At 38.8% G+C, this 133,906-nt stretch overlaps 7 protein-coding genes across 7 annotated transcripts; 6 read left to right on the top strand and 1 right to left on the bottom strand.

Annotated features, from left to right (window-relative positions):
• Nucleotides 1-31,379: 31,379 nt before the first annotated feature.
• LOC137725463 (putative indole-3-acetic acid-amido synthetase GH3.1) lies at nucleotides 31,380-33,973 on the top strand. The gene is made up of 3 exons (XM_068464153.2): nucleotides 31,380-31,939; nucleotides 32,060-32,161; nucleotides 32,273-33,973. Exons 1-3 carry the CDS (start codon nucleotides 31,623-31,625, stop codon nucleotides 33,657-33,659), a joined length of 1,806 nt encoding a protein of 601 aa, XP_068320254.2. The 5' UTR covers nucleotides 31,380-31,622; the 3' UTR covers nucleotides 33,660-33,973.
• Nucleotides 33,974-65,592: 31,619 nt separating this feature from the next.
• Nucleotides 65,593-66,977, bottom strand: LOC137734213 (uncharacterized). The gene is made up of 2 exons (XM_088694700.1): nucleotides 65,924-66,977; nucleotides 65,593-65,636 (listed from the first exon to the last, which is right to left on the bottom strand). The coding sequence occupies exons 1-2, from the start codon at nucleotides 66,975-66,977 to the stop codon at nucleotides 65,593-65,595; spliced, it is 1,098 nt and encodes a 365-aa protein (XP_088550826.1).
• Nucleotides 66,978-76,983: 10,006 nt separating this feature from the next.
• On the top strand, nucleotides 76,984-79,421 carry LOC137725833 (putative indole-3-acetic acid-amido synthetase GH3.1). Its single transcript, XM_068464636.2, has 3 exons — nucleotides 76,984-77,439; nucleotides 77,564-77,665; nucleotides 77,775-79,421. Exons 1-3 carry the CDS (start codon nucleotides 77,123-77,125, stop codon nucleotides 79,159-79,161), a joined length of 1,806 nt encoding a protein of 601 aa, XP_068320737.2. The 5' UTR covers nucleotides 76,984-77,122; the 3' UTR covers nucleotides 79,162-79,421.
• Nucleotides 79,422-89,681: 10,260 nt separating this feature from the next.
• Nucleotides 89,682-94,482, top strand: LOC137726049 (MAR-binding filament-like protein). Its single transcript, XM_068464909.2, has 6 exons — nucleotides 89,682-90,003; nucleotides 90,722-90,927; nucleotides 91,313-91,604; nucleotides 92,403-92,510; nucleotides 93,510-93,754; nucleotides 94,130-94,482. The coding sequence occupies exons 1-6, from the start codon at nucleotides 89,812-89,814 to the stop codon at nucleotides 94,245-94,247; spliced, it is 1,161 nt and encodes a 386-aa protein (XP_068321010.2). The 5' UTR covers nucleotides 89,682-89,811; the 3' UTR covers nucleotides 94,248-94,482.
• Nucleotides 94,483-98,942: 4,460 nt separating this feature from the next.
• LOC137725570 (uncharacterized) lies at nucleotides 98,943-102,718 on the top strand. Its single transcript, XM_068464299.2, has 5 exons — nucleotides 98,943-99,878; nucleotides 100,228-100,695; nucleotides 101,016-101,393; nucleotides 101,477-101,544; nucleotides 102,281-102,718. Exons 1-5 carry the CDS (start codon nucleotides 99,240-99,242, stop codon nucleotides 102,489-102,491), a joined length of 1,764 nt encoding a protein of 587 aa, XP_068320400.2. The 5' UTR covers nucleotides 98,943-99,239; the 3' UTR covers nucleotides 102,492-102,718.
• A 361-nt stretch (nucleotides 102,719-103,079) lies between these two features.
• LOC137726829 (pentatricopeptide repeat-containing protein At2g29760, chloroplastic) lies at nucleotides 103,080-105,819 on the top strand. Its single transcript, XM_068465784.2, has one exon. It carries the CDS (start codon nucleotides 103,471-103,473, stop codon nucleotides 105,373-105,375), a length of 1,905 nt encoding a protein of 634 aa, XP_068321885.2. The 5' UTR covers nucleotides 103,080-103,470; the 3' UTR covers nucleotides 105,376-105,819.
• A 21,335-nt stretch (nucleotides 105,820-127,154) lies between these two features.
• On the top strand, nucleotides 127,155-132,498 carry LOC137724927 (pumilio homolog 11-like). The gene is made up of 5 exons (XM_068463566.2): nucleotides 127,155-128,407; nucleotides 128,586-128,748; nucleotides 130,135-130,298; nucleotides 131,416-131,674; nucleotides 132,382-132,498. Exons 1-5 carry the CDS (start codon nucleotides 127,155-127,157, stop codon nucleotides 132,496-132,498), a joined length of 1,956 nt encoding a protein of 651 aa, XP_068319667.2.
• The last annotated feature ends 1,408 nt before the right edge of the window (nucleotides 132,499-133,906 follow it).

The raw sequence follows: 133,906 nt of genomic DNA, 5'->3' as shown, positions 1-133,906 counted from the left end.
AGTGAGTTTTGAAAATGGAACCCTAGAATTTAATTTTGTTATTTCTGTTAAGTAGTATAAATTAAGTTAGGTGTAAGGTTAACTATGCATGTTCGTTGATGTAATTAGCTGGAATTTGTGGATATATGTGAAATTTTTTAGAAATTTGGGTGGGTTGTGAAGTTATGAAGCTATGTTGACCAGTTGTGTAGAGGCTGAGTCGTTATCTGTTGTTTTGGTAAAGTTGTAGTTTTGAGTAGAGATTGATTTTTGTATCTGAATTATTGTTAATTTCATGGTGGTAGAGATTGATTTTTGTATCTAAATTATTGTTAATTTTATGACAGGACTTGAAATTGCTTAAGTAATTATGCTCTGTTTACAGTAAATGTTGTAGCTATGAAGCTTTGGTGACAGGTTGTTGTTAGGTTATGTGTTGTTTATTGTTGATGTGTGCGTATTGTTATGTGTACAAGATATGGCAACCTAGGGTGTTAAACTAGCAACCAGAGAAAAAGAAGCATATAGGGGAAGGGTTAACAACCTATCTCAAGCCCCTTATGTGTCAGGATTGATTAGGGATAAGTCTTGGTGCCATTAGGGCATTCTATTTGGCCACCGTTAGGGTGAGGATGAATTGGTCCATGAGTTGTCACTTCGTAGAGTGGCAAATCAAGGGGTTAAAGACCTAGAGAGGCTGATGTATTTAATAGGCTGTGAATTGAGCTGGTTCCCCAAAAATTAGGGTTGGTAGGTGAAAGTAGGAAGGGGAGGAAATAAAAAGGGAAAAGTAAAGCCAAGGCTGTCCCTAAGAAAGTCACCAAAAAAATATCCGTGACTTGTGGGAAGCTTGAAAAGGCGTTTAAAGAGTGTAAAAACATGGACACTGCCTTCAAGCTAGGTTTAGTATACTTTGCCGAGGCTAGGTTAATAGTTGCAAAGAACAATGTTGTTGTGAATCTATACTACCTCGACCTCATGGAAGATATGGCTAGGTTCAATAGCTTTGCATGGGGTTCCATCTCCTCAGAACAACTTCATGATAGCTTCTCGTTTGTTGCCTCAAGGAGAGATAGAGGTGGAGTTAAGGGGGATGGTAAGGGAAATGAAGAGGAAGAAGAAGAAAAAGTTAAGGGAACAACGAGTGCGCAACTGTCTGGATGGGGTTGCAAAGGATGTTCGCAATCTTTTTAGGTAATATGTGTTGATTTTATTGGTAATATTGTCTTTATTAATGTGATTGAGTATTCATTTATTGAGGAATGCGTGCAGGTGTGGACATGCGAAATAATTTCCTAACTTGAGAAGCCCCTACATTACTGTAAGATGGTAGATCCGGTAGCTACACCGAGAATTTTGTGGTGGAAGACAACGAAGAAGTAGCCAATCCACGAGCAACTACAATTGTATATAACTTAAGAGCTGACAGGTATAACTGTATTGCAAAACTTTTGAAGTTTATGAATGAAAGTGAATGTATATGAATATTGTATGTATGAGGAATGTATTTATTATATGTGGCTTTAAATGGCATGATGTGGGGATTAGAGAAATTGTTTTGACTAAAGCAGAGAGGAACAAAGAATATTATATGTGGGGGGATGATGCGAATGTTGTGATTCTTGAGAACCTGACTCTGGACAAAAAAAATGTTGTTAGTGAGTTAAAAATATAGTTGAAGGAGTTGAAGGTGTCATTTGCGTGGTTGACCCATAAGAAGGAGATATCAAACATAATTTGTTGAAGCACAGTGGAAAAGTTGTTGAAGGTGGTGAAGGAAGTAAGGAGGGTAGTGAAGGAAAAACATATGGAGGAGAATACCGAGGAAGAAGAAGAAGGAAAAAAAGATGTGGGAGAACAAGTTGAAGAGGAAGAAGAAGATGAAGAAGAGGGAGAATAAGAAGATAAAGAGGGAAAAGAAAAGGAATGAGATAAAAAGGAGGAAGAAGAAGATGAGGGCAGTCAAATTCGTGGTAATGTACAAACTATTGTGGAAGAAGAAGAAGAAGAAGATAAAGATGAAAAAAATGGTTTGGCATGAGAGGAAGAAAAACTAGTGGGTGAAGAGGGGAATCATGAGGAGCAATTAAGGGATGAAGGCAAAAGAAGGAAGGGGAAGGTGAAGGATCAAAAAGGAACAGGGTAATATGAGCTATAAAGGAAGAAGGTAATGAGTTTGTCTGGACTGTTGATTAGGCCAATTCCTTAAATGTATGCACGAAGATGGTTTGGTTGGAGAACAGGCACCATAGGAGTATAAAGATGTCAATAGTTCAGATGATGACAATGAGGTGGTGATATACATACATAAGGGCCAACATGTGGGAACCAAGAGGAAGGTCTTGTGCACAAGGGCAACATCAAAGTCTGTGTGAACCAAAATGGGGCAGAAAAAGAAGATGAAAGTGGTTCGCCATACCATTTGATCTTTTGAAGTCACAAAGTGCCAAAAAATTCATGTCGGTCAGCCCAAGAAAGATGTTGCGTAGAGAAGTGTTAAATAATTTGTCGAAGCACAATGGAAGAGTTGTCGAAGGTGGTGGAGGAAGTAAGGAGGGTAGTGAAGGAAAAACATGTGGAGGAGAATATCGAGGAAGAAGAAGGAAAAAAAGATGTGGGAGAACAAGTTGAAGAGTAAGGAGAAGAAGAAGAGGGAGGAGAAGAAGAAGATAAAGAGAAAAAAAAGAAGATTAGGGTAGTCAAATTCGTGGTAATGTACAAACTATTGTGGAAGAAGAAGAAGATAAAGATGAAAAAAATGGTTTGGCATGAGAGGAAGAAAAACTAGTGGGTTAAAAGGGGAATCATGAGGAGGAATTAAGGGATGAAGGCAAAAGAAGGAAGGGGAAGGTGAGGGATCAAGAAGGAACAAGGTAATATGAGCTATAAAGGAAGAAGGTAATGAGTTTGTATGGACTGTTGATTAAGCCAGTTCTTTAAATGTATGCACGAAGATGGTTTGGTTGGAGAACAAGCACCATAGGAGTATAAAGATGTCAAGAGTTTAGATGATGACAATGAGGTGGTGATATACATACTTGAGGGCCAGCATGTGGGAACCAAGAGGAAGGTCTTGTGCATAGGGGCAACGTCAAAGTCTGTGTGAACCAAAATGGGGCAGAAAAAGAAGATGAAAGTGGTTCACCATACCATTTGATCTTTTGAAGTCACAAAGTGCCAAAAAATTCATGTCGGTCAGCCCAAGAAAGATGTTATGCAGAGAAGTGTTAAATAATTTGTTGAAGCACAATGGAAGAGTTGTCGAAGGTGGTGGAGGAAGTAAGGAGGGTAGTGAAGGAAAAACATGTGGAGGAGAATACCGAGGAAGAAGAAGAAGGAAAAAAAGATGTGGGAGAAAAAGAAGATGAAGAGGGAAAAGATAAAGACGCAAAAGAAAAGGAATGAGATAAAGAGGAGGAAAAAGAAGAAGATGAGGGTAGTCAAATTCATGGTAATGTACAAACTATTGTGGAAGAAGAAGAAGATAAAGATGAAAAAAAATGGTTTGGCATGAGAGGAAGAAAAACCAGTGGATGAAGAGAGGAATCATGAGGAGGAATTAAGGGATAAAGGCAAAAGAAAGAAGAGGAAGGTGAGGGATCAAGAGGGAATGAGGTAATATAAGCTATAGAGGAAGAAGGTAATGAGTTTGTATGGACGGTTGATTAGGCCAGTTCTTTAAATGTATGCATGAAGATGGTTTGGTTAGAGAACAGACACCATAGGAGTATGAAGATGTCAAGAGGTCAAATGATGACAATGAGATGGTGATATACATACCCGAGGGCTAACATGTGGGAACCAAGATGAAGGTCCTGTGCACAAGGGCAACGTCAAAGTCTGTGAGAACCAAAATAGGGCAGAATTAGAAGATGAAAGTGGTTCGCCATACCATTTGATCTTTGAAGTCATAAGGAGCCAAAAAATTCATGTCGGTCAGCCCAAGAAAAATGTTGTGTAGAGAAGTGTTAATTAAATCCATGGATGCAAAATGTGTGGTTGAGGTGATGCAATATTTCCATCACTTGAATAAGTTGAAGGAGAAAGACAAGAAGGTTGGACAGTGATGGGGATAATTTTTTGTTTACATTGTTAGTCCGATTGCCCAGTTGGAATTCATGAAGGTTAGACACATTGATTTTTGAAGTTGACTTCTAAACCAGTAAGATTGGTTACCAAACGTAGGTGACTAAACCCTATGTGTTACGTAGTGATATAAATGTGTTGTGATTGTGTTGGTGTGATAGGTGTATTAAATTTTGTATATTGCAACACATTCACTTGCAGTCTTATCTCCTGCGAAAGCATGAGCATGAGGCTCAAAGGATTCAGAAATGGTGACCACCAACATAACGGATTGGTTAAGTGTGTTTTTGGTTTGAAAAGTTTGGCAATTGTGATGTTAAGTGTGTTTTCGGTTTGATGAAGTGTTGTACATGTTTTTTTTTTTTTTTTTTATATTTATTTTACACTTTGTGGATAGTTCTTCTAACAATGAAGCTACGATGAAAGGAATGCTGAATTGAGAGGAAAGGGGTTATGTCCAAATAGTTTGAGCCGGTTCTGTACAAAACAGTGAAAGGGAAGGGGGTGAAGTTAGGTGCATCATAGGTGGAGGATGTGGATAAAGTGTACATGTCTCTCAACCTTGATCATCATTGGGTGGCAATAGAGTTGAATCTTAAAGATGGAAGAATATCTGTGTATGACTCAATGAAGACGACCATCCACACGCGGCAAACGACTACAAAATTGGCTCCCATCACTCACGTCTTGCCAAATGTCCTTCTTAGCCTATCAAGAAAGGTGAAGAAGGGACCTTGGCCGATCAATGTAAGTCCAAGGTCCCCATAACAAGAGAAATGGGTCAGTTAAAATTTCATTGATTTGTTATTGAGTTAAATTATTTAATTGTTTCTAAAACTTGTTGAATTGTTGTATTGCATAGGAGGACTGTAGTATTTTCACCTTCAAAGTGATTGAGTTGTTGTCCGCCAGCCTTCCTTTGGATGTAATTACACCATCCAAAATCCCTGCATTCTGACTCACGATAGCACTTGACATGTTGAACAGGGTTTACAATGTGTAGAGTGAGTTAAAATTAAGAATTTTATTCTAGTGTTAGTGTAGGGAGATAACATGATGAACAATGTTAGTCTAGAAATAAAATTTTTGATTGTTGATATGTTGTGATGGAGATCTTTTCCATTAGTTCACGAGTTTGTAATTTTATGGGATGAATTTAATGTATTGGACAATTGCGTGATGACTTGTTATTGCTTTTGGATGACTTAAGTGGCATTCCTCGCAATTTTATATGTTGAATGAATATTTGTGAGAATTTATGAAACCAACTATTATACTAAATAAATGTTTGTGATAGTTTATCCAACCAACCCTTATTTCTTAATATTCTTCTAGATTGGTACTTGTATAATGAATGTATGTGGCAAGTTATGAAACAAACCATATTGTTGATTGGTCGTTTATGAAACATACCCTAATGTTTATGATATTACATTTTTAGTTATCTCTATGATTAATGTGTAAATGACATTTATTTCTCTAATAACCCAACCAATGAGGATTATGATAGTCTCCTTCAAAGATACTTCCTGTGACCAAATAAAGGCATATAGTAGTGAAAGAAGCAAATATATTAATTAAGGCTAATGAGTTCGAGCATCAATTGTTAAATTCCAAGCATTGAAACAAAATTTTACAAATGATGAATGAAGATTAAAGAACCTATGAATTGCAAATTATAGCTACTAGTTAAAACATGAAACATAAATTAAAATGTGTTAAACATGAAATTAAACCATAAAGTACGATAACATACTTTAAACATGAAATTAAACCATAGAGACGCTTGGGATCACTTTCTCTACGTCATGATCATGGTCATATGGCAATGTGGATTTTTAGAATGATCGAAACGGTTGTGAATATTGTTTTCTCTAAATTGGCTATAAATTTGTGAAAAAAATGAAATAATTTGTTCATAAATAGGAAGAATGTGAAAAAAATAATAGAAACCCTTGTATGGAGATAGAAGTCCAAACATTGTAGCAGAATATGTAACGGCCAATACTAACCATTAGATTGTTGTTTACGTTTATGACTTGATTGGTCATCGTCGTTACGGTTTTGTAGGTAATTATTTTCCCAAAGTTTCATCTTTTGGTTGAATGCAAGAGATGAATGGTTTAGATCGTTGACATCTTGTTCGAAATTTTAGGGGTTAGCCAAATATTGGTTGATGTTTTATACATTTTAGAAATTTAGTGAACATCAAGCAATATTTTAGCAAACTACAACTTTCCTAATGAGATGTCAATGATCTAAACTGTTCATCTTTTTTTATTCCAGTAAAAGATGATACTTTAAAAATAACCCAAAAAATCTTTGCGGCGATGCCCTATCAAAGTCTATGCGTAAACAACAATCCAACAGTTAGCATTGGCCGTTACAGATTCTACATTATGGGTATAGAGTTTGGACTTCCGTCCATCATGAAAGTTGTAGGATGCGTTTCTATTATTTTATTTCACATTTTCCCCATTTATGAAAAAAATTATTTCATTTTTTTACAAATTTATGGCCAATCTAGTGAAAACACTATTCACGACCATTTTGATTGTTCCAAAATTCACATCGCCATATGACCATTACCATGACGTAGAGAGTGTGAGCCCAAGTGTCTCCATAATATTTTTAAATTTTTAGCATTTTCATTTTATTATTATTATTATTTATTCATTAAAATTCAATATTCCTAACATATTTCCACGTGGCATAATTTGAGCACGCCACGTGGATAATTGAGGCGGCAGTTGCGGGGAATGAAAATTTTGAGGAACCTTTTCCCTACAAATCTTTTGGTCTTCACAGAAGGTAGCAAAAAGAAGATTTTAGTCCCAAGTTTTCACCTAAATCCCCTCTAATTGGTGTTAACATAGTTCATTAACTCATATCTCTCTTTACTTGCTAGCTCTCCTTACATCTTTAGTTCCCTCTCTTTAATTCCCAACTTTCCTTACATCTGTGATGAATCAGTAACTCCATTCAATCATGGCAACATCACCCAAATCACCTCCTCCAACCCTATTAAGTATACCAACACCAAAAACTCCTTGCGGAATCTTCTTTGATACACCGACAACCATAACTCATCATCTGATCATTGTTAATAACTCACCTCCCAAAACCAGTCTAGTCCTATTTAATACTCCCACTCCCTCATATGTTTGTCCTACATCCTATTCCAAATCTCAAAAGCCAATCACCGTGAATAAACCCCCTGGCATAGAACCAAAGTGTGGCAACAAGCGGCCACACTCAGGCCGCAGTGGTGGTAGGCGTCATCATAACCGTTGAAAAGACGTTCAGTTGGTTGGGGAAATCGAACATATTTGTCGTGAGTTGAAAACTGTTGAAAAGGCAAACCAAAAAGTATAAAAACATAGGCAAGGGGGATTCTTGCCTCCCTTCACCACATGAAATACTTGAACAAGAATAAAGAAATCCAAGAGCCGTACCTACCTAAGGAGGAAGTGGAATTGAGAAAGAAAGTTTATGTGCACGAAGAGGTTAATTCTTTTTAAGTTTTATGCCTAACTTGTTTTGCCTAATGATTAACCCATTCATGATGTAAATGTACACGAGGTTTTTGTATTTTGTAATGATTCACCGAATTAAGTTTTTGCATGTGGGATTTGTACATGTTTTTTGGTTCTGAACTATTTCTACAATGTTTGTAAGAGTGGATGTGGTAGTGGGACAAGTACATGATTTTTGGACCACAAATGTTTGTACAATGTCTTTAACATTGGGTGCAGGGGGATGGCAACATGTTTTCTTGTTCTCAAATGTTCAAACTATGTGTTTAACATTGCTTGTAGGAGTGGTGATATGTTTCCGTCTACTTGTCAGATTTTCTATCAATGGTTACTAGGAAAATTTATTTTGTGCTTCTGAAAGGACCTAACTCACAAGACTGCAGCAGAGCAAAAACAAATATTCATAATTGTTGATAAGCCTGCACAAAATCAAAACTAAATGTCACCCCATTAAATATGACTACACGTATGGACGGAGGGAGGTAAGGCCCAATAGGGGCACATGCCCCCTTTCATCCCATTCTTTTTGCATTACAAATTATTCAATTAATCATTCCTATATATATATATATATATATATATATATATATTTTTTTTTTTTTTTTTTTTGCTTTGCAGATTATTCAATTAATCATCTTAAAATAGTGAAAGTCTTCCTTTAGTTTTTAAATGCCCCTCATTCCTGTATATTTTTCTCACGCACTAATGTCTAAAGTTTGTTGAGTTGCATGCATTTGGTTAATTAGTACAAATGAGCATTAAATTGTCAATACAACAATTAAAGACAACATTAGACAGTAAAGTAATAAAATTAGGCATTTTGTAATTAATTTTTTCAGCATTTGTAAAAGAACTAGCTTTATTTGTCCAAAAAAAGAGCTTAAATTTTTTAAGGTGCCCCCTCTTAGCTAAATTTTTGGCTTCATCCCTAACTACATGAACAAAATAATTCTTAGCAACAACAGCACATCTTTAATGTAGTTATAGAAAAAGGTTAAGGATTCTAACAGAATTTGGACTCAACTAGTTGTAAGTTGTATACGAATTGAATATACCTATAATAGACCGTTATATATCAATCCTGTCCATCCAGATTTTTATTGGTGTAGATAATTTAATGACATCTAAATCCTACAAATACAAGCCAAGGAAAATAAAGGTCCTAAGACTTACTTCGCCCACAATCATGGCAACCACATATGTCATGTATGATTCAGGGAGTGATACTAATTTCAATGATCTGACCGATCAAATTGCACAAGTGAAAGTCAAATTCAGAAATTACTCATGGTTAGTTACTGTGTGGCATCAAAAGTGTGATGAACGTGAGTCTACCTTGGTTGTGTTACAAAAAAAGCTGTATGAGGCATTGCACAAATCAGCCAATTACAAATGCCAAATACATAGCCTAAAATGTAAGTTTGATGAACTAGTTCTAAAGGAGGAGGAAGATGTACGTCATATGTCAATCACTTTATGGGCGACAAAGCTGCTCTGAAAGAAGTGTGACTTTGCTTTCTTTGATGGGTTTGAGAAATTTCATTCGTATCTCCATCGTAATTGCAAAGGGATACATATGATTGAGACTGCATTTTCCCTCACACTTGGAGGACATCGTAGGAGATGGTGGTGATCATAAGGAGCACGAGTACGTAAAAGCATCTCACAAGCCACCCAAGGATCCTTGAGGTCAAATATGTCTTCTTATATATTCATGACTTGTTGTTATGTACATTTTGCGCACTTTTTTAAGTATATCGTAATGTCAAGCTTTTGTAAGTAACTCAAGTGTTTTTGTCATAAATGTTCATAAGCTGTCACAAGTATTCTATACATTCATCATATGTCACAGTTTGTGTAGCACATTTTCCAACACTGGTGTGACACTGAAACTTTCTAAAACAACCATGCCCACAAAAAAATATTAGTTCATCCCCCATCCAATTACACTGCAACGTCTACTTGCTACAAAACTTCACAACTACAACACAATGTATCACAACCCAACACAAGTTTTATACCTATATATCTAAATTTCAAATTCACGATTTCAACCAAGTCTAGTCCAAACCACCCGCCATTACGGATTAAAATCCCTAATTTATAAAAACCCATTGGAATTGAGCCATTCACCAACTCATAAGCTCCCTCTCTACCTCTCTATCGCCCTGACTACAACTCTCACTATCCTTCTCTCCGACAAAAACACATATAGCGAACCAAAAAAAAAAAAAAAAAGGTATAAGATTTACTGGTCTTAATCAATCGACCTGAAATTGAACCTTCCTAACTTCACCAGCTCTTTCTTTCTACCTTTCTTTCTCGCCAAAGATAACCCTAATCTCCCCCTTTCTCGCTGACAAAAGCATCCTCACTGAACGAAAAAAATTTAAGGTGTAAGATTATCTCCCCAATTGGAATCAATTGTAGTCGCAACGCAGCCTTAGCCCAACTAGAATTCGCTCCTCACCCCAGCTTCATGTCTCTGCCTCTCTTTCTTTCCCTCTTCAACAGGCGAGCATATCCCTCAGCTCCAGCCTTCAACTTTCTCTTCGACAAGTACATACCTACCAAATAAAAAAAATTAAACTTTTAATTACACTGGGTCACAACAACCTGGTTCTACCGTGAGCTCAACAAATCACCATCATCTGATTGCAGTCCCCATGCAAAGTGTGTTTTTAACGTCTACACCTTAGAAACGCTCGAGTTCGATTCTTGCCAAAGACGAATTTGAACCACATTATTGATAGCCCATTGTAACATCCCACATTGCCCAGGAGAGTGGATCCTCTAAGCCTTATATGTATATTCCCATTTTTACCTAGCACAAGGCCTTTTGGAAGCTCACTGGCTTCGAATTCCATCGGAACTTCGAAGTTAAACAAGTTCGCCTGAGAGCAATCCCAGGATGGGTGACCCATTGGGAAGTTCTCATGTGAGTTCCCATAAACAAAGCCGTGAGGCCATGGTCGGGGCCTAAAACGGACAATATCGTGCTACGGTGAAGTCGAGCCCGGGATATGGTGGGGGCCTGGGTTGGAATGTGACAATTTGGTATCAGAGCCAATCCCTGGCTAGAAGTGTGTTAACGAGGACGTCGGGCCCCTAAGGGGGGGGGTGGATTATAACATCCCACATCGCCCAGGGGAGTGGATCCTATAAGCCTTATATGTATATTCTCATCTCTAAGCTTTATGGGTGACCCACTGGGAAGTTCTCGTGTGAGTTCCCATAAACAAAACCATGAGGGCATCGTTGGGACCCAAAGCGGACAATATTGTGCTACGGTGAAGTCGAGCCTGGGATGTGGTGGGGGCCCGGGCCGGAATGTGACAATTTGGTATCAAAGCCAATCCCTGGCCGGAAGTGTGTCGACGAGGACATCGGGCCCCTAAGAGGGGTGGATTGTAACATCCCACATCGCCCAAGGGAGTGGATCCTCTAAGCCTTATATGTATATTCCCATCTCTACCTAGAACGAGATCTTTTGGGAGCTCACTGGCTTCGGGTTCCATTGGAACTCTGAAGTTAAGTGAGTTTCCGTGAGAGCAATCCCAGGATGGGTGACCCACTGGGAAGTTCTCGTGTGAGTTTCCAGAAACAAAACCGTGAGGACGTGGTCGAGGCCCAAAGTAGACAATATTGTGCTATTGTGGAGTCGAGCTCAGGATGTGGTGGGGGCTTAGGCTGGAATGTGACACCATTGTGAGGCTAAATCCACCACCTCCCCTTAATGTAGATAATATTGTTTGTTCAAAAAAAAGAAGAAAAAAAAAATCAAGTCGATCTCAAATGTCTGTCGAGCTATCTCTTTTGTCTTTATTGTTTTATTTGCATATATATTACTTGGAAGGTGTCGAGATGAGCCCCGGTTTCGTCTCGAGAGGGTCTTAATCAATGGCACTTAGCCAAACAAATGGTTTGAATTTAATTAAATTGTCGAGTCAGTGAAGCCGTTCCACTCATAAGAAATGTCCATATTTTGAGAATTTTGAAAATAAGAGTAAAAATCTTTTTGAGCCTAAAAAAATGTGACTTGTTTCAAACTTCCTGACCTCTCTCAAAGCCACTCATAAATCCTACCATAAATTTAATTGCCTAATTTTTATCATAATTACAAATATTTCATTAGAAAAACTTTAAATGTACATCAAGATGTTTATAGACATCAAATATACTAAGTAATAAATTCAACTGGAATAACTGCGTACCCACATCACAACATTTAAGCAAGACTCAAAGTCAAGCCCGTATAGTCCACAATAACCAAAATTCTAATGCAGCGCATAACCATAAACCTTGATTGGCATCGCACATCAAAGCGCTGACATAGAACTCATCGCATGTCTCCGTAAAAGAACATGTGGAACAATAGACGAACTCGGATTTGATCTCAACGATCCAACTACGAATAAAAGTGAACCTAAGTTTTACTTGCCTATTTTTACTTGTAATCAGAACTTGTATTCTATCTTCTTTTCTACTTTTGAGTTTGATCTTGTGCAATCGTATTCATGTCCATCCTTTTGTTTATTTAGTATAATATTTAGGATTCAACCAACCAAAATGACATATATGTTTTGATTAACTAAAAGAAACACATATATATAGAAAAAAAAAGAATATTGAGTAAACAAATTTGATGCCAATGGATGAGGAATATATAGTATATAATTCTAATAAAAAAAATCCTAGGAAGATCGCATTGTACTTCTCTTGTATTGATGGACCATACCAGTATTAGAGAGGTAATACAATTTTAATATACAGATATGTAACTTCCTAACACTCTTCCACTTATGACATATGCATGATGAACTTCATTACGACATGTTGTAAAACTTCGGAACAACGATAAATTGTTCGATCATACAAAGGGTACTGCTATTTACCACCAATTTTTATGTTTCATATGCTTATCTCAATTTTTTATCGTCGGATCAAATGAATTGAAGAAGATCAATGAAAAAATTAACAAGGATGTGTAAGAGGTAAAAATGAGTGTGAATATCACTATCCTTGTATAAATCATGTAAAAGTAATTTTTTATTTTTGTTTTTAATTTTGAAAGAGAGAGAAGACACGAGCGGTCTAACAACGTATATGCTACGGGTGCGTTTGTTTGCCATCATTAACTTTCACTTAACTACTTATAAGTGTAGTCCCGTGTTGGTTTCACGCATGACTAAATTTAATGAAATTAAACAGGACTCCCTCGACTAAAACCCTCGCTAGAAGGTCTTAGTGGGATTTCTGAAAAGCACCAGATTGCTAAGACAGTCTGCTTCGCTTCGCCTCGTGCAAGTTCTCGGCTCTGCGCTTCTTCGATTCCATAAAGGACGAGAGCGACGGTGGGAGACGCATGGCCGAGCTTTGGTTCAACTGCGCTCTCGCCTATGCTCCTTCACGTGCGTCTTATTTCCTAATTCTTCTTTCTTTCTTGCTTTTCTCTGCTCCTTTATATCTGACATTTCTTCAATTCTAGTTGTGCTTTTATAGTTTTAAACTTGTATGTTTATTGCGTCTTCTTTGTCAGGGTTTCTCTCTGATCCGTTTTTCTTGAATTAGAATTGATTGGGATATTGGGGCTTTATTCTTTTGTTCTCTGAATGGGTAGATTTCTGTAAAGTGAGTGGATTTTAAGAGTTAAATATATATATATATATATATATATATATATATTTTTTTTTTTTTTTTTTGTGGCCAATTTTGACACAATTCCAAATGTTTCTTGAAATTGAAATCGATTATGAAATCTAAATGGTTGCACTGTTTTGTCAACTTTGATCATCGGAAATTTTGCTAGGTTGTGTTTGCTTCCCAAAAGATTAAGGAATATGAATAACAATTAGTTATGTTATTATTATCATGCTTCCTAGTCCAACACTACATTAAACACCACTCAGTCCAGCTTAGTTCCTGAAGCTAGTTTAGTTCAAGATAGTAGCACACCTACAACTAAAAATCTCATGATTACAAGATTATTATAATCAAGATGTTTCTACAAGTGTTCTATGTTGTTAAGTATTGTCATTATTACTACCTAGTACTATGGTCTAGTGGTCCCGTCATTATTTTTTAATTGCTAAAAGTTTTCGTAAATATTTGGTTGCATGTCATACGCTCTTATCTTTGGACAATGTATACTGGACAGGACGAGGAATTTAGAGGGTTTGACTGGAGAGAGTCAGAAACACGAGAAACTACTTGGAAAGTGGTTGGAAACCAGAACCGTGTCCGCGCATGTTAGATCGCCACCGCAGTTTGCCACGTGAATCGGCAACCAGGAAACATCCTTGACGCCGAGGATGCGTACTCCTCTACCCTAGCTTAAAAACTTTCACGTGCAGAGTTTTTTATTTTTTATTTTTTTATAATTTTATTTGCCACGGACGGCTTTTGAGTTTGGAGTCAAAACCTGTGGCAAACCAGCAAAACACAAATTTGCTGCTGCTGGCTTTCTCCTTCCACCACACCTTCCTTAATATCTCCACATTTCCTCCACTTTTGCGAATAATAAAAAATCAACTCTCTCAAAGTCCTACAACTTTCTCCATCCAAAATTCCAGAAGTGTTTAATTGTTATTCCCTTTGGGGGTCCATCCCTTCCCATACTTTTATGACTAAAAAATGACAACTTTTTTTTTTTTTTTTTTTTTTTTTTTTTTTTTTTTTTTTGTGTTGAATGTTGATCATATTTTGATCACAATTATGTGTGGTCTGAGATGAGGGTTCAGCCAACGCCCATGAAGAGAAAGTCTCGTATGTAATCTTACCCCAAGACTTTTATTGGGGAAAGTGATTGTTATGTTAACATAGTGCTATATCATCTAGCTAGGTAGGTAGGTGCGGAATATGCACGTTGGTCGTAAGCTGGTTTTGTAAGGGCAAGTTGTTAAACCTAGCATGTTCGTGCGAGTAGAAACACCATGAGAAACTAACCTTGCGAAGTCATTGTATTTAGCACAGCAGTTCACGAATTGCAGCAAGCACACAAGCAACGCCAAGACCTCAAGCAAGGCCTTTTGCACACTCACCACCACTGTATAACTTGAACTTGTGGAGAATTCTTCTGAGTTTTGTTTCCGTGGTATGTGCGGGGAGCTGTGCTTAGTATTTATACTAATTTAACCCTAATGAATCCTCCCATAATGATGTCCTTAGGATTCCTTGTTGTACAAGGATTAACCTACCAAACTCAATCCAAATAGGATAGAATCAAGAGCCCTTATTCTCCAAGATTAACCGGAATTCTTTCTTTACTTGGAGTCCAAGCTACAACATATTAACTAAACCCTAATCCTACTTACATTCCATAACATTCCTTATTAACTGTAATAACCTATTAGCCGTTGGATTAGGGTCTAATATCCAACATTCTCCCACTAGGTCAAACAGTTAATTCAGGAAAGGACTTCAATGAATTTGTAAGCAAGACCACTTTATTTGCCAATGGATTCGGTTAAGCTAATAGGTTACCTGCATGCATTTGTCAAAAAACAGAAAAAAAAAAAAAAAGTTTACTTACTCAGAACTATCGGAGGCAATGAACAAAGTAATTATTCATAAGCTCCTATAATCACTGAATGAGCTCTTTATTCACGTGAAACAATTGATCACAGACTTGGTACATAAGTGAGAAACAAAACCACAAGCCAAGAGCATTGACTCTATCACTTCCAGGTCAACTTTATCAGCCTCACACCAGACTGCTCTTGAACCATAAGAACAGCTTAAGCAACCTTATATAAAAATCTCAGTTTTCATGTCAAATAACCTGATGACATAAACCATTTCCAGCTATAAGCCTTAGTTGCTGCAATGTTGTACACACCAATTGTTTATAACATTTCAGCAATTTTTACAACATACAGGGAACATAACCACATTAAAACAATGTAATTGAAGACTGAATAGCATCCCTTTGTTAAAACCTTCAATTCAAACAAAAGCAAGTAACTAACAAACTTAAAAACAAACTTTGGCAACAACTAACATTCAAAATTAAAAGTACTTAACATCACTCCCTCTAATTCAACATATCTAGGGTTGCAATCACTACCATATTGGTTGCATGCTTGTGAAAAACTGCATTACGCAACACCTTAGTGAGTGAATCAGCAAACATTGAGTGTGTATCAATATAATCCAACCTTGATCTCAGTGGACTTCACCTTCTTTTTGGTCAGCATGTACTTGGCAAGTGTCTGGTTCCATGAGACTTTTAGAGCTTGTTTGGTATCTTACCATAACACTTTGATTGTTCCTAAAAATAATTTTCAAATAACATCACTTAAACACAATTTTCTTTTAAATCTCAAAATTTCAAAAATCTGTTTGATAGAATTTTTAAAAATAATTTTTTTAGTTTGAATTCAAACTACCTTGAGCATAAATTGGAGGAGAAATAGAATTGGGAAAGAGAAAAGAGAGAGGAAACAATTGGTGAGGAGAGAGAAAGACATGAAGAGGGTGAGGAGGTGAGGGAGAGAGCAGAAAATTAGGGTGAGAAGGTGATGTGTCACATCCCGGCTCAGACCCCACAAAATCCCAGGCTTGACTCCACTGTAGCACGATATTTTCCACTTTGGGTCCTAACCACGCCCTCACGGTTTTGTTTCTGGGAACTCAGATGAGAACTTCCCAGTGGGTCACCCATCATGGGATTACTCTCGCACACTACTCGTTTAACTTCAAAGTTCCGATCGAATCCAAAGCTAATGAGCTCCCAAAAGGCCTCGTGCTAGGTAGAGATGAGAATATACATATAAGGCTTACAAGATCCTCACCCCTGGGCGATGTGGGATTTTACATGAGGAGTGAGAGGAAAGAGAGGGTGATGAGAGAGAGAGAGAGAGAGAGAGAGAGAGAGAGAGAGAGAGAGACAAGATAAAGGCTGTGGAGAGAGAAAAGACAGGGTATGACGAAGGGAGAGAAGAAAGAGAGGGTTGGGAGAGATAAAAGAGAGGGTTAGGAGAGAGCAAAAAAAAATTGTTGGAAGAGAGCAGAAAAACTCTAAAAACTCACCTTTAGCGGTTTTAAGAAATAACCTATGTTTTTAAGTTAGTTTTGAATCCAATTTTTAAAAAGAATCCTACCAAACAAAGAATTCAAAGACTAAAACTCAAAAAAGTGTTTTTGAGTAAAAAAAGTTGAAATCAAGTAGGATACCAAACAAGTCCTTATTGTTCTTGGAATAAAAGATAGCAGCCTTATTGTCACACAAAATTTGAACTGATCTTGATATAGAATCCATGATCTCAAGACTGCTTATAAAATTCCTCAGCCACATTGTGAAGTGGCTTCATAACAGTTTACAAATTTAGATTGCATAGTGGAAGTGGCAACAATATCTTGTTTCACACTCTTCCATGACACCGCCCCTTTCAAATTGCTATGGTATTTTTAATGTGCTTTGGTATTTCTAAATTGCTTTGATATTTTTAATGTGCTTTAGAATTTTTTAAATACGATGGCTATTGTAGCAAGTTTTTTGAGTAGCTTAAAATTATCAAACTCACTTTTTTTCTTAACGGGTTGCCCGTGGGTAAACCTGTGTTCTTAATGTTTGACTTGACAACGATTTGATTAGTTAACGTGTTTACCTAAATCCCGTAATCTTCGTGTCGTTTCGGATCAAGTTAATAAGTCGCGTAAGAAATTACTAGGTCTAATATTATTGTAGTCAACAAGTAGTTGTACTACTAAAATTTTGGTGAAACAAGTAGCCAATTTATAATTATAGATGAGACTAATTATGATCAAGTTGAAACCGGCGCAATACTACCATACAGAAACAGATTTATAATGGCCAGCTAATACGGAGGCTGTTCCGTAGTTCAATCAATAACTAGTTTGTACGGTCAAAAGGTCGGTTGGATATAATTTATATTCATTCGGGTTATATGGTTGAAATTTTATCACTCGGGTCTAATCAATTTTTCTTGTCTTGCTCTACTAAACTAATAACCGACCAAAATGATTAATTTGCAAGTATACAAATACAAATTGAATACATGCTTGAAACATTCGTCTGTTTTTTCATTATTAATACAAGAAACACGTTTATTTTTATTTTATTTTTCTAAAATCGATTGAAATTGTGAATTTCAAATTTTGATTAATTGTAGAATGGAACGCATTCCACAAACAACAAATAATAATCAAAATAAATCATATTATCTACATTAAAGGGGTACGTGAGTGGGTTAAGCTCCACACTAGGCTAGCCATAAGAATGTGATTCAAATTCTTCTTTGACGAGAATCGAACCTAAAACATTACTCTTACAAATGAAGGGGAATATTATCATCATTTCAACCTTTTCTATTTCCTTTTGAAGTTCTTCACAAATACTAGTAGTTACTTTGTTCTCGTTAATTTTATACTGTATATTTGTTAATCCTCTTCTTGCCAGCCAGTTTCTATATTTTATCATGCCAAAGTCATTACTTTTCTGTCTGAACATGTTCTTGGTTTTCTATTCTTGGTGCAGGAAAACAGGAATTGATGTCCACTAAATTGGAGTTTGTGACTTTGTCTACAAGATTAATTAGTTGTTAACCAACTAAGGGTTACACGCATATGCAAGCTTCCTAGTCAGAAGCACCTCAAAAGTTTGATTAATCAAGTTAACTGTAATAAATAGTTCTTAAATAATCTTTGTTAGAGCACTTAAATTAGATGCTGTCGTCCAAGCTGTGGTCTAAAAAGAATAATTTTTATGCAGAATGGCACAAACCAAGTATTTTCCTGCAACATTTTTTATTTTTTTTTATCTTCTGCAGTCAACACTACTTCGCTACCTTCATTCATGCAAATACATATTTAATATCCACCCATTCCGCTATTGGTCTCCCAAAGGCAGGAGTTTTGTTGTTGAAAAAATTAACTTGTATTTAAATAAAGGGTAACAATTTCTTATTCTGTAAATAGTCTAAAATGTAATATGTTGTGCGTAGGTTAAACACATGTATACGATCAGGTTCTTTGAGTATCTCCACCTATTAGTGGACGGCAAGGGTAAGTGTTGATCTTAAAAATTATATAGCCTACGTGGCGCGTAGTCCGAATATTTAATAAACTAACTACGTCCTTAGGTTGAATGTGGGACGTGCCAACTCGTCGGCTGAACTTCGGGGAATGAATGAACGTTGTTGTGGTGTTGGGCATGCTGATGACTTCTAAATCTTGCGATTGTGGTCGAGGAAGGACCACATCTCGGCCTTCGGGTTCTAGAGCTTGAAGGTAAGATTGTTAGTTACTATGAAGCTCAATATTAGATTTGGCTTTCAGTGTGCTGAATACTAAGTGATTTGGTAGCACCCTAACTCGCCGAAAGGTTAATGGATGACCTCTTCCAACAAGGACTCAAATAACCCTTGTTGACAGAGACTTGGATAGGTAGTCAACCAAACCAAAAACAATGATGTTTATCCAAATGGAAGGTGCTTCTTGGTCGCCTGACTCTACGGCTCTTGTGTTGTTTGTCCAAATTGAAAATGTCGCCGGTTGCCTTCACAGTGATGTTTATCCAAACTGAAGATGTGTTGGCAGGCAAAACATGTTGCCATGAGGGGTTTCAAAAAGGGCATGTAAATATATTGTAAATTTTAAAATCCTTTATTAGGAAGGGTATGTGTGTGTCCTTTATTGTTTCCTTATAGAACAAGGATTGTATCTTGTATATATTGTTTATTATGCAATACAATGAGAATTAAGCCTTAAATTCAATTTGGCATCAGAGCCAAGCGTAACCCTAAAAATTCCCACTGTGCCGCTACTACAGTAAAAGCAAGAAAACTCCGAGAAAACCCCTCGAACATATGTGATCTTTGCTGCGTTTTTGCAGCAAGTCTAGACTGCCGTGTTGCTGTTGTAAGAGACAAGGACCACATCAGATTTCAGGGTTTGTCGTTGCATCCCTGCAGCAAAACCGTGTGCTTTCTGTTCCGTACCGTGTGTGAGGTGTGTATTGTGATCAACGCCATGCTATTATGATAGGAGGTAATGTCACTGGGAACCAAGGAGGAACCCTTCCCATGGCTATGGTGTCACGGCCTCTTTCTTCTGGCTATTACATCGTCGGTTAGGACATGTTTCTTTTGGTTATTTAAGGCGTATGTTGCCTAGTATGTTTCATGAAATAAAGGAATCAGACTTACATTGTGAAGTATGTATTCTTGCTAAGAGCCATCGTGTTTCGTTTCCTTCTAGTATAAATAAAAGATTGCTTTCGTTTGAGTTTGTGCATTCAGATGTTTGGGGGCCTTCACCCGTTAATACAGTTTCAGGAGTTAAGTGGTTTGTTACGTTTGTTGATGATTGCACTCGTATGACATGGGTGTATTCATTGAAACATAAAAGTGATGTAAGTGCAATTATTCGGTCTTTCTCTCAGATGGTGGTTGTTCAATATTCCTTCGTTATTAAAGTTCTTCGTACTGATAATGGGGGAGAATATATTAACTCTAAGCTTTCCAATTTTTTCCATGATCAAGGAATTTTCCATGAGACAACTTGCTTGTACACCTCACAACAAAACGGGGTTGCTGAGAGGAAAAACCGTCATATTTTGGAAACTGCTCATGCACTGCTTATTGGTGGGTTTGTTCCTAAGAGTTTTTGGCCAGACGCCATCACCTATGCCGTGTACGTTATCAATCGTATGCCATCCCGGGTTATAGAATTTCATACTCCACCCCAAGTGTTGACAGAGTATGTTCCGGTTGTTTCTACCAATACACTCACTCCTCGAGTGTTTGGATGCGTGGCTTATGTTCATATTTAAAAGATTCATTGTCGTAAATTGGATCCTTGTGCTCTTCAGTATGTCTTTGTGGGTTTCGCATCCTACCAGAAAGGTTACAAGTGTTACCACCCTGCCACTCGCCACATGTATATAACCATGGATGTGACCTTTTCTGAGTCTGAATATTTTTATATTCCTATATCACAACCTTTCGATCACAAGAGGGAGAGTTCTAACTGTGATCTTGATGGTGTTCTCGGATGGTTGGATGTACAAGAGGAAACATCTTCAGGGGGAGTGCACGGTGTGCGAAGGGATGCAGGTGATGATGCTCAATCTCCTTCTGCCGAGCCTGCTATTGTGAGGCAAAGTCTCACCGAACTTGCTCCAAGTATCTCACAGTTTCTCACCGAAGAAGAGACAGCTAGTTTGTGTATTGGTGTTGCCGAAGGGAAGTGCACTGATGATCAGCCAACTATTGCCAAAGCTTCCCCCTCTCTCTATCTCAATAGTGTCATCGTCCAATGCATTTTCTCTGGATATCCTTGAGGTAAACACTAGTGATACTCATGTAACTAATGATATTATAAGTACATATAAATTGCCACCAAGGCAAAATCGTGGTGTACCTCCAGATAGGTTCTTTCCAAAAGGAAAAGTGAAGTATCCCATAGCCAATTATGTGTCAAGTAAAAGACTTTCATCCGAATGTCAAGCATGGGTGAATAATGTGGATTCAATTCAACTAACTTGGGTCGAAGACGCTTTGAAAAGTTGAGAATGGGTTGATGCAATGGATAAGAGATAAGGGCATTGCAGAAAAATAATACTTGGGAAGTAGTTGAGCTACCAACGGGAAAGAAACCAGTTGGGTGTCGATGGGTTTTTACTGTGAAATACAAGGCTGACGAATCACTTGATAGGTATAAAGCAAGGTTGGTGGCGAAAGGGTATACTTAAACGTACGGAGTTGATTACTAGGAAACTTTTTCTCCCGTGTCTACGATGAATACAGTACGAGTTCTTATCTCACTAGCTGCAAATTTGAACTGGCCACTGAAACAGTTTTATGTAAAAAATAGCTGCAAATTTGAAGTGGCCACTGAAACAATTTTATGTAAAAAATGCATTTCTTCATGGACATCTGGAGGAAGAAGTGTATATGGATTTCCTTCTAGGGTATAGCAACGGAGGAAAAATTGGAGTGTGCCAATTGCGAAAGTCTATTTATGAGCTTAAGCAGTCACCACTTGCATGGTTTGGGAAGTTCACTCAGGCTATGAGAAAGAATGGGTATTATCAGAGTCATTATGATCATACTTTGTTTATGAAGCGAAGAAATGGTAAAGTAACAGCCTTGATTATTTATGTAGATGATATGATAATAACAGGTGATTATTTAGATGAAATTGTCAAATTGAAGAAGAACCTTTCTATCGAGTTTGAGATGAAGAGTTTAGGTCACTTGAAGTATTTGCTTGGTGTGGAAGTTGCTCGTTCGTCCAGAGGTATTTTTATTGTCTCAACAGAAATATGTTCTGGATTTATTGAAGGAAACAAGGATGCTTGGTGTAAACTTGTGGATACTCCTATTGTGGAGAAACATTACTTGGGAATTTATTCAGATCAAGAACCAGTGGACAAAGGCAGATATCAGAGACTGGTAGGAAGACTAATTTACTTAGCTCATACTCGTCGGGATATAGCCTATGCAGTAAGTGTGGTGAGTCAGTTTATGCACTAGCCAAGTGTGGATCATATGGCAGTTGTTATGTAGATTTTAGCTTATTTGAAGTCGGCTCCAGGAAAAGGAATTTTGTATAAAAATTCCGGTCATCTGAGGATTGAAGGATTTACTAATGCTGATTGGGCAGGTGATGTAACTGATATCGACCTCAGCAATGAAAACTTGGTTATAACCAGCGCGGCTATCCATGAAAGATAACATCTCGTGGTTTGCTGTAGTGTCAATTAACAAGTTTGAAATTGGCATTGTATATTCGTCTTTAGGGGTTGCCAAGTTCAAATTACAAAAACAATGCAAATACGTAGAGTACCATTTTTCTTTAAAGCTAGGACAATATTCGCCAACCATTCAACGTATCAAGCTGTCCGAATAAAACTGGTTTTTAAAAGTTGAATGAGTTTGTCTTTTATGCCGAGATGAACTTCGGTCGAGAATCGTCGGGGGGGGGGGGTTTGGCGGAAAGGTTTACAACCAACCTTGATGCGTAATTCGTGCTCGATGAGTGTTCGATCCAGGCCATGCATGGTAACTCCAAGTGAAACAGTCTTTAAATTCTTTGAGCAATTTACAAAGCTCAGCTTTCATAGGTTGGGGCAACAAAGAACTAATAAATAAAGGCCGAGGGTCATCAGTCATTCCAACGTTTATTTTATCTAATGGATCTTTGACTTAGGGACGACTATCTTCGAGCTCGGCTGGGGCAACTTGGATTTTATCAAGTGATAGGGCTGGATCGTTGTCTCTTTCAACGAGGAACTCTACTAAGTTCACGCCAAAATTTGGTTGCTCGGAAATAGTTTACTAATTTACCAGCAGGCGTTCCATGATAGATGAAATTGCGGCCGGGCGTCTATCCTATTTGGTATCAAGCATTAGGATCGTTAATTAGATTAATCAACTCGAGTCTTGCTGAATCCTGCTGAATAGTCTCGATGCCAACCTCGATGGCTTTCTGAACTAAGATTCGAGTTGGCCATCATTTTTCCTTGAAACCTTGCAGGGTGATGTAACCAACATGATCATCGTAATAGTAAGCTTGAATCATATTAGCTTTGAACGGCTAATTATCGGCCGGATGAACTACATCTGATTTGCAGTCCTAAAAGATGAGGACTTAACATAATGATGAGGAGATACAGACAGTTTAGTGGATCCAATCACGACCAAGCAATGCATTATACTCGATCTTTGAATCGACTATAAAAAAAACGGTCATGTGATTTCAACCTGCGATAGCCACCTTTAAAGGAAATACTCATTTGATCTAAGATTTGTCGCTGACAAAGCTGCTCATGGTTACCCTTGATGGAATAAGTTCATCTTTGGAGTGATGTAATGCTTTCATGATTGAAACGAGCATGATGTTGACTGTTGCTCCACAGTCGACAAAATTTTTAGAAATCGGGTATCTTTTGATATGGGTCGTGACATACAACGGCTTTAAGTGATGAAGGTTAATGGATGAAAAATGGGGAAACAATTTGGTGCGAGCTGCTTTAAGTTTATCCTCTTTGCTCATTTGCTTAATTTCTTCAGCGACCACAAAATCAACTTCATGGCCTCCTCAGCAATCATGTCACTGTCCAGGACATTTGGTTGGGATGTGGTTGGCCAAAATTCTGCAACTAAGACATGGACCATGCTGATTTTTATGTTGTCGAAGACCGAATGGCCTATCAGGTCGTGATCTTCGTCCTTTGGATTTTCAGGCAAGGTGTTTTGCTCCTGGGCATTACTAGCTTGGCCTTCTTCGGTTGCAGTGAAAAGACATTTATGCGGCATGTCTGTTTGAGCTGTTTCGTTTTGAATTTTGACCACTGGCTCGATCGGCGTTGAGACTTGGTCTTGTGCTTATAAAGCCTTATGAGTCTGCTTCTGATATGCAATGCAGGCATCTCTTATGTCCAGGTAAGCATCTAAACATGCCATGAGCTCTTTTTCGTCGGTCGTAAGACCGAAAAGAGAAACAGCTAAGAAAACTTCAAAATGGTAGCGTAGATGTTGGAACCTAGTATATGGTTCTACCTCAAAGCTGAGAACTCGATCCTCATGTATATGTTGGAACCTAGCCTTCATTCCCGGATCTGACCACTTTTGGATAATCTATTCGGCATCGGGACAGGTTAACGCTAGATTAAAAGACTCTTGGCATGCATTTAGTAGGCCATACAAGTCATTAGCCAAATGCTTCTTATGAAACTTCCGCATGTATTCAAAAGCTTTGCCGAGAAATGGCGGGTGGCGATTCCGTCTGACTTTAATTATGGCTCTTATGGAGGTAACATAAAAAGTTTGCTTTTGGCTTTTTTCTGGAAGTGCTCAAGGCGAGGTTTCATCTCTCCAGGCCGAAGAAGGAGTTTGATTCACTTCTCGGACTCTTCAATTGTGGTTTCAAAATCACGATCGATTACCTTATTTCCTTGAAGCAGTTCGGTCATGATTGTTCAAAGTTGTCAGTCATCATTGTTTCCCACTGTTTCTTTCGGTTGCCATTTGGTAGCTAGGGTAGCCTGGGCTGCTTGTTGGCGAGCCATATAGTCAATTTTTTGGCGACGGCGTTTCTGCGATTTGGACAACTACGCAGTATATGCACCAGTAGGGGAGTTGTAGCTATACCAACTCTGGTCACATGACTCAGGTGGTTTGAAGGTTTGCCGATTCGCGGGTGAACTTGAGCTGCCAGAGTTGCACGCATAATAATCTTTATTGTAAAATGATGCATCGAAATTAAGTTGTCGTCTGGCCGAAGACGGCTTGTTATTCTGTGTTTGAGGGCCGAGGCTATCGAAAACTTTCTAACATTGGCCTGCATTGAGCACCTTTTAAGATGTTGTCACAGCTGCAGAGGTTAGTTGCGGTACTTTAGCCCGAAGTGGCTGTACCTTTGGCTCAGTTATAATGACGTTTGATTTGCACCAACTACATAAAACCATTGGCCCGTTAATTTCCTCTGTATTGGAGTCTAACATTGACTCGGCATAAGCTGGGTTTGAAAATTATTTATGTGGCTTGTCCAAGGATATATCAACTTTCAATAGCGGCTGAAAATTCTACTTAGGGACGTATTGCATCGGGATGAATTCGACTTTTCCCTTTCTCTTGTCCTTGGGCAGATGAGCATTTACCATGCTTACCATCATCGAAGGGAAATGATCGGTGTTAACGACCATTGGAGGTTTCTCGGGAAACTTGAGTTTGCCATTCTCAATCCAGCTTTGGGTGGCGTCGCGAAATACGACACAATTATTTGTCGTATTCTTGTTTGAGTTGTGGTATTTGCAATACGTCTTTCCCTTCAAATTTTTGGCCTTGGAAATATTATGCCCTGGCCGAAGCTTGACGATTTTGCAAGTAACAACTAGTAGAAGATGGCATCGGCCTTGGTGATTTTGAAAGTGTGGACCTTTAACGTTTTGACGGCAACTTCTACAGGGCCAATGCCTTGCATACGTACGGTTTGTCAATTACTATCTCGACCGCATCTATACTGGCATATTAGGACTCTTTGTCTTTGACCGATGCATAACTTACTATTGGGTTTTTGTAGATCATCCCTTGGGTTGAAGATTTCGAGATTTTCTCTTCTTTGAGTAAATAATCATATTGCATGACATGTTGAGCCAGTTCATACATATCACGGAAGTTTGCCCCCAAGAATTTCTTTTTGTATTCCATGTCCAGGCCATTCAGGGCAAGCCTAACAAACTTGACTTCAGTGAAGGGTACTCGGCATCAATTTCTGGTCGATTTAAACCTCGTAAGATATTCCATTAGTGACTCATTAGATGATTGAGCCATTCTGGCCAGAGAAGAAACTGACATTTCCATCCTTGGCTAATAGAATTGCTCATGAAATTTCTCGACTAATTCTTTCCAACTTTAGAAGGAGTTAGGTGGGAGGTTGATGTACCATGCGAACGCTGAGTCGATTAACGAGAAATTGAGTAGTTGTAGTTTATGAAAATCACTGTTAACATCTCCACATTGAGCAGTGAACCGAGCCACGTGTTCTAACGAGGACAAGGATAATTCTCCAATGAAAAGGCTAAAGTCTGGAATCTTGAATGCCTTAGGATAGTCGAACCTTTCTACAAAGGCTGGATATGGGTGAATGAATTTTGGAAACTTGGGCCTGTTTTTTAAGGCCGAATCAATCATTCTTTGGACTTCGACCATGTCAACAAGCGCTGTTTCTGCTCTTTAGTCAGTTCTGACTTATCTGCTGCTTGATTCACCATTTTTCTCTAAGTCAATCATTTTGAGCCAAGCAGATCTTGTCTCGGCCTGTATCACTTGCAAGGGATTATTCTTTAGAAGAGGCGGCTACCTGGGTCGATCGGCGAGTCCAATGTCGTGGACTTTATTAACCAAAACTTCGAGCAATTTGTTATTATCACACATCTCTTCAAGTATGCTTTTTACCTCTCAAACGACCAAGATTGTTCTTCAAATCATCGCCGAAGGAAAGATCTAAATGGTGGATCGAAGGCCTCATCACCGTCATCATCACAATCCTCCACTGGTCTTTCAACCAAAACACCTTTTGTCGTTTTGGTAGGGATTTCTAGATCATGAGTCTGACCGCTGAGATTAACTTCATTTTCTCAGCGTGTTGTACTTGTGGCTTCAGGTATTATGGCAACAGGAAGATTTTGTGTCTGTGACAAGCCGTCTTTCTTAGGCTTTGGATTGTAGGTGGAAGATTAGCCATTGACTTACCCATGACTGTTTTCTTTTTTTACTAACCATGTTTCAATGGTCATGAAATTCGTAGCTTTAGCGCTGTGTCCCACTGGGCATGCCAAAATGTTGATCCTAAAAACTACCAAGCCTACGTGGCGCGCAGGCTAAGTAACTAATAAGCTAACTACGTTCTTTGATTGTGTGCTGGGCGTGCCAACTCGTTCGCCGAGTTTGGCCTGACAAGCCATCTTATCTCGGGCGCGTTGCTGACTTCTTGATCTTGCGACTGCGGCCAAGGAAGGAACAAGTCTCGACCATTGGGTTCTAGAGCCTGAATACAAGGCTACTAATCTCTTGGAAGTTCACAAATCATCGGCACCAGGTTCGGTCTTGGTAATTATATTCGTGAGAGTATAAGTACACTGAATTGGCGCTAAACTGTATAGACATAAATACTCGAAAGAGATAAATGTCTTGATTATAAAAGTGGTTCGGCCATCGGAATGCCGAACTCAAAAATGTACTTGCAAATATCCAATCATAAAACAAAACTCGGATTTCAATGTGCCGAGCCTAGTAACCCGGTAATACCTTACTTCACTGAGAAGGTTGATGAGATGACCTCTACCAACAAGGACTCGGAAATCTTTGTTGATCGAGACTTAGATAAATAATCAATTGGTCTCGAAGCAGTGCTGTCTATCCAAACTGAAGATATTCCTCGGTCGGCTGATTCTACGGTTTCAGTGATGTGTATCCAAACTGAAGATATTGCCAGTTACCTTCACAGTGCTGTTTATCCAAACTGAAGATGTGTTGTCAGGAAGAAAGGGGAAGAGCAAAAAATCTCAAGGTTGTTGAGAAGCTTTGCGCGTGGCAATTTGTGTGTTGATTTGGAGAGGCTCTGAATGATGCATTCCCTTCTCTATTTATAGTAGCGAACCCCTTCATGGCTGAACTAGAAATGTACTCGGATTAGAACTCCTCAACCCAATCTGATCAGGTTTTGGCCAATCCTAACCCTATAGGACTTTGAACCAAGCTCCTTAACGTACCAGATTCATCCCCTAATTCTAAGCATTTTCAGCTTTAAGACTCCTTGTTGCACTAGGGTTCGACTACCTCACCCGTATCTAAACCAATCTTCCTAGCAATAGGATTCGGCCGATCTTTACTGGACAACCCATGACAAGATTCTAGATGAATGTTACTGGGCCGAGAACAACTCTAAGCTCAACCCAAAATATTATTTTGGGCCCAAACAGTTACACTCCAAGCTCGTTAGGCAATCATTAGAGGATTTGCTCGACTGTGGAATGATGGAGCACTTCGAAGCATCATGATGACGTGCATCATCCTTCACAATATGAATGTGGAAGATGAGTATGATTACGATGAAGAATATTTGGACGAAGACACAATGAACAATTTAAAAACTAGAATTTATCAAGCCCATGACAACATTGAAGAATTAGCCAAATATGATCCATTAGAACGAGATTGATGTTACCACATCATGGTCATTCATCGTTACCACACTGTACGTTTAACTTATATCCACAAAAAGAGTCACTGTGACTTTTTTTTTTGGTTGGGTTCAACATAAGATTCATTGATGGAAGTAAATGTTACAAGTGAGAAACTTAAATAAAAAAGTTGCTAGTAGGCATAAGAAAAAAAAGTCGTATGCAAAGCACATGATGGCCCAATTACCACCGTGTACCTCACCAATTTGCTGTTCAGGTCAGCTGATACACGATCAGCACTGACAAAACACAAGGGCCAAAATACAAAACCACATATGCAAACAAGTCCCAAATGACTTGATTGAGCACATGTGGGCGATCAAACTTGCTCGAAATGAATGAAGCTCATTCTCATGCTTAAATGTTAAACTTGCAGTATTTTTATTTTATAAATTTTTATGTGTAATTTTAATTTGCAAATTTATTGAGCTTTGTAAGATTTTTTTTTTTAAGTGTGAACTTTATGAATTTTGAAAATTTTAATAATTTTTTTAGAATCTTTTTTGTAATTTTTGTGAGTTTTAATTTTTTAGAGTTAGATTAATAATGACCATTGAATTCTCAATTTTTTTGAAACCAGATACCATTCAAAGCGCCGCGTGGCGCAATAGGGCTCCTACCTTTCACCTAACTGCCCCCTCCTTTTTTCCTCCAATGGATCCATTTTCTTTGGACAACTGGGATTATTGGAGATGCTCAAATAGAAAGGGATATGTGTCACAAACTTCAGTATACGAGTTCACTTTTATCTATTCGAGACATATTAGACGATCATACACAACTATTTCCTTCAAAATCTCTTAATCATAACTAAAATTAATATACACTTTAACCACTCAGTATTACGGTTTGGTGATATTCATTTTCACTTATAAGTGAGAGGTCTTAGATTCGAATCTCGTTGATGGTGAATTTGATACCAAATTAAGCGGGTCATGGTGTGGCTTAATCGAACTGCCCCTCCTCTTAGTGTAAAATATATTGTTGTACTTAAAAAAAAAAAATAATATACACTTTATAGCAGCATTATTAATTAAAAGTAATTAGAATTCATATATTTTGAAAAGATATTGAATTGCTATGTCCAAACCCATGAGATAGGCATGCATTGTGTTTAAAATTTCGCTTTTTATGCCCAAGCATATTTATATTAGGTTAACCCTACCATCTCAATTTTGTGAGACACCGGCCAGTCTAATGTTTAATCAATTCAGATCACACACTAATCAGATGTAGGAATATTATTATAATCAAATAATGATGTAAGCTTAACTTAGCCTAATGGTATACTAATATGTCTTGTGTGGTCCAAATATTTGTCAAATATGACTAAACAAAAGAAGTGAAAAGAAAAGCTCCTTCACATGTCCCTTTCTTTTGCAGCTTTGCCAGGGATAGTTGTTGACAAGTCAAGATCTTCAAAGCTATATTTTTCCATGAAAACCTAATTTTTTTTTCTTATTCCAATTCAAACTCTTGTCCCTCAAAATTTGACTGTTGAAAAAATCATGGGGTCGGTTGGGCATGCCGGCCTCCAAATTTTATTAAACAATTTATATCATATGGATAGAGACGTTGCGTAAAATAAACTGACACATATTGTTATATAAGTAAAACTATATGTTGAAATGATTATATATCTAGATTATGCAAGTCTTTCTCCAAATGCTGCTACTATACAAACAAACTCTTCAAAACCGGCAAGAAATATTGTGGCGTGGCTTTTGGTACACTCCACCAAAATAGAATTTATTATACAATATTGTGTGTTCGATGCAAAGTGATATAAAAGTCCATAAAAATTAGTTATAATTTGGAGTTCTCCCAACAAACTTTGATTAATTTTTTTTATAGCAGTTTCGTGAGCATTCTGCATATGGTGTCTGCTACGATTGGTTATCCCGACTGACCCCAAATTGAAAAATGCATGCATGAATAATGCATTCGATTAATTATTGAGTTTCAAGGGGGAAAAAAAATACTATTTTTCAAAGATAATGCTTTGAAATTGTGGAGGTGACTTGAGAAAGAGGTATAAAATTTCATGTGGAAGACTAAAAGGGATGATGAAATGTCGGTTGAGACGCATTAGAAAATACCAGATGTTCTTGTTCCAATATTTTATGGGAATTGTTATTAGCATTCCAAAAATCTCATTCTACACTCCAAACTTTCTATATTAGAAAAGAAAAATACACTTGGAAGGAGTGTAGAATGAGATTTTTGGAGTGCCAATAACACTTCTCTTATTTTATTTATTATTATTATTGTTAGGGTTCGGATTAGGGTTAGGTTTTTATATGATTGCGACGGTTGCTAGATGCAGTCTTAATTTAGTTTTAGTAGCCCATGTTCCCATTGATCAATTAACAACAAAGTATTAATTTTTTTGTTTCTTCTGTTAATTATATATGATGGTATAAAGTAGTGTTAACTCAAAGAGGCAAACCCCAACCTTTATGCAAGGGAATACAATTAAGAAATCAGGGCCATAAGAAGTGAAACGAAGACGTACAGATGCTCCGGTTAGAAAATGTGAAAACGAGACAGAGACTCAGGGTCAAATGGGTAGAGGAAGACCTAGCAAGACTTAGAAAGAGATTTTAAAAAAGACTTGGACTACTTAGTTCTAACAAAAGATATGGTACAAAACCAAGAATGATGACGTTCTAGGATTCATATAACTGACCCCATTTATGAATTATATTGGGTTATGAATTTAATTGCTTGATGCTCTTGTAACCATTGCTTCTAAATTTCCAATGAATAATTAAGCTTCGTTCTTCTTGAAACAAAATTAACAAGAGCATTCAAAGGGAAAGGACCGTTCCACATCACAATAATATAATACATACTGGAATTTGCATGCATGTGATGTGAATTTAGTGTTGTTACTGCTCTCTGCAGCCTTGAGGAGGAGAGAGGAGGACTACGTGAGTCAGATGCCAGCAGAGTAAGAGAGAGGAGGCACCTAACCCCACATGCCTGCCTCATTTCAGGCCATGTCTACGTTTTGTGGGGCCCCCCTTGTTCCTTTTCTCTTAGACCACCTTTCTTTTTTATTTTCCACGGCTCTCCGTTTTCCTTTCTCAGCTTCCCCATCCCTCCCTCCCAGCACCGCCTCCACCCCCTTTATAAAGCCCTCCAAACCCGGTCCTCAATCCCACTGCACCAAACACAATCCTCCTCGATCTCTCTCTTTCCTCTTCCCCTCACTGCCTTCTCCTCTCTGTTTATAACCAACACGCAACAAAAGACCCTTCATTTCAAATTAACTTACGGCCCTCGCCACTCCAAAATCTTATCTTCAAATGGCTGTCGACTCCTCACTCTCGCCCCTCGGCCCACCGGCCTGCGACAAGGACGCCAAAGCGTTACAGTTCATTGAAGAAACTACCCGGAACGCCGACGCCGTCCAAGAGCGGGTGCTGTCCGAGATACTAGCTCGAAACGCCCAGACCGAGTACCTTAAACGCTTCGAACTCGGCGGCGCCACCGACCGTAAAACCTTCAAGTCCAAACTCCCCGTGATTACCTACGAGGATCTCCAGCCCGAAATCCAACGCATTGCCAATGGTGATCGCTCTCCCATCTTGTCAGCTCATCCCATCTCAGAATTCCTCACCAGGTAATTGATTACTAAATCACAAACTAATTAATCACCCGTATAATTTTATTCACAAAAATATTTGAATTAATTTATTCATTTTGTTGACTTTTTATTTTTTATTTTTATGGAAAATTACAGTTCTGGGACTTCAGCTGGAGAGAGGAAGCTGATGCCAACAATTCAGGAGGAATTGGATCGCCGCCAATTATTATACAGCCTTCTCATGCCCGTCATGAACCTGTAAGTATTTTAAAAATAGTTATTTAATTAAAATAGACGTTTAAATTTGTTTATTTATTATTTAATTAACTTATCATTTTCTAATAAACTCATTTTTTTTAAATGGAACAGTTGTGTGCCCGGGCTGGACAAAGGAAAGGGCCTATACTTTCTGTTCGTGAAGTCCGAAACAAAGACGCCGGGCGGGCTTTTGGCCCGACCCGTTCTTACCAGCTACTACAAAAGCGAGCACTTCAAGACGCGCCCGTACGACCCGTACAACGTGTACACGAGTCCGAATGAGGCAATCCTCTGCCCGGACTCCTTCCAGAGCATGTACGCCCAAATGCTCTGCGGCCTCCTCGAGCGCGAAAAGGTCCTCCGCCTCGGCGCCGTTTTTGCGTCCGGTCTCCTCCGTGCAATACGGTTCCTCCAGCTCAACTGGCAACAACTAGCAGAAGACATCCGGACCGGCACTCTCAGCTCGAAAATAACTGACCCGGATTTGAAATCTTGCATAGGCGGGATCTTAAAACCCGACCCGGAGCTAGCGGATTTCATGTCCAAACAGTGCGGAAAAGAAAATTGGGATGGGATTTTAACTCGGATATGGCCAAACACGAAATATCTGGACGTGATAGTGACTGGCGCGATGGCGCAGTACATTCCGACGTTGGATTACTACAGCGGCGGATTGCCCATGGCATGTACGATGTACGCATCGTCCGAGTGTTATTTCGGACTCAATCTCAACCCGATGTGCAAGCCTTCCGAAGTTTCCTACACGATAATGCCAAACATGGCCTATTTCGAGTTCCTCCCTTACGAGCCAACCTCGGTGAGTGGCGGCGGCGAGTCGGGAACCAGACTCGTTGACCTCGTCGAGGTCGAGGTCGGAAGAGAGTACGAGCTCGTAATCACCACCTACGCCGGGCTTCACCGATACAGAGTCGGGGACATCCTCCGAGTCACCGGATTCCACAACTCGGCCCCGCAGTTCCACTTCGTGAGGAGGAAGAACGTTTTGCTCAGCATCGACTCGGACAAGACCGACGAAGCAGAGTTGCAACTCGCCGTCAACAACGCCTCCAAGCTCCTCAAGAAATTTAGCGCTAGCGTGGTGGAGTACACGAGTTACGCCGACACGACGACAATCCCGGGGCACTACGTGATCTATTGGGAGCTTCTCGTGAAGGACTCGACGAACTCAGAGAGGGAATCGTTCGACTCAGTGATGGACCAGTGCTGCCTAACGATGGAGGAATCGCTTAACTCGGTGTATCGGCAGGGTCGAGTGGCGGACAACTCGATCGGGCCGCTAGAGATACGCGTGGTGAAGAACGGCACGTTCGAGGAGTTGATGGACTACGCGATCTCGAGAGGCGCGTCGATTAATCAGTACAAGGTACCGCGGTGTGTGAATTTTACCCCAATCATGGAGTTACTGGACTCCAGGGTCATTTCCAAGCATATCAGCCCATCTTTGCCGCACTGGACTCCTGAAAGGAAGATGCGGTAAAAATAAAAGTCAACAAGGTGGTGACTGTTATATAAATTTCTTTTTTTTTTTTGGGTTAGTTTTGGGTAATTTATGGTTAGGACTTTATTATTATTATTTTTAAGTTAAATGGAGAAAAAATTGTAAGTTGGGATTAGGACATATGAGGTTTTGTAATGGGGTTCAATTCAGAATTGAGTTGCGGAAACAATGTAACATGTTTTCAAGATGTGCGTTTGTTGACGATGATGAATGGTGGCTTTCATAGTCAGTGGCTTTTTGATCATCGTCCATCCAATGAATGACATGACATAATTCCAAAGCTTAAGACATAATTATCAGAATCATTTAATTACTGTTTCGTTTTCATACCTCTGATTTCGTATTTTGTGTTGTAAATAGAAGAAAGAATGTGGAAGATACGATTATATAAGAAAGAACGAACGAATGACTGTGAAAGGAATATATATTGAATGACACACAACATTAACACATTCTATTTTACCCCATATACAGTGTCAAAAACAATTCAACAATTGAAAGAGTATGTGAGAAGTAAAATTACGCGTGAAAATCATCATCCTTAAATATGACATTTTCTAGTAAGCCAAATATTTGTCATGATGTGACCGTTCGAACTTTGCTTCACTTATAAAGTACAAAAATTGTATATACATATTTTTGCATTTTAATAAAAAGAGTATCAAGAATGATTAAATTTTTCAGAAGCACCAATTCATATCTCAATTTTTTAAATCTTAACCGATGTGATAACATTGTATTAGTTTACATATCGAATTATGAATTATTATTTATATACAAACAATAATCAACTAATATGTAATGTGTCACTAATATTAAACATTTAAGATAACATGTTTTTAAATAATTTGAATGCCTACACCCTAAGACCCTTTTAAATAAGTAAGACCCACAATTGGGGAGACAAGCTTTTGGGAATATACTTGAAGACTTTGGTAAGCACTAGTGATCTCCCATTCCATCAATTTGTATCAAATTCAAATGAAATTATCAACATAATTATACTACTAGTTGACCTGTTTTAATTTGCTACCTAAACCCAAAGAGCTCGCCACAAGAATCTTATCAACACGATCGTATTACACTTGAGATTTGAGATCAAAATCAGAACAATGGAAGCAAAGGAGATAATAAAAAAAGTAATGAAGGATAATTTAGATTAAAGGTATGATATATTGTCAACAACCCCCTTATGTTGTTTGATGGTAAGTGGCAAATTAATCACTAATTTTACCAACGCTTGACAAAGTAGGCCTCCTCAACGGAGTGTAAATCTCAAATCGGAGAGTTAAATCCTAGCATAAGCAATCAGGTTAGATCGATGTTCTAATATAATAGGTTTAAAGCAGACTATCCATGCATTCGATTTTTTTCTTTTCGTTTCGTCGTTCTGTTTAGGATTCACAAGAGTACCGATCATGCAACCAGAGGATGTCGAATGTTGAGAGATCATATCAAAGGACTGCTAGATTAGGGCTGGTAGTTTGTTAGGGACAAAGCAAGAAAAGAAAATTTGGCCGAACCACGGAGATCGATCCGACAAGCACACTAACGATGAGGACCGACGTCCGGCAAAGAAACCAATCTTCAACATAAACTACATCAGTGAAAAAAGTGAGCAGGCAAGGGAGACGGTCGTCAGAACTCGATCCCAATTACCCTAAGGTGGATCCCCTGCCAGCATCGCCAAGTTAAGTAAAGGCAAAGGTAACACGAACTACACATGGTTTGATTTCCTTCTCGAGATATGTAGGCAATCTTCTTCGAACTCAATTGCAACGTCGCCGTTTCCACGAAGACAAGTGGAGAACTCATCTCCTTACGCCCCTCCATAAGGTTGTAGTCAAAAGTGATCCCTGGTGGAATTTTTACATCACATCATCTTTTTATTAGAATTACACCAATGATTTTATTCTCTATCCCAGAGATATGTAGGCAATTACTTTCGGATTCAATCACACCCTCTTGTCAATCAATTATGCTTCAAAATATTAATAAAGAAAATTTATTTGTTTTGAGCATCTGTTTGTTCATTTTTTGTGATGCAGGAAGAACCCTGCTCGCTCAAAATAGGGCCTAAACCTTGAAAACTTCACATATCTACATGTCTAAAAAAGTTCAAAGTTACACTGTTAGAGGAGTCTCCCTTAGCCTAGTCCATCTTGAAAGGTTAGCAGCTTAGGAGACTTGAACCGCAATAAGCGCGGTAACGATTGGTGGAATACGGGCACCGGCACATGACGCCTTGACCTAGAAGTCTAATGCACCATCCGGCCTCCAGAAAGTTTTTGCAACCAGCAAGGTTGTGGGTCATAACATTCAAACCTTGGCTCCATGCCATTAAAAGGAATAGTCAAAAGGGTGATCTGGAAATCATCCGAGGGTGTCTCTAAACTTTGATCCAGAGTACGACTACTTCCATCCCAAACCAGCATATAAGCCAAATATGTTTTCCAGCACCGTGTGTTAATAGGTTTGAATAGGGAATACAGACTAGGTAATCCTCAAGAGGAATTTTATTCCAACGGAGCTCAGATATGCGAAAATGCTTTGGTCAAGCCAATTAAGGTAGTCCGATCGGAAACACTCAAGTCTGATGCATCAAGGGGTTCTCCATGGGTTCAAATACCTTCTATTGGAGTAAAGTGGTACTCTAGATATCGCGATGGGTGTACCCTTATGGACACTAAGTTTGGGAGATGATATTTTTCCAAATCAACATCATCAATGAGGGTTGTTATGCTCTGTCCTGGGCTTACAAAGTTACCTGTGTTTTGCCTTGTCTCCCACTATTCTAAAGTTAGCTTACTTTGGAAATTTGGCTAAATTGGAGACACGTTTAGCGGAGCAAATAGAAACAGCAACAAAGATGCACGCTAACAAGAAAATGACCCTTAGATAAAGTTAAAAAAATTCAAAGCCCGGACCAAGGCAAGATTTTCAAGTTGAATGGGACATGCCCCCATTCTAGCCTAGTAAAACATAAAGGAATAACTACTCTGCACCATCAACATTTACTGCATTCTCAGGATCAGCTGAAGGGGCTACCATGAGGAACGTTATTAATAATAGTGCCTTTCTCCTTCAACGGCCCATCAGACCTGGAAAAAGACACTGATAAATCAAATTCTCATATCTCTTTCAGTAAGCGACCAGTGCCCCATCAGCTTCTCAAATCTCTTTGGTTGTATTCATGTGTGATGTACTCTTGATATTGTCTCCGAAGCTCCACGATGTCTTCCTCATTCTAGTGAGAAGACTCCGCTTAGATTTTCTCGGCTCAACTTATTTCCTCTCAGTTGCATCTAAGTTCGATTAAAGAATAAATCTGTTAGCATCCTACGAACTCTTGAAATTGGCACCAAGTGGAATAACCTACAATTTAAAAACTATATACGTGCTTGTCTGACTAGATAGCAACACTCATCAACTAAGCGTAGATGTTTTAGTTTACTCGCAGCGAAAGAAGTCAAATTGAAGTTCAGTTTACTAAAAGGTTCCTAGTTAACTAAAGTCAAATTGAAGTTCAGTTTACTAAAAGGTTCCTAGTTAACTAAGGTCCAGTTTAGTGTACATTTTAATACTGACAAGCTTAGTTGCAAGGACTTATCTATTTGTGGATAATGAAAAGCATATATCACAACCAAAAGGAAGATAAGTAAACTAATAAAGCAATAAATTGCATGGAATGTTTTTGGTCGAAAAAACCCACATCTGGGTTAAAAAACTAGGGACTCTCCATTGAGTCCAATTCACTAGTGAAATCAAGATTCTTACAAAGTAACCACACAAGCTTAATTCTTAGATCCCTATCTACGGAACAACTTGTACTGTTGGAAGTATGCCCACAAAGCCACTCATTTGATGTAATAGTTTTTGGAATACTTATTGTGTTAAACTATTATATGTTTAATGAAGGGCAAAGCTTATTGTTAATCACTATTTATTGTATTATGTGTTTAAGCAATAAGGGAATCCAAGGGATGTATTTAATCTAAGAGAGAAGTGATCTAAGTAAGTTAGATTAACGATACCTTTCTCTTATGTTCATTCTTAAAACGTTCCTAGCCATAGGATTGCCAATTAGGCATTAACAACCCGCTAAGGTTAGTATGTGTTATGTTAACTTAAGTGTGAGTATGACTAGTCTCAAGTCATTTAGTGATGGACACTGAAACAAACACATAGGCGTTCAAAAGGTAATTGAGTACACTAAACAACGATCAAAAGAGAGTTCGAACATACATGTCATGTAAGAACTCGTAAGTTGCAATATGAAAAGTAGTCCTTTGACCTGAGGCATCATAGATGTCTAATGGTTAGGTCCTTGATCTTTGACCATGGCAAAGGCATTCCATCGAGAGTGTCCATGACATTGTTAGGGTCAAGCTATCCAGTCATGTAGGCATATGAATGCACAACAGGGGATCTCTAACCTTCCATGGTGGAGGGAGAATACTCTGAGATATGATTCGGGAGTCTTTGGCCAAAGCATACGAATATGACTTAGGAAGTTTGTTCCAAATCATATTCAATTGAAACATATAGAGAAATATCACATTGGATAGTATACATGAAACAAACTATCACTTAAAGAATATGCTTAAGAGTATTGTATTAGAGAAGGATCGTATTACATTGTAATTATAACTGGATAGGTTCTCCAACCACTTCTACTTAACTTGGGTAGCCATGGCATACTGCTAGGTGTCACTCATTATTTGTTGAAGCCCTGAAGATTAGAAAACACTAATATTCGTCAAAGGGAGAATTGAAATGTAGTTTCAATTCATAATCGATTGTTAAGAGTAACAATTGCCCACTACCGCGCTAATTGGAACCTAATGAATTGTACATCGAGTAAGGATGAAAGTGAAGAAATATAAATGAGATAGATAAGTAATTAAATGGTTTAATTGAGAATGGTCAAGATTAATTAATCAGTTCATTAATTATACGAAAGGTTCGTATTGGGCTTTCAAGTTAGTTTCGAGTCTCAGGGCCCAAAAGGGTTTTGGTCCACAAGGCTCATTAAGTTTAAGTTGTGTGACAACTAAAACTAAATGAAAATTAACCCAAATACAAAGTCAAAACTGGCCATAGGGTGAGTGGTAACAAACTTGGGTTAATTGCAAGTTTGCCACTCACATGTGAGGTGGTATAAAGGCATCTTTATAACCATTCTCTCACAAGGGTTTTCTTTGAGGCAAAAGAGAAAAACTCTTTCTCTCTTTGTCTTCCAAAAAGGTTAGCCATACTTAGAGGAAAATAGCTAGCAATCTTCCTTCCTCTAAGTCATCCATTTCATCTTCACACTTCATCCTTGATGTGGAGACTTAGAGACCCCAAACCTTTGGTATTCTTGGAGATCCGTTCCTCACATCCTTAAGAAGCAAAGGAGTATCAAAAGGAAGAAAATCACAAGGAAGATCTAAGGAACTAGGAGGTGACTTGAAGGCCCTCCACTTGGGTCAATCCTTTGTGTAAACAAGGATGAGCTTTAAGGGTAATGAATCTTAAAATCATTTATTCTCTTTAATGTTGTTAAAGAGTTTTGTGGTTCACCATTCACTAGGCTTTGAAAGTCATGGGTTTTAAAATTGTTTTTAAATGCATGGCTACTTTAAAGTGTTATTAGTTTGCTTATGTGTTCAAATGTTCTCACATGTTCTTAGTTAGGACAAAATTTTTCCTTCATGTACCTTTGTGCAACCTTGCCTTTAACGAGATAGACTCCTTCGGTCTTCACGAAGTGGTAGCTTCTCTTGAGCTCTTCACCTTGTAACACCGAGAACCAATCCAATTATGGAAATGATATTATGATGAAGTTGATATAAATCAGGATTCGTCGTCTAGTCAGTTTCACCACTCAAACACTTGAAAGATGAAACTAACACGAATCCAAAAAGAGGTTAGCTCAAAGATTTGAAACTTATAAAAACTTGACCTGAAACAAAATCAAAATCACAAAAACAATGCTACCCTAATATGCAGTGATGTGGGTGTTTAGTGCATGGATGTGATTTTGTGGCTAGGGTTTTCAAGTGAGAACCAAAGGGCAGCTTCAAGCTGAAATCAATCTTTTTAAGAAAATTAAACTCTCCTAGCCAAATTGAAATGAAATCCTAGATGAAGCTTATATAGAGGGCTTGATTCAGACAAGAAAGGGGACCAAAAAAAAAAGCCACGTGTCATGTACCAAAGCAATCTGGAAAGATCTAGGGTTAAAAAACCATTTTCAAGAAAAAGCTGTTAGATGTCTCATATGGGTTGTCTTAAAGTGTGTGCCCAGCCCGCATGATAGAAGCGAATAGTTTTGACGAGACAAAACCATTAGATAGAATGAACTGGAAATAATGACATGAAATGCATATGAATGAACAAACCTTTGATGTAAGAAGTTTAGCTCTTGAAGAGATATTTCCATCAGTATGATCCCAAAAGTGGCATTTTAACCTAAATCTAACTAGAGCATGTGTGGTACAATTTACAACTTTTGACAAAGGAAGCCAAACACTAAAAACTAGACTTCACACTCTCCCTCTTTGGATTTCCTTGACAAAATAACCCAAGCGCTTTAACTAAAATCACCCAACCTCACTCAAGAGAAAACAAAAGGACGAATCCTACAATTAAGTACTCCTAACAAAGAACAAGTGAAAAGTTGTCATGGTCAAAGCAATTGCACGGAAGTAAATTATTTAGCATTGTACATGATTGCAACATAATACAAAATTTTCAAATTTTAGTTCTCCCCCATTTTTTCATGGCAAAGACAAAGGATGTAAAATGAATGAGATGCCATTTTCATTAAATAGAAGAAATGGATATGTTAATTAAGCTCATCAAATAAATATCCAACCATAAATGAAGTACATAAGAACCAACAACAAAGACATCAAAGAAGTTTAAGCACAAGGTACAATTCTCGGTACCAAAATATTAAAAACATAGGAGCATGTCAATGAAATCTGTTCAACTCACCCATTTGTTTAGGATAGCCAACAAAAACTAAGCCGAGAGTAGCATAACAAGATACAACACAAAAAGAGATTCAATTACAAAGAAAGTACCACTATTCGAATAACCAACAAAATAAATTTAACTCCCCTAAGATTAGTGCTCTCTTAAGAAACTACACTACAACGACACTTCCCCATAAGTTTACTCCATAATAAGCTAGAACTCCTCGGATTGAGACGATGCATTCAAGTGAAGTGGTGAACCAGTGACCTCGGTTTCTTCAGCAAGGTCTTCTACAGGATCATCTTCAGCTTCATCCTTCTTATCATCCGAGTATGTGAACCTGATATGCTTGGCCATGAAAATAGGGAGAGAAGACAGGTTCGATGTTTCATGAGAAGCAATCCCTTTTGCTTCGGCAACATAGGCTGCACCCATCTTCGCAACAACATCTCGAGAATAGGCAGATGAGATGGTAGTGAAATATGATGGTGACGATGGCACAATTTGAGGCTGAGGAACAACTATGGGAGATGAAGGAATCATTGAGCGATTAGGAGTCAATTTAGGAGGACGTATGGCAGGCTCAGGCACAAAAGAAGATGGATTTTGGGAAGACTGACTCAATGATTGCGCATGAGTGGTGTAACTGACATGAGGTGATGAAGCAGTTTGACTTACAGAAGATTTAAACTCAATAAACTGTTTTTGGAGTGACTTCAGCTCAAATTTTAAGAAGGAAAATTTTCGTTCTTGTAAGATATTTGGTGGTGGAGGAGGACAAGGTTCACCATGACCTACGGCACGCATCACATCACTTAGGTTCATGAGACCTTTGCTTAAGTCTTTGGTACATTGCAAACACACATCACCAGGATGAGTTAAAACATCCACACGCTGACACAAGAGTGTAATAAGCTATGGATGAATAGTGGAACCCTTTTGTTGTTTTCCAGGACTCTTGGTTTTGGAAAGAATTGATTTAAAGATTAGGTAACCAAAGGGTGAAGGGAAATGATGAGATTTATAGTGGGATCTATTGACTAGCATGCATATACAATTCTAAATTTATATACATAAGCAACGGAAGCATATTATCACATATTATCAAAACTATATTCATGAAAATCCCCTTCAAGAAGCATAGGTTCATATATGATGCATCAATCAGAATATGGAAGAACAAAGTGAAGGTTGAGTTTTATACCTCTTGATCTAGACTTTAGACCAAGGATGGACCACCTCCAAGCTCTTTGTTCTTGGAACTCCTTGAGTCTAGCCTCCCTCCTTGTTTCCTCCACCTTGGTAGATTTGGAACTCCTTTGATTCTCCTCTAGTTTCCAAAGTAGAAGACCTCTAAAGATCCACACCTACTAGTGTAGTGAGATAGATGTTGGAATAACCAAAAGGAGAAGAGATGATTAGCTATTTCCCCTCTTGGTGGCCGGCTATGAATGTGTGTAGAGAGAGAGAGACTTGTTTTTCTTTTGTTGAAAAGTTCACACAAAAAGCCCTTATGAAACCTTTCATTCAACTCTCTTTATAAAGGTAAAAGAAGTAAGTCAACTAATTGACTCTTTCTCTCTTTTCTTTCCTCATCTGTGGCCGGCCCTTTAGTGTAGGTGTGGACTTTGGGTTTTTATCATTTCAAGTCATCCTATGCTTGAATAAAAAGCCCAATGGGCCTGAATGAACCCAAACCTTTCTTGAAGCCCGAAACGATCTTTCATCACTTCTATGATTTCTTTAGACTTTCTAATTAATCATAGCACTTAATTAATCCAATTTATTAATTACATCATCCTTTAGTTGTCTCATTACAAAAGTGTATTGGTTTACAATTGTTTTAGGTTCTAATTAGCGAGGCAGTGAGGTGATCAGTACCAATCCAATTGATTAGTATTTATCCAATCACTCAGTGAATTAAACTTACTTTTAATTCTCCTTCTTCTTTGATGACTACTTATTTAATCATCTAGAAGAAACTATCTACTACCAATATCTCATTTATATCTCATTTAATATCTAGAAGAAACTATCTACTACCAATATCTCATTTATATCTCATTTAATATCTCCTTCTTCTTTGATGACTACTTATTTAATCATCTAGAAGAAACTATCTACTTATTTGATGACTACTTATTACTCAAAAATCAAATATGATAGGACAAATTTCTATGCATCAAGGTTTACACGACAAAATTCTTGGTTGCGCAAAGTCCTACCTAATGGAATCTGGTTGTTGCCTACATCAACGTGATGACAAGCTTTCATGGTTTTAAATTTTAAGCGCCAACAGCCGTCACCCCTTAACATTTTTGCGACAAAGTCTTCTTTCGTCACGCGAATGTTCTTGCGCGATGAAATACTTTTTCTTTGTCGAGCAAATACTTTCTTCTCAAACTTTGCACGATGAGTGTAGGGGTGGCAAAGGTTTCGTCATGCCATTTTACATGCGACGAAATTTTGCATTACGCGGCAGACTTATATTCATCGTGAAAGTTGTTTAATGTAGTATTGCAATCTGGTCCATCTGTATCCTTTGATTTTTCTGGCTAATTAATTTCTTAATTTCTTAATTTTATGCCCTAGCATAAATGTTGAGGTTTGCCTCTTTAAATTAACACGATATTATTCCATCTTATATCATTGACATAAGAAACCTGTTTAAACCTCCCTCAGACTTTGTCACATACAAAAGTATTTAAATAAAATTAATACTTTGTTGTTAATTGATCAATGGGCACATGAGCTACTAAAACTAAAGTAAGACTGCATCTAGCAACCGTCACAATCATATAAAAAGCTAACCCTAATCCGAACCCGAACAATGTAATAATAAAAAATAAAAATTAAGAATAATGTAACAAGAATCTCTGATATTTTCTAATGCGTCTAAACCGACATTATTCCATCATCCTTTTCAGTCTTCCGCATGAAATTTTTAGACCTCTTTCCCAAGTCACCTCCACAATCTCAAGCATTATATTTGAAACTCAACAATTAATCGAATACTTTATTCATGCATGCATTTTTCAATTTGGGGTCAGTCGGGATTATCAGTCGTAGCAGACACCATATGCAGAACGCTTACGAAATTTTGCTATAAAGAAAAATTAATCAAAGTTTGTTGGGAAAACTCCAAATCGTAACTAATTTTTATGGACTTTTATATCACTTTGCATGGAACACACAATATTGTCTAATAATAATTTTATTTTGGTGGAGTGTACTAAAAGCCACGCCACAATTTCTTGCCGGTTTTGAATAGCTTGTTTGTATAGTATCAACATTTGGAGAATAACTTACATCCTATGAGTATATAATCATTGCAGCGTATCATGTTAATTATATAATAATATGTTTAAGTTTATATTTATGCGACGTTTGTATTTTTGACACAAACTTCACAATGTTAATGTATCCATACTATATAAACCGCTCTAAAAATTTGGAGACATGCACTATCGACTTCATAGTTTTCTCAACAGTCAAATTTGAGGGGCAAGAGTTTGGATTGGAATAAGAAAAAAAAATTAGGTTTTCATGGAAAAAAGTTGGCTTTGAAGATCTTGACTTGTCAACAACAATCCTTGGCAAGCCTGCAAAAAAAAGGGACATGGAAAATAGGTTTTCTTTTCACTTCTTTTGTTTAGTCATTCTGACAAATATTTGGACCACACTAATATATCATTAGGCTTAGTTAAGCTTGTATTATTATTTGATTATAATAATATTTCCTTATTTTCCTACGTCTGATTAGTGGTGTTTGTTCTGAATTGATTAAACATTAGACTGGGCAGTGTACTCTTACAAAATTGAGATGATAGGGATAACCTAATATAAATATGCTTGGCTATACCAAGCTAAATTTTAAACACCATGCAAGCCTATCTCATGGGTTTGGACATAGCAGTGTTCAATATCGTTTTCAAAAATGTCAATTCCATATTAATTATTTAATTAATAATGCAGCTATAAAGTGTATATTGATTTTATTTTTGAGGTAAATATCCTGCTTTATGGATGAATTATGTAGGTCTTGTTTTCAAATTAAAAGTAAATTATATATGTCATTAAAAATATTTCAAGACATGTATTGAATAGTTTACGACATGCTTTGGGTGTCGTTACTAATATTCAATGACGCTACAAATGGTTTTAGTGCTATAATACATGACACTACAATGGTTAGGTTTAGAATATCATGACACTTAGTCCCTCTATTTATGACATTGTTGACCCTAAAAATTATAAAGCCTATGTGGTGCGCAGGCCGAATAACTAATAAGCTAACTACGTCATTCGGTTGAATGCGAGGCGTGCCAACTCGTCGGTCGAGCTCAGCCGAGGAGTAAAATTTGTTGATGTTGCGTTAAGCGCATTGCTGACTTCTTTATCTTGCGACTACGGCCGAGGAAGGAACAAATCTCGACGTTTGGATTCTCGAGCCTGAAGACAAGGCTGCTAGTTCTGCGAAGTTCACAAATCGTCGGTGCCGGATTCGATCACAGTGATTATATTCGTGAGAGTATAAGAACGTCGAATCGACACCAGATTGTACAGACACAAGTATTCAAAGGTGATGTATGTCTTGATGGTGAATGTGGTTCAGCTGTCAGAATGCTGAACTCTGAAACTCACTTGTGAGTATCCAATCATAAAATCACTCGGCGTTCAATGCGCCAAATGTCGTAACTCGTAACACCCTACTTCGCTGAGAAGGCTAATAAGATGACCTCTGCCAATAAGGATTCAGAAACCCTTCTCAACCGAGACTTGGATAGGTAACCAGTCGGCCTTAACGCTATGCTATTTATCCAAACCGAAGGTGCTCATCGATCAGCTGATTCTACGGCATCAGTGCTGTTTATCCAAACTGAAGGTGTTCGCCGGTTGCCTTCACAGTGTTGTTTATCCAAACTGAAGATGTGTTGGCGAGAAAAAGAAAATAAAAAATCTCAAGATGTTTGAGAGGTTTTGCGCAGAGCAATTGTGTGTTGAATTGGCGGTCCTCCTAATTGTCGCATGATGTCTTGTATTTATAGCACCAAATCCTCCTTGAGATCGAGTCAAAATCATATCTGGATTGGGACTTCTTATTCTGTTCCAACTCTACTCCGACCAATCCTACCCCCATTAGGACTTTGAACTCACCCATTTTTTGAGGCTATATTCATTGTTGGTCGAGAATCCAAATTGCACTAGGACTTCTTCGACCCTTTTGCTCATCCGAACTACTCTTTCTTGTGATAGGACTCGACCATCCCTGCTGAATGGCCCGGGATCACCAGGCAGCCCATAGTATATTTGAAACAGCTTTGGGCCGAACGTAAACCTACACTCAGCCCAATACTATTATTTTGGGCCCAAACATTGCCCCATTGCTTCTGAGGTCGTCGATCACTAATCCTCGATCGAATCTCGACCTTGAAGAAGCGAAAGCGTCTTTTGCCTTTAGACTTATCTGTCTCGATCACCATCACCATGTGCATTTCTGAGATATGATTGCACGATCTCCGTCTCTCCCAATGTCCTGCTACGTGTTGATTCTCTGATAAACCTAACAACTCTTAATCATAGCCCTCGAAAATGTGTGCCCGTCGAAACGTGTTTTCCTTATCAATGCATTTAATTCGCCGCCGCACGTAATCTTGCGTCCTAAAACCCCGAGAACCTCGATCCTATCCTTGGAGATTCCCGAGATATCCAAAATGATTGGCCATTTCCCGGTCGATTTTTCCCTCAAATTTGAAAATCTAGCACTTCTGAATATCAAATGTTTGATCTTCCTTCTGAAATGCCTATAAATACCTGAATTTCCTTCATTTGCATTCTACTTCTTCAGAAAATTTGAAACTTCCTCTCGCCATTCCTGCTTTCTCAAAACCAAAAAAATCTCAAGCTCACCTCTCACAAACCCCTTTCAAACCCGCACGAATCTTTAAATCTTCATCGATGGCTCCTTCATCTCAAAGCTCTTTGACGAGTGCAAAAAATGTAAGGATTTCATTGACCGGAGCGCCATCAAAATACTGCGCTTCGAGAATGACTTAAACACCACTCATCAAATTCTGAGGCCACTTTTCAAAGTCGCAGTGCCATCGTGCATCACCAACCTCCTTAAGGAACAGTGCCTAATACCTTTGCTGCAAGGGTTTGATTAGTCGAAGTGGTGCTTGGCGCGACCCCAAGGAGCTTAGCCCTCAACCACTGCAACCTGGGCAACCTGGGTCGAACGAATGGAAAAATTCTTCAGCAAAGAATGAGAGGCTCTTGGCATTTACGATGCCATAAAGCTCTCGACTATGGAAATTGCTATGGATAAAGAGCTACTTATGGCGGCTCGGAGTTTGTGGTGCTCGCCTACCAACACCATGATTCTTCCATTCCGCCCTCTCAGCCCCACCATTCTTGACATTTCAGCTATCCTTGGGACTTCCCCGTTTGGCCTTCCAATAGATGTTGCCCTTTCTGGGTGCCCGTCGAATCTCGACCTCAAAGCACTATTCAACGACCGGGCCGTCGAGACGCTCAGCCGAGGAGGTCAGGAACCTTCAAAAGAAGAAGTTCAAAAGTTGCACAAGAACTTTTTCAATTACAACACCTTCATCCTCCACTTCGCTGGCCGTGGGGAGGCGAGTTTGCGAAATGACGAACACGAAGCCTTCCTATTCTACTGGTACAACAAGTTTATCTGTTGTACCAAGTCGAATAAATGCTTGGTCGAAAATATGCCAGTGGCTCAAGCCTTAGCTAGTGGTCACTCCTTGGCACTCAGTCCGGCCATCCTCGCCAATCTCCTTCATTGTCTAGCCGAAACAACCATCAACAAAATCGACCCGCACCAGAACAAACCTCTCTGGGTATTCCAAATCTGGCTGCAGGTTTTTTTTTCTACACTTCGGCCAAAAGTTCCCGTCTTGCAATCTACTGCAGCACTCGGCCCCCAATTGGCCTCTTAACCGGCGCCTGTTCACCAGGCCAATGAAGTCTTTAAACACTTCTTCGGCCTAGATGTCCTTTTTGACGACGAATTCTTAATATATCGACGTCAAGAATACCCCGCCTCGATCAGGCTTCTAAAGTCAACATGGGATGAGACTCAAGATACTGATCTTTGCCAACACTGGGGGTCGTTCGGGTTGACACGCGACCTTCCCTTCGGCTGCGACGCTCGTCGAGCCAGTTAGGAGGTCTATCATCCCCACTTTGTTGCCCGGCAGCTCGGCTGTCTCTAAGGTTACCCAGTACCCCTACTTGCTTCTCGCTCTCTCTTAAGTCAATGACGTCTTTCTGGCTCCTCCGAGAGGGAGTGTAAAGATACAAAAAAACAGTTTCAGGAAAAGTGTAAAAAATTTCGACTCCGACCGACTGCTCTTGAATCTCTTGGTACTGACACCTTTGAAGACTGGTGGGAAAAGTACACCTGCAACTTCTTTGGTGTCTCGGCCGAAGACGTGGTCAGTAAAATCTTCGGCAACCGACCCAAAAAAGCTCCTGCTGCCCAATCCAAAGAAACAACCCAAGGTATATTATCATTTCTCCCTTTATATCTCAACTACTTGCTCAATTTTACTAACTTGATTTCACTCTCTTAGGTGGTAAAACGGGTAGACGTGGTCGCTGCAGCTGCGGCCAAGAAGAAATTGGCCTCCTCCTCTAAGAAAATTAAAACCATCGACCAAACGACCCCGTCAAGACGCCGAAACAGGAGATGATGCTCCTTGACCTCCAAAACGCGTCTAGAAATTGGCGAAGAAAGGGGAATAGGAGATTCACGTTATCTCCAACCAGACCACGGGAGCGACCGATCCTAGTGTCTCTCCTCTAGTTTCCGAAAATTAAAACCGCCGACCAAACGACCCCGTCAAGACGCCAAGACGGGAGATGATGTTCCTCGACCTCCAAAACGCGTCAAGAAATTGGTGAAGCAAGGGGAACGGGAGATTCACGTTATCTCCAGCCAAACCACGGGAACGACCGATCCTAGTGTCTCTCTTCCCGTTCCGGTCATTTAGGCCTTGACGGAACAACTGCCAATGTTATCCCATCACCCGGTCGCACCGATCCCTAGGGTTGTGGCTGGACCAGCGGCCGCTCCACCTGCAGCTTCGGAGCTGGCCGTTGCATCTATTTTGGAAAAGACAGCCACACTCGTCGAGGCATCTCCTATCAAACGACCGACGACCATTCTGGGAGGGGTATGATTCTATAGCTAATGATCTTCTTCATTTATCAGAATTTCAAGTCATAACAGTTTTTTATTTCAGGACGATGAAAGAAACGAGGGTGGCGAAATTCCACTGGAGTGTCGCCTTCGACCAGCCAACCTTTCTTCCGTCAATCTTTCCCTTGTGGTTGAGGCAACTTTTCAATAGTGTCATTCTGAGGCCGATCACAGGAAAAAGCCCTTAGTCGAGCCTGAGGCGACGATGGAAACGCCGTTCCATCCACAAGATGAAAACCTTGACATTCCTCCACAAGAAGTTACATCGGCTTTTGTAAGGCTAGCTCCCTTTTTCTTCATTAATTTTATTATGACGTGTCTGAATCCAGGAAAATATTAAATGTCAGGTGCCCGAACGTTCATTTCACCGTCAATTCTATACGCTGAAGGGTGTTATCTATATTTCCTGACCTCCTCAGTGGCCATCGAATGTAGATAACCTTTGTCGGCCGCATGAATTGAGAATCAGTCTTAGACACTAGGCTCGGCCATTAAGTTCTCTAGGTTCAAGCAATGAACCAGAGGACATGGCCGAAGTCTCCTCTCGGCAGGTTTAGAAACAAATTCCCCCCGTTATGCATTCCATATAATTTTCCTTCTGCTTACAAATTTTCTTTTCCTGTGCAGCCTTTGTTGGAGGTCGAGCTCGACACCTTGATTGTGACTATATCGGGAGCGGCTGGCTCTTCAATGACCACAACTAAACCTTCCGTGTCAATGGCCGAACCAGATGCCCTCGTCAAACTGCAGGAACTGCTATCCCTTTCGGCATCACAAATTCTTGAGTGCCAGAGCCTTAACTCTGTAGGGGCATATCTCAACGATTTTGCGGCTGATGGTCAGTTAAGCAACGAAGCTATTACTCGAGCATCTTCTGCTCTGGAACGAACTCAAGAATATTTCGGTATTTTCGAGAGAGCTCTTCAGGCCGAAGATGACTTGAAAGCTACGATGGTCATTCAAGAAGCTTTACGTCCACGGGTCGACATGCTGAAGACGAAAAAAGAAGCGCTAGCCAACCTCGGTTGTCAAATTGCCAAACTTCAAAACCAGAGGTCAGCAGTTGCTTCTGAGCTAGCAAGAGATTTTGAGTCGGGCAGCAAATCCTGCCTGATCGAATATGCAGCTATTGTGCGGCATGTCGAGCAGCTGAAGATGGACAAAGGGAATCAGCAGGCCAAGGTCACGATGGGTGAGGTGAGGTGGTTGGAATTGAAGGTTGTTCTTAAAACTCTCATTCTCTCCTCACCTTAAGGGTATTTAACTATAAACGAATCGACCATCTGTACTTGTATACTCGTTTTTGCGAGCTTATTAATGAAGTAAACTATTCTTGCATCTTCCACGTGATCGGATAATACTTCTTTAAAAATTTCCCATTGATTGGTAATTTATGAGTTAAACCGGTCCGATCTCCAAGATGATATGCCCCCTTGTCAAGAACTTTGTGGATGATGAATGGTCGTTCCTAATTCAGTGACCATTTGCCGAACCTGGGGTCTTTAATCCCTATGGGCAACACAGTTTGCCAAACTAACTCTCGCTCACCGAACGTTTTTTGCCTGACACGTTGATTATAGGATCGCTTGGCAATTTTCTTCTGTGCGACTAATAAATTACACGCGTCGAGCCGAATTTCTTCCAAGTCTTCTAACTCCTGTCTCATGGCTTGACTGTATTGGGCACTGAACAAACTACTTTGCTCGATCACTCGTAATGAGTTTATACTTAGCTCGACCGGTAACATAGCGTCGTGTCCATAAGTTAACGTGTCAGGAGTTGTTCCAGTGACGGATCGGCGTGAAGTTCGGTAAGCCCATAATACTTCATTTAGCTTTAAATGCCACATCCCAGGCCTCTCTTTTACTGTTTTTTCAAGAATGCTGATTAATACCTTATTGCTTGCTTCGACCTGCCTGTTCGCTTGTGGGTAATACAGCGTAGACTGCTCAAGTCAGATATTCAGATTTGCCGTGTATTCCTTAAACCTATTAGCTGTGAAGATTGTGCCATGTTCGGTTATGATCGTTCCTGGCACGCCGAATCTAGTCACAATATTTTCTTCTACAAAATTGCAAACTTCTTTGGTTGTTAATTCGGTGTATGATTTTGCCTCGACCCACTTAGTGAAGTAGTCGGTTGCCACTAATATCCATGCGTGTTTTGTCGCTCCAGAAGATGGTGTGATTTTGCCGATTACGTCCATTGCCCATCCTCTGAACGGCCATGGTTTGGTAACTGAGTGGAGCAATTAGGCCGGGGCTCTCCATACTGGTCCATGAATCTGGCACTGTATGCATCCCCGTGCATATTCAATGCAATCCTTTAATATACTCAGCTAGAAGTAATTGTGTCATCGGAGCAACCAACGCATTTTGCGTCCTGATTGGTGAGCTCTACAAATTCCTTCATGTACTTCGGTCATTGCTTGGACAGCCTCCTATGGGCCGGGGCATAGTAATAATAACCCATCTTCACCCTTTCGATATAATTCATTCTGGTATGACACGTAATTCGTGGTGTGAACCCTCATTCTTCGGTCATGTTTACCGTTGGGGTTATCAAGATATCGTAAAATCACCCTTCTCCAATCGTCTAGAAGTGTCTCGACGGCATATACTTCTATGAGGTCTCCTCACTCTAGTAACGATGGTAAAGACATCACTCTCGTGCGTATTACGTAATTGTGTTGGAGAACTTACTGATTAACCAAGGCTGGGTAAGATCGTAGGACTGTGGGCGTTACCCGGCCTAGCTTGGCCCCCATGAGTTGTGCTCCGGAGGCGATTTGGGCGAGTTCGTCAGCGTTGGTGTTCCGAACACACGAAATGTGCTCAAATGTAATTTGTTCAAATGACTCGACAAAATAGGTGGCGACCATGTGATAGGGCGCCAGAGTATAACTCATGCAACAAAAAACGTCGTTGGGTTGCTCTTAAATCGTGTAGGACGTGAAGGCCGATGACAAGAGCTTCATACTCAGCCTGATTATTCGTACAGCCGAAATCTTACTTGAGAGAGAAATACCAGCGGTAGTGGTCGGGGGATTAAATGGCGATACCAACACCAGCTGAGGTCAAGGTGCTGGAACCATCAAAATGCATCGTTTAGTAGTTGTTGAGTGTTTTGACTAAGCCGATGTCGACATCACTGCTCCCAAAGCCATAAGGAGAAGGGTGTTGGGCCAAAAAATCGGCAAGGGCTTGGCCTTTGACGACCTTTTGGTGTACGTACTACAAACTGAACTCTGATAAAGCCATTGTCCATTTCCTAATTCGGCCTTTAACAATAGGCCGAGTGTGCATGTAACGAATAACATCTGTTTGGGCAATAACCTGCGGAACTGATGGGAGCATGTAGTGCCGAAGTTTTGATGTGGCAAAACACAGAGCTAAGCAAAGTTTCTCGACGGGTGAATAATTGATCTCCGGCGAATTCAGATTGCAGCTGAGATAAAAAATAGCTTATTCACGCCCAACATCGTTATCTTGCGCGATGAGGCAACCAATGGACTCAGTGGCTGCCGAAATGTATAGTTTAAAAGGCTTACCGCGACGAGGTGGAACTAGTACTGGTGGCGTGGTAAGGGAGACCTTGATTTGCATTAAAGCCGTTTGATGTTCTTCGCACCACTCAAACTTATCAGAGTCCTTAAGTTTGAGGAGTGTAGAAAATGCTTTCATTTTGCCTGCCGAATTAGCTATGAAACGACAAAGAAATTTGATCTTCCTGAGTAACAACTGGAGTTGCTTCTTGGTCATCAGGGGTGGAGCACTAATGATTACATGAGCTTTATTTTCGTCAACCTCGATGCCACGATGGTGCACCAGAAAGCCCAAAAAATTATCGGTCGATACACCGAAGGCGCATTTGGCCGGGTTCATTTTAAGATTATGTTGACACATACGAAGGAATGCTTACTGAAGATCATCTAGGTATGTTCGATGGTGTTTCGATTTCATAACCATATCATCGATATAAACTTCTATGACCATATCGATCAAATTATGGAATATCATAATCATAGCTCGCTGGTATGTGGCGCCGGCGTTCTTGAGGACGAATGACATGACGACCCATTCATAGGTACCGAGTGCCCCCGGGCAATGGAAGGCGGTCTTGTAAATGTCAACTTCAACGATAAAGATCTGGTTGTAACCGGCATAGCCATCCATGAAGGACAACATTTCATGATTGGCTACGGCATCAATTAGTAAATTCGAGATTGGCATTATGTATTCATCCTTGGGAGTGGCCAGATTTAAATTACAGAAATCGATGCAGATACAGAGGGCTCCACTTTTCTTTAACACCGGGACGATATTGGCCAACCATTCGACGTACCGAGCGGTCCGAATAAACCCCACTTTCAAAAGCTGAACTAATTCGTCCTTTATGCCGAGCTGTACTTTTGTCAAGAACAGACGTGGCGGTTGTTGGAAAGGCTTACATCCCTCTTTGATGCGTAACTCATGTTCGATGAGGTTTCGGTCAAGGTCTGGCATCTCATGGTAATTCCACGCGAAACAATCTTTAAATTCATGGAGCAATTTACAAAGCTCAACCTTCATGGGGGGTGGTAATAACGCACTGATAAACAACGGTCGAGGCTCATCAGCTGTGCCAACATTTATTTCTTCCAATGGGTCATTGACCTTGGGCCGATTGTCATCGAGTTTGGTCGATGCAGCCTAAACTTTGTCGAACGATAAAACGGGGTCGTTATCCGCTTCGGCCAAAAATTCTATCAAGTTTATACCCGAGTGTGGTTGCTTGGCAATGGCATACCAATGAGCTAGCAAACGTTCCATGATGGATGAAACCGTGGAAATGGAACATCCTTCAATATGATCCGTGACGTATAACGGCTTTAGATGTTGGAGATTAACAGAAGGGGAGCGGGGAAACAATTCGGCCAGGGCTGCCTTAAGGTTGTCGTCTTTACTGATTTCTCTATCTTCTTCAGTAACGATGAAATCCACTTGTGTTGCTTTTTCAGCAACCACGTCCCCATCTAAAAAATTTGACTGATGGGTTCTCGGTTGAAACTCAGCCGGTAGGACATGAACCATATTGATCTCCATATGCTCGAGGACCAAATGACCCATCAGGTCTTGGTCGTCGTCTTCCAGAGTAGTAAACGTAGTATCAGTCGTTGGAGTGTCTTCAATTGGATTGTTTAGCGCTTCGGTATATACCTATTCCTAGGGCACGTGGACTGAATCTATTATATTCTGGTCATCTTCCTCAAGCGTGTTTACTGTCGAAGATTGATTTCATTCTGTAGTGCTTTACGGGCTCGTTCTTCGTAGGCGATTCGGGCGTTCCTTGTGTCCAGGTATGCGTCTAAACACGCCACATGATTTTCCTCATTGGTTGTAAGGTCGAAAAGAGATACGGTCGAGAAAACTTCGAAATGATATCTCAAATGCTGAAGGTCTTCGAGTGAAAAGGGTAACTCAGTGATGTCTATATCTGTGTATGGGTCGACCTCAAGCCGAGGACTTGAGCCTCACGTATATGTTGGAACCTAGCTTTCATTGGCAGATCGGAAGTTTTCTGGATAATTTGCTCAGCATCAGGGCAAGTTAGTGCTAGGTCGAGAGCTTCTTGACATGCCTTGGGTAGTCCGTATAAGTCATTGGCGAAATATTTCTTATGAAATTCCCGCATGTACTACAAGGATTCATCGAGGAATGGAGGGTGCAGATTGCGCCGTACTTTTACTAACGGTTCCTACGATGGTAGCGGGGGAAGTTTACTTTCAACCTCTTATCTAAAATGCTCAAGACGAGCTCTCATCTTTCTGGGCCGAAGAATAAGCTTGATGCATTTCTCAGACTCTTCAACGGTGGTCTCAAAGTCGTGATCAACTGCCTTTTTCTCTTGAAGTAATTCAGCCATAATGGTCGAGGTAGGCCGATCGTCGCTGCTTCCTACTGCCTCTTTTGGCTGCCATCGGGTAGTCGAATTAGCATGTGTTTTTTTGTCGTCGAGCCATGCAATCTATCCGCTGGTGATGACATTTTTGAGACTTAGATAACGCCGTATACAGGCCAGTTGGAAAACTGTAACCGTACCAATGTTGGTCACGTGGCTTTGGTGGCTTGAAGGTTTTTCGACATACTGATGAACTCGGGCTACCTGAGTTGCGCAAGTAATAGTCCTCATTATAGAATGGCGCGTCAAAGTCAAGACGTCGTCTGACTGAGGCTGGGTCTTTTGCTTGTACCTGTGGGCCGAGTCTCTCAAACACTTGCCATCATGGGCCGGCACCGAGTTCCTTCAGCGGTTTTGCTGCGGCTGTGGATGACCGGAGATGCTCTTTTTTTAGGTTCAATTAGTGTTTTACAATGGTTGCACAAAACCATTGATTAATCAGTTCTTCAAAAATAGAACTTGACATGGGTTCAACGATGGCCGGCCCTGAAGACTCCGTGGGTGGTGCATTTGAAAATAAATCAATCTTCAATCTTGGCTAACCATTCTGCTTACGGACATGCTGCACCGGGACAAATTCGACCTTCCATTTTCCTTTGTTTTTAGGGAGATGAGCATCCACCATACCAATTGTCGTCGAGGGGAAGGGATTGACGTCAACTGCCATCTATTTCTCCGGGAATTTTAATTTACCCTTCTCAATCCAACTTTCAATCGCATCACGGAATACAACGCAATTATTGGTAGCATGCTTGTTTGAATTATGGTACTTGCAATATGTTTTGCCCTTCAATTCTTTGGCCTTAGGGATGTTGTGTCCTGGCCGAAGTTTGATGATCTTTCCTACCAACAACTGGTCAAAAATTGCATCGGCTTTGGTAATATCGAAAGTGTAAACTTTTGATGTTTTAATCATCTCCTCGAAGGTCGAGCGAATCTTGGCATCTTTGGGACTGATTTGAGCCAACGCCTTGCAAACGTATGGTTTATCTATCACTATTTCAGCCGCGTCCCCATTGGCGTATTGGGGATCCTCGTTTTCGACCAATGCGTAGCTGACCGTGGGATTCTTGTATATTGCTCCCTGGGATAGGGACTTCGATATTTTTTCCTCTCGGAGCAAATAATCATACTGCTCAACGTGCTAAGCAAGTTCGCACATATCTCGAATATTTGCCCCCAAGAATTTCTTTTTGTATTCCACGTCCAGGCCGTTTAAGGTAATTTTGACGAATTCAACTTCAGGGAGAGGTATTCGGCACCAATTCCTAGCCGACTTGAACCTTGTTAAGTATTCTATTAGCGATTCATCTGAAGCTTGAGCCATCCTAGCCAATAATGAAACAGACATTTCCATCCCTGGTCGATAAAATTGTTCATGGAATTTCTCGATTAATTCCTCCCAACTCTGGACGGAGTTTGTGGGAGATTAATGTACCAAGCAAAAGCTAAGCCTGTCAGTGAAAAGTTGAATAGCCGTAGTTTATGGAAGTTGCTATTGACGTCCCCACATTGCGCCGTGAACCGAGCTACATGTTCTAACGAAGGTAAGGATGATTCTCCGGCGAACAGACTAAAGTCGAAGATCTTGAAGCCTTTAGGGTATTCGATCATTATTTGGACCTCGATCATATTGACGGATGTTACTTCTGCTCTCTGGTCCGGTCCATCAGATCTACTGCTTGGTTTGCCTCTTTTTTCCAAGTCAATTGTTTGTAACCGAGTGGATCCCTTCTCGGCTTGTAATGGAACATTCTTAAAGGAAGGCTGTCGAGGTTGGCTGACGTGGCCATCTTCGAAGGCTTTACTGACCAATAGTTCAAGCATCATGGTCTATGCATTACTATTGCTTCGTATTGTGTCTAGTAAATTATTCATTTTCTGGCCAATCGACTGCCCGACCTACCGAGATTGTTCATTAAGTCATCTTCGAAGAAACGACCTAGTTGGCGGATCAGAACCTTTCCCACCATCTTCGTCGCAATCCTCCACTATTTCTTCGACGAAAATGCCTGCCGTTTGGTTAGGAATTTCTGGGTTGCGAGGCTGTCCGTTGAGACAAATTTCCTTCTCTCGGCATGTCGCACTTATAGCCTCGGGTGGTACAATAATGATGGGATTTTGTGCCTAAGACAAATCTTGTCCAGGGCCTTGCACTGGTAAGTCAGTTGTTGACTTTCCCATGATTGTTTTCTTCTTTATGGACCATGTCTCAATGGTTATGAACTCCGAAAGTCTAGCACAGGGTCCCACTAGGTGTGCCAAAATGTTGACCCTAAAAATTACAAAGCCTACGTGGCGCGTAGGCTAAATAACTAATAAGCTAACTATGTCCTTTGGTTGAATGCAGGGTGTGCCAACTCGTCGGCCGAGTTCGGCCGAGGAGTAAAATTTGTTGATGTTGCGTTGAGCACGTTGCTGACTTCTTTATCTTGCGACTGCGGTCGAGGAAGGAACAAATCTCGACATTTGGATTCTCGAGCCTGAAGATAAGGCTGTTAGTTCTGCGAAGTTCACAAATCGTTGGCGCCGGATTCGGTCACAGTGATTATATTTGTGAGAGTATAAGCACGTCGAATAAACACCAGACTGTACAGACACAACTATTCAAAAGTGATATATGTCTTGATGGTGAATGTGGTTCGGCCGTTAGAATGCCAAACTCTGAAACTCACTTGTGAGTATCCAATCATAAAATCACTCGGCGTTCAATGCACTGAATGTCGTAACTCGTAACACCCTACTTCGCCGAGAAGGCTAATAAGATGACCTCTGCCAATAAGGATTTAGAAACCCTTTCGACCAAGACTTGGATAGGTAACCAGTCGGCCTCGACGCAGTGCTGTTTATCCAAACTGAAGGTGTTCCTCGGTCGGCTGATTCTACGGCAACAGTGCTGTTTATCCAAACTGAAGGTGTTCGCCGGTTGCCTTCACAGTATTGTTTATCCAAACTGAAGATGTGTTGGCGGGAAAAAGAAAACAAAAAATCTCAAGATGTTTGGGAGGTTTTGCACAAAGCAATTATGTGTTGAATTGGCGGTCCTCCTAATTGTCGCATGATGTCTTGTATTTATAGCACCAAATCCTCCTTGAGATCGAGTCAAAATCATATCTAGATTGGGACTTCTTGTTCTATTCCAACTCTACTCCGATTAATCCTACCCCTATTAGGACTTTGAACTCACACCCTTTTTTAGGCTATATTCATTATTGGTTGAGAATCCAAATTGCATTAGGACTTCTTCAACCATTTTGCTCATCCGAACTACTCCTTCTTGCGATAGGACTCGACTATCCCTACTGAATGGCCTGGGATCACCAGGCAGCCCATAGTATATTTGAAACAGCTTTGGGCCGAACGTAAACCTACACTCAGCCCAATACTATTATTTTGGGCCCAAACAGACACGTAACCCGTGTCTCAAATTGAAATAAATGACATGTTTTTTTGATTCAATGACGCTTGTTAGGTATTTGTAGAAGCTATTTATGACACTGTGCGTATGTCATGCTTAGTATATAAACTATGACAATTCCTCTGTTTATGACATTTATCTCGTGCCTTAAATGGTAATAGAGGACACAAGTTCTTAATCCAATGACGCTTGTTAGGCGTCCTTAGAAGTAATACACGACACTCTTTCAACATCATAATAAAATATCTTTAATGACACCCACAAAAATAATGTTAACCCCCTGCGTCATTAAACTTTTAACATAACCCATAAATTGCATTAAAAATTTGTAGAAATATTTTGCGCCTGATAGTCTAATACATCTCGACTAGTTAAAAATGAATTCGTATATTTAAATTTATGACACATATCCCCTCTCTATTCCTATTCCTATGCAATAACCAAGGGGTGAACTCAAAAAAACAAAAAACAAAAAAAAACAAAAAAAAAAAAAAAAAAATCCCTGCCTTTGGAGGACAAATAGCGGATTGTAGAGGTGGACATAAAAGTTGTGGAATGCAAAATTGAATCTGTGGATGGAAATTTCCGCCTTCTTCTTCTTGAACAAAATTACACCTACAAAACAAATCACACTTTTGGTCAAGGCCAAAAAGCCTCACGAGCCCACGATGAATTTGGGGTGGGGGGGAGGGGGGAAAGGCTTTGGCCGAAGAACCTCCGATGCCAAAGTTAGAATTTAGAGAGAAAGTGTTTGAGAATTTTAGGGAATTTTAGCAAGAGACTTGGAAGTCGTTTTTGGAGAGAATGGAGAGCTATTTATAGGGATATGGACGGCTCTATTAGGAGAATAGGGACCGGCCATTTGTGGTATTTTTTTGGTGTAATTTGTAGTTAATTAGCCATTAATAGATTAATTAGGTAATAAATCCATTAATTGACTAATTAACATAACTTAAAAGAAATGTTTTGGGGGTTATGGAATAATTACCTTGTGGAGAATATAGGATGAGGGTGGATGAAATAGTTTTGAATTTGTTACCTATTTTGGGCACTTTTGACTTGGTTGAGGAATGATTGCCCGCTACTCGAGCGTAGGAATCCCGGTATGCCTCAAGGGTATTTTTGTCCTCTTCTATCCAAAAATCCACGTGCCACCTTGTGATTATTTTTAGCTCCACAAATCGAACCACAATAAAATAAAGCGTTAAAAAGCGTGTTGACAAAAAAAAGTCAACGTAGATTCAAGAACTTGACCAAACCGTTCATACAGGTTTTGGTTTTCATGTTGGTGGAACCGCTTAAAATTGAACCGAACCGAACCGTGAATATAAATAATTAACTGAGTTATGAAAATTTTGTGAATTTGAACCGTTTTATCATGTTTCTTAATAAAAGTGCTTAACCTTTTGTTTCTAAATTGTTAAATTAACAACCAGAATGGGTTTGGTAAGCTAACTTCGTTAGTTATGTGAATTGTTGATATGAATTATATTCATTAACTTTGTAAAGTTTTGGTGCCGTTAAATTTTTTAAATCTTCTCCTATTGTAGTTCATCATTCTTATGATTGGTCGTGCATGTTCTTCATTGTGTGATTCAATTATTATCTTTTACTATAAAAATCCTTTGCCTTTTTTATATGCTCTAAATATATGTTTACAAGATTCAAATGATTTATTATTCTGAACCATGAGCCAGCATGAACTGAACCAAAATTGTAGTGAACTAAACTGTATAGTTTTAAAAATAAATACAGGCGGAACAGCAATAAATCAAACCATTGATATTTTCCGATTCTAATTTCGATTTGAGGGTAGAACCAGGACGAACTGAACCATATCCACCCTTAGTGGATTGGGTGGATATTAATATATGTATTTGCATGAATGAAAATAGTGAAGCAGTGTTGATTATAGAAGATAAAAAATGTTGCATATTAAATGCTTGGTTTTTACCATTCTGCATAAAAATTATTTTTTTAGACCACAACTTGGACGACAACACCTAAATTAAGTACTCTAAAAAAAATAGTTAAGAACTATTGTTGAACCTAAAATCTAAGCCTACACGTGGTGCGTAGGCCAAATAATTGATGAGCTAACTAGTCTTTTTGGTGAATGGGGGCGTGCCAACCGGTCAACTGGGCTCAATTAGTGGGCAGTGGTGCAGATGTCGAACGCGCTGCTGACTTCTATTATTTGAGCAATCACGACTGAGAAAGGAACATGATTTGGCCTTTGGGTTCTAGAGCTTGAAGATAAGGCTGCTAATCATTGCAAAGTTCTGAATCATCTGCACCAAGTTCGGCTGCTGCGACTATATTTGTGAAAATATAAGTGCACCGAATTGGTATCAAACTGCATGGACACAAATACTTAAAAGTGATAAGTGTTTTGGTTGTAAATGTTGTTTGGCTTCAGAATGCTGAACTTTGAAATGTACTTGAGAATGTCATATTGTAAGCATGCTCAACTTTCAATGTGCCGAACACTAAGTACCCTGGTAACACCCCACTTCGTCGAGAAGGCTAATGAAATGACATCTTTCAACAAGGACTCAAGGACTCCTTGTTGACAGGGACTTGGATAGATAGTCAGCCGAACTTGAACCAGTGGTCGTATGGATCTACGTCTTCAGTGCTGTTAATCTAAACTGAAAATATCGCCAATTGTCAACACAATGCTGTTAATCCAAACTGAAGATGTAGTGACATAGTTAAGGAGGTTAGTGTTTTCTCAAGGGTTTGAGAGAGTCTCGAGTACAACAAGAATTTGTGCAGGGCAGTTTTGTGTGCTGAGTTGATGGTCCTTTGAATGTTGCAGAAACCCGTCTATTTATAGGGATGATTTCCACGCTGACTATTCGCACCGAAGTAGAGTCCTACATAGAATGTATATCCTCGACATTTCTTGTTCTAACTGCTTATTAGATAACCTCCTAATCCGTGTTTAACCTTCAGTGATGCTAAGACTCTAAACCAAGTCATCTTTCTTTATTCAATTCACTACTCAGCTGATAAGCCACGAGCCTCGATCCTTAGAATATTACAAATCTTATCAAAACTCATCCTAATCTTTTAACAATTTTATTTATACTAGGACTCAGCTGAATCATCTCATCCTGATTCTCTAACAGTCCTTCTTTTAGGGTTCGGCCATCACACATTGAGCAAGGCTCAGTCCAACTTTTGAAGGGTAGGACATATGCTGAAGAACTCCAGTCCGTGTCAAGCCTATAACCTTATCCGGCCCAGTCTCAATATTTTGGGCCTAACACTATAGAAAAATGTTAGTCTTACCATTTAGTTGTACCATCTCTCTAATAGAGATAGAATTCACATACGTTAGTCGATCCCATCTCTATTAAAGAAAGAGTACAAATGATGGTACAACTGGATGGTAAATGTAACATTACTCAACACCATATATTACAGTTAACTTGATTAATCAAACTTTTGAGGTGCTTCTGACCAGGAAGCTTGCACATGCTTGTGACCCTTATGTGATTAACAACTAATTAATCTTGTAGACAAAGTCACAAACTCCAATTTAGTGGACATCAATTCCTGTTTTCTGGACCTAGAATAGAAACCAATAACAATTCATGTTTTCTGGACCAAGAATAGAAACCAAGAACATGTTCAGATAGAAAAATAATAATTTTGCCATGATAAAATATAGAAAGTGGCTAGCAAGAAGAGGATTAACTAGTATACAGTATAAAACTAACGAGATCAAATAACTACTAGTATTTGTGTAGCACTTCAAAAGGACATAGAAAAGGTTGAAATTTAAATCTCGTAATTGCTGAAAATATCACTTTGTACGTAGTATTGATTAATATTGACGGATATATCGTCAATATTTTATTTAGATTTTTTTTTTTATTTATCAAAAGTAATTCATCCGATGATTAATCAAATTTGAAATCCACAAATTCACTCGATTTCAGAAAAATAAAAATAAACATGTTATATTAGTAATGAAAAACTGACAAATGTTTCAAGCATGTATCCAACTTGTATTTATACATACTTGTAAATTAATCATTTTGGTCGGTTATTAGTTTAATTAGTAGAGCAAGACCAGAAAAACTTATTAGACTGAGTGATCAAATTTCAATCATATAATCCTAATCACCACAAATATACCCAACCGACTTTTTTACCGTACAAACTAATTATTGATTGAACTACGGAACTGTAAATTTTGGAAGGTAGTAATTCTCCGATTCTTATTAATTGAAATCATCTTTACAAGACTACTATATGTAGTCATATATCTTCAATCAGTTCCTACAAACTAGATACTAATAGACAGCTCATAATACAAGAAAGGAATATAATTAATTACAATATATGGCAAGTATCTTGATGATGATCCTTGACTTTCTTAACACTCCCCCTCAAGTTGGTGAGTGAATGTTTCGAACTCCCAACTTGCCTAGCAAAGAATGAAATCTTTCCTTCCCAAGAGCTTTAGTGAACAAATCAGCAAGTTGTGATATGGAAGGAACAAATCCCGTCACAATTTGTCCATCCATAATCTTATCTCGAACAAAATGACAATCAATCTCAATGTGCCTTGTTCGCTCATGAAATACCGGATTTGCTGCAATATGAAGGGCGGCTTGATTGTCGCATAACAAGGTAGCCGGCCCTTGGTCTTGAACTTGAAGATCTCGAAAAAGGCTTTGGAGCCACGTAAGCTCACAACATGCTGCTGCCATGGATCTATATTCAGCTTCAGCAGAAGACAAGGATACAGTTTTTTGTCGTTTGCTCTTCCATGAAATAAGGCTATTTCCAAGGAAAACGCAATAACCAGTAGTTGAACGCCGAGTGGTAGGACATCCTGCCCAATCGAAATCACAATATGCCTTTAACTTCAATGAATTTTGAGATGGAAACATCATACCTTGCCCTGGTGTGCCTTTCAAATACTTTAAGATGCGTAAAGCAGCTTCATAATGAGACTTTTGAGGTGATTGCATGAATCTACTCAATAAATGAACTGAATATGTAATATCCGGTCGGGTTATAGTGAGATATATCAACCGACCAATCAATCTTCTGTACTTGACTGGATCATCTAATGCATGCCCATCATCAGGGAGTAATTTGAGATCATCAAGTACAGAAGATTGATTGGCAAATAATTTGCAGGCCGTGATCCTAGAAAACCAACATCATTTAGGATATCCAACAAATACTTTCTTTGTGAAATGAAAATACCTTGTTTCGATCGTGCCACCTCAATTCCCAAAAAATATTTCAAATTACCAAGATCTTTGATACAAAACTTGGTATTCAAAAAAGATTTGAGATCATCAATTGCTTTCAAGTCATTCCCCGTTATCAGTATATCATCCACATAGATGAGAAGCACAGTAAATGACTTCCCTCTTCTCTTAGTGAAAAGTGAGTAGTCTGCTTTAGATTGAACATAACCAACTGATCGAATAGCTTGTGAGAACTTGAAAAACCATTGCCGAGAAGCTTGCTTCAACCCATAAATCGACTTATTAAGGCAACACACCAAATTCTCCCCCTGTCGCCGAAGACCAGGTGGGGGAAGCATATAGATTTCCTCCATGAGATCACCATGAAGGAATGCGTTATGGACATCAAGTTGATGAAGTGACCATGAGTGAGTAGCAGCAAGAGCAAGTAAGCAGCGGAAAGTGACAAGTTTGGCCGTAGGAGAAAAGGTATCATGATAGTCAATACCTTCCAATTGGGTGTAACCTTTAGCAACCAATCGAGCTTTGTAACGCTCAATACTCCCATCGGATTTTCTTTTGATTTTATAAACCCACCGACAGCCAATTGGTACCTTCCCGGAGGGGAGAGGAGAAAGTGTCCAAGTGTCATTGGCCTGAAGTGCCTGGAGTTCCTCGTCCATGGCCTTGCACCAATGGGGATGTGTGGCAGCTTCTGAATAACAGTTAGGCTCCAAAACAGTAGATAATTGCGCAATGAAGGATTGATACGGAGGAGAGAGCCCTTGATAGGACAAATAATTAGAAAGAGGATACCTGGTACGAGGACCGGAAGGCGAGGAGTTGGCGGGGGGCAATGGAATAGTCGGACAAACATAATCATGGAGCTTGCTCGGCGGAACACGGATGCGACTGGAATGGCGCAAAGGAGCAGGGGATGCAGCGGCAGGCTGAGCTGATGCTGGACACGGGTCCAGGGAGAGAGCAGACCCATCAGGAAGAACCGAGACTTGGTCAAGCCCATCGGGGGCAGAGGTGGGTATTGGTGCTGGGCCAGGAGAAAGGCCCGGGTCAGGAATGGGCTGGTCTATGGGAAAAGGGATGGAGACTGGAGCAGGTGGGCCTGGGTGGGTATGGGGTTCAGTACGTGGGTCAGTGGTTGGGACAGTGTTTGGGTCAGTATATGGGTGCGGGGTAACTGTTGAGGGGTGGGGGTTTGGGTGAAATGGAAAAATATTCTCATGAAATGTGACATCTCGACTGGTAAAAATGTGTTTGGAATGAAAATCATATAATTTGTAAGCTTTTTGGCCAAAAGGATACCCAATGAAAACACATTTCTTAGCCCGAGCATCAAACTTATGTTGGGGGTGAAGATTAGTGGCATATGCTAAACACCCAAAAGTGCGTAAATGGGTATATGAAGGAGGGTGACCAAATAATTTCTCATAAGGCGTAAGACCCGATAAGAGAGGGGTGGGAATGCGGTTAATTAGGTAAATGGATGTGAGAATGCATTCATCCCAAAAAGACAAGGGAATATGTGACTGAAAATGCAAAGCTCGTGCAGTTTGAAGAATATGTCTATGCTTTCGCTCCACAACCCCATTTTGTTGAGGGGTGGAAACACAAGAGCGTTGAAAAAGGATGCCATGATCATTAAAGAAAGGAAGCATAGAAACAAATTCACCGCCATTGTCAGTTCTAATTGTTTTAATTTTGTGGTGAAATTGTGTGTCGGCATAGGCAATGAAAGATTTAAGCAAAGATTGAGTGTCTGATTTATGACGCATGAGATAAACCCAAGTGCAACGAGTAAAATCATCAACAATAGTAAGGAAATAACGAGCACCTGAACGGGATGCGACTCTATGGGGACCCCAAATATCACAACGTATAAGTTCAAAAGCATGCTTAGTATTAATATGACTTAATCCAAAAGACAATCGAGTTTGTTTTGCCAAAGGGCAAATGTCACAAGGTTTATTGGTAGAAAGGGAAATTTCAGGAAAATGTTTAGCTAAGAGTTGGAGTCTCAAGGGTGAAGGATGACCAAGTCTGCGGTGCCATGTGACGGAAAAAACCTTGGGAGGTGTAGGTGATGTCCGCCCTTTGGAGTCCACCAAATAATAAAGTCCATTATGTTGTCGCCCCCAACCAATCATCGTCCTCGTCTCCAGGTCCTGTAAAGTACAAAAATCAGGATAAAAGGTTATTGAGCATCCCAATGATCGAGTGATCCGACTAACGGAAATTAAGTTGATCAAAAAAGAAGCTATGCCAAGCACATTATAAAGAGATATTTGGGAACCAAAATTGTATGTGCCAATAGAATTGATGGGAACCCGAGTCCCATTAGGTAATGCCACAGGTGGTAGAGGAGGATTTGAGGTGGCATTAGTCAATGGGAGACTAGATATATGGTCAGTGGCACCACTGTCTATAACCCATTGGAAAGAAGGAGGCCCACCTGCTAGATTAGCCTTGGAATCAAGGCCCATTTTTTGACTCATCATGGATAACAGTTGCTGAAATTGGTCGGTGGTAAGGTTGGGCATGTTAGACGGTGCAGTGATGGAGGCCACGTTGTTGACAGCTGGTTTGTCGCGCCCACTAGAACCACGCAAACTACTGGACCTATCATGAAGACGATGTCCCGGTGGATAGCCATGGAGCTTCCAACACGTTTCAATAACGTGATGATCCTTATCACAGTATGAGCAATGCAGCGGCTTCCTCTCGGATGATCTTCCTTTTCCATGGTTGCCATTGTTGCCACGACTTGTTTGAACAGCCATAGCTGCAGGTTCAACGAGGCTAGGCCCAACAGCCATGCCTCTCTGCTTCTCTTCTTGTGTCAACATGGAATAGACGGATCGAATCGAAGGCAATGGTTGAATAAGTAAGATCTGTCCACGAATCGCAGAATACGAGTCGTCCAACCCCATTAAAATTTGCAAAACCTTGGTTCTCTCCATCTGTTCGTTATTAGATTGAACAGCCCCGCAAGAACATGACTTTAAAATGTGGTATGAATCCATCTCATCCCACAAACCTTTAAGCTTGGTGAAATACACGTTGATAGGTTGTTGACTTTGTGTAAGACGTGCAAGGTCACGTTGGATTTCAAAGAGACGAGACACGTTTTGTTGAGAAAAACGTTCTCGAAGATCATCCCAAACATCTTTGGCTGTCATCATGTACACCACACTAGTGGCCAGGTCACTGGAAAGTGTATTGATAATCCACATAAGGATCATGTCGTTGCACCGTTGCCAAAGAGCAGATTCCGTGGGCTTTGTCTTCGCAGATGGCTGTTCAACACTTCCATCAACAAACCCTAATTTGTTCTTTGCACTGAGTGCAATTGACATGGAACGACACCAAGTGCCATAATTTTCACCAGTAAGTTTGGTTGAAACGAGCATCATTCCCGGGTGATCAGAATGATGAACGAAGAAAGGACTAGCAGGATCACTAGATGGTTCAAGTTTAGCCATTGCTGACGTTGAATCCTCCACCATAATCCAAGAAAAAAAAAAAGGAACTAAGAACCCAGGAAGGGCTCTGGTACCATGTAAATTTTGGAAGATAGTAATTCTCCGATTCTTATTAATTGAAATCATCTTTACAAGACTACTATATGTAGTCATATATCTTCAATCAGTTCCTACAAACTAGATACTAATAGACAGCTCATAATACAAGAAAGGAATATAATTAATTACAATATATGGCAAGTATCTTGATGATGATCCTTGACTTTCTTAACACAAATATACCCAACCGACTTTTTTACCGTACAAACTAATTATTGATTGAACTACGGAACAGCCTCCATATCTTATTAGCTGGCCATTACAAATCTGTTTCTGCATGTCTGATACGAATTACCCCAGTTTCAACTTGATCCTAACTTGTCTTATCTATAATTACAAAATTGGCCACAGTAATTATCTTTATCTTGTCATAAAACACACTGATGATGACTTTTTGCCTCTTTCTTTATTCGAAACACAATCACTTGATGCCTCATCGAGCTCCGTTCGGGTCCCTTCAAGACCTCTTGAGCAATATTTGAATCCTTTTCGATACAACTCAAGCAAATGCGCAAACTCCTCTTAAACGATTAAAATTCAGAATTTGAGAAAATATTGCTAACAATCCTTAACATGTCCATAATTAATTTGGCTAATTTCATCATACATGGACGATAATTAACGTTAAATAAAGAGGATACTTCTCATATTGTTTGTAGAAATAGAGCATCGCCACCAGATATTTGACGATTCACTATTAAACCGATTAGTACATCTCATCCCTGCAAGACCGGCTGGTGTTCGTATTCAGGACAACAAGTCGCGCAACACGAATGTGGTACACTTGGGTACAACTCGTCCTTACAAAACCAGCTTACGACCAACGTGCATATTCCGTACCTACCTACCTAGCTAGACGATGTGGCCACTATGCTAACATAACAATCACTTGCCCTAATAAAAGTCTTGGGGATAAGATTACATGCGAAACTTTCTCATCACGGGTGTAGGGTGAACCCTCATCTCAGACCACACATAATTGTGATCAAAATATGATCAATAATTCAACACAAGTAAAGTTGTAAATTTTTAGTCATAAAAGTATGGGAAGGGATCGACCCCCAAAAGGATAACAATTAAATTCTTGGGGTGTGATATTCACACACCCCATCCTCAAACTCTTTTGGGATTTTGACTTTGAGAAAGTTGATTTTTTTTGTTAGTCGCAAAAGTGGAGGAAACGTGGAGATGATAAGGAAGGTGTGGTGGACGGAGAAGGAAAATGATGATTTTTTTTCTGGGGATCCTAAGAATCTCGTAATCGGAACTGTTCATCGTAAATAGTGCGATCATAAATTATTTTAAAATTTAAAATTTAAAATTAAATATAAATAACATTTAATAAAAACTGACCGCACAATTTACAATAAACCGTCGCAATTACTTAGAATCCCGGCGAGGATCCTTTTCCCAAGGAGAAAACCAGCAGCAGTTGTTGGTTTGCCACACGTTTTGACTCCAAACACAAAAGCCCCCGGCGGCAAATATAATTATAAATATATTAAAAAAAAAAAACTCTGCACGTGAAAGTTGCTTTTAAGCTAGGGGAGTGCGCATATCCTCGGCGTCAAGGATGTTTCCTCGTTGCTGATTCACGTGGCAAACTGCGGTGACGAATGCGCGGACAGGTTTCTGGTTTCCAACCACTTTCCAAGTAGTCTCTCCGTGATGTCCGACTCTCTCTGTCTCTCTCTCTCTCTCCATCCGCAGTCAAACTCTGTAATTTCCTCGTCCCGTCCATTGTCCAAAGGTAACAGCGCATGAAAAATATTACCTTTAAACCACATTCAGATACTTAACAACACAAAACACATGCAGAAACACCTTGATTATAATAATCTTGTAATCTTGAGGTTTTTAGTTGTAGTTTATAAGTTGTTAGACCACTTTCTTCTTCTCTCCCTTTCAAAATTGAAAACAAAAATATTACTTTTACATGATTTAGATTATCGCACAGTATAATTGATTCAAGCATCGTTGTTCCAAAATTTTATATACATGTCATTACTGAAGTTCATCACGCATGTCATAAGTGGAAGCGTGTTAGGAAGTTTGGCATCTAATTGTAATTTACTCATAATTTATCCTAACGATAAAAAACGCTTACTAAACACACAGATATAGCTTGATCAACCTAGAGAAGAAGATGGAGGGAGTATAGATGATGAAATTGAGAGAAAATGGAAATGACGGATGCCAGATTAAGCAAAATCGAAGGGATGAGTGCAGAGGCACAATCTACAATTTTTTTTTTGCAACTTGCCTCTGCACATGGCTGAATCCAAATTAAAATTTTCACTTTGGAACGAATGATTTTGCGCAACGAACAAGGCCTTCGTCACACAAATATCCTTTGAGCGACTAACATGGTCTTCGTCACGCAAATGTCATTTGCGCGACATAAAAATAAACATTCGTCACGCAAGTTTACCATTTTTTTTATTTAATTTCCTTTACAATTTATTCTTTTCAACAAATTGTGCGACGAAAACATGTATCGTCGCGCAATGCATATTTTTTTAATTTTTTTTTATGTTTTTCTGCTTTATTTGTATGTATTGTAAATTTTTATTTTATTATAAACCAAAAACTCAAACCTAATTAAACATTAAATTAATTAACAAAACTAATTTACTATCCCATATAGAAATTATAATGAATGTAAATATTAATACTCATCCACATAACATATATTAATTAATTAAATTAAATATAAAGTCCACAAAATCTTATTTAAACTAAAAGTAAAAAAAAAAAAACAAAAAAAAAAAAAACCCAACCCTCATCAACTTCAATCCTCCCTCGCCTGCAACACATCAAACTTCCACTACCAACTCTACTTTGAAAAGCCCATCCACATAAATCCGTTGCTTCTCATCAGTTTCATCAACATCCCAATGAACCTACATTAATGCCAATAATAATAAATTAGTAACTTAAAAAATATTACGTTTAACAAAAATAATTGTTCATTATTTACTACAAACTTACCAATAACTTTCCCAGCATGGACTTCTTCAACTCCTCAGAGACCTTTTTCCAAGACTCAAACTCGGCAAAACAATCCCTTCGCACCAAATTCCCAATGACATACCTAAATTCAGCGTACGCCTCAGCCATATTTTTGCCTTCAAAGTATGGCACTTGCTTTCCTCGATACCTCTTTGATCACACTACAAGTTTCTTTTTGCCAGAACTTTCTCCAAAATAGGCCATTCTTTTTTAAACAAATTTTTTTTGAAAACTGGGGTTCTGAAACTGTGTTTATATAACACTAGGACACCTTTGTGCGACGAACCCATTCGTCGTGCAAATCTCCATTTTCGTCACACAAAATGCGTCATAAATGCGCAATAAATGGGAAAGTTTGAACGCATTATGACCGTGCTTTGCACGACAAACATATGATATTTGTGGCGCAAAGCTGTCTTATGTGACGAAAGTAGCGTCACACAATATATTGCTCGATGAATGAAATAATTGTAATTGTAAAGTTTACGTAAGCATAGATATCTATGTTTAAATAAACTTTATAATTACAAACAAATATTTAGAAAATATTTAATACCTTAAATATTTATTCTAAAAATAATTAATACTTTAAATATTTATTCTATAAATAATTAATACCTAAAATATTATTTTATAAATAATTAATACCTTAAATATTTATTCTATAAATAATTAATGCCTTAATCCAGACAATTATTTTCAGTATAAGTATGATATTCATTGAAGATTGAAAACACATATCAACTGAGGATAGGGTGCTTACATTAGGTCTCAATAAAAAAACCCCAACAGGAATTGAAACCTAATTAAGTCCAAATACATAAGTTATAAAAAAAAAAAATAATAAAATAAAAAAAAACCTTAAATCTAAATATTGTCATACAAAATATAAATTTAAAACTACTATTTGGATGGTCCTGGTCCATTTCTGAAGACTTCATAACACCACTGATTGTAACCTCCTTCCAAAGCATCATCCATCAACTTCATCAATTATTCGTTCGTATCATCATCAATAGTATACTTACATTGTTACACATATATGCAAATAATTAATTCCAACATATAACTAAAATTTTCACAAACTTAATTATTGATCCATCAACAATATACTTACTAATAGTTTATCCATCACAGTCCTCTTCACATTCCCGAGCACATCTTCCCAAGAACGCCACTCAACAATGGGACAATTATTCCCCATGGCTACAGCAATCGCATGCGCAAACTCAAAATGTTCCCTCAAATCATGCGGGTTGCTGTCACGCACACTCTTATCCTTGTTTTTATCCGCCATCCCAGCACGAGAATAAGGAGAACATAATTGTGAAGAAGAAGGACAGCAGAAGCACATATTTATAGGAAGGTTAGGACCTTTGCGCGACGAAGGCTTTGTCGCACAAACATTTGTATTAAATGCGGTATTGATTCCTCTAATTCACATGCAGTAAATGGTTAAAACTAATAAGACGCGAGGTTGGGCAAATGCAGCCTTTTCGTCACGTAAGTTTTTCACGCCAAACAAAATATCCCTGCATTTTCTTGCTGACTTTACGCGACACCAACGAGTATTCGTCGTGCTAAGTATTCTTGCATGACGAATATCTTTGTCACGCAATTTTTTTTCCCTATCTTTTCTATTTTGCGCGACAAAATTTTTTTTTCGTCTCGCAAGTACGTCTTGTACGACAAAATATTGTTCGTCGTGCAAGCTATCTTTCTACTAGTGTAATGTTTGGCTTATGAATTTAAGTGCTTGTGATGCTCTTGAAACAGAATTAATCAAATTATGCCAATTTATAAATAAATAATCATGGTATGATTGAGAATCTCGATGATGAGTATGACCAGGGATGATGAAGATAATCGAAAGTAACTAACACCTCTATTGATTACTACTATATCATATTAACAATACGTTAATATATATAGTTATAAGAAAGCGCAAAAAGGAACTTGTAGCTGTTAAGAGTACTTATTCATACACCCAATGTCCTTGTTAAGTTTGAATCCCGCCTCCCTTAATGTCGCTCAATTTAGAAGATTAAAAAACGCATAGATTGGACAATTGGAACATATATATACAAATGAAAGAAAATAGTAGGGTTTTGGTTCTCTTGAATCTCTTCCCTTAATTTAAGAGACATGCAACAACAAGAGCATCAAAAAAGCAAAAACCGTTCCACATCACAATAATATGATACATACACACACACACACACACATTAGAATTTGCATGCATGTGATGTGAATTTAGATGGATGCATGCACTAAAGAATTTGTCATATACACATATATACGTACACTGTGCACATGCGTGCAGTTTCTATATATTTATATCATATACATATATATCATATGTGCCAAATTTTAATTTGATTGGCCCCTACTACTTATATGGATATCCGATTGAAAGATTAACAAAATAACAAACTAGTATGTTTGTTTTTCTGTTTGAAGTATTATATGTTGGGGTGAAAAACTTAAGAGTACACAACTCTAACACAAGTGTTGGATAGACAATACAAGTAAACAAATTACTTGTATTACACAAACAAATATTACAACACTCTTAAAGGACACTCTTAGGAAGCTATGACACTCACTCACTTTCTAGAGACAAACTCTAGAGCACTCACACTCTTACAAGACTATTCTTTCTTCTCACTCTCACTTGCTTGCTTGCTTACAAGCTTGCTTAGTTGGTTGCTTAGCACCACACCCATATTTATAGGGCATGTTTGCCGACTTTAAACATGCTAGAACTCTCTAGCTACTTATCATGAATTGCACCATCACCGACATAGGCTTTGCAATATCCATACAATACTACAAGCTGCTAGAACCTTCTAGTTTATTATGCATGCACACCTGACTTTATCATGCAAATTTGAACTAGAATGGTCTAGTTCATTTGCAGCTGGACAAAGCCTTCTAGAAGCTTCTACCTTCCAAGCTTGCTGCTTGTACTTGCTAGACTTTTCTAGGATCCAAACACCAACTGGGCTGGTGTTGATCTTCAACACTCCCCTTCAACACCAGCTCATTCTTTCCTCCATGCTGAGTTGACGACGAAGCTTTTTCTTGAACACTCATTTGCATGATATGGGTTTCACATCTCTTCGCTTTGGCACTAGATTCCAAGCTTGATTTAGCTCGACTGTAGTGATCTCTTCTCCCAACTTTAAGCCACTCAGGTTTAATTGTTTCTTTTTCTATGGCTGTGTTGGCATATTTAGGATTTTGCTTCCTAATTCTTGTTGACCTCCTTAGTTGTGATTGTGGAGTTGATACTTCCACTTCACTAGGTCTATCTTCTTCTGGTTGTTGATATATGTCAGCTTGGCAAGGGTTTTGGGGCACTGCTTGCTCAACATCATCACCATCAAGCGAATCTTCAGACTCATCTGGTCTCGACTGGATTCGAACAATTTGCTCCCCCATCTTTTGTTGCAACTTATCTTCTATCTCTCTTGAATTAGGCAACGCCTCCTTTTCTGAGGACCACCAAGAAGATGCTTCATCAAACACCACATCTCGTGATGTGTAACACCTTCCATTCGTAGGATCACAACATTTCCACCCTTTTCTTTGGCTGTCGTATCCCACAAAGATACATCGGACTGCCTTCTTGTCAAACTTGCTACGTAAATGACTTGGAACAAATACGTAGCACACACAGCCAAAAACTCGAAAGTAACTAACTGTAGGTTTCATATCCCACAGTTTCTCAAAGGGTGAGACAAATTCTAACCTAGGTTGAGGAAGCCTGTTGATCACATAAGCTGCAGTTCTTATTGCTTCGGCCCAAAACCTTCCTGGTACATTCTTGGCATGGAGTATACTTCGACATATTTCTGCAAGATGCCGGTTCTTTTTTTCTGCTACGCCATTCTGTTGTGGCGTATTGGCACAGGTGAACTGGTGACGTATTTTACATTCTTGTAGATACTGGGAAAACTTATTCGAGGTATATTCTCATCCATTATCTGTGCGTATGCAACGGATCTTCTTTCCTACTTCTCCTTCAATTGTCTCCTTAAACTCTTTAAATTTTGAAAATGTTTCAGATTTTTCTTTCATAAAGAAAACCCACACATACCTCGAGAAGTCATCAATGAACGTCACCATGTACCGCATCCCACTTATCGATGGTTGCTTGACGGGCCCGAACACATCAGAATGAACCAACTCCAACGCCTCTTTCGCTTTAAACTTCGACTCCTTGTATGGTAGTTGATGTGCTTTACCATACTGGCATCCTGCACAAACCGTGTCTGTTCTCACGTCAAGCTGAGGTAGCCCCTTAAGCATTGCCTTCTTCATCATCACATTTAGCTTGTGATAGCTAACGTGTCCCAATCTCATGTGCCATAAATCTGTTGTCTCGTTCTTCCTTGTCTTGTCTATGTATGCAGTTTCTGCTGACATTACATAGACTGACTGCAGTCGCCGTCCCTAAGATCTTGAGGTGTCGATACACCTTCACATCTCGTGGACCAAACAAGACATAATTTCCCAATGACGTCAGTTGCGACACTGAAAGCAGATTTTTCTTCATACCTGGAACATGGTAGACATCTTGAAGCGGCACATGGTTAGTGTTGTATCGGGGCTCAATTACTGTTTTACCGATGTAAGCAATCGGTAGCCTCGAGTCATTAGCCGTCACCACTAAGCGGCTTCCTTTGTACTCAGTCAGACTTTGTAACTTTTTCTCATCACCTGTCATATGGTTTGAGCAGCCTGAATCCACGATCCAATCATTCTGGTAGTCAATTGACTCCAGACTTGTTGCTATGAGAGCTGACTCTTTCTTCTCTATAGCAATAGATGATTCACCGTCCCATTCTTCCTCCAGGGCTAGAGACAAAATGACGTCCCAATCATCTTCACTTTTCTTCTCTGAGTTGGCGACGTTACTTTCTGCAGGCCTTTTGAACCAGCAATCCTTCGCCATGTGGCCATTCTTTCCACAATTGTAACACTTGCCCTCAAATCTTTTATTATTCTGGGACTGACCACGGTTGCCGTGATACTTTGGAGCTCCCCCTGGCCGAGAACTCCCTCCTCCTTGATGACCTTTTTCCTTGTCACCATTTCTTTTAAATCCACCACCAGCACGCTACTTAAAGCTGCCTTTACTTTTGGTGTAGAGTGCTTCCTCCTCACCTTTTAATGAGACCCCTCCCATTTGCTTTGCCAAAGCTTCTTGATCGGCAAGCAAATTCTCGAACTCAACAAGTGATGGTTGGGTTGGCCATCCTTGTACAGCGGCAACGAAGCCTCGATATTCGGGTCTCAATCCATGGATAATTATTCTTTTTATCCTGGATTCTACAATGGCAGCACTAGGATCTAATTCAGAAATTTCACGGCATATAGACTTTACCTTGTGGAAATACTACGCAATCGTCATGTCCCTTTGGGCCACTGATAACAACTCATTCTCGAGAAGCTGCAGTCTTGCATCGTTCCTCTTTGAAAAGAGTGTGGCGAAGGTGTCTCATGCTTCTTTTGGTGTCTTGGCCTTCTGTATGTGCTCTAACATGTCATCTTCAACTGTGGTTTTTAAGGCAAACATGGCCTTACCTGCCTTGATCTTCCACTTCCTCAAAGCGCCGCTAGTGTCTTCTTCTGGCTGCGTAACTTCATTACCGCCGACGACATCCCAAAGATCTTGGCCTTGTAGGTAAGACTCTATACACGTCGTCCACGTGTTGTAAATTTTGTTGTTCAACTTCTTGATTCCTCCAACAACTTGAAGGTCTCCCATCGTGTCGGTAGAGCTTCGATAAGCCAAACAAGATTAACGAATAATCTTGCGAAGTACTAAACTTCTCACGATTCTCAAAAGCTTTAATAGAGACGGTCCCTGATCGTACCGCTCTGATACCAATTGTTGGGTTGAAAAACTTAGAGTACACAACTCTAACACAAGTGTTGGATAGACAATACAAGTAAACAAATTACTTGTATTACACAAACAAATATTACAACACTCTTAAAGGACACTCTTAGGAAGCTATGACACTCACTCACTTTCTAGAGACAAACTCTAGAGCACTCACACTCTTACAAGACTATTATTTCTTCTCACTCTCACTTGCTTGCTTGCTTACAAGCTTGCTTAGTTGGTTGCTTAGCACCACACCCATATTTATAGGGCATGTTTGCCGACTTTAAACATGCTAGAACTCTCTAGCTACTTATCATGCATTGCACCATCACCGACATAGGCTTTGCAATATCCATACAACACTACAAGCTGCTAGAACCTTCTAGCTTATTATGCATGCACACCTGACTTTATCATGCAAATTTGAACTAGAATGGTCTAGTTCATTTGCAGCTGGACAAAGCCTTCTAGAAGCTTCTACCTTCCAAGCTTGCTGCTTGTACTTGCTAGACTTTTCTAGGATCCAAACACCAAATGGGCTGGTGTTGATCTTCAACATTATATTCTTTAAATAATAGAAACAAAAAGAAACTCGTCACCAAATTTGAATTTAGTGCTCTCTGCAGCCTTGAGGAGGAGAGAGGAGGACCGGAGGACCGGAGGACCGGAGGAGGCATCTGATGCACGTGGAATGGCGGCTATACCGGCATACTGCTACAGTAGAATCTGCCTCCTCCGCTGGCAGCCCATCGCTGTCGACGCCCAACATTTCCACCCCAAAACAGTCCGCTTGGTTGGCTGACGCTTATTACCCTCCAAAATACGTACACCCACTCTCCTTTCTACGTGTTGTGGGGCCCCTCTTGTCCCTTTTCTCCTAGACCACCCCACGACTCTCCGTTTTCCCTTCGTCAGCTTCCCCCTTCCTCCGTGGGTCCCACCCTCCCTCCTAACACGGGCCGCCACTCAAAACTCCCGCCTCCACCCCCTATATAAAGCCCTCCAAACCTACTCCTCAGTCTCATTGCACCAAACACACTCCTCTCTCTCTCCTCTTCCCCTCACTGCCTTCTCCTCTCTGTTTATATCCAACACGCAACAAAAGTAGCTTCATTTCAAATTAACTTACAGCCTCGCCACTCCCAAATCCAGTCTTCAAATGGCTGTCGACTCCTCACTCTCTCCCCTCGGCCCACCGGCCTGCGACAAGGACGCCAAAGCGTTACAGTTCATTGAAGAAACTACCCGGAACGCCGACGCCGTCCAAGAGCAGGTGCTGTCCGAGATACTAGCTCGAAACGCCCAGACAGAGTACCTTAAACGTTTCAAACTCGGCGGCGCCACCGACCGCAAAACTTTCAAGTCCAAACTCCCCGTGATTACCTACGAGGATCTCCAGCCCGAAATCCAACGCATCGCCAATGGTGATCGCTCCCCCATATTGTCAGCTCATCCCATCTCAGAATTCCTCACCAGGTAATTGATTAACTAAATCACAAACTAATCACTCACCCCTATTAATTTTGTTCACAAAATTATTTGAATTAAATTCATTTTGTTGACTTTTTTTTATTTTTTTTTATTTTATGGAAAATTACAGTTCTGGGACTTCAGCTGGAGAGAGGAAGCTGATGCCAACAATTCAGGAAGAATTGGATCGTCGCCAATTATTATACAGCCTTCTCATGCCCGTCATGAACCTGTAAGTATTTTAAAGATAGTTATTTGATTAAAATACGCGTTTAAATTTGTTTAATTATTTAATTAAAATATCATTTTCTAATAAACTTTTAATTTTTTTAATGGAACAGTTGCGTGCCCGGTCTGGACAAAGGAAAGGGCCTATACTTTCTGTTCGTAAAGTCCGAAACAAAGACGCCGGGCGGGCTTTTGGCCCGACCCGTTCTCACCAGCTACTACAAAAGCGAGCACTTCAAGACGCGCCCGTACGACCCGTACAACGTGTACACGAGTCCCAATGATGCAATCCTTTGCCCGGACTCCTTCCAAAGCATGTACGCCCAAATGCTCTGCGGCCTTCTCGAGCGCGAAAAAGTCCTCCGCCTCGGCGCCGTTTTCGCGTCCGGTCTCCTCCGCGCAATACGGTTCCTGCAGCTTAACTGGCAACAGCTGGCGGAAGACATTCGGACCGGGACTCTCAGCTCTAAAATAACTGACTCGGATTTGAAATCCTGCATAGGCAGGATCTTAAAACCCGACCCGGAGTTGGCGGATTTCATGTCCAAACAGTGCGGAAACGAAAATTGGGATGGGATTTTGACCCGGATATGGCCAAACACGAAATATCTGGATGTGATAGTGACGGGCGCGATGGCGCAGTACATTCCGACGCTGGATTACTACAGCGGCGGATTGCCGATGGCATGTACGATGTACGCATCGTCGGAGTGTTATTTCGGACTCAACCTCAACCCGATGTGCAAGCCTTCTGAAGTTTCCTACACGATAATGCCAAACATGGCCTATTTTGAGTTCCTTCCCTACGAGCCAAACTCGGTGAGTGGCGGCGGCGAGTCGGGAACCAGACTCGTTGACCTCGTCAACGTCGAGGTCGGAAGAGAGTACGAGCTGGTGATCACCACCTATGCCGGGCTTCACCGGTACAGAGTCGGCGACATCCTCCGAGTCACCGGGTTCCACAACTCGGCCCCGCAGTTCCACTTCGTGAGGAGGAAGAACGTTTTGCTCAGTATTGACTCGGACAAGACCGACGAGGCAGAGTTGCAACTCGCCGTCGACAACGCCTCCAAGCGCCTCCAGAAATTCAGCGCTAGCGTGGTGGAGTACACAAGCTACGCCGACACGACGACAATCCCGGGGCACTATGTGATCTACTGGGAACTTCTCGTGAAGGACTCGGCTAACTCGGAGGGCGAGTCGTTCGACTCGACGATGGACCAATGCTGCCTGGCAATGGAGGAATCGCTTAACTCGGTGTACCGGCAAGGTCGAGTGGCGGACAACTCGATCGGGCCGCTGGAGATACGCGTGGTGAAGAGTGGCACATTCGAGGAGTTAATGGACTACGCGATCTCGAGAGGCGCGTCGATTAACCAGTACAAGGTGCCGCGGTGTGTGAATTTTACCCCAATCATGGAGTTACTAGACTCCAGGGTAATTTCCAAGCATTTCAGCCCATCTTTACCACACTGGACGCCTGAAAGGAAGATGCGATAAATAATAAGTCAACGAGGTGGTGAACGTTAGTCTTCTATATAAATTTCTTTTCTTTTTTTAGTTTGGGATAATTTATGGGTTAGGACTTTTTATTTTATTTTTTTAGATAAATGGAGAAAAAATTGTAAGCGGCTTTTTTGTGATGGGGTTCAATTCGCAATTGAGTTGTGCAAAGAATGTAAATGAATGGTTGCTTTCATAGTCAGCGGCTTTTTGATCATCGTCCATTCAATGAATGACATGACATAATTGCAAAGCTACCCAACTTATCCTCCTTTTCTTGCCAACATAGAAGTCCATAGCAAAAAAGGTAAAAGGGTGTTTGATGGGTTTGGTACTTTGGTTCAAGAAAACACAAGGATTAAGACAATTATCAGGATCCATTAATCACCGTTTCCATTTTACATTTCATTTTTTTTTATTTTTTGTATAAATGGAAGAAAGAATGTGGAAGAGACGTTCAAAAATTAAAGAATGAATGACTGTGAAAGAAATATATATTGAATGATGAACAACATTAACACACTCTATTCATCTCACCCATAGTGTCAAAAGCTATTCAACAATTGAAAGAGTATGTGAGATGTACAATTAGGTGTGTGAAAGTCATCAGCCTTAAATGTAACATTTTCTAGTAAGCCAAATACTTGTCATGATGCCACCGTGCCAACTTCGCTTCACTTGTACAATACAAAATTTGTATTTTTTGGATTTTGTATGAAGACGAGTGTCAAGTATGATTAATTTTTTATTTTTTTTTTTTTTTTAAGAAGCACTAATTCATATCTCAAATTTTAAAATCTTAATCAATGTGATCACATTGTATTAGTTTAGTTTACAATTTTGTCGAATTATGAATTATTATTTATTTACAAACAATAACCAACTAATATGTAATGTTTCGCATTAGTTAATATTAAAATGTTAAGATAACATAGTTTTAAAATTATTTGAATGCCTAAACCCTAAACCCATTGAAATAATTATGACGTTCCTATGTTCTCATTTCCATTGCTGCATAATTACTGAGCACCGAGGTTTCAATTATTTATGTACAGCTTTATATCTTTTTACATTCTCTGCACCGACAAGATAAAAAGTTACCGATGGTGACCCAAAAGCAGCTCCGTACTTTTACCAACGTCGATCCTTGGTCGAATTCGGTTGGCAAATTATGAACAAACACGCATCATATGTAAAACATGCAACTTCATCTTTACGCAATTTTCTTTTATTAGTTGAAATTCTCTTAAAAAGTAAATTGCGTCACATTTTGATTAAGAAGTCTATATAATAAAGATTTTTTTACACAAGAACCATTTCTATTGATTTCAAATATCAGGAATCAAAATGAAGAGTTATACTAATCTTGAGAACTATTTTGGCTAAAAAGCATATGTAAAACATTCAACTTCATCATTATACAATTTTCTCCTGTAAGTTGAAAGTTCTATAAAAAAAGTAACTTGCATCACATGTTTTTTTTTTTTTTTTTTTTTTACGGAAGACCCTATGACTATGTACAAAGAATGGATAAAAATAATTAAGACCCACAATTGGGGAGACACGAGTCCATTTGACTTTGGTAAGCACTAGTGATCTCCGATTCTATCTATTTGTATCAAATTCAAATGAAATTATCAACATAATTATACTACTAGTTGACCCGTTTTAATTTGCTACCTTAAACCCTAAGAGCTTAGCCACAAGAATCTTATCAACACAATCGTTCAAAATTAGAACAAAGGAAGCAAACGAGATAATATAAAAAGCATTGAAAGTATAATTTAGATAAAAAGGTATGATGAATTGTCAACGACCGATTTATGTTGTTTGCTGGTAAGTGGCAAATTAATCACTAACTTTACCAACGTTTGACAAAGTAGGCCTCCTCAAGGGAGTGTAAATCTCAAATCGGAGAGTTAAAGCCTAGCATAAACAATCGGGTTAGATCCATGTTCTAATACAATAGGATTAGAGTAGACTATCCATGCGTTGGACCCAACAACCATACTGCATGCTCCAAAATGTAACTAAAATATAGAGTAAAGGAGAAATTAGGTTCATACGGCACTATGATTTTTCAGGGTCAGAATAAGGCGAATCGAAATACTATTATCTCAGAAGTCTAGTCATGGACTTAACAGCTTCCACAGCAAAGATGTACAGACCGATCAACAATGCCACCATCGTGTTCTAGAGCGGTGGATGTAATTGATGATTTCGCTAAGATTGACCATGCTTGTTCCGCAATATACGGAAACCTGATCTAGTATGGAATCAGTAAGGTTTCCAATATTCTTGGACTTCCTACAATATAGGGATTGGCGTACGCCATAAGTAATCTAACTCCTAAGAGGATGTAATATCTACTCCTAGATATCCTTTGGGATTCTCCTACTTTAATATGGATTTCATATCCTAAAATTTCTCTATCATGACTAGTATAAAAACACCTTTCTAGGGTTCATCTTTGGGTACGCAATTATCACATACTTGTTCTTTAGCTTATTGCTTGGGTCTCATAATATTACTTACTAACTTGATTATTGAAGAGCCTTTGGTCGACACCCTCTGGCCCTTGGACGCTTAAGGTTGTTTGATATTTTACAAGTTAATGAGTTTGTGCATCTCCACCCTTTACAATTGTGTGTGAATTTGGTTCCAACAATTGGTGTTTTCATTGAGAGTAGGGGTGGGCACGGTGCGGTTCGGTGCGGTTCCACCCCTAAATTGGAACCGGAACCGAAATATATTAACGGTTCGATTCGGTGCGGTTCCACTTAAATTTATGACTAGAACATTACGGTTCGGTCTACACCGGTTCCGATTCGGTTCTTGCCGGTTTACGGTTCCTAATAATAAATTATTTGAACACCAAATCATTATGCATTCAAATACATCTTCTAAAACTGATTACATAAAGTTGCATACAACACATCTTTTTTAATGCAAATGTCTTTGGTAGTGGCACCAAGTCAACAAAAAGAGACTACTAAAATACATATGCACTGGTCAATCAGTCAACAAACAAAAAAATGATGAAACAAATTGCAAGTTTTCAGACTTCAAAGAGCAAGCAAGAAGCAGCAGCTCCTGTACATAATTTTTCAACCTATTATACCATGACATGTGTGTGTATATATAATTTATTTATTTATTATTAATAAAACGGTTCGGTTCGGTTCGGCCGGTTCTTGGTCATTCGAAACCGGAACCGGAACCGGTTTGAACGGTTCGGTTCGGTTTTTCACTCAAAGTTGACTTTTCCGGTCAACACGGTTTTTTTCGGTTTTTTTTCTTACGGTTCGATGCGGTTTTGCGGTTTGGCGGTTTGGCGGTTTTTATGCCCACCCCTAATTGAGAGTGAACTCATAATCCACCAGACCAAAATCAATCTACCATATGCGTGTCTAAAGAAGAAAGTTTAGTTAACACTAATGTTAACACAGCGACAAGAAACAGTCCACTTCTCGACGACTCCATCACCCTTGCCAAGAAAAATTCACTTCCCAACGTTTTCACTACTCCCGGTATTAGCAATCAGGTCCCTAATGCTGCAACCATTCCAAAGAACGATGATACTCCTACCTGTAACCCCTCTCACCTTGGATCAGATTTGGGAGACTTTGTTGAAGGTCAACACCTCTATTAATAAATTGCAAATAACCTACACGACTTCTTGGTCAAAGAATCATGCAAACTTCATGGACATAGAGAAGTGGATGAAAGCCTTAGGAAACTCCAGCGAGACTACTTTATAAACCCAGATTCCTATCGTCAATTATGGGAATTTAAGTACCATAACCTCATAACAGCAACCAATCATGCCAACCTTCATTCTGACCCCATCATAAATTGCTGATCCAAACACGAGCGCCCCGCACAATGGCTAGATTGTTAATCACTAATCTGCAAGCAGGATTTAAGTTTGACGTTAGTTTGATCCCTTGGACACTGCACGAGCGCCTTACATAGACTTTGTCATCTGAACTTTGATGACGCAGAGTCATTAAAAGACCAAGAGCGTTGCTGACCACTGAATCTGGAAAATCCTAGGGATGTGTCAAGGGAAATTCTTTAAGCAACAGATCAAACTCAGATCTTTAAGCAACGATTATTGTTCGGAGGTTAGTTTTTGTTTTCTTTTGGCTTGTGTGCATGGAAAAATGACAACGAGGAGGAATCTCGACATTTGTTGGAGGTGACTCATAGCAGTGCTTCTTTGCTGACAATTGCAAGGTCATCAGAGGTGATGCAATATTTTCCTCGTGATGTTGTTACATTGGTTTTACAACTCGCAAGGTTGTTATCTTTCTTGTTGGTTAGATATTGGTTCGCAAGGTTGTTATCTTTCTTGTTGTTAGATACTCCGTGGTGGTTGGGAAATTGTATTGTATTCATTATGAGCTTGTAATTGTGAGTTTTGTGTATGTGTGTCTGTGTTTTTTTTTTTTTTTTTTTTTTTGGGTGTATGTGACCTTTTGGTTATGTTCAACATGTCTGTCCTATGTATGTCCTTGATGATTTCTCAACAAACTCTTATTACTTCAAAAAATAAAAAATAAAGAATAAAATAAAAAACAACCCTGTTAGCCACAACCACCCGTCATCAGAAACCCCCCTCCTCCTTACTAGGTTTGATTTTGCTTGCATACTTTCAAATCAAAAGTAAAATAAAAATTCATAAACATAGAGAGAAGAGTGAGGAAATGAAAAACCCTAAAACTACCATTGATGGTTCAACCATCAACTTTAACCCCATTCAAAAGGAGAAATTATAAAGTGGTACAGTAATACCACGTCAGTTATAGTACTTCCACTCAAAACTTGCCATTTGTATAATTTTTTAATAGCTAGATTTAAATTCATTAAATACTTTGTTGATAAACAATAAAAAAAATAATTTAAGAAACAAAATTAAAAAAATTTCCTCAGTCGTCCCTGCGTCTTTCCCAGACGCCCAAACTACTACCCCCTCTCTCCCAAACTCCTAAACTGCAACCCACTCTCCCCCTTGTTTTCTAGCACTACCACTTTTTTTTTTAATTTTTTTATGTCAAATTCATCCTAAAAATCAAATTAAGGCAATGGTACTTTGGAATTTTATCTTTAGAATTTGGAGAATTGGATTAGTTGGGTTATTTGATTTTTCTGAGTTTGAATTTCTGGAGCTGTTACTTCTATGGTAGGGAAGCGAATCTCGGGAGGATCTCGTTGAACAATACGAGCACGTAGGTCAAAGACGGCGTTTGCAAAGCAAATAAGAAAAAAATGAAAGGGAGGAGAAAGAAGACAATGAACAGAAGGCCAACTGTGAATGACCAAGATCAATTGATCCCTGAGTATTCGGAGAGGATACTGGTCCATCTAGGATGGCAGCCATGGCAAGTGTGAGAGTGGTGGCTGAAGATTGGGGATTTGCCGTAAGGATGGTTACTAGGTTTTATTATTAATTTCAGTTTTAAGTTTCTAATTTTTTTTTTAATGACGAAAAAAAAAAAGACAAGAAAAAGACATTAAATCCAGGTGTAAACAAAAGTTCATGTGGAAAAATTTGAGTGGAAGTATCACCAGCTGACGTGGTGATACTGTACTACTCCATAATTTCTCCTTCAAAAGCTAGTTCAACAAAACCCTAGACCCGCTCCATCAACATCGACTCAGAAGAATACATGGTGCAAAAGAAAAAAAAAGGGTGGGGGAGAGAAGAGGAGTGGAGGTCGCGACGTTAGGAGGATAAGGTTACTAACAACAATCATTGTGACGGGAACATGGGTGGTACACCACACGTTTTTACAGAAGAGGTGAGACATTTTATTTTTTAAGTTATTAACTTTTTAACACACATATCCCACTATTTGTATAATGACATGTGGTAGATCACCCCGTGCACCGGTCACATTGAAAAATCTCTCGCTAGCAACGGATTTGAGTAGCTGCTAGGCTAGGTTAAGGTGTGTGGGGAGTTTGGAGACAGTGGTCAAAGGCTTTGGTAAGCACTAGATATTTGGGCTTAATTACCAGATTAATTGAAAAATTAATTAAAATTAAAAAAGTCTAAACTCTAATTAAATAATGACACACCCCGACCGAGATCAGGGCATGCTGGCCGTCACGTGGAAGTGACGTAACCATGTGCACATTGCGGAAGCTAATAAATAATAATAAAAGTATGAATAAATAAAAACCAGCTATACACAAGGTATGAACATACATGTGCAAGCGTAAGTGTGGAAACAAAGTTCAGAGCACGAAGACCTAATGCAGTCTGGGAGAAACAACACTACAAAAATACACCCAAAGGTGGTCCTACACTGGTGATAATCTGTCAGATATGTCGAGGAAATCCTCTGGGGAGCCACCAAAAGTGCTAGCCAACTAGAACCTGGAGGGGCGCAAAACAGAAAGTGTGAGTGGGCAAAAACAAAGCTTTTCAAAAACCATTTCATAAACAAGGTTCTAACCCCTCGCTGTAAAACCTGTATACTTCCCAGAAAATATAATATACATATATGTAAATCATGCTCGGAAATATGCCATGTCAAATGCCTCTAAATAGAATGCAAGTGCTCAGGAAATGTCAAATCAATGCCATGTAATCTGTCAGCCGGAGTCATCTAATGTGACCTGTACGGCTGAATCTAGAGCTCAATTCTCCATCTCACTAACTATACCTGCACACGAGTCGGAACCACCTAACGTGGTCTGTACTACAGGACTGGGTGTAATATAAGTATGCTCAAGTGCTATGATCACGTGAAGGCTGGGTGAATAATCACGGGTCACCTACGAGTCGGAACCACCTAAAGTGGTCTGTACGACAACTGTGCACCTAACTTGGATCTAAGATGAGCGTATGGTGCGAGAGGTGAACATCACGTGAAGGACTGTGCCCAACTCTGGGCGGGAGCACTAACACCGGGGGTGCAGGTTATGAGCTCTCTATGCATCTCAAATCACGACTGAACATAAGTATAAACCATACTCACCTGGCACTTACCTGTGCGCCCGGAGCACCAACATACAAATATATATATGCTACTAATAATGCATAAACAAACGGCAAACATAATGCATGGCATGTAAATGTATAAACGTTTCAATTCACTTTCTGGGAAAAACATAAGTATATAGGTATATACGAAAAACCAAAAGCCCACTCACTGATATGTAGAAGGGTCGTAACCCCCTTACCTCGAGTGACCGCGCTCGTCCTCGGGATAAGTCTCACCTATATGCGAAACAACTATAAAAACGTTAATTTTAAAGCACATAACCAACCTTACGAAATAACTTCTCACACAATACTCAAATGGGGTGTATGAATACACCAACGTGATCTACCTCAGAAACATCCCCATATTTTTAGAAAAATTTTCCGACGCCGCATGCGCCCCCACGCGTCGGCCAAGACACGGCCACACGCACCGCCCACGCGCAGGCACGTGGCTGGCACACTGACGGCGTCAGGAATATTCCGTTAACTCTGACGGATTCCGTTAACGCCGTTAGGAATATTCTGTCCAAATTGGCAGAATATTCTGTCATCTTCTCTAGCTAAACTCCGGCGCCGGCGATGGCGCCGGAAAACTGGGAAATTTTCAAAACCTTGTAACTTCTTCGTTTTTCAACCAAATTTCACAGAATTGGTACCAAAATGAAGCTTACAACAAGAGAAACAAATCCATACCACTTTCAAGCACTAAAACCCACAGGATCTCACCGGGAAAACACCACCAACTCCGGCCAAACTTGTAACTCACGATCTCGACGTCCCAAACCTTCAAACGAACCACCCCAAGCCTCCTAAGGACCTCACTTCCAAAAAACACAAGAATTAACGTGTGCATGAACAGTGACCAAATCGGGGGATCGTAGTTCGATGTGAAAACGAAGGTATCCTTACCTGAAATGGGTATGGTTGAACTCCCAAGGACCTCACGAGCACGAATATGTAAATTGTTTCCTCGATCTATGAAGGTTTCAATGGTTTTTGGGTGTGTCCGTACAAGAAGAATAGGAAATGGGAGAGAGAGAGTGCTCGGGACAGGGCAGAGAGAGAGGGTGAGTGTGTGTGGTGTGTCAACCACACAACGAAACAACCATACTAGGGGCAAAACCGTCATTTCACCCCTACGGTACGAAAAGTCCGGGACGGGCTGTCACAAATAACGTGGCAATCTAAGTTAGCTTGTCACATCACATGGTACATAAATGTGGTCTATTTAAATGGTCTCCCTAGCATTTTTCTTAGGACTCAAAAAGCACAACTAAATCCTTTTAAGAGTGTTTTTTTTTTATTTTTTTTTTTTTTTTTTTTTTTTTTATTAATTGATGGGTGTGAAAGAAGGTATATACTTATCCATGAAACACTAAAAAAGAAGGGTAATGCTATGAAGATCAGATTTCTAAACCAAATTTTATAAATCAAATGATGTAAATGTTGATGATTAGATTATTATTCAAGTGTTGATTAACATGCTTATTTTATATTAGTGACACATCATTTGGTTTGCAAATTTGGTTTTAAAATGTAGTCTCCCTAACATTATCTAAAAAAGAATAATCTTATTATAATAAGTCACTCATTTTTATTAGAAGTAATATTTTACACTAATCAGTACTAAAAGAGAAAGAGAAGAGTTTATGTCTGCTCATCCAAAACACAATAAGTTCAACCAATAAAAAAAAAAAAACCTTTAACTATCAGAGCAATGCATCACATACCAAAATTAAATTCCATTCGAGTAAAAGCAACCCATATATATGCATTTGATTTTCAAGGATTTGGATCCTCTCCTGAGCTCAAGGAGAGGATCCTCCTAACCAACATATGTGGACCGTTGAATTTTTATCTAACGGTTACAAACAGGAGCGTTCCTTTAAAGTTATAATAATTATAGCCGTTTAATGAAAATACAACGGCCTATGTGTGTTGGTCAAGAGGATCCTCTCCTTGGGCTTTGGAGAGGATCCAAATTCGATTTTCAAGTTAAAAGTCTTGAGTGTGGCACGAAAAGTTGGAGTAGTATTTTCTCCTCTCCTCTCCTATCACTATCATATCCTATCCCCTCCTCACACTATTATTTTTATCTTATTCTCTATATAAAAAATTCAAAACAAGATGTATACATGACGTAATCGCAACCATTTAAATAAAAAATTATAGAAGAAAAGACAAAATTAGAAAGAGAAAGAATTCTACTTTAGAAAATTTCACAACTTAGACATGTTGAATGAACCATTGATCAAAGTAAATTGATGTAACCACGTCGTAATGGGAGACAACTTGATATGCATGCATAAATATTGCTCCAATTGTAAGGCAAGTGGCAAACTCATCCACAAATTGTCTCCTAAATTCTTGGTAATGGTATGATTTGATTTGATTTGATGCATGGAAAGTAAGGGCACTATATATATAAAGCTGTGGACTTATCTCAAAGGAAGGTAGGCGATCGAGCACTTGTCGAAAAGGTTGTTGCATTACTGTTTACTCAACTTATGAAACATATTTGTGATTGTATTGTGATGGACACGTATATATCCTCTTCACCTTCTTTTTGGGGTCGACGTCGATGGCAACTAGTAACAAAAATATAACAGATAAGTTGCATACGCTGAGTCAATTAGCGCAAGATTAATTTTCTGGCCGTACAATTGTATAAATATTCAGATCGATTTTTGACAGGTCTTGGAAGTTTGTCAGTCTGAATTGTTTCAAATTTTAATTTCCTAACTTCTAATCTTTCAAATTGTTTCACATGTTAGCAAATTTTTCGTTTGACAAGTTCCCTTGTAGAAGTTCAAAATTTTGAATCTTGAGGTTGCAGTCTATTGCTTATATTTTCAAGTTCTTTATGCATGTGCGGAAGTGCGTGTCTAAGTTACTATCTAGTGGTAATATTTTCACATGTAAATAAGAAGTCTTAGTTTCGAATATCATGAATGACGTATTTGATCTTAATTTATTCTCCCATCTTTTAGTGTAAATATACCTCGTCCCATGTAGCCATTAAAATGGCTCACTAAGTGCCACATAGGAGGAAATTACTAAATTAACCTGCCACGTCAGCACATTCCATCTCATTTTGACGGGATAGACAGAATCCTGCCAAAAAAAGAGCGAAAATTGAGTTTCCTAGCAAAATTCTTATATTTTTGTTCTAGAAAAATAATTGAGATTAAATTCGAGTTCCAAAAGGCACACTAAATCATTGATCTGCTATGCAGTAGGCTTTGTGCAATATTCATACCGAAAACAGCTCTTTTACAACGAATCAGTTGCAAACGGTAAAACATTTCATACAAAATCTAAATCAATATCTAACTTGAGCACTTACACTTTTGGGCCAAAACTTTCCTTTTGAAGGCCCAGTTCACAATCATAATCCATATGAAGAAGACCCATTGGTTGTACGGGCTTCACTGTTGGAGGGAAACTGACCTGGGAAGTCAGGGAGCAGAAAAAGGCGGGTAGGCTAAGGCAGCTGTTACGGGTTGACCCGAACTGTTCTGAATGTTGATTCGTTGGTTTATGGTTTTCGTGGTTGGTGTTAGTTCACAGTTAGGAAAGAGCGAGAGAGAGAGAGAGAGAGAGAGAGAGAGAGAGAAAAGGGCAGCGGTGCCGTGGTGGTTGTAATTTCCATGGCGACCCTTCCCTCCTCCGTCTCCTCCTCTTCTCGTCCTCTAATTCCTCTCTGCCGCCCTCGTCCTATCTTCCGCTACGTCACCACAACCACTAACTCCAGAACTAGAAGATTCTCAGCTCTAGTTTTCGCTTCTTCCGCTTCTCCTTTTGATGATCTTAGGCGCCCAATCCGGCCCCCCAAGTCCAAGGTCAGCTGTTTTAACTCTCTCTCTCTCTCTCTCTCTCTCTCTCTCTCTCTCTTTCTCTCTCGTTTAGTTAAATTAGGGTTGAATTTTTTTTCCCTCAAACTTTGTGACGATGAAGAACATGTAGAATTTTAGCTCCAATTAAATTGGTTTCATATTTTTGACCTAGAATTATGATCTAAGAAATGGGAAATTGTGAAAATGTGGACTGAATTGGGAGTGAGTTCAAATGATTGAATATGAATACCGAAGTATTCTTAGTACTTGTTTGGTTTCTGTGATTAGATTGGATTAGATAACTCCCTCGATTCAATCTATATTGAATGAAGAGGTGGATGCCACAAATTTCCTTGCAGTTTAAGGTAGAAGACGATTAGTCACAAGGAAAATTACCCCTTCCAATCCCCATAAAATTGGTAGGATTGGGAGGGATAAGTTTTCCTAGGAAGGAGTGTTAGACACTCATCTTTGATGCATCTTGGTGGTTATACCTAGGAAAAACTAGTTTTGTGTATAATATGACTTTGCAAATTATGTTTTTTTTTCTTCTATTGGGATTGATAATGGCTTCTCTTTTTCACCCCTGTCACACACATTGAAGACGATACTTAAACGACATTGGTAGCATCACAGATGTTATATGCATATGTTAGATATCGATGAATAAGTTGATTTCTTGACAATAACTCCGTCATTTGTGTTATTTGCCCCATTCTTTTAGAAGTCAGTTCTCGCAGATTTGATACAAGAGATAGAACCCTTGAACGTGAGCCTTATTCAGAAAGATGTTCCACCTACTACCGTGGATGCCATGAAAAGGACCATTTCAGGCATGTTGGGCTTACTTCCATCTGATCAATTTCAAGTTCTTATTGAGGCCTTATGGAAACCCCTCTCTAAGTTGTTGGTTTCTTCAATGATGACTGGGTATGTCAATACTATATATCTAATACTACAAGTTATTCCATGCTTCAACACTTTCTTTTCGGCTGTTGAGAGAGAGAGAACTCCACATTCTTATTATTTGGTCATTTTTGATACCGTTGTTTGCTTTCCTCTATTGATGCCTGTTTTTGGTTTCTTCCACATCAATAGTCCAGTTATAAGTTTGGTGTTCATATTATTTTATTCAACTGATAATCAGGTCATAAACTAGTTAAAATTCACATACTTATCAGATCATAAGCTAGTTAAAATTCACATACTATGTGGCTTAAAGTGTACTTTTTCTGTTTGGGAACCGATATCAATCAAAATTTGGGGTGTGCGTACTTTACAAACTATTTTTTTTTTTTTTTTCCTTCTATTTCAGGTATACTCTAAGGAATGCCGAATATAGGCTTTGTCTAGAACGGAATTTTGATCTATGTGAAGACAAGCTTGAAAAACAAACACCAGAAAATGGTAAAGTTGATTTGCAAGGGATGTTGCTTGAAAGTGCAAATATTATCAAATTTCCTGCAAAAGATAAGTTTTCTTCCAATGCTGGAGAAGTTGCTGAAGACTCATTGGAGAATATTGATATTCAAGGCCTTGGTGAAGTGTCTCCTGAGGCTCAACAATATATTCTTCAGTTGCAGGCTCATTTATCTTCTGCCAAAAAGGTATTAAATAGCTTTATATGGAATCTTTCATGGTAGGGAAACTAGTTCAAGTTAATCATTTGTGTTTTTTTGGACTTTGTGATTTATTGAATGGATAGCTCAGCTCATCAGAATTTGATGCCAAAGCATCTAAAGTAACCTTTTGTGCTGTCCCTTTGAGATATGATAAAGTGACACTTGTTAAAGGCACCGTAGGCGTAGCACAAAGCTGTAAAGAAGTGTTATCTATGATTCATCGAAAAGGCCTCAGCAAAGTTGGATTTAAAGATTATATGTTTATCAATTCAAGTGGTTGGGTTTGGAAGTTTTTTAGGGTGTAACTGTATGTAGAATCGTTTGTTAGTGATAAAACTGACGACTTAGTCTTCGGTTGCAGGTAAATAGCCAACTGTTGTGAAGTTCATTTCTTGTCTAAATTGTTCTCAACACGTTATAATATCTGGTAGACATGGCCTTACCAAGGTCATGCCATGTCATTAATAGTACAGAATGGTGAATTGAAGGGTTTGGTTAACATGAAAAGTCATGTCAGTCCCAATCTTGTACCACATAAACAGAAAGTTCTAATTGTTATTTTATGCTCATTGAATTTTCTTCTGATTGAAAATCTTTAGTATTTTTATTGGAGTTTTTTCATTGCAGTTGCCGGAAACAAAAATGTTTGAATCTCTTTTTTTATTTTCAACTTGAGTTTACATTGCATTGATTGAAATTTTCACCACTTTTCTCATTAACTGATGATTTGTTTGTGTTTAAACTCTAAAATTATTATCATGCTACTTTTTCACTTTCTTGAAGGAACTCCATGAAGTCAAGAGGAAAAGTGCTGCTCTTCAAATGCAACAGTTTGTTGGGGAAGAAAAGAATGATTTGCTGGACTATTTGAGATCGTTACAGCCAGAAGAGGTTGCTATTACTTCAACATTGAAAACTTTCTTGATTTGGTATTCGGAATAGTAGGTGAATTTACATTTTTGGTAGTAGATCTTCGTGTATACTGCTACTGACTGGTGCAACTACTGCAGGTTTTACATTATATTTGTTGATTGACTGATGTTAGCTTTTTAATGCTAGTTTTTGTACACCAGTACCATGCTGCAATGAATAGCTATACATGTTTTTGGATTTGGAGCATAAAAAAACTCTCTGTGGACTTTCCCTGCAACATCTTAGATCAACAAAGTTTTCTCCTAATCCCCTTTTTTGATAAGACAGCTTAGGGAAAAAAAAAACAGAGTAAATTTTTAATGGTTGGTCTAACTTCTTTTTTTCTTTTCCTCTCCTATGTACATCCAAACTGGTGCTCACGTACGATTTTTATTCAAGATAATGAGAAATTTAAGGATCATATGACAGCAGTTTCTGATACTTTTGGTTCAACTTGGAAAATGCCAGGTTTATTGCTGACGTTATTTCACTGTACCCAGTTGCATTGCTAACATCATAACACTAATAGTGGAAAACATTCTCATTTACCACTAACTGACATAAACTATTAAATCTTCATCATTCTTTAAACTCCTTCATTTGACCTGAAATCAGTCCGTGAGTGCAATCCTTCACTAACCCCGTTTTTAAACTAATAATGTATGTTGACATGGCAGTCTAATTCATGTCCATGGATGTATAGAGATGATGTGGCTTTTGGTTAACTTTCGGACTCGTTGGAAGTTATCAGGTTACAGTAGCATAATTTTACATTGATATTTCTAAGTTTTCTTAAAAGTATTTAGGTTGTCATAAGGTTAATTATTATTAGATTTCTTTCTCCATGTAACCTTTGCAGTATGGTTGTGCTGTACTCTCAGGTAATAAAGTTTTAGTGTTAGCTTCTTATAGTACCCTGGGTTGGCTCGTCCGAATTGCTATTTTGTTTGTGACTAACGCAATTAACTCTATGAACAGGTAGCTGAGCTATCAGAACCAACGTCCCCTGAACTGAAAGAAATAATCCACTCTGTTATCCATGGTCTACTTGCAACCCTTTCTCCAAAGATGCATTCTAAGGCACCTCCTTCATCCGAGAGTGCCTCAGCTGGAGTAATAAATGGTGAGAGTGAAGATTGTGCTGAACTTGTTGAAAACACTTCACTTCATTTTCAGCCCCTTATTTCATTAACGCGGGACTACCTGGCGCGTCTCCTCTTCTGGTTAGGCCGGCTCCTTACTCTTCTTATTATTATTATGCTAAGTGTCTTCCCCTGTTATATTCCTTTTCTGTTGGGTGCCTGATTCATTGGAAATTGGGAATTTGTCCCTGCAAGTAGTATTTTTGCCTAGCAATTTCCTGGTGGTTTTTTTTATGTCAAGTTTTTCCCAAGCCAATGTACTAATTTTTATCTGCGGCCTCTATTGCTGCCACTCCAAAAAAATCATAAGAGGGCTGCATGAGGACTTTTCTGGAGTCTGCTAGAAACAGCTCCCTTGTATTGTTATTCTTTTGCCCCAATTATTAAGTATCTACTGGTTTTCCAATAGATTCTGTAATAAATTTTGTACTAATCCAGTTTAATCGTTTCCTTAAGGTGCATGCTGTTAGGACACTACCTCAAGGGTCTAGAGTATCGGATGGAGCTGACGGAGCTTCTATCCCTGACAAGCAATGCTGAAAGCGATACCCCTGATGATGATCAAACTGCCTAAGTGTTTGTCTCGCTTCTGTTTAAATGTGCATTCATGTGTACAAAATTTGCATTTTTCAATTTGAAGACACTCAAGCCTGAAAGTAGGAACAAGTGTAGGCCACATACGTATACTCGTAGATGGAAATTTCATTTACGCCCAAACTACATTACTACCGTTATTGTTAAGAATCAGTTATGCCGATGGAAATGTGAAGGAATATATTGCCCAGAAAGAAAGAGGGGGAATTTTATTATTTGTATACTGGAGAAACAGGATTTTCAGGGTTCTGTCTTCTTCTTCTTCTTCTTCTTTATTTTTTATCAAAAAAACAGATAATAAAAATAAAAAAAAAAACAAAACTGTCTTTACCAAAGTTCGCGTAGAATTTGCGTAGAATTTGAATATGCATGACAATCCGGTCACGTTGGTTGTCGGATATATGAAAACAGACACAGCACACATTTCATTTGTTTAAGCTTAACTTGATCTGAAGACGTCTGGTACTTCCAACATGCTAGCAAACCATAAAATGCAAACAAGTTTACCATTTGGAAATATACGCACCCATTAATTATTCAATGTAGATTAAATTTGAAATAAGATGTTTGAGGAAACTAAAAATTAGGAATTACGGATGAGATGGTTCATGAAGCCTCCCAATGTGTTATCAAATCGGATAAATAAATTTAAAAAAATGGTTTGAAACTGTTAGAACCAATCAAATGTCAATTACACTATATAATAATTTGGACAATTTATTTCGAATAAATATTTCACAACAGATACAATATATATCAAAATACGTACAATTAATGAAATTGCATATAAAATCACAAATCACTGACTTGTTTCGGAGGATAGAGGCTTGTAGAAGCAATCTCCTAAGACAGAAATTCGCCCCTACACCAGTGCAGTAGTTCAATGGACGTCTATCTTGTAGGATACAACTATCTAACCCAAGTTCTTGCATAGAACTTGGATTCTTGGCGAATTGATTGTGTTGTTTCTCTGCCATATATATAATGGTGTAATTGAATAGTTATAGCCATTCATGTTTATCCTTGTCGAACGGACGTAACTGTTCATGTGATCAGTCTTATCCTTTTGGGAAAAAAAAAAAAAAAAACTAAATTCAAAAATCAAAAATGTAAAAATGGTACTTCTGTTTTTCGTCCAGCCGAGCCCCAAAGCCCAAGGCCCATCTTTGACATTTAATATATACACCCAAACCTTCCAAGTCTAAGGCTCATGGTCCATGGCTTTAGGTCAATTTCTTTCAAATCATAAGTGAGGGTACACACTTATAAAGAGGAGTTTGTTTAGGTGAAATGGGCGATGTGGGACTTGAAAAGTCCCTTTGAAGTAAGTTCCAACAATACCCCACATTTTCTATTCAAACTCTAGCAATAGCCCACATTTGAATAGAAAATAAGATACTAATGAAATTAGTAACATCTTTCCAGAGAACTTATATATGATACGCATCGGGATATGTGTTTTTGGACTTGAACCTTCTCCAGTGAGTGCTTATCAGACTTACCTAATGAAGTAGTGAATTTAATATCTTGAACTGATCATTCTTAGTAGTAAATCGAAACAATAAGTATCACACATATCATATCTTGACACACTTCAATTCATATGGTTGTGTTCATTTTGGTCTTGAACATATCCTAATTTCATGAGACCTTTAGAAAATTGTAGCCATACCAATTCTCAAAGATGCATCAATCTCATATAGGTAATGCTAATCAAGAATAGCCTGTTTTATTCATCTTAAGCATAACATATTAGCATTATGAAGAATAGTTATTCACCCTCTTCATCTTACAGGCAACACACTATTTTCCATCATAGGAATGAGTAAGGATTGTGTGTTTCTTACCTTGAGTTTTCCTCAACTAGTTTGCCTATTGAACTTAGGCCATGGAATCTCCAATTAGCTAGGTTAGGTTTCCGTCAAGTTATAACTCATTGAGTTGGCTTTAAACCCATTCCCCTCGATATAAATGTCACTTGATCCTTGGATAGGCCTTTTGTCAAAGGATCGGCAATATTCTCCATAGATTTAATATAGTCAATGGAAATAGTTCCATTCTTGAGTAGTTGCCTAATGGTTCTATGTCGTCGCCTTACATGTCTTGACTTCCCATTATATTCAGTGTTTTTGGCTCAACCTTGTGCAGCTATGCTGTCACAATGTATACATATTGCAATCACAGGCTTGGGCCATAATAGAATATCACAATGTTGAAGCCATTCAGCTTCATCAGCAGCTGCATCTAAGGCTATAAACTTTGATTCCATTGTCGAACGTGTTATACACGTTTGCTTAGACAATTTCCATGACACAGCTACTTCACCAAGTGTAAATACATATCCACTTGTGGATTTACTGTCTGTGCTCCCTGAAATCCAATTTGCATCATTATATCCTTCTAATACTAGGGGATATTGAGTGTAATGCAAACCATAGTTCATTGTATGCTTTAAGTATCTTAATATCCTTATTAAAGCATTCCAATGATCTCTTCCAGGATTACTTGAATACCAACTTAGTCAACTTATTGAATAAGCAAGATCAGGTCTTATACAATTCATAATGTACATCAAGCAACCTATAACTTGGGTATACTCCAATTGAGATACGCTCTCTTTTTTGTTTTTAGTAAGTTTATGAATGGGATCAAATGGAGTTACTACAGGTTTACAATCATAATGTCCAAACCTTTTTAGAACCTTTTCAACATAATGTGATTAAGTTAGGACATATCCATCTGAATTCCTTAGAATTCGAACTCCAAGAATCACATCAGCTATTCCCATATCTTTCATATCAAAGCTAGAATTTAGCATTTTCTTTGTGGAGTTAATCACATCTTTGTTTGTTCCCAATATAAGCATGTCATCAACATATAAACATACAATAACGCAAGCATTTTTCATTTGCATAACACAAATGCATTTATCACTTTCATTGATCACAAATCCATTTGTGATCATATTGTGATCTAATTTTTCATGCCATTGCTTAGGAGCTTGTCTAAGTCCATATAATGACTTAATCAATTCGCAAACTTTCTTTTCTTGACCTTTGACAATGAAACCTTTAGGTTGTTCCATATATATTTCTTCGTCTAATTCACCATTTAGAAATGTAGTCTTGACATCCATTTGACGTATCTTGAGATTGTACACGGATGCTATAGCTATTAATAACCTTATAGATGTTATTCTAGTTACGGGTGAATAAGTGGCAAAATAGTCAAGTCCTTCTTTTTGACGATACCCTTTGGCAACTAGACAAGCTTTATACTTGTCTATAGTACCATCCGGTCTCAATTTCTTCTTGAAAATCTATTTGTGTCCTATTGGTTTATTTCCAGGAGGCAAATTAACCAATTCCCATGTATTATTTTGCATGATGGATTCCATTTCACTTTGAATAGCTTCTTTCCAATAAGGTGCTTCAGAGGATTCTAATGCAGCTTTGTAAGTTTGACGCTCTTCTTCATTTAGAAAAGTGAGGAAATCAGGACCAAAATCCTTTGCAAATTTCTCTTTTACTCTTCCGTGGTTCCAAATCTTGGCTTTGGACTCTAGAAGTTGAAGCATGATTATCTTCATCATATCTCCTAGTATCATCATGTACTCTTTTACAAGTGGAACTTGAAAAAGTACTTTTAAGTGTTTTATGTAAGAAACACATATCTGGTGCTTCTTTCAAAAGACACTTAAATTACTTTTCAAATCCAAAATCAATTTCACCAAAACGCTTTTTTAAAAGAACCTTGCAAATGAGCCCATAGTTTGTTGAAATCACACTTGCTAAATATACGTGTGATGAATGAAGCAAAATATAGTGAAACTCTGCATTGTTGTATGTCACTGTAACTTGAACACATTTCAAGAATCTATTTGTGTTTGTATTTTAATAGATGAACAGCTTCTATAATTGTTTGGAAATATAACTTGCTTCCTAACCAAAACAATTGATATCGGCATGATTCGGTCTCATATAATTAATAAAACCTAATACCAAATCAACCCAATCGATGCAAACTTTTTATTACTACACTTATATTATCTTTAATAGCGAACCATACCAAACTTTGCCCACTCCTAAAAATAAATTTTCACTTTGTTCTTAATGGAAAATGCATATAGGTAAATACTCTTTCTTTCACTCTTTTGAAAAATGAAAAAAACTTGGCTCCTTAAATTGAGGAGTTTTTACTCAAAATACTTTGTGATCGATTAACAGAATTTTGTGCTTATAGTTGGAACAGTTCATACTATAAATCATTCTATAAAAATTATCTAAAGAAATCAAATCTAAGTTCGTTTACTTAGTCAACTATAGTAAATAAATAAACGGTTTGTAATACTTGTACCGACTAATAATTTGTTTTTATATTATTCGATGACTAAACGATTTCATATATTTTTTACTTTTTGTTAAGGTGACTTTTACATATAAATTTATAATGTAAACGATTCCGATCATATACATGAAATTTCGTCAATTTAACTGTTTTAATCATAAACATGAAGTTCCATCAAGTCTATTATTTAAAAACTAAAAGAGAAAAAAATAAATGAAAAGCTTATGTTGCTAGAGAAAATTTTCAATGTATCAGAAACACAATTTGATACACTAAATATCATCATACAATTGAATGAATATTTATTTTCAAATTTCCAATATAAATTGATGTAACAGACCGGGTTGTCCTCACACCGTAAAATCTCGCGCTGCAGCTAAAACCCTAGTCCCCAAGTCCGTGACACACAGCCCACCGCACCAAGCGGCCGGACAGACCAAAAGACAAACCCCCTTTCCATCAATAATCAATGACTGCAAACAAAACCTTACATTAATAAACCCTAAAATAATATTCCCCAAATTCTCAGTCTCAAAAACCCTCAAAACCCTCTCTGCGTCTCGTCCTATTTCCCCTCTTTCCCTCTGACAAAGAAAGAAAATAGACTCTGAAATGCTTAGTAGTGATGCAGAAACTGCTGCGCATAAGCTCATCAGGCCCCATTCACTGCACATCGCCTAAGGCCGCCCCTCTTTCTTATCCTATCCCCTTTGCCTCAAACTTTCTATCCAAAGCTCTCACCGACTCACCTTCAAGAATGCACACTGCTGCAACCGCAGCTTTTACCCCCGCCGCCGGCGTCTCGGGCTCAGCCCTCGCCGCTACTATTCACAACAAACCCGCTTCCAGTACTCCCCTCTCTCGCTTCAACTGCGGCCTCTGCCAATGCCCTGTCTCTGTGGGCGGCAGATCCCCGTCCCGGGCTTGGCTTGTCCTTAAAGACTCGGGCTTGGGGTCCCGCCCGGCGTGGCTGCATACGAGCTCTGATGGGTCATTTTCTGTTTCCGCTGCCGAGAGTTGCGGGGGGTTAGAAGACGGTTTTGAGGGTTTGGGCAGTGGCGCTGGTGAAAACCCTGAAAAGGGTTCGGGGGAGCAGAAGCCGAATAGGTTGAGTCGGAGACAAAGGGGCTCCGTGGACGGTGGTTTGTTGGCCGGAAACCCGGACTTGTTGGCTATTCCTGGCGTGGGGCCAAGGAACTTGAGGAAGCTGGTGGAAAAGGGTATTGGGGGAGTTGCCGAGCTCAAGCAATTGTATAGAGATAAGGTATTGTGTATTGTACTGATTCTCAAGCTTTTCTGTTGTGAATGTTATGCCTTGTTGCACTGGGGTTTTGGAATTGATGATAATTTTGCTCTTGAATTTTTAGCGGTTTAGACTGCGAACATTAAAATTCAGACTTCTGAAATGAATTTGACTAGATAATTCAACCCTTTCTGAGTATTTCGGGAGTTATGGTGATTTAGAATGCTTATGTTTGTGTAACATGGATTTTGGAAGCCGAAAAGAAACCAGTTTTTTTTTTTCCTCAAATAGAAGGAATAGTTACATTATGTTTGGCATATGGATACCTTCGAATCTATAATGACAAGAGTTTTTGGGCTGCTGCTTGCAGTTCTTTGGAAAATCTAGTGAGAAGATGGTTGAGTTCTTACAAAGTTCTGTAGGAATCATCCACAAAAACCATGCTGAGAGTATTACTACTTATATTAAAGATAGTGTTGATGAAGAGTCAAAAGAGGACATCTCTAACTCGGAACCAAAGCTAATGCAGAAGAAAAGACTTACTTTTTGCGTTGAAGGAAATATCAGCGTTGGAAAGTCAACATTTCTTCAGAGAATAGCAAATGAAACACTTGAGTTAAGAGACCTTGTTGAGGTGGTTCCAGAACCAATTAATAAGTGGCAGGATGTTGGACCCGACCATTTTAATATATTGGATGCTTTCTATGCTCATCCAGAGAGATATGCCTACACCTTCCAGAATTATGTTTTTGTTACAAGGTTGATGCAGGAGAGAGAATCCTCTGGTGGTATCAAGCCCCTCCGGTTGATGGAAAGGAGTGTTTTTAGTGACAGGATGGTAAGTGTATTGTTCTTTTTCAGTAACTTTTAACTCAGTGTGATCACTGCATCTTTGTTTCTATGAATTTGCCCATGGAGTTGGGAAAAACTGTTAACTCACTGTAAATGCCCCTCCATTAAGAGTAGGAAAAAAACTGTTTTATTTGGAAATGGATTTTGAATTTTTGTAACCTCGTCTAAATTCAGCTGTGACCAAAATTGATGGAATTGAAACTTTGCATTTCTTTTAGTTTCCTTTTGGTTAATAATTCAAGGGGAACCAAAACCTGACTTAAAGTTTCAAGGCTCATGCATTTATTTCATTGTTACATAATAAAGGTTTTTGTTCGAGCGGTTCATGAAGCGAAATGGATGAATGAGATGGAGATCAGTATCTATGACTCATGGTTTGACCCAGTTGTATCATCCTTGCCCGGGCTTGTCCCTGATGCTTTCATATATCTTAGAGCAAGTCCTGACACTTGTCACCAGAGAATGAAGCTACGCAAGAGAGCAGAGGAAGATCAAGTCAGCCTAGAGTATCTCCGCGGTTTACATGAAAAGCATGAAAGCTGGCTCTTCCCATTTGAGAGTGGCAATCACGGTGTATTGTCCATTAGTAAGCCTGCCTTGAACATAGACAGCGGATTACCTCCTGATATCAGGGACCGTGTGTTCTATTTGCAGGGCGATCATATGCATTCAAGCATTCAGAAGGTATCATATTCAATTAATCTGGTTGACCTTCTGTTATCTCATCTCCCTGATAATATGATTCCTTTTTCTTCAATGGTCTGCAGGTTCCTGCTTTGGTTCTTGACTGTGAGCCAAACATTGATTTTAACAAAGACATTGACGCAAAGAGGCAGTAAGATAGCTATCCTTGAAATGCTTGCACAAGAATTTTACTTATTTCGGACTTTTTTTTTTTTTTTTTTTTTTTTTTTTTTTTTTTTTTGTGGAAATAAGCTTTGTTATATTCTTGTTTGGAATGACTGCTTTATGTCTCAAAGTTGCACATTCTTCGTGTGTACTATTAATAGTTAAACACTTCATGTCCCAAAGTAATGTGGTTGCTAAGTTTGTTTTGCTCATCATTCAAAAACATCATTGTATTGATTTGGTTTAACTGTTATGTGATAAGTGTAGGCTTATATACAGATTGCATCACTTGCAGTTAAAATGTCTAATTTATATTTCTCATGTATATCAAAGTATCCATATGCTCTTAAATTGATTTAATTGCTTGAAATCTTGAAACAGAAACAGTTCAAATGTGTTGTGTTTGGCCTTTGTTGGGCTAATCGCATTCTAATATTGGCTGTCGGTAGGACTTTTCTCTGATAGAGATAGTGAGAAATGTCAGCATGAAGTAGACGTTCTGAACCCCGTCACATTCTTGTGGAGGACATTACGGGATTGTGCTAATGCTTAAGAAAATTACCTCCTTACCAGTTTTATTGACATGGTCAGGTGGCTAAAACAATAATCACCTTTTACATATTAGGGCTGGTCTGTGTTATGTATCAGCGCTGTGCTGATACATCTTTATCATGTTTGTTTTAACTGCCATAATAATTTGTTTTGCAATTCGGATTTTGAAGGTATGCTCGACAAGTAGCGGAGTTTTTTGAGTTTGTGAAGAAAACACAAGAAGTTCCATCAGGAAATAGTTGTGCAGAAGCCAAGAAGAGTAGCCAGCGACAAATACTGCTGCCACGAAATGGAGAATTATGGGTTCCTGATAAGCATTTTCCTGGGTCAGCTCTCAAATCTTTGGATTTTAGGCGAGCCATGTCTTTCTTGTCTGGCTAGCGGATTTGATTCCTCTATTCTCTTGTTCGTTCAAGCTTTACTCAGATTCACGTCACGAGTCATCAGTTTCTGTATCATTTACGTCTGGGTTACGATGTGTTTAGATCTTTGTGCTTGTAAAAATAGGTTTTTCTAACCCTAGAGATGTCGAGAAACTTGTGCTGTTGTTTAGTTAATCGGAATATGGTCGAAGCTTTTATTATTTTGAATCGAAAGACTTTTATCTATGTCAACCATGTAAGGTTTAAAAATTCAGTTGCCTTAGCTTGGCATTCGACTCTGCCGATGACTGAGCAACACAAGCTTGCTTCTGTGATTACCAATAGATCAATGAGTTTTCCAAGAAATTTACAGCATCCACCAGTTGATTACCAAGAGATCAATGAAATACACGAGCCTATCAACCACTCTTCTATGTCGAGTGGGATCATGTTATTCCGACTGTAGCACATGGTATTCCGATGCTCTCATACATTTCGAGAAGGGAATGCTGGTGTTGACAAATTAGTCAATTTATGACTTCTATCGTCTTCATTTGTTTGGCATGCTGCCCAAGATTCTTCCTTTTCTGAATTCAGATTTATTGGGCATGCGGTGTACCGGTTTGTCTCCATTTTTTTTATGTGTGATTATTTTTTATTTAATCTATTGAATTTTCCGTTTTTGTTTTGTAGCTTGTCTTGCAGGTTTTTACCTTTTAGGTTTTATATTAGAGGGCCTCTTTTTTTTTTTTGTATTTTCTTTTTCAAAAGGGGATAAAGTGTATGTTCTCCTTCTTTTTTTGTATTTTTGTTTTTCTTGCTTTACGAGGAATAATGTTTATATTCTTCTAATTAGGTGTAATTTCGAAAATATTTGAGCTCACACAAATCTTTGATTCGTATGCAGTTACGAAGAAAAGCTTTGATTTCTTGCTATCTCCTTCAAAAGCTGAGAACTTCCAAGTGTGGAAGCAAAACACTTTCAGGGGACTCAGATTATGCTTCTTCAACCCCTGAAACAATTTCCGTTTCCTCAAAAGCTCAGAACTTGCTTCTGCTCATCATCTCAATCTGCTCTTCATCTTCTCCACACACTCTCACCCAATCCACTACCCAATCCCTCCGCCGACTTAGCTGCTTCCCTACAGGGCCGTATTTCACACCCTCGTCTCCTTCAAATCCACGCTCATGTCTTTCAGCTCGGCGCTCACCAGGACAACCTGATCGCCACTCGCCTCATCGGCCATTACCCGTCTCACCTCGCTCTCCGAGTCTTTCGTCAGCTCCGAAAACCCAACATTTTCTCTTTCAATGCAATCATCAGGGTCTTGGCTGAAGAGGGTCTCTTCTCCCATGCATTTTCACTCTTCAAATGCTTAAAACAGATCTCTCTTTTGCCTAACGACTTCACCTTCTCGTTCCTTCTCAAGGCCTCTTTTCGCACCCAAAACCCTCGTTATGTCAAACAAATTCAAACCCATGCTACGAAAATGGGGTTTCTTTGCAATACATTTGTTTGCAATAGCCTGCTTGCGGTGTATGCTCGCGGACTTAAAGATTTGGCTTCTGCACGTCTTGTGTTTGATGAAATGCCTGAGACGGGTGATGTTTACTGTTGGACATCGTTGATTGCGGGTTATGCTCAGTCAGGTCAGAGTGAGGAAGTGTTGCGGCTTTTCTTAATGATGGTTCATGAAAATTTGCGGCCAGAAGATGATACAATGGTTAGCGTCTTGTCAGCGTGTTCGAATCTTGAGATGGTTGCAGTTGAGAAATGGGTTGAGATCCTGTCCGATGTTATCGATAATGTTGACACTAAGAATTCTGGTTGCGACTCTGTCAACACTGTCCTTGTATATCTGTATGGGAAATGGGGAAAGGTTAAGAAAAGTAGGGAAAGATTTGATGAAATTGGTGATAATGGAAAGCGAAGCGTGCTTGCTTGGAATGCCGTGATAGGTGCATATGTTCAGAATGGTTGTCCTCTGGAGTCTCTGAGTCTTTTCCGCTTAATGGTAGAAAATCCCAGTTATAGGCCTAACCATGTTACAATGGTTAACGTGCTTTCAGCTTGCGCTCAAATTGGCGATTTAGACCTTGGTTCATGGGTTCACCAATACCTGAACTCTGAAGGAAGCAAGGGTGTAATTCGGTCAAACAGAATTCTAGCCACAGCATTGATCGACATGTATTCAAAATGCGGGAGTTTGGAGAGGGCAAAAGAAGTTTTTGATCAGATGCATACAAAAGATATTGTTTCATTCAATGCCATGATCATGGGTCTTGCGGTTAACAGTGAAGGAGAGGAGGCTTTGAGGCTGTTCTCTAAAATCCAAGAGTTTGGTTTGCAACCCAATGCGGGTACATTCCTCGGTGCCTTATGTGCATGTAGCCACTCTGGTTTATCGGAGAAAGGACGTCAAATATTTAACGATATGACCTCAAGATTTTCTGTTTATCCGAAATTAGAACATTATGCTTGCTACATTGATCTCCTTGCAAGGGTAGGCCTAGTTGAAGAAGCTTTGGATGTTGTAAATTCCATGACCTTTGAGCCTAATAGTCTTGTGTGGGGTGCTCTGCTCGGCGGCTGCCTACTCCACTCTAGAGTAGATTTGGCTCAATATGTTTCCAATAGACTGGCTCAAGTGGATCCTGAGAATTCTGGAGGCTTTGTGATGCTAGCTAATACGTTGGCATCTGATCATCGATGGGGCGATGTCTCTGGGTTGCGGCGGTTTATGAGGGAGAAGGGGGTGGCCAAGCAGCCCGGCTGTAGTTGGATCAGCATCAATGGTGTTGTGCAAGAATTTGTTGTCGGGTGCCCTTCACATCCTCAAGTTGAGATCATATATAATACTCTAGATGGATTGGTGAAGCAAATGAAGATAGCAAGTTTTTAGGGAGTTCACAAGCACCCAAGGAAAATAAGATTTCTGCGTTCGAATAAACTCGTGCAACAGATTTGTGACTAAAGTGATTAAGAGTATTTATGCTTACTACCGCGGTTATGTACTTGATCCTTCCTCCCTCAACATCATTTATTAAAAAAGGGAAAAATAATGATCAATGTGCCTCCTCTTCTGTATCATCTTGGTGTGTGTATTCTACCTTGTGACACCACTACATTGCAATCCAACAAGCAGTCTCACAAAGTTGAAAGAGATCCTCCCCTTCTGAAGGAACTGTGCTTCCCAGGCCAACTTTGGTGTTCAGCAATTTTTTTCTTTTTTATTCCGCTAATGAGAATTTCGTGTTTTATGATGGAAAATGATTGTATAGTGAAAGGCTTAACTACATCTAAACCTGTTGAAACTCAATTTAAGTCCGACCTCAATTCCTTGAAACTCAAATTTTGTAACTTAACCCCCTAAAACTCGAGTCTCAGTTTTCCAGTGTCCAAATTCATTAACAAATCCTTCCAAACTGCTTACAGAGTTACGGGGCATAAATGAAAACATATTTTATGGGAGTATTTTGGCTCACCGACCTAAACTTAGGTGTATGCTCACTATATATCTAATCATTTGTCACATGTCCTTTCGCTTAAATCTTAGTTTTTTTTTTTGTTTTTTTTTCAAAATTAAAAAAGTAACATTTAATGTGAAAGTTAACTACTAGAGCTAAGTGAAAGGACACATGACAAATGATTAGGTGTATGATGAGCATACATCATAGTTATGGTGGTGAGTAAAAATGCATCTTTTTATGGGGAGCTTTAATGAAAATGGGTTGGGTTAAGTTTACTTTAACCAACAAGGAAATTTTATTTAAACCTTTGTAACCTCTTTTTACACATAACTTATTCTTTGCACCCATGTTATTTTTAATTAAAGGATTAATATCTTTTTAAACCCAATTTTATTGCCTAAACTACCCTCCCAAACCCAATTCAAAATGTAAATTTATCTTTGTACCGATTTAAAAAACGAAATCCCAATTGAAATTTTTTTACTGAAGTTTGTATTTGTGCGCTAAAGGAGATAGATCTCCAATATGTTCTTGAAAAATTTGAATCTGTTGAGAATATGTTAGAATATTTGAACAACTTTTGTTTAAAGAATGCCGGCACAACTTTACAGTACCTAGGAGAAATTAACAGATGGTGTTTCTAAAGATGCTCACATAATTTGTTCGTGTAATAAGCATTGAAAGGAGAAGGAAAGAGAGATGTCCCATGTCCAATTTGTTTCCTCCTACTTTAGTGATACATCTGGGTATAGATTTTAGAAATAATGAAAATAAAATAGGCTAACCATGTATTTACGCTTATAGTACCTACGCTTTTTTCATGGCTCTATGATTCTTTGAACTGACTAAAGTGTAACTTTTGGTGGTTAGGGTGGTATGATGTAATAGTCTTTCAAGTAGGTGAATGCAAGTAGACATTTAAGGAGGTGAGGTGGCAACTCTCTCAACTCCACGACCTAGATCAGGTCTGATAGTCTCCGGGAATTCTTCTCTATATATCCATGTCGACAAAGGATCAATAAATTCAAGAGGCATATAATTACCATTCATCGATAAATCCATGTTGGCAAGGGATTAAAACTTCAAGGTCATCATCCATTGATAAAAATAAAAATAAAAAAACTCGTATTTCTCTACAAGAGTTATTAGGGTTTTAGCCGGAACGAACGTAAGATAAAAAAGAGTGATGGTAGGGGTTTAATTATAGTGTGTGGGTTTATTTGAGAAATTTTTAGTTTTATTATTAGTTTCATCTTATACTTGATGGTAATTGTACAAGAGGGTAAAAAAGACAATTAACATTTAAAATTTAAGTTAGGTGTAAAAAGTGGTTACATGGGTTCAAATAAAAATTCCCTAACAAAAAACCATAATATTGTTGTATGCCTATTTGATTGAACAATCTTTAGGGTTTAGAGAGAGAGAGAGGCGGCCGGCGGCAATTAGAGTGAGGAGAGAGTGATTTAATTGTGAGGTGTGTTTGTATCACCCTATTGTGCCTTTATTTATAGTAGTAGGATAGGTAAAAACCTTTCCCTTTAGAATTACAACATTTAATAGGTAATCAACTCCTAATAGGAATATAAGATACATTCCTATATCTACTAGGATTTACACAATCACATTCCTATTCTAAATATGATTGCAACACTCCCCCTTGAGCGTGTAAATACTCAACAAAGCATCAAATCTTTAGCAGATAAGGTAGAATAGTTGATGAAGTCATCGGCACGATGGGTGAAAGCGAGTCTCAAACTTAAGATAGTATGCATTTGTAGTAAAACTCACAAAATTTCGCTATGGTAAAACCCAAGGCATGGGGAAAACCCCATGGACTAAGGAGAAAAGTGAGAAGTATGAATAATGTCTAAAACAAACATCCAACAAGACGAAAGTAGTGAACTCAACGAAGTATGATCATCCTATAATGGGTGCCTCGTTAAAACCTCGTTAAGTAGCAAAAACCCAGTGAGAAAAATGCTCCCAATCGTAGGAAAAGAGTACATTAAGATCAAATAAGTATTCTTCTAGATACTCCCCCTAAGTTAGACATAATTTGTTAATACGAGAACTACAAGCGATTCAACTCAAATAATTTACACATATCGATTCCTTGGATAAGCTTCTGAAAAGTAGATTTGGGCAACGACTTGGTGAAGAGGTAAGCCAGGTTGTCCTGGGAACGGCTTTGCTTGACTTCAATGTTCTGATGCTGCTGTTGTTGGTGTGAGTAAAAGAACTTCGGTGCTATGTGCTTGGTGTTGTCTCCCTTGATGTATCCCTTATTTAACTGCTCGATACATGTTGCATTGTCTTCAAAGATTGTCGTAGGAAAGTCAACGATTGATGTACAACTACTACTGCTTTGAATATGTTCCATAACTTCTCTCAGCCAAAAGCATTCACGCGATGCTTCATGCAGGGCGAGAATCTCAGCATGGTTTGACGAAGTCGCAACTAGCGTTTGCTTGATAGACCTCCAAGATATAGCGGTGTCTCCAACGTTTAAGGCATAACCCATTTGAGAACGTACCCTATGTGGGTCAAATAGATATCCAGCATCTGCGTAACCAACAAGACGAGAATCAATTCCAGGACCATAGGGGGTAGCAACACTAGAAGATTTACGGGTATAGAGCAAGCCTAAATCCGTAGTACCCTTGAGGTAGCGAAAAATGTCTTTAACACCATTCCAATTCCTACGTGTGGGCATATTGCTGTATCTTGCCAAAAGATTAACTATGAAGGAGATGTTGGGTCTAGTGCACTGAGCCAAGTACAATAAAGCCCCAATTACACTTAGGTAAGGAACTTCGGGTTCCAAAATCTCTTCCTCATCGTCCTTTGGATGAAGGGATCTTGTTTAGCATCTAGAGTCCAAATGACCATGGGTGTACTTGAAGGCTTCGCTTTATCCTCATTAAAACGATGCAACACCTTTTGGGTGTAGTTCGATTGATGTACTAGGATTCCATTCGAACAATGCTCGATCTCTAAGTCGAGACAATATCGAGTTTTCCTAAGATCCTTCATCTCAAATTTCAATTTCAAGTGTACAACAATTTCCTCAAGCTCTACGAGAGTCCCGATAAGGTTCATGTCATCGATATAAGTTGCAACGATTATAAATCCAGAATGTGACTTCTTTATGAATACGCATGGGCATAATTCGTTGTTTACATAACCCTGATTTGTCAAATGTTCACTCATATGGTTATACCGCATCCGCTCGGATTGTTTCAATCTGTAGAGTGACCTCATCAACCTAATTTAGAGAGTGTTCTGTGGTTGAAAACTATTTGAACCAGTCATTGGAAGTCCTTCTGGAACTTTCATGTATATTTCCGTATGTAGACCCCTATAGAGATACGCGGTTACCATGTCCATGAGCTGCATATTCAGTTTTTTGGAAACTACCAAACTGATAAGGTAGTGGAACGTTATAACATCCATTACGGGGGAATACGTCTCCTCGTAATTAATCCTAGGGCACTAAGAGAAGCCTTGCGATACGAGGCGTGCTTTGTATCGCACTATTTCATTCTTCTCATTACACTTCCTCATGAAAACCTACTTGTAGCCAATGGGCTTCACGCGTGGTGGTGTAGAAACGATAGGTCCAAACACTTTATGTTTGAGCGAATCGAGTTTGACCTGGATTGCTTATTTCTAGTTTGACCAATCGGTTCTACGTCAGCATTCATTGACATAATGTGGTTCAATGTCATCGCTAAGCATGATGTCAGTAACTATTAAGTACGCAAATGTATCATCGACGATCATCTCATTCCTATTCTAAACCTCATCCAAGACTGCGTAGTGGACCGAAATCTCGCGATTCTCGGTAGGTCAACATGTTTCATCTGAAGCATCACCATAATCTAGAATAACCTCATGTGTTGGAACGGATGAATGAGTGATGGTCGGATTCAAAATAAGGTCACTAGTTGGTGCCATTTTCCTCTTCCAAGGTTGTGAATCCTTCGAACCAAAGGATTTGCCATGCTTTAGGGTCGGAGTAGATGATTGGCTAGCCACTAATGTACCTTGCCACGTGGAAGGTGCGGCCCCCCCACCTTCGGGGACAGTCCAGCTTTCCTAAGCGGGTTGTGGACATACGCAGGTACATCTATCCTTGTAGGTGCATTTGCAGCGGGTATATGTGATCTTGTCACCTTTGCTAGATCATTAAAAGCATCCAGTATGCTTTGAGTAATGCTATGAAGATCTATAATTTGTCGCACCTTAGTTTCAGACTGGGTAGTGTGGGGATCTAAATGAGACATAGTGGGAGCATACCACGACAATTTGCAACGTTTTACAGGAACTTTAGCATACTTATCTCTCTCTAGTGACTGGAAAACTATCTCATCAAAGTGACAAACCGCAAAACGTGCGGTAAAAAGATCTCCTGTCAAGGGTTCTAAGTAGAAAACAATTGATCGTAAATCATAACTGACATAGATTCCCATTTTTCTTTGAGAACCCATTTTGGTACATAGTGGCGGTGCTATTGGCACATAAATAGCACATCCAAACACACGTAAATACAAGACGTCAGGCTCATATCCAGTGACCAACTGTAACGGTGAATGTGGTTGGCTAGCGGTGGGCCTTAGGCGGACCAACATAGTTGCGTGCAATATTGCCTAACCCCAGGCAGGTACCGGCAGTTTGGTTCTCATAACCAAAGTCCGAGCTATCAATTGAACGCGCTTTATGAAAGCTTTTGCTAGGTCGTTTTGGGTGTGAACATGGGGTACATGATGTTCCACATCAATCTCTACTGACATGCATTAATCATCAAAAGTCTGTGATGTAAACTCTCCAGCGTTATCCAGTCGAATCGACTTAATCGGATAATTAGGGTAGTGAACCTTTAGCTTAATGATTTGAGTTAGGAGTTTAGCAAATGCAGTGTTGTGTGTGGACAACAGGCAAACATGTGACCATCGTGTTGATGCATCAACCAACACCATAAAGTATCTAAATAGTCTGCATGTTGGTTGGATAGGTCCACAAATGTCCCCTTGAATTCTTTGAAGAAACTTAGGGGGGTCGTGAATGATCTTTTTATGTGAGGGTTGAGTATTCAACTTCCCTAAAGAATAGGCTTTGCATGGCGGAAGTCCAACATAGGGAGGTAACCAATGCCCATGAGATGATTTGAGTATATGACGTATTATGTCACGTCCAAGATGTCCCAAACGGTCATGCTAAAGCAACAAAGTGTCCTGGAACTCAGGCATAAGGCCAGCCACACTATGGGCTTCTATGCCGCGAATGGTTGTGATGTATAACCCACTCGGGAAACGTTCCAACTTCTCGTGAATACGCTTCTGCATATTCGTACGAAGTGATACAAAGAAATTCAGAACCATTATCTTTAGTGGTTTCAATATGATATTGATTATCTCGAATATCTCTAAAACTCAGCAACATTCTTCCGGAATGTGGAGAATAAAGTGCCTCCTTAATGGTTAAGATTGTACCATTAGACAACATAATACAAGCCTTTCTGTATCCTTTAATCAGGTTGGATGAGCCTGAGAGAGTTGTCAAATGAGATTTCTTGGGTATTAAGTTAGTAAAATAGTGTCGTTCACGCATGATGGTATGCATGGTTACACTATCTGCCAGACAACTAACTTCCCCACTAGACATACCTAGAAATAAATTGATTAAATTGGTCACATGCATAAATATAAGTCCATTCATTCAATTAAGTAATTCGAGAAAATAATATCCATTCAAATAACAATCCATAATTCAAAACAAACCAAAACCAAACGAATTATTCCAAATACTTAGAAAAAATTGTTCAAAATTAAACCATAAACCTAGAAAAATAGGGGGAAAGGGCCGGCTACTCCTAGTGGGTTCGGCCACTAGGGTCAAACACCCTAAAACCATGTCTAATTTATTCATCCATAGGAGCTGACGCCTCCTGAAAATCCGATATCTCCATTGATGTAGTTGCATATTCCGGATGATCCACATGTGCAAAGTTAGACTCACAACCGGAATGATACTTGGCAATAACCTTAGGGGAAGCTCAGCATACATGTGACCAATGATCCCTTGATTCACAGCAGTAGCATATGTCCAGTTCAGTAGAAGTAAGCTGAAAGGGAGCTTTGCCTTTGTTCTTGAAATTCGAGGCCTTAGGGGCAAGTGGTGGACACTGCTAGGTCACATTTCCTCCCTTAGGTGCGGTACTCTGTTGACCTTGGGCCCATGGTTGGGCTTCCCGCCCATTGCCATGATCACGACGATTCTTTCATCATTTATGGCTGCTAGAATTGGTTGTATGCACTTCAGGTGCGGCGTTCGAGCTAGTCGGTCGAGCTTGATGATTCTTCATCAAAAACTCATTCTGCTTTTTAGCGAGAAGTAAAATAGAGATCAAATCTGAAAACTTGGTGAATTTCCTTATATTGTTGCTGCAGGACAATATTTGTGGCATGGAAGGTCGAATAAGTCTTCTCTAGGAGATATGATTCAGTTTGTTCCACTTTGCAGAATTTTAGCAGTGAACGAATTCTACAAACTTCAGAGTTGTATTCATTCACGGACTTAAAGTCCTGGAAGTGGAGGTGTTGCCAGTTGTGTCTTGCTTCAGGCAAGTATATGTCTTTCTCGTGATCGAAAGGGTCAGCCAGAGCAAGCCAGAGGGTGCGTGGGTCCTCCTCAGTGAGGTACTCAGTCTGTAGTGCATCATGGATGTGTCTTCGAATGAAGATCATTGCAGTAGCCTTCTGAGCTTCGACAATAGGTTGTTGGTGACGGGTGCCTCGATGATGGCTTTAATACATTTTGCAGTCAGATAGAGCTTCACGTCTTGAACCTACTTCAGATAGTTTCTTCTAGAAACTTCTAGAGCGGAGAAATCAAGCTTGTTCAAGTTCGACATGTCCCTAAAATGGAGAGGAAAAACGTGATTAGTCATAAAGTAAGCCAGAGACATATATCGTAGAACATACAGGTTCTATAGACATGTATGGGTTTAATTTATGCATAAAAAATATAGGCTTCATGTGATATGTTTTGAATGAAAACTTCGGGTTTCAAATGTACTAAATTTGAAATTACAGGTTCAATTTAGTTTTATGAATGATTAGTTCATATGAAGAAGTTCCTACAAGAAACACAGAATGCAATATACTAATTTAAGTGTAGTTGGTTTGAGTTTCTTCGAGAACTCAAGTGTGAGAGCTTCATTACTACGAAAGTATGTCAATGGTTCAAAGTATGAAAATAAATTATTGAATCGTTAATGTCCAAAAGTGATATTCAGGTCAATAATTTTGGATTCATTATCAGAATAATGGACTACAGGTTACTTTTAATTAATTCAATAAATTAGGTCATACATGGTCAATTGTAGAAACAAAAACAATAGCATTGGGTCGTAAATACCATAGCCCAAAAATTGGGCTGGGTGCCGTGAGCAAAAGGGCTCGGGTTAGCTGCAGTAACAGCCCATGGGTGGCTTTAGGCCTCGGGCCAAGTGACAGAGGCAGCCCCAAAGGCCTATGAGAATAAGAGATACCCCAGTCGCAGTTGGGTTTCTGGTTTGGGCCAAAATGGGGGCACGGGTTAGGCCTAGCGCAGTGTTGGCCTGTGGGTTTGTGTGCGTGAGGGCTAATCCTAGCCCCGCGAGTTGGCTGACTGAGGCGTAGGTCATGAGAAAGGACCTAGCCAACTAGCTAGTGCAAAGGCTGCGGGCCAAGGCAACAGCAAGGCCCATCAACTATAAAAGCTTGCTGATAGTCGGGCTAAGACAGCTTGGTGGGCGCGGGTTTTAGGCCCTGTCGAGATTGACCCCAGGCCGAAACCTGGTTGTTGTGATGGTCAGCTGGGCTTCAGGCCGACGACCTTGCCGACGGCGATGGTGCCGTGCATGTCCATTTTTCCTTTTTTTCTTTTTCGAAATTGGTAGGGTTTTACAAACCCTAGATTTGCTTCTAATTTATGAATATACTTTAACTCACATATTCCACATAGCAAATATAATTGTGTGATGCATGAAACAAATATATAAACATATACAATACACACACACACACACAGATCGTAAGGAAAATATAAACATAGAGGGGTTCATGCATCATGGGGAATGTTTTCATGCTTCGTGGACGTTTCAAATCTTACTTTATTTTAAGCATACTTGATTAGCAGAAAACAAATATAAGCCTTTGAATTTTGTAGAAGATAGCCTCCCCATACGATGCGTCAATTCCTTAGCTTCTGGTAAGAGCGTGTTGATAATGTGTTGTAGGCCTATTTGATTGAACGATCTTTAGGGTTTAGAGAGAGAGGGGGCCAACAACAATTAGGGAGAGGAGAGAGTGATTTAATTGTGAGGTGTGTTTGTATCACCCCATTGTGTCTTTATTTATAGTAGTAGGATAGATAAAAACCTTTCCCTTAAGGATTACAATATTTAATAGGTAATCAACTCCTAATATGAATATAAGATACATTCCCATATCTACTAGGATTTGCACAATCACATTCCTATTCTAAATGTGACTGCAACACCTATAACTTTATCTAATAAAAAGAGTTTAAACTTTAATGGAAAAGACTTAAGTTTAAATAAAAAAAGGAGGAATTTTTTTAAAAATGTCATATGAACTTGTACATATTTTTCAATTTGTCATATAAACTAAAATTTTAAGCAATTTGTCATACCAACTTTCTGAAATCATCAATTTTTCATCTCACCCTAACTCTGTTAAGTTTTTCATCCAAAATAAGTCATGTGCAAGGCACATGACTTGTGTTCAAGATTATTTTTGTCATTTAAGATCTTTTTACAAGTTCTTTACTTTTCTTTAATAAAACTCTTAATTTTGTGTTTGAGGGTATTCATCCAGATCGTTGTGTTCGAGCAGAATATATGCATCTACAAATCCATTTTTTGGCACCAAACCTCAACTCGTTTCTTATATTACAGAGCCCATATAAAATTTGATTTCATGACATGCTAAACTGAATACCCTAGAATTTTTTTTATCAAATGCAACTTAATAGAAGGAAGTGAGGTGTTAAAATGACATAAATAATTCTGAACACAAGTCATATGCAAGGCACATGACTTGTTTTGGATGGAAAACTTAAAGGAGGTAGAGTGAGATGACAAATTGATGATTTCGGAAAGTTCATATGGCAAATTGCTTAAAATTTTAGTTTATATAACAAATTAAAAAAATGGGTACAAGTTCATATGACATTTCAAAATTTTTCCCTAAAAGGACAAAAGTGTTGCAATCCTATTAGATTAGGAATGTGATTGTGTAAATCCTAGTATATCTAGGATATCTTGGAATATTCCCTTTAGTAGATATTATCCTATTAGAGTTGTAATCTTATTAGGGTAAGGATTTAACATATCCTACTACTATAAATAAAGGCACAATGGGGTGATACAACACACCCCAGAATTACATCTATCTCATCTCTCTCTTGCCACCGACCCTCTCCCTCTTTAGTCCTAAATATAGTTCAGTCAATTAGGCATACAACACATTATCAGCATGCTCTTGCCAGAAGCTAAAGAACTGAAGGATCGTAGGATGATGCTATATTCTACACAATCAAAGGTTTAATCGTTTTCTGCCAATAAGGTTCTTTTAAAATAAATTAAGATATTTGAAACGACCTTGAAGCATGAAAACATTCCCATGATACATGAACCCCCTATATTTATATTTTCCTTTCAATTATATATATTGCATATGTGTTCATATATTTTGTCAAAATATATATTGTTCATGCAATACGCAATTATTCTATATGAAATTTGTGAGTCAAAGCATCGAAATTAATTTAGAAGAAATAAAGGTTTTTAATCCTAGAATTCGAAGGAAAACAAATTCGGGATTTTTGCGGCATAAGTCGTGACTCACCGCTGCTCCACCGCTGGCATCACCGTCGTCGAGCCCCGTCGCTAGCCCAGCCGTGTAGAGCACCTTGGGACGACGTTCTGGACCACACGACAGCAGCCATTTGGGCTTTGCTACACACACACAATGCCCAGGTCCTCGGCCTGGTAGGGTTCTTTTACGGGCCTGCAGCCTTTATCCACTTCCAAGAAGCATGCAGCTCTCAATGGACCTGTCCACTGCGTCCCTGGCCCACAGACCATCAGCTTTATGTTGCTAGGCCTCGTCCTGTGCTCTAGGCTCGCCTGTAGCAAGCCTATGTTGCTTGCTGGGCTTCTCCAACCCTCAACGCAACCTGCCAGCAATTTTAAAGCTGTTGTGCTTATACTTCCCCAGCCCAAAAACCAAACCCCAACCTTTGGGCCTGCCTTTGCACCATTTTGAGGCCTAAAACCATCAACCTAGCTGCTAGGTTCCTTCGTAGAACCAACCCGTGGCCTGCAGCCATGATTGGGTTGCCTTTGCAACGAACCCGTGGCCTATTAAACCTTTTTAGGGCCTTGCCCCGTATACGGCAACTAGCCCATTGATATTGGGCCATGCTTTTTCGAACCCAAAGCTATTTTTTAGTATTTCCACTAATATTAACCTGGATGTTATTATTTTGCTTCTACGATCAAACATGAATGGTTACGATCTATTAAATTAATTAAAGTGACCCATAGTTAATTAATTTGACAATTAATCCAAAATTATTGGCTTGAAGCTCACTTTTTGGTAATTAATGATTCAACAAATTATTTCTTTTCTTTGAACCGTTGGCTATTTTTCGTAGTCTCGACACACTCACACTTGGGTTCCTGAAGCAATCCACAAATCCATTACACTTAGTTGTATATTGTATTCTGTGTTCTTCCAGGTACCCCTGTACATGAACTAGACGTTCATAACTAAAATTGAACCTGTAGTTTCGAATTTAGTGCCCTTGAAACCCGAAGTTTTCATTCAAAACATACCACATGAAACCCGTAGCTTTCACGCTTAAATTAAACCAACACATGTCTATACAACCCCGAATGTTCTACAATGTATGTCTACCATTTTCCATATGACTAACCACATTTTTTTTTGTACCCTCTGTTTAAGGGACATGTCGAACTTGAACAAGCTCGATTTCACCATTTTGGAAGTATCTGGAAAAAACTACCTAAAGTAGGATCAAGACATGAAGCTTCATCTTACTGCAAAGAGTTTTCGAGCCATCATTGAGGAACTTAACAACGACCCAGTCAATGAAGCTCAGAAAGCTACTGCTATGATCTTCATCTGAAGACACATCCATGATGCACAGTAGACCAAGTACATTGTTGAGGAGGACCCACGCATCCTCTGGGTTGCTTTGATCGATCACTTCGATCACCAGAAAAACATTTACTTGCTTGAACCAAGACACGACCGACAACATTTACGCTTCCAAGACTTTAAGTCTGTGAATGAATACAACTTTGAAGTTTATCGAATCCGATCATTGCTTAAGTTATGTGAAGAGGACTTAACCGAAGAGGATTTCCTGGAGAAGACCCATTTGACCTTCAATGCACCAATATTGTCCTGCAACAATAATATAGGGCATATAAGTTCACCAAATTTTCAAATTTGATCTCTGTTTTACTTCTTGCTAAAAAGCAGAACCAGCTTTTGATGAAAAATCATCAAGCTCGACCTACTGGCTCGAACACTCTGCCTGAAGCACATGCAACTAATTCTAGTAGCCATAACCAACGAAAACCCTGTCGTGGCCATGGAAATAGGCAACAGGCTCCACCACGGGCCCAAGGTTAACAGAGCAGATGCCCACCCAAGGGAGGAAATTTGAGCCAGAAGCGTCAACCCTTTCCCCCTAAGGCCCCAAACTTCAAGAACAAGGGAAAATCTACGGTTCAACCGGCTTCCACTGAACTGGACATGTGCTACTGCTATGGATCAAATGATATTGGTCACACATATGACGAGCTACCCCCGAGGCTATTGTCAAATATCATTCCCATCATGAGACTAACTTTGTGCATGTGGAACATCGCGAAGATTCTACTACAAATATGGAGGTTTCATATTTTCAGAAGGCATCCGCTCCCATGGAAGACTAATGTTTTATTTTTGTAGGACATGTTATGGTGTTTTACACCCCTAATGGCCGAACCCACTAGGTGTGGCCAAACCCCCCCTATGTTTTTAAGTTTATGGTGTCAATTTTTGGTCAATTTTTCTAAGTCTTTGGAATTATTTGTTTGGTTTTAGGTTTGTTTTGAATTATGGATAATTATTTTTATGGATATTATTTCTCGATTGATTAATTGAATGAATGAAATTATATTTATGCATGTGACTAATTCAATTAATTTATTTCTAGGTATGACTAGTGGGGAAGTTAGTTATCTGGCTGATAGTGCTACCATGCACACCATCTTGCGTGAGCAACACTATTTTACTAACTTCGTACCTAAAAATACACCTCTGACAACTTTCTCAAGCATATCCAACCTGATCGAAGGATACAGAAAGGCTTGTATAATGTTGTCTAATGGTACTGAATTAACCATTAAAAAGGCCTTTTATTCTCCACGTTCTGGAAGAACGTTGCTGAGCTTTAGAGATATTCGAGATAATCAATATCATGTTGAAACCACTGAAGAGAATGGTTTTGAATTTCTTTGTATCACTTCTTATGAATATGGCCAGAAGCGTAATCACGAGAAGCTGGAACGTCTCCCGAGTGGGTTATACATAACGACCATTCGATTCGTGGAGACGCACCACGTGGCCAGCCCTATGCCTAGGTTCTAGAGCACTCTCTCTCTTTGGCATGATCGAGTGGGACATCTTGGACGAGATATGATATGCCGTATCCTCAAAGTATCACACGAGCATCACCTAAAATCTTATCTCGGTCGTCTACCATGCAAAGCTTACTTCATGAGGAAGTTGAATATTCAACCCTTAGCTACAAAGAGTATTCACAACCCCCCTAAGTTTCTTCAGACGATTCAAGGGGATATTTGTGGACCTGTCTAACCAACATGTGAACTATTTAGATACTTTATGGTGTTGGTTGATGCATCGAAGACATTTTCAAGACATTTGAATAATGGTCATCATTTTGTTTTGGCTCAACTCCTTCATACTCCACTTGGTGAATTACAGCTTTACTTTTGTAGAAATGAGGCACCTTAGATAAGTGTTTCACTTGTTGTTCTTTAAGCAGCAGCTTCTCATACTTTGTGGCAGCAATCACCAACTCTTGTAACTCATTGAACTGTACATCATAAAACTTCTTCCTCCAAGGCAGCCTCAAGGCCTTTTGAGCAATGGATATAAGTTGGGCATGATTGATAGGGAATTGGCACCTCATTCTTGTCTTTCTAAACCTCATCATGAAGTCCTTTATAGATTCATGTTCATATCACTTCACCTCCATTAAGTCATTAATAGACATCTCGAGCTTCATCCTATAAAAATGCTCATAAAAAGCCATCTTCATTTGCCCCCAATTGGCAATAGAATTGGGGGGCAAAAGAGAATACCATTGAGATGCTAGGCCAACCAATGAGTTCCCAAACAATCTTAACTTATAATTAGGATTGTCTTCAAATGCCACGCAATGGTTGGAGAAATTGAAGATGTGATCTCAAGCCATTTTCCTCACTAAAAATGGGAAACGCGAGCATCTTGAAGTTTAGTGGAAAAGGATTCTGCTCATCAATATACTCTAGGTATGGCTTCTAGTAGGTGATCTTGAATAGCAAGCGAGCTTGGGGTTGAGCATTTTAGGCCACCATCCTTCTTAACTCAACTAACTCATCTCTGAGCTGCTGGTTAACTGTATTGTTGTATGGGATTGTGGGGTTCCCCATTTCAGGCTGTGATTATTGCCCGAGAAGGTTTCTTTCTTTAGGTTGGGCTGTCTCTACTTAGCATCCCCTTCCTTACTGGCCAATGGTGGGGGCCTATAAGAATGAGGTTTATCTACCTTGGTAGGTTCGTCTTTTCCAGTGGATTCTCCGATTAACTAGAGCATCCCATACTTCCTTCCTTCTTGTTCTCTCTGCCCCTACTATATAATGAAAAGAATAGGGGGTCGGGCAACTCTGCTTCTAGGATCTCCTCAAACACTAGCTGACTAGCTCCAAATCCTCCCTTGTTTTTTCCCTTATCCCTATTTTCCTCAACCAAAGGAAATAGGGGGATAATTGGTTCTTTCTCAAGACTAACCTTTCTCATCACTTCCCTAGCATAACCATTTTTTGGAGTAGAATACTCCAGATCTAATCTTCTTTGCAAACTCCCTGTTAAAGAACAGAGTCTGCTTACTTCTCTTCTGGTTTCCAGAGTAATTTTCTCCATACTTTTCAGCACTTGTACCATGGTGGCTTGCAAGTCGTCATTAACCTTCCCTCCTGTCTTCTTGGATGAGGTCGAGTTTCCCATAATAACTAATCTTTGTGAGATGGGGAAATCTTCTGGCTAATTTGTCATGCTTAGTCTTGGTAGACACTGGGTGGCCCGTATTTTGTGCTCCACCTAAAGGTTTTCTGCTTCCTTATTCTTCTTGGCATACAAGACTAATGATGTCCTACTGGGCGTGCTAAAACTATGTTCAGGTGAAGATTTCTCTAGAGAATGATCCACAGACCTCAGCACAGCTCCTCAAGGGATTGGCACTTTGGATGTCTAGTCGGGCTCTTGCTTGTTGATGTGCTACAAGAAGAGGACAAAATTAGTTTTGAAATGTGCCTTTGTGGGGCCTTAGGTGTAGGCCTTAAGGCTCGCAATCAAAACTAACTAAGTGTTAGGCGTACCACTGCTATCTCAGTATAACAGATGTAGAACAAGAGTGTTTTTAGTCGATTACTTACACCCCAAGTTACTCAAACTTTTTGTTATCAAAGGATTGTCATGGATGAGTTAAGTCCAGATTAAGTTCTTTTTCTTGCCTTGTGACCTAGGAATTTTAGTTCATAATCTTGTATGTTCGAATGAAGGGAGTCCAAAGCCCTCTAAGTCATTTACTTGGTTCTTGATTAATTTTAATGAAAGCATATTCATTAAAATAACTAGATCCAGATACAAATGAGACTCTTAAAGTAGGAAAACTAATGGAAACAACTTGAATACATACTGAAGAATGCATTAAGTAATAGATCTACAAATTTAGAAAACAAACAAAGAGCTTCGGGCAAGACTTCACCTTGTCTGTCAAGGTTGAACTTCTTGCAATCACTTCTCTTTGTGTTAACAAGGGTTTATATGCTAAAGAGGGATGGATGGTAAATAAGATTACACAAGGGAATCGATACTACGATGGTTCAAGGTAGCAAAGCTTTAAACTAGACAAAGATATGCTTTCTAAGGAAATCTAGACAAGAGATAGCTTGTCGCTAAAAAGGACTGAATCTGGGTTGATTTCAGCTTTTGGAAGCAAATCTGGCTTGAAAGCCGAGTTTATATGTTTGTTTGTTTGATTGGGTGAGTCCCCTTGTCTCTGGGGCCTCTTCCTCCTTTTATAGGCAAATTAGCCCGACTGTTGTAACTTTGTTCTTGCCTGAAAGCACTTTGGAGGGTAGTGAGTCATCAGTTTTTTACTTGTAATGCCACTAGAAAGTGTTCTTTGGCTGGTAGTAGGTTAGTCTCCATCACTTGCCACTTCAATGGCAAGCATGTGGCTTGCATTTTGGCTGAGAAGGCTTCAACTTGCTTCTGGGCTTAGTGCTGGGCTTCGGGCAAGTCTCCTTGAATTAGGTATTCTTAGGTTTTTCTTCATCTAAATCTAATGTTCAAATATTAACCCAAATAGTGCCCCCTTTAATCATTGTTGAGTCTGCAACCCAATGCGCTAATAATGATTAAACAGCTGCCACATGCCTTCATTCGAGACTTGTGCCATTTAAAACAGCCATTGTTAATTGGACCTTTGCACTAGCCCATAATTATAAACGTTAACTACCCATTCACTATGTAATCTTCACTTTAAACTCCTTAGCAAAGTACTTTAGCTTTTTTTATCCTTCAAATCTCCTGAACTTCCCAAAATTCTTAGAGCCTCTAGAAACTTCTCTCGCTCTTCAGTTCTTGCCCCCTAATTCTGATTTTCTTCCCATCTTCTCCTCAAAATCACCCAATGGCACCCAAAGTTGTTCGAACTCAATCGTCTTGCAAGACTGATGAGGGGATTTCCACCATGCGTCGCTTGCTCAACGGTCTTCATCGCGCTCGGGTAGGCCTGCATACTGAACTTTTCTTCGAGGAGGGAGGAGTACACATGCTCTTGGTCTTACATACCAGCTGTTGAACAAAACATACACTAGTTCTGCGCGACCAAATTTTAAGCAATGAAGCAGTTTTCGTCGCTCAAAGGTCCTTTGCGGGACAAAATAAAGGTATCGTCGCACAAACATAAAGGCCATAAAAATATATGAAAAGATTAGGCAACGAAAGCTTCTCCGCACAAGAAGGCCTAGCATGACAAATTGAATAATTTGTCGTGCAATTTCTGGAATAAAAAAGGCAGTAAAATGAAGATTTGGCACCAATATATTGCACGACAAACAATTTATTGCGCAATGGAGCAGGTTGTCGTGTAAAACTTGTGCGACAAACACTTTGTCGCGTAAAGCACTTTGAAATGGTCAGTGTGGTCTGTGAGACATTTAAGGCAGAGTAATTATGCAGACTTTGTATGTCGAGGGCTTCATCGTGTAAAAGGTTCATGAGTTCTATAAAATCTTAGATCCACTCTCCCTTTTTCCTCATTCTCTTCCCATCATTTTCCTTAAATCCCTCATCCTTTCGTTTCTTCTCCCCTAAACCCCTCATATCTCAATTCTTGTTTCCCTTTTCCGTGACTCTTTCTATCGACAATCTTCATTTCCAAGGTAAGTCTTTATATATCTAAATGAAGAACAATTTTGTTTCAATAACTAATTTTAATTTATAAATTATGTCTCATAAGTTGTGGGTTTTCAAATATAGTCAAATTATAATGTTGTAGATGTTCGATTCCGTTGTTGCTCCAATTAAACAGGGATATGAAAAGAAGGATCTTAGACAGGTAATACCAAATTTTTGTATGAATTGTATGGTTTTTTTGTTGTTGAAGTTCTTTACTGGTTTACTATTAAAAAAAGTTGACGACTTACTTTGATTATTAAAATTTTTTTTTTTTTTTTTTTTGTAGAGAAACAACAACAAAAATGTCAGGGGTGGGCCAGAAGCGAGAATAATGACGGGCCAAGGCAGATCAACTATGACATGCAGCTTAAAAGATCAAAGAGGGAGACGCACGCCATGCTTGGGCACAACATAGGTGCGGAACGAGTGTCCTAGGGAGTTGGTATCTTGGAAAAAATGCCAGAATACCTAAAGAAGTCTTTGTTGGATGAGGTATCAGTAAGTGCCAATTAGGTTGATTTTATTACTGATGAAACGGACCCTAACCTGATGAATTTCATCGATTGCATATTCAAGAGGCGTTACCAGGAGTGGAAGCATGACACCGATCAAAATGCAAAAGCACCTCCAGCGCAGTAAATGTTTTATTTAGATGTTATGGATGAATAAAATAATTTTTTTAGCATGTAATCAGATTATATTACCATTTGTGAACAGTAACCTTAAATATTTTCTTAATTTGTATTTGGATTAAATATTTACTTTAAGTATTTGTTTGCTTTATTTGATTTATTATATGGACGATTTAAATATCTCATTTAAATATTTTATTTTCTTTAATTTAGTAAAAAAAATTAGTCCATATTAATTAAATTAAAAAAATTAATAAATAACTCTCGTGATAAAGCTCTTGTCGCATAAAGGTGCTATGTGCAATGAAAGTTAATTTGGTCGTGCAAAGGTACTTTGTGGGACGAATTCAACATTGTTCGCACAAAGATACTTTGAGTGATGAATCTTTCGTCACATAAATTAAATTAGGGTTAATCGGTGACATATGTGTTGCGCGATGAAGCCTTCATCGCACAAAGATCTCGTGTTTATAATCAAGGTACCCAACCGCAAGAAAGGCAAAAATTGCACAAGAACTGCAGCAGCTACCTCTCCCTCCCTCGTATCTCTTTGAAATATCCTTTACTCCCTTCTCTCTCAAATTCATCCTCCATCTCCCTCCATCTCCATCTCAATCTCCATCTCCATCTCCCATCCCTTCCTCAATCTATCCCTCTCCAGTAAGCAATTTGATTTTGTATTTAAAATTTTCAATTGTGAATTCAAACTAACAAAATTAAATTTTCTTTCTATAGTGTTGTTGTATACGATTATCTGTGAAGAACGAATTTGATGGTATTTTCTTCACTAATTTGTCTTTTATAAATCTAAGTTATTTAATTTATTTCTTGTAATTTTTGTGATTTAATTTATTTATATGCAAATATTTTTGTGCATCATGTATAAAAATATTTATGTTGTATGGAATTAACAATATTTAACTTCATATACTTTTGTTCAAGAAAAACTTAATTTTCCATTTGAGAATTAGTTGGATTTCATACATAGATGCGAAACATGACTGCAGTCCAATTGATTCTTGAATTGTCCAATTTTTTAGACAGTTTGGGAATGCACAGTTATGTGTCGTAGTTTATGGTTCATGAATTAGGTTTCGATTATGAAAATTTTGGTAACATCTTTTTACAAGTGCATGCTAGCTACGTTGTGCACTCGAAGAACTGTAGGAATGCCAAAAAAAATTTCACGTCGAAATCTAATTTGATGGAGTCTTATATTACGTTACATAACTATGTTGTTACACTAAGGGATAAGGTGACAAGACATAGTTGAAGTTGTTGTAATCATAGTACTTTAATTGTGTTTGCAAACAAAATGGACAGATAATGGGTATAGAATCCGAACAGAGGTGTTGTTAAATACTTGGATAGAATAGATCAGTTTATTAAATTCACAAGTAGCCACAACCACGGTTTAACTCAAATCCGGTGTCTATGTATGAAGTGTAACAACTCAAATTTGGAGACATTCGAAAATGTGCAATTTCATTTAGTAATAATGGGGTAATGGTGACCTATAGTAGGGGAAATTATCATGGGGAACGATTAGACCATGCTTCACCTTCATACGTGACATGAGTGGAGACTGTTTAATCTAATGTGGATCGTGATGAACAAGTTATAGATATTATAAATGACGCTTATCCATATGCCTCGATGAACACCAATTAGGAAGGGGAAGATGACACCCCTCCAACCATGGACAGTGAAGCATTCAAAAAACATGAAAAACTATTAAGAAATGTCATTGATGAGTCCCTGGATCAGATGCTCGATCGTAGGCTTGGTAAGGTTGTCCCAGGGATGGGAAATCCACGACATCGTGACATTACTGCCTTCTCTTCCCGACAGAGCACGAGACACCACGTTGACGCAGGAAGTTGTGAACCTGAAGCAGAAGCTTGTGGCTTAGAATGCCCAGCTTGCGGCCTAAACTACTCAGCTTTCGACACAGTACACCCAGCTTGCGGCCCATGGCAGTAAGACGAGCTAGATCTTACACGCTTTCTAGTTGTCTGATTTCCAATTCTTGATGCACTAGCTTCTCCTCAGCCAGTAGATGTTCCTCACCATCTTCGAGCTCCTAACCACTCCACCCAGCAGGCCGACGCAGTAGACCTTGACGACTTTCTTCTGTAGTTATTTTTTTTTATTTTTTTATTTTTAATATTCAGATATTATAAACAAAAAAAATTCAACTTGTACGCACATTTTCATACATATGTGTGTGTGTATATATATATATGTGTGTGTGTGTTATATAATATTTTTTTTTGCTATTTATTAATTATTGTTTATAATTTAATTAAAATAATTACAAATTATTTAATTAAAATATGTAATTTAACAAAAATATAAATGAAAAAAAAATTAAGAAAAACCTTTGCATGGCGTAATACCTTCATCCTATAAGACCTTCGTCGCGCAGTATCTTGAACGACGAAAATTTTAAAATTCAAAATATTAAAATTACTCGAAGACCAAATATTATGTGACAAATTTTGTTGCATTCTTGTTTACTCGACGAAACAATTCGTTTCGTCTCATAGAGCCTTATCTAACGACTAGTTGTCGTGGCCGTAAACTTAACGCAACAAGAAGCTATCGTACCCTTTGTTTTGGCGCGATGATACCCCTACCTTTGTGCAACGACGTTTTCATCGTGCCAATGTTTAAGCGACCGAAGTTGAAGTTCGTCACGGAAACTGTTTATTGTAGTAGTGATTAAAGTAACACATGCTCTGAAGAAGAAGTCGAACCTGGTATAAGGAGTCCACAACAACCAATTAGCCACCAAACCACTCCATATCTTTGTGTAAAGGTTGATTGTATTATTATTTAAACAATTGTTCCTTTTTTTTTTTAATGGGTAATGTTAGGGAGACAAAATTTACAAACTAAATGATATGTCGCCGATAGAAATAAGCACGTTGATGAACACTTAAGTAATAATCCAATCATTAACTTTCATGTCATTTCGTTTACAAAATTTTATTTATAAATTGAGTCTTGCTCGCATCACCCTTTTTTTATAGTCATATTTAAATGAGTTTTGTCTCTCCATGTAATAAAAATAAAACCAAGTCTTTCTCTAAAATTAAAACAATTTTTCCAACGAACTTTGACACTAAGAGAAAGAGGTATTTCACTAAAATTCAACTTAATTAGCAAGAACTACATAGCGGGGAAAAAGTAAAATAAGTAAATTGAAAATAGAATCATAATAATATTCCACATTTTACCTAGAAACCACGCTGAATGGGAGAGTGAAGCGGAATGAAGAGTAATTCTATTGGTCGATGAGTGTCAACTTCATGCAGTAAGAGATTGACAAGGATATAAACGCTTTATTTTCAAAGCCCGAAATCTGTTAACCCAAAACATTCCTCATATTACTCAAACTCTTCCCTTTTCTCATCGCCTAAAATCTTTTGATTTTCCTTTTCCCAACTACAAATCTTTTTTTTTAATGTCTGTATATATTATCTTATATTTTTAATTATGATATTCTCTCTTTGGGTGCAAAATAATTATAGGCCCATTTGGATTAAACCCTAGCTAGCAATATATGTATGTTCCCCATTGTGAAAACCTCGTACCTTCTCTCTCTATCTCTATATAGCTTACACATCTCTAAACCCAACCTAGGTCTTTAAAACCCTTCAGCCTCAGCCACAGTCATTCCTCCTCTCTAATCTCTCTTTCAATTTTCCCATATTTGATCGGTTACAAAGCATAATATTAATGGAGATGAAGAGAGGAGAGGTTGCGCTTCAATGGTTTAATACTACAGCCCCGAACAACGACCATCTAGTCCTCTCCCCCTACATCTTCCCTGAAAATCACCTTCGTCACGATTCTCCTTCTGCTTCCTTGCCGGACATCTGTTGGGACCCTAGTCTGGGGAACGTTTCTTATCAAAACGCCATGCTCCCAAATCATCTATACCAAAACCCTAACCCCTCACAAAACACCAATCTCAACAATAATACTGATTTGGCTGATCAGAGCCAAAATCAGCATCATCTCCCTGCTGCTTTGAATCGACTGAGCATTTCGAATAACAATTCTCATCATCATGATCATCAGCCTCAGCTAGGTGGTACTGCGTCGAATCTAAGAGCAAACAGCTTCTCAGGAGGTAATGGTTTTACTACTCAATACCCATCCCCTCATCATGTACAGGAGAAGGAGGAATATTTGGAGAGGTTGAAGAATCAGTATGTTTTGTTGATGGATCAATACGTGAGGCTTCATGGATCCCTTTCCAATCATGGTATCACTAATAACCATAATTTCAATGGTGCTCTTCCCCATTCTTTGTCAGTGGCACGCCGTAATTTTCCTTTGATAGAGGTGGAACCTATTTATACAGGAGGGGCGAGTCGGGGTGGGAGTAGTAGTACTTCTAGGCCAAATAATATTGCTCAATTTTCCTCTGCTGATCAATTTGGTGCTTATGGATATCATCCAATGAGGCCTAATAATTCGCTGCGAAACGGATTAACTAGCAGCCGCGGATCATCAACAAGGTATGCTAATGGGTCAGGACGACAGCGTCTAAGTACTAATTTCTCATCATCATCGTCATTGGAACAAAGGGGCCAAGTGATGACTAGTAATAATTTAATTACCAAAGATCATGATCATGCCATCAGGGGATCAAGGTTTGCTAATGGATCTGCACGGCAGCAGCATCCAAGTACTTTCTCTCTGACTTTAGAAGAAATAAGAGGCCAAATTGCTTTGGTGGCCAAAGATCATGCCGGGTCTAAATTTTTGCAGAAGAAGATGGAGGAGGGCAAGCCGGAGGAAATTGCGAACATTTTCTCCGAGGTCATAGAGGCGGATTTCCGTGAATTGATGGTTGATCAATTCGGCAACGAACTTGTTCAGAAACTTGTTGAAGCCACCAACAAAGAAGGACTGTCCAAAATGCTTGACTTGGTGATGAGTGATGAGAAAAAACTCAAGGACATATGCACTGATCAGCACGGGTACAAATGATACGTCATTGATATTTTTTTTTTTTGTAATTTTTTATTTCAGTAAGTGAGGGTGATGACAAATTCAAAATCTTCATTCATGTCGTAATGTAAAGTACTCTCTACCACCGAAGCTATAAGTCCTCAAAATTATTTTAAGTGAACCGAAAACCAATTTTTGATTGTACAGAAGTCGAGCAATGCAGAAACTGCTGGAGCGCGTTGAAACCCGAGAGCAACAGTCGGCATTCATGCGGATTCTGAAGCATATAACGATTCCCTTGAGCAAGACCCAGCCTGGTTATTATGTGATTCAAGTTTGCTTGAAACATTTCTCTCCTGAATCCGCCAAGGTAAGGAATGTGCTCTTCATATAATATATATATATATATATGTGTGTGTGTGTGTGTGTGTGTGTGTGTGTGTGTGTGTGTGTGTGTAAAAATTAAATTGATCAACCACTATTTTTATCGTGTATCTTATTAAGTATGATTGATTTAATTACTGCACTACCTATCATCTTATGGAGGAAGAAATTAAGGCTTGCAGCTAAAGGATCAATAATATATCATTTGTAAATGTACCCAGGATAAATTACTTGTTCAATGCACAAGGATAAACGTATAAGCTTTAAGTTTTGTTTAGCATTTGAATATGTATGACAAACTGGTATGACCTACTAATTTTCATGTTGGATAGGTGAAAACAGAGCTGGCTTGTAATGGGCACACATTTCATTTCGTCTTTAACTTTATATGCATAAAATGCATAAGAAAAAGTTTATCATTTGAAAAAAATTATGTACACATTAATTAGTTATATATGTACAATCAAGTCCAAAATATGATGTTGAAGGAAACTCAATATAATTTTTTGAACTACTAATTTTCCTGTTGGACTTGTCTTGCAATTTGTTCTTCATAGAGAAAGTATATACACAATCTTGTAGTTAAAAGCATCACCATTTTATTATCTTAATGACTTTTTTATTCTTCATAGAGGTGCGATATATAATGAAACAAGTGTGTAGTTAAAAGGATCAACCATTTTATTATCTCTAGTTGTTTGTTCTTTATAGATCTGATATATAATTAATGAAATAAGTTTGTAGTTAAAAAGGATTAATTATTTCATTGTCTTTAAGACTTATTTGTTCTTCATAGAGGGGCAATATAAAATGAGACAAGCTTGTAATTAAAGGGATCAACCATTTTATTATCTTTAAGACTCGTTTGTTCTTCATAGAGGGGCGATATATAATGAAACAAGCTTATAGTTAAAAGTATCATCCATTTTATTATCTTTAAGACCTGTTTGTTCTTCATAAACAAGCAATACATAATAAAACAAACTTGTAGTTAGAAGGATGAACTATTTCATTATCTTTTAAGAATTGGCTCTTCAATCGATAGAATAACAAGAAATTAGCACAGCGAAACATTAGAAGTTATGCATGGGTATGTGGCTAGCTAGTTCTTCAATACACACATTGGCTTTGGGATACATGTTGTAAGTGTATGCCACAACTTTCTAATACTTCGTATGTTTGGATAAAAATTTGTTAATTTTGGTAATGATTAATTAGTTAGATCTTAATTTTGGTTAATTTTGCACCTAAGTTGTATAATATGAATTGTTGTCATGGTATATTTTATATAGATTTTGTAGCTGAACTTACATAGTAGAGAGTTAATTTCCAATTATAGGTCTTTCAACTGCAAATTGTTATTATTTTGCAGGGTCTTCTGGAATTAGTATACGAAAACTGCCTTGCTCTTGCAAAAGACAAATTTGGGTGTTGCTTAGTGCAAAGTAGTGTTCATTATGCTTATACAGAAGCCAAAGAGCGTCTTGTGGCTGACATAACTGAAAATGCTCGAGTTCTCTCTGAAGATCCATACGGGTTTGTCCTCTAACCTACATGTTTGCCATATATGTAAATTGTTTTACGCTTAACTACATTTCTCAATTCTCAAGTGGAACAGTTCTGTTGATTTTGACTTCAGTACGATATGTGAGTGATGTAGTCATCAACGCAACGAGTAGATGGAGTGTACATACTATTGTTTGAGATATATTTACTTCTTTCTTGTTAACCATTCGTTAGGGTAAATTAGACCACCTCGTCATTTCATCTCGTTAGAGAACTGCGGGCAATATGTTGGCAGTCGTGAAATCACACTTTTCCCTTTAATTTGTTTTTGAACTTCCTTGGCATTTGGAATTTATCTGAAGGAACAATCATATGTTAACTTTATTTATAATTTTAAATAGGTCATATCTTAACTTGTATATCAGGTTGTTATGGTTATAGGCAATATAATAATGAGAGTTTTAACGAAACATTTTCGGTACTGTTCATTTTTAATGAAAATGACATTTTTACTCTGAAAAGTCACTCTTGATAAGTTTTCAAACCCTTTTCGTTAGTTTTCCTTCTAATATAACTAGCTTGTTAATTTGGACCGTGATTTAGGTGGACTTTGTATTACTAGATAGTGCTTAGATTAATCGGCCATAATGATCGGATTCGTCATACCTATTCAGAAAATGTCAGTGATTATTCCATATAGTTCCTGAACAGATAGCAATAATTCTAGGGTTTCTAAGAATTCAACGAAGATAAGGAGCTCGGATTGATTTCTATGAAAAATGAACTTGGTTGATTACAAAGGTACGTAATATCTATGTATACTTCGAGCTCATAATTACAAGTTAAATAATCTCCTATTCCCATCTACTTCCTTCCCCTCCTCTCACACATTGTTTTTTGTCTTATTGTCTTCATAAATAAAAAATCAATATAAGATGTTGACGTAATTTAACCGTGACAGTAAATAGGAGGGGAAGAAGGGGGAGAGAGATTAGGAGGGGAGAGAATCCTTCTCCCTAAATAACAAGGTTTAAACTATAGTAGAAACATAACATGTCTCTGGTATCTCACAAGTATTACCTTAATCTAATTGTAGTTGACACAAATAACATCTATGATACTATATTCTCTTTTTGTTTTTTACCAGGAACTATGTCGTGCAGTACATAATTGGATTAAAGAACCCGCGTGTTACAACTGACATACTAGCACAACTTGGAGGTAGTTTTGTTAATCTATGCATGAATAAGTATGGCAGTAATGTGGTTGAGAAGATCTTGAAAGAGGCTGGAGAAGAGCATGTCAATACCATTGTTTACGAGATGATTAATAGTCCACACTTTTTGGCTCTTCTTCAAGATCCTTATGGGAATTATGTTGCTCAATCTGCTCTGGGAGTATCCAAGGTAAAATCATACACAAAATGCTTTTGCTGCACTAACTTGTTAACTCCTTTGGGTTGATTATGGCAATATCCAAAAATCGATATGAAGGTAATCTCATTTAAAATGTATGGTGTTAGATTGATAATTCAGTATTCGGTGACATAAAATCTTATATATATATCTAAAAAGAGAGGACATTACCTTGATACTTGTAAACAATTATTAAATTTAATAATCTTTCTTTCGTTAAGTAATCTTGGATGCCTCCTTTGTTGTTGGATTATTGTAACTTTCATGAAACTGTATAGTGTTTATGTGTCTATCTAATGATCTATTTGTCATTACATACTAGGTCACTTGACCAGTCACATAGCGATAGATAGAAACAATTCATACCGCTGTTGGATGAAATTTTTCTTCCTTATTTTTTCCCCGTTATATCAGAGCGAATCAAAAGTCTGATGTATTCTAATCTTATCTTATTACACAACCTACTTTGCTTTTTTCTTTTTTTTTTTTAATTCCAATACTTGGACATACATACCTTCGAAGAAATTTGAACTTTCCATTTTCTGTTACCTCTTATGTCCACTGATCATGTCTTAAAGGAATAAACAGTCATGGTTAGAGCGCTTAGCTCTCTATCACTTGTGTGCACAATCAAAAACAATTTGATACCAATATACATGTTGTAGTGATCTAATCTGTATTCGTTGTTGGCAAAGCAGGGAGCTGCTCATAATACTCTTGTGCAACTCGTTCGGAGCCATTACCCTTATCTCCACAGTCATCTTTACGGGAAAAGGGTGCTGGACAAAACCAGGGGTCACAGGCATCGTTACTAAATCATGTAAACCACAAAATGTAGCTTGACCAGCAGACGGAAGCGCCATAACCTTGCCGATTCTGGGCTTTTGTTATGTTGCATTATCTCTCTATCCCTAACTCTTTAGAGTCGACTTCTTATTGTTGTTGCTAGGCTAAATGTTTTAGTGGCAACCTTGTTGTGGTTGTTAATTATAGTATAATTGTATTAGGAGGACTAAACTTTGTTGTTGTTATGTTGTCTTTTTTTAAGGCCCTTGTGGTAGGGAAGTTAGCGTGGAGGAAGAGTTCATCTGCACTATAATATGGCATGTGTTTCAAGCGCTTGATGCACTAACCAAGCCATTAGGTGGATGTTTGTAGATTATGGAGGCTTCCCAATGTTGCTACGTTATAGAGATTTTGATCTCAGAATATTGATATATAATCTATGGTGTTTTTTAATATGTTTGGCTAAGATTTTAATTTTGACAGTTATGCATGTGAATAACTCTCAATTATTTATGTATAAAGTCATCAACAATCACGTGGCTGATTGTCGCTAGCATTTGACTTTGATTTTGTTGCTGCTACTTGCTAAAGAATGGCTTGAACTTATGTATTGAACTCGTAGAAAATTCAATGGAGATTGTCACTATTTTAAAAAAAAACTTTATTATACATTCTTATCAACTAAATCAAATTATTCAATAATATTTATGTCAAAAAACAAAGTAATCAATATTTGTTACTCATGACGGGCCATATGATGGTGTAAAACTTCCCTTAGAGCAATTCCATCTTTAAAGATTTTGCACAAGTACATAGCGCATTTATCCACTCAAGTGAACAGTAATAAACCTCAATGAATAGTAATAGGTTAAAGTATCTCCACTCCTAAAACAAAAAATAGGCTGGTCAATTTTATTAAAAATTAATTATTTTATTTTTAATTTATGACTTTAAATTTCTTTTTTTTTTGGAGGAAAAAACGTGGACCATTGGTTTGTGATCGGGCGGTCCAGTTTAAAAGTGAAATTCAAATTTTTTTTACCGTTGGAAATCCAACGGCAGAAATTGGGCCACGTCACCCACCCAAGGGAGATGTTAGTGTGCCTGCGCCACTAGGCCCTGCCTCTGATTTTGTTGTCTGCTACTCGCGCCCATGCACCATGCACCAGGCGCAACAACATAGATGGCCCGGTCCCAAGGTCTGTTAAAAATGGGCTGGTCTGGAGACTAGCTTAGGCTGGGTGCTAGGCAAACACACGGGCTGGAGTGAATTGACAGGATGCCAGCCTGGTTTTTTTACTAGGTGCTGGGCTATTCCACCTCCGGTGGAACTGCTCTTAGGGTGAAGATTATAGAATTATTCTATCTTTATTAACTTTCAAATTGTCTACGTGTAAGTATTGTAGCTAAATCTAAAAAATAATACCAAAATTAGGT

The sequence above is a fragment of the Pyrus communis genome, chromosome 5, assembly GCF_041283825.1.
Source record: "Pyrus communis isolate YQ-2024b chromosome 5, ASM4128382v1, whole genome shotgun sequence".
NCBI lineage: Eukaryota > Viridiplantae > Streptophyta > Magnoliopsida > Rosales > Rosaceae > Pyrus > Pyrus communis.
Note: the sequence above shows the minus strand (reverse complement) of the source record. Positions and strands in the feature narration are given on the sequence as shown.

What these genes read in the sequence shown, in the direction of transcription:
- LOC137726049 (XM_068464909.2), top strand. Translation starts at nt 89,812, where the DNA reads ATGGCGACCCTTCCCTCCTCCGTCTCCTCCTCTTCTCGTCCTCTAATT. An exon ending in GATCGTTACAGCCAGAAGAG is followed by an intron (nt 92,511 to 93,509) that starts GTTGCTATTACT and finishes CTCTATGAACAG; the next exon opens with GTAGCTGAGCTATCAGAACC. An exon ending in CTGGCGCGTCTCCTCTTCTG is followed by an intron (nt 93,755 to 94,129) that starts GTTAGGCCGGCT and finishes CGTTTCCTTAAG; the next exon opens with GTGCATGCTGTTAGGACACT.
- LOC137724927 (XM_068463566.2), top strand. Translation starts at nt 127,155, where the DNA reads ATGGAGATGAAGAGAGGAGAGGTTGCGCTTCAATGGTTTAATACTACA. An exon ending in CTCTCTGAAGATCCATACGG is followed by an intron (nt 130,299 to 131,415) that starts GTTTGTCCTCTA and finishes GTTTTTTACCAG; the next exon opens with GAACTATGTCGTGCAGTACA. An exon ending in CTGCTCTGGGAGTATCCAAG is followed by an intron (nt 131,675 to 132,381) that starts GTAAAATCATAC and finishes TTGGCAAAGCAG; the next exon opens with GGAGCTGCTCATAATACTCT.
- LOC137725463 (XM_068464153.2), top strand. Translation starts at nt 31,623, where the DNA reads ATGGCTGTCGACTCCTCACTCTCGCCCCTCGGCCCACCGGCCTGCGAC. An exon ending in ATCTCAGAATTCCTCACCAG is followed by an intron (nt 31,940 to 32,059) that starts GTAATTGATTAC and finishes GGAAAATTACAG; the next exon opens with TTCTGGGACTTCAGCTGGAG. An exon ending in CTCATGCCCGTCATGAACCT is followed by an intron (nt 32,162 to 32,272) that starts GTAAGTATTTTA and finishes TAAATGGAACAG; the next exon opens with TTGTGTGCCCGGGCTGGACA.
- LOC137734213 (XM_088694700.1), bottom strand. Translation starts at nt 66,977, where the DNA reads ATGGTGGAGGATTCAACGTCAGCAATGGCTAAACTTGAACCATCTAGT. An exon ending in TTCCAAGGCTAATCTAGCAG is followed by an intron (nt 65,637 to 65,923) that starts GTGGGCCTCCTT and finishes TGTACTTTACAG; the next exon opens with GACCTGGAGACGAGGACGAT.
- LOC137725570 (XM_068464299.2), top strand. Translation starts at nt 99,240, where the DNA reads ATGCAGAAACTGCTGCGCATAAGCTCATCAGGCCCCATTCACTGCACA. An exon ending in AGCAATTGTATAGAGATAAG is followed by an intron (nt 99,879 to 100,227) that starts GTATTGTGTATT and finishes TGCTGCTTGCAG; the next exon opens with TTCTTTGGAAAATCTAGTGA. An exon ending in TGCATTCAAGCATTCAGAAG is followed by an intron (nt 101,394 to 101,476) that starts GTATCATATTCA and finishes AATGGTCTGCAG; the next exon opens with GTTCCTGCTTTGGTTCTTGA.
- LOC137725833 (XM_068464636.2), top strand. Translation starts at nt 77,123, where the DNA reads ATGGCTGTCGACTCCTCACTCTCTCCCCTCGGCCCACCGGCCTGCGAC. An exon ending in ATCTCAGAATTCCTCACCAG is followed by an intron (nt 77,440 to 77,563) that starts GTAATTGATTAA and finishes GGAAAATTACAG; the next exon opens with TTCTGGGACTTCAGCTGGAG. An exon ending in CTCATGCCCGTCATGAACCT is followed by an intron (nt 77,666 to 77,774) that starts GTAAGTATTTTA and finishes TTAATGGAACAG; the next exon opens with TTGCGTGCCCGGTCTGGACA.
- LOC137726829 (XM_068465784.2), top strand. Translation starts at nt 103,471, where the DNA reads ATGCTTCTTCAACCCCTGAAACAATTTCCGTTTCCTCAAAAGCTCAGA.